Consider the following 112,153-nt stretch of genomic DNA (forward strand, 5'->3'; position numbering starts at 1 on the left):
TCTGGGTTCCTGACCTGGGATCCATGAGAAATAGGTGTGTTTTTTAAGTTTGTGGTAATTTGTTCCGTAGCAATAGAACACGAATATATCCAGAATTCCTGAAAAAAACACGTGAGGCCCTCAGGCATGACCCCTGCATATACCTAGGTTATACCTAGGAACCTCTGGTCTGGGCCCAGGACAGCTGGGTGAGGGAGACTAGAAGGTGGGCCCTTTGGGCATTTGAACTTTGGATGTGTCCACGATTCCCAAAGATGCCTGCCTCCAGAATACCGTCCAGTCAGTCCTCAGGGATGTGCGAAGCCTGGCCCGGGAATTATAAATGGGCCACCACCTGAATCTCGGCTCTTGGCACAGTGTCTGGCACACAGTGGGCTCCTAACAAACGGTTTGCTTGCAAAAGAGAAAGCGCCCTTGAGAGCGCATCTGCTGATGGCTCCTGGTGTAGAACTGCGGCGGAAGGGGCGCAGGGGGCGCAGGGACTCGCTGGGGTCCTGCTGTGGGCCGGGACCGCCGCGGCCGCGCCATCCCGGGCCCCGGCGAAGGGGGCGCTGCGGCGGGAGGCCGCGGCGGTAGCGGCGGCGGCGGCGGGCCGGGGGCGGGGCGGCGGCGGGGCCGCCCCCAGCGAGCCAGCGAGCCAGCGAGCGCCGCGCGCGCGCGCGCGCCGCCGCCGCCACCTCCGCTTCTCGTCCCGGTCCCGGAGCGGTCCGGCCGGCCCGCGGGGCACGGAGCCGAGGCCCGCGGCCGGCCGCATGAAGGACTGCGAGTACCAGCAGATCAGCCCTGGGGCTGCCCCGCCGCCCGCCTCCCCCGGGGCGCGCCGCCCCGGCCCCGCCGCGCCCCCCGCCCCGGGACCCGGGCCCGCGCCCGCCGCGCCGCGCTGGAGCGGCAGCGGCAGCGGCAGCGGCAGCGGCAGCGGGAGCTTGGGCCGCCGCCCGCGGCGCAAGTGGGAGGTGTTCCCGGGCCGCAACCGCTTCTACTGCGGCGGCCGCCTCATGCTGGCGGGTCACGGCGGCGTCTTTGCGCTCACGCTGCTGCTCATCCTCAGCACCACGGTCCTCTTCTTCGTCTTCGAGTGAGTTCGCGGCGCTCGCCGCGCCCCCATCGCCGGCTGCGTGCCCCTTGCTCCCCTTGCGTGGGCACCCACCTGCACGGCTCCTCCGGGCACTCGCCCTCTCAGCCCTGAGGCTGCCCGCAGACGCCTGCTCCTCTCCGGTCTGTCCTGAGGCCTCCCCTGGCTCCCGGCTCATCTCCTGTTTGCCCGCCCTGGACCCCTCCACCCTTGCCAGCCACTCTGTCCTCGGCCGCTCTGCTTTGGTTCCCTGCCTTTGCCGGCCTCTAAAGGAACACCACCCTCCAGTGTCCCTTCACCCCGCCTCCAGCCTCCCAGAACCAGCCCCCCAGGCCTCCTCGGTTCCTTAGGTAGAGCCCTCCTGCTCTCTCATCCCTGGACCATCTTTTGCACATCCCACACTCTTTCTGACCCCTCAAGGCATCTTTTCTTAGCCTTCCAGACAACTTCTAAATTTCTATGTCCTTTGGCTGTGTACATACCATCCTGAATTTCCTAGCATATTCTTGCTCCCTCCAGGTCATCCCAGGGTCTCCTTTCAGACCCCTCCCGTTTTTGCTTTCCCTGTCATGCTCACTGTGGATCCCAAGGCATCCTCCCACAAACATCTTGGGGCCTCTCTGGCTGCCTCTTCCTTCTTCCCTTAGCTTCCTCAGAGCTTCCTGTCCTTCCCTTAGTCCCCTGATTCCCCCAGATGTCTTCCAGGTCCCTGCCCCCATTCTTGACCTCATGGCTTTTTTCCCCTTCTTACCATTCTGGAGCATTCCTCTGGCCTGTTCCACATCAGGAACAGCTATGTGCCTTGTTATTTCTTAAAGAAAGGATCCAGAGTGCTTTGGTATGACAGGTCCTTTTTGCCCCATGGGTTTTTTACTCCTTTGTCTCCCCAGTGACCCTGGATTGTCCCACACAGGATATCTGTTTTGTGGATGAAGGAGTGGGTACTTATAACCTTACCAGGACCACATTGGTGATCAGAAGTTTCCACCCCACCTTTCTAGCTGGAGCCACCTGCCACATAATTCCTTGCACAGAATCCCAGGCATCCACACCCACCCCATGAGCCCCACCTTCCCCTCCTGGCTCTCATCTCTTGTGGTCCTCTTGTGGTGTGGTTGAGAACTCTGTCTCTGGGGCCAACAGCTTCACCTCACACTAATTTGTGGCCTCAGGGCAGTGACTTCAATTTTCAGACCTCCTGCTTCCTCATCTGTAAAATAGGGTCTTTAATAGTACCCATTCCCCAGGTGATCATGAGATTGGCCTGCGGGCTTTTAGCCCAGTAACACTAACCTGATGTTGGCTGCTTTTAGTACTTGTTGTCTTCACCAGAAAAACACTTCACAAGGGCATGTGGCCATAGCGAGGCTGTCACAAAGACACCAGCTCCCAGATCCCTTTCCAGTTCCTAGATCATGTAACTGCAACCTCAGATTGCCCCTTGAAGCAAGGGGAAGACTTCCTATAAATCGGCTTCTTCTTTTCATCCACTAAACACTCTGCTCTTTCTTTGTCTTTGTGGAAAAAAAGTTCAGGGATGATTTAGAAATAGAAGCTCTGGATTCCCAGCCCACAGGGTAGCCCCTGGGCTGAATGTGAGACCTGGTTTTCCAGACCAGACCTGTGGATGCTATGAAAGTGTCTCCTCCAGGAGCCTCAGGCTGTGCTCAGTCTCTTGCCCAGGCAGGAGGAAGCAGTGCTTGCAGCTGTTGGCCCTGTGACCTACAGTGTGAGATTCAGTCAGTTCAGAAGCAGGACGGTTGCTGGCTGAGTGAGTAGCTTTGCTGGTAACTTATTTGTCCCCTGCTAGGGAGAAAGCAAGGACTTCCAGGCTCAGAGAACACTTGTGAATCATCTTGGCTTTTGTCTCTGCTTGTCCTTGTCCTCACTTGAAGTGGTAGATTTGACAGCAGGGTTTGGTGAAGTCCCTGAGCTCACCTGGGTCTGGACCAGAGTGAAATCTCAGTAAGAAGCTGGAGTGGCGGAAGTGCCTTTAGTGAGGCAGGGAGCATGGAGATGCTCAGACACCCCCATTGCTCTGGGAAAAGATACAGGTGGCCATCTGGGGCCTTCTCTGCAGTGAATGGTTTTGCTTCCTTGTTTGGTTTGGTAGATTGTTGCGCAGGCCTCCTGGCTTCTGCCTACTTCCCACCCCCACCCCCACCCCCACTGCAGCAGGAGTGTCCCTTTGATTCCAAGTCAGATCTCAGTCCTCCTGGTTCTCTGGGTAGGAGCCAGAGCTCTGGTCCCTGCGTCCCTGCTTCTGCCCCATTGCCCTTGTGTGCATTCCCATCCAGGCAGGTTGGCCTGCTTGCACACTCCTATCTTGGGGCCTTCGCACCGCTAGGAGTGTCCTTCCTTCAGGTGGCCTCGTGCCTCACTCTTCCCTTTCCACACCCTTCCCTGACATCCATGCTGCATGCATACTTGTTTGGTAGTTTCTTGCCTCCTTTGTACATGAGAGCAGGGTATTGTTCTCACTGTTGTATCCTTAGTCCATAGAACCAGTGCCTGAATATTGCAGATACTAAATACAGCAACTACTGGTTGAAAGAATGAATGAGCAAATCATTTTTTGGGAGCCCAGAGACTTTGGCCGGCTAAGTGAACTTAAATCTAGCTGTGGGCCCAGGAGTTCCCCTCTGGAAAATCAAGAGACTAGGACTTAGTGTTTCTTGAAGGTTCTACAAGTCTCAGAGTTCAAGTCTTTTCCATTCTCCAGAGAAGTCTGGTTGTGCATGAACTGGACGAGTTGCCATGTGGGTGACCCTGAGCACCTGGCTGGTTCTTTTTGAGAATCAGATCTGAGAGCACTGAGATTTGTGGAGTAGAGCGTGGGCCCCTAGGAGTTCTTGTCCTTGGCAGTCTCTGCTCCTCAGGGGAAAGGCCTCTGTGGAAGCCACAGCACCTGATGCTAGAGGCTTCAGAAGCAGTGGGTAGATGCCCACAGGTTTGCTCCCTGCCTCTGTGCTGGCTCCAGGCCTCTTGGCTGCTCTCGGGCCTCCAGCCTCCAGTCATTTCCAAATAGCTGCTTCCCACTCCATTAGTCCACTCTGTCTCTAGGAGGGAAAGCAGCATGTGACAGTGATTAATATAGTATGGACCTCAAAGTCAGATCTGGCTTGAGTCCCCCCTCACCTCAGACAAGTTACCTAAGTTCTCTGAGCTTTAGTTTCTTCATCTGTAAATTAAGAAGCATAATTTCAGAGGGTCTCTGTAAAGATGTTTGTTTGTTTGGTACTAGGGATTGAACCTTAAGGGTACTCTGAACTACATCCCCAACTCTTTATTTTTTTATTTTAAGACAACATCTTGCTAAATTTCTGAGACTGGCCTTGAACTTATGATCCCCCTGCCTCAGCCTCCTGGGTCATTGGGGTTACAGGCATGTGCCACTGTACCTAACTCTACTATAAAGATTTATGGCACATAGTAATTGTTAGTACTTAAGATATTGTTAATAATAATTTATGAATTAGGGCTGTAAATCGCACATAAAATGCCTTCGAAGAAGACAGCTATTTCTGACCTCTTGCCGGAGGGGAACACTATTCATTCATTTTTAGAAGATATATACTGAGCACCTTCTTGGTACCAGGTGCTGGCAGGGTGCTAGGGTTAGGTGAACAGGTGATCACAGTCTGTCTCCTCATAGGGGCTTGTGTCCCAGCAGGGAACAGGAAGTCAACACATCAGCAGACAATTAATATTTTTAATTTTATGCAAGAAATAGGAGTATTGGGAAGGGCTGCTTTATAAAGAATTTGTCATGGATGGTCCTTCTGAGGAAGGAAGAGCATTCCAGAAAAAGGAACAGCAAATGCAAAGGCTCTGATGTAGGAAAGAGCCAGGCTTGTTTTAGGGGCTATCCTGAAGCAATTGTAACAGGATTCATGGGGGCAAGGAGAATTTCATGGAATGAGGCTGGAGAAACCTTCAGTAGGAACCTTCCTGAATTCAGTAGGGTCTGGACCATGCTTGGCCTATGAGGCTGTGGTAGGGAATTTGGATTATATTCAAAATGTAACGACATGATATAATCCCAGCAACTCAGGAGGCTGAGGCAGGAGGATCACAGGTCAGCCTCAGCAACTTAGCGAGACCTTGTTTCAAACTAAAAAATAAAAAGGACAGAAATGTGGCTCAGTAATAAAGCACTCCTGGGTTTAATCCCAGTACTACCAAAAAAAAAAAGGATGGAAGATGGGTCTGAGAGAGGGATGGGGGCCTGTGATAGGCTGCCCACCTGCCTGGTAGAGGAGGACACATGTTCGTCCAGCAGCCTCACAGAGCCTGAGCTTTCTTTTGGCTGTTCTCTGAACCACCTAGGGTTAGGGGTCCTGGCACATTCCTATGGAGTTATCATGCCTTAGGTGACCGTGGCCATGACTGACTGTGCTGTTGCCCCCAACCCTCTACTCATTCTGGTTTTAGCTTCAGTGTCTCTCCTTCAGGGGGCCTCATGGGCTAGGGACTCTTGTCATATTTATGGCCATTATTCCTGCTGTTTATTAAAAGTGTTGCCTGGCTCAAAGAAGAATATTTGGGGAGTGAGTGACGAGGTGAATGAATAAACAAACATGGCCATGGGTGGTTTATCACGATACTTCACTTAATTCTTAGTACTGCCTGGAGCCCTGTGTTTCAGAGGATCTTGAGGCTGCAGCTAAGCACTGGGGTTAAGAGTGCTGGGATATGAGCTTGGTACAGTGGCACAACTGTAGACTCAGCAGCTACAATGGGGGCATCACTTGAGCCTACCAAGGAGTTCAAGGCCAGCCTGGGCAATGCAGTGAGACCCTGTCTCAGTGGTGGGGGTGGGGGGGATGGCACTGGGATCTGTTGATCACTTTGCCATGAGCTCATCGGGGAAGTACAAGGCTAGATAAGTGATGCTTATTATGGGCACTTATATGGGAGTGGCTGCACTCACCCAGAAGCTGTGCCTCAGCCTCAGCTTTATTCAAAAATGTGATACCTAGTACCCCAGCGAGTCCTTGGGGTATCTGCTGATCTCTCTCTCCATCTCTCTTTCTAGCTGCCCCTACCTGGCTCGCAAACTGACCCTGGCCATCCCCATCATCGCTGCCATCCTCTTCTTCTTCGTCATGAGCTGCCTGCTGCAAACAAGTTTCACTGACCCTGGGATCCTGCCCCGGGCCACTGTCTGTGAAGCAGCTGCCCTGGAGAAACAGATTGGTGAGGCTCATTTATACTCTCAGCTGAAGCTGTGTCTTTCCCAGCTCCAAGTTCCTGGACTTGGGAGGGGGCCCAATTTTTATCTTCTAACACTTTGCTAGGAACTGGGTTACAGTAGTGAGCAAGGCAGGCTGGAGTGGACGCTGGAGTGGTGGGAGCCAGATGATAAACAAGCAAGAAATGCTAGCCAGGGCTGGGGATGTGGCTCAGTGGCAGAGCACTCACCTGGCATGTGTGAGGCCCTGCATTCCATCCCCAGTTCCAGACCAAAAAAAAAAGAGAGAGAGAAGAAAGAAATACTAGCTAAGCTGGGTGTGGTAGTACACATCTGTAATGCCAATGACTTGAGAGGCTGAAGCAGGAGGATCACATTCAAGGTCAGCCTCAGCAATTTAGCAAGGCCCTTAGCAAAATGCCATCTCAAAAATAAAAAAAATAAAAAGGGCTGGGGACATGGCTCAGTAGTTAATTTCCCCTGGGTTCAACTCCCAGTACCAAAAGCAAATAAACAAACAATAACAAAAGAACTAGTCAAGAAAAGACTGTATTGGCAGTCAGCATGGCACTGAGTGCTAACTCAGGGTCAGGCACTATTTTAACCTTTTCATAGGCATGATCTTATTGAACCCATTAATCCTATGAAATGTACTATTGTTATTCTCTTTTTACTGATTGATTAAATTGAGGCACAGATACATTAAGTAAATAGTCCAGGATCACACAGTAAATGAAAGAGTTGCACTGAGACTCCAGGCAGTCTGGCTACAGCCCTCCTCTTTTTTTTTTTTTTTTAAAGAGAGAGAGAGAGAGATAATTTTAATATTTATTTTTTAGTTTTCGGCGGACACAACATCTTTGTTTGTATGTGGTGCTGAGGATCGAACCCAGGCCGCATGCATGCCAGGCGAGCGCCCTACCGCTTGAGCCACATCCCCAGCCCTACAGCCCTCCTCTTTAATGTTTGATGAATAAATAAATTCATTTATTCATCAAACATTTATTGAGCAACTGCTATGTGCCAGGCACTTTTCTAGATGCTGGTGATAGAATAGCAGTGAACAAAACTAACTGACGTTAATCCTTGTCCTCATGGAGATGATATTCCAGGGGAGGAGAGAGACAGTAAACAAATAATTAAATGTCTAAGATTCAGACAGAAAGAGGAGGGAGAGAGGATGAGAGCTGTGGAAGGGCATAGGGTTTTAAGCAGTGTGGTCAGGGGAGGTCCTGTGAAGGAGGTGATATCTGAGCAGAGGCATGGGCCTGTAGAGATGAGAGCCTGGTGAAGGGACAGTAGAGGGACACAGTAGACATGGGCTTGGGCTGGTTTAGATCCGGTGGTCAGGAGCCCTCTAAGAGATGGGCCCCCTATGATGTGGTAGGAATACGAGGGTCTTCAAACAGTAAAGGGAGAATCCCAGGATGGTGAACAAACTGGGTGGACGTGAGGGACAACAGGTGCCTTGTGTGGCCCTTGACTCCTCTTAGCCTGCTGTGCAAGTTCCCCTGGACCGCTAGGCTCTGGGGACAGGACCTTAATCTTAGCTTGCTCCACCCTAGCTCCTTCCTGTCGAGAAGTGACGTGGGTGTTTGCACACCTCGGGGGTTTCCGGTTGATGGCTGGTTCCTTCCCCTGACAGGCTTTTAAATGCCCAGCTGGCCCTGAAGAGATCTAGTGGCCTGTAAATGTCAGAGCCCTGCTGTGCCCATCACTGGAAGTAATTTCACTAATTCTCGGGAGCAGCTTGGGAGGGACCAGCGGGAGAGGGTGCTCTCTCCAGTTTTGTGGGTTCTGTCTCATTCCTTCGCCAAGCCTGTTCACAGCCACACCCAGGGCCGCTGCCTGTCATCTCCATCCAGCTTCCTTCCCTTTGTACCCCCGGCCACTGGCCACACGGCCTCCCAGGTACAGCCTCTTTAGTATCACTGGGTCCGACCTGGGCTGGTGCACCTGGCAGCCAAGGACGCCCAGCACCTGGTTTCTCCTCCCCTGCAGGTCAGGGCTAATCATAAGGCAGGATTATGGTCCTGCTCAGCCAGACTCTGAGGTCTGGCAGCCTGGAATCCTCTGACCTCCTGTGAGCTACTTGGGTGATAATGACAACAGTAATCCCCATGTTTGGGAGAGTGTGACCATTTGCTCCGCGCCTTCCCTCCATTATCCCCCCAGTTCTTCACAACATCCGATGATAAAGGCGACCCTGTAGGCCTCGCAGACACTGAGCCGGTGGTCACAAGGCGTGGGGTGAAGGAACAGAGATGGAGTGTGTCCTCACCCCCAAACCCTTTGCTTTGTCTTCTGACATGGCCGTGGGGACACAGTCCCTCTGTCCTGTCTGCACTCTGGGACCTACCTGAGCCAGGCCATCCATGACCTTCCCGTGTGCATTCTCCTTTCTTTTCTCCCCTGTGCTGCAAGGTTGTCATTATGGAGTTGCCCTGTCCTCTGGGCTGTGAGATACACAAGGATCGTGTTCACCTTGTCATATGGAAGGGTCAGTGATGGTGGCTGACAGGATGGATGAACTGCTAAGAATGAACCTACATGAAGATGTTCCTTGCTGCCCGTGGGGCTGTCAAGAGACGGTTGGCATGTCCCATGGAGGCACTGTGGGTTCGTGCCTTTGTGTGTGAGTTCCTGCGCTGCCTCCTTACCGCAGAGGGGCGAGGAGTCTGAGTGGTTTCTGGTCTAGGTCAGCACACCGTGGAAGGCCTGCCCACCACAGGCCAGGCCAGGCCAGGCTTTGGGAGAGGATTGCAGGGACTGAAGTGTCTTCCACCTGAAAGACTTGGAGAGACTTCCTGGAGAGGTGACAGTTGAGTCAAGCCATGAAGTTTGGGTGGGATTCAAGCACAGGAAGTTGGAAGCATGGGGCCAGGAAGATGGAATAGAGAGAGGACAGGAGTGGGAAGGAGGGACAGGCCTGGGGCTGCTGAGCAGGCCGAGTTGACTGGAGCACACGGAACACCACAGCAGGAAGGGAACAGTGTAGGGGACAGTGGAATCAGCCTCACAGGGCCTGGGCTTTCTTTTGAGATCAGTTGCCAAGTTTGAAAGCGACATCTTTGGGACCTTTGAATCCTTAAGCTACAACTGAAGCCAGATTTTGGGGTGTGGCCAGGAGGCTTCTGATCAAAGTGGAAATGTTTTCTTGGTAAGGACTAAGTCTGTGGGACTTTTCTGAGAGGGTGAGGGTCTACTCTGAGGTGGTGGTCATAGAAACACGCACTGATTCCTGGTCCTAGGCTCATGCAGACAGTGCAAACTTCTCCTCTTTTTACCCTCTCCCAAACTGCAGATTGAATTTGGGGGCCCTTTACCCCTGAGCTACTCTTCAGCTCCCCCCATCATTTTAAATTTTTTTTTTCAGTTGTCAATGAACTTTATTTTATTTATTTATATGTGGTGCTGAGAATCAAGCCCAGGGCCTCTCACATGCTAGGCAAGTGCTGTACCACTGAGCCACAACCCTAGCTCCTCCAGCCCATTTTTATTTACTTTTTTTTTTTTTTTTTTTTCAGTACTGGGACTTGAACTCAAGGGCACTCCATGACTGAGCTACATTGCCAGCCCTTTTTACATTTTATTTCAAGATGGGATCTCGCTAGGGCTGGGGATGTGGCTCAAGCGGTAGCGCGCTCGCCTGGCATGCGTGCGGCCCCGGTTCGATCCTCAGCACCACATACAAACAAAGATGTTGTGTCCGCCAAATACTAAAAAATAAATATTAAAAAAAAAAAAAAAGATGGGATCTCGCTAAGTTGCTGAGGGCCTCACTAAGTTGCTGAGGTTTGCTTTGAATTTGGGATCCTCTGCCTAGCCTCCTGAGCCACAGGAATTACAGGTGTGTGCTACCATGCCCAGTTAAGGTTCTTAATTCTGCCCCAGAGGCCAGGAGCTTCAGTCCTGTAGATGTCCAAGGTGCCTGTCCAGCAGGGTGACCAGCTCCTTCCAGTTTGCCTAGGACTGCTGTTTCCTAGCACCAGGGGTCTAAATCATCCCAGGCAAACCAGGGCAGCTGGTCACCCTAATCTGAGATCGGGACTTGTCACCTGGTGCCTGTGTAGCTGGATCAGCCTGCAGGCTCTGGGCAGTTGGAAGAGGAAGAGTGTGGGAATAATACTCCTGAGAAGCTTCTAATCTGATGAGAAATAACAGAGACATCTGCGTTTGAGGGACAGATGCATACCTAGACCCAGCTAGACCCAGGTGCACTCATGGGACAGATGCAGTCTTTCCCGTGTGCTCCTATGTGCCAGCTCACAGACCATCGGGTCCTTCTCTCCACCGGGTCCTGAAGGCCGCTTCCTGGGGCAGTCCCACCTCACCTTCCTCCTGTCTTGACTCAGGCTCTGCTGGCCAGGCCCCCAGTCCTGGTCTTCAGTTGCAGTTGTTTCTCCGAGACCCAAATTTGTCCCTGGTCCTCCTAGACTGGGAACTTGGGTGATTCCCGGAGCCCTCGGTGCCGTTTCCATCCGTCATGAAGTTCATGTCTCTTGCCCTTCCCATATCCATATGTACCTTCATTTCCCTGGTATTTTCCTTTAAATGGAATCACTGCATTCTGTCATTTTGGCCAATGACATACTCCATAAAGGACTGTAGTCCCATAAGATCCTATCACCTAGTGGCATCATAGTCCTCTTTGTTTGTGTAAGTACACGCTGGTGTTCACACAGCGAGGAAATCACACCTAGTGATCAGTGACACATTCTTAGAATATAGCCCTGTCCTCAGGCAGCAGGGGGTTGTATATTTTGAAAGTAAAATGTCTGTCACCCTGTTAAGTGGAAAATCAGACTCAACTTCCTCTCTGTAGATTAGTCATGAAAGCAGAGGCAGCAATGCTACAGGTTTCCTGGCGGTTACAGCTGCCCCTGGACCACAGTCCCTTTGCAGTGCGGGAGGTTCGCAGTTCCAGGTATTAAGAGTTGTGGCTTTCCCTTGATGGAGAGTAGTGAAGGGAATCATTTCTCATGACATGATTCACTGGTGCTGTGTCCCGGCAGGAAACAAGTCATCTTCCACCTTCCGGAATGTTCGCTGACAGGGGTGGAGCCAGCAGAAGGAAGCCAGCTGCAGCCCTGCCTGCCCTCATTTCCTCCCACTCCCCAGGACCTGAAGCTCGGCTGCATGCTCAGGGCCTTTGCCTGTGCTCATGCTGTCCCCTCTGCTGTCCCTTCTGCTGTCCCCTCTGCTGTTATGCCTTCTAGCCCTGGCAGGCCTGTGGTCTCATACTCTCTGGTCCAGCACAATTGCCACTTTTGATTTGTATGCTGCCTCCCGTCTTCACTCCACTACTCCCTGCTGAATTCTCAAGGCATTGAGTATAGACAATTGCATCAGTAATTGACTGATTATGGGTTAGACCTTGATGTTATCTTATCTTTTCTGTGTGTCTTGCGAGGTTTATTATTGCCCATTTTAGACTTGAGGAAAGTGAGGTTCAGGGTGCTAAGCAGCTTCCTCAAAGTCTTAGACCAACAAGTGGTCATACCAGGTTTCAAAATGGGGAAAAAAAAATGACACGTCAGGGCTGGGGCTGGGGCTCAGTGGTAGAGCGCTTGCCTGGCGCGTGTGAGGCGCTGGGTTTGATCCCCAGCACCACCTAAAAATACATAGATAAAGGTATTATAAAAAAATGACATGGAGCTGGTCCAGAGTCACTGCATGGTGGCATTGACTCAGTGCTTCCTATACAATTCCTCTACCTGACTGCCCTCAGGCTGAGCTCTTCCTGTATCCCCAGGCCTAGCACTAGGCTTGGTAGGTGATAGAGGCTCCATAAACCTCTGGGAATGAACCCAGTGGTCATGTAGGGATTACAGTGACCTACCCCTAGAGACCTGTGCACTGTGGCTGACCTTGAGCTGGCCCTGGGAGCTGGGAGACCACAGTTACCTCCGTAGGTGGTGACAGAGGGGCAGTAAAGCAGTCAGGGCCTCCCTTCACTTAAGCCTTCTCAGGGGCTGGGGGTGGAGCTTGGTGGCAGACAGCTTACCCAGCATGCCTGAGGCCCTGGGTTCCATCCCCAGCAGTCCAGAGCCAGCCAGCCCTAGGGGGTTTCCACACCAGCACTGGCCTTTAATATAATAACAACCTCAGCCATTCATGACGCCCAGCATGTCCCTTGGTCAGGAGGAAGTTCTGAGGAAGTATATTTGCATCTCATCATAGCCTTATCCTGGGAAAGGATAAGTCCCTCCCCTTGTGATCACATCCTCAGAGACTTTAGATACCCTTCTAGAAGGGGCAGGAGAGCTTTGCTTGCATGAGAGCACCTTTTTTGGAAGTGAGAGGTGGGGGAAGAGCCTGACATAGCAGAAGGAGCCCTGGAGCAGGTCTTAGATTTCCTTAGTGCAGGAAAGCATCTCTTCTGATCAGTCCCTCCTCCTTCAACAACTATTATTTGAATACCTGCATGTGCCAGTCAGGCACAGGGTGAACAAACAGATATCTCTGACTTATCTATATGTACTTTCTCCTTACCTGCCACACCCAGGCCTTAAGCAGTATCGTGCCCAAAGTGGGCACTCACATTTTTAAAGAATGAACAGAGACTGCCTCAGGAAGCAAGGATTCTCAGTTCAGCCCTGCCTTGTTCTGCTGGAGTGAACTCTCCTCCCATCAGCAAAATGTGGGCACATGTCCCCTTGCCTAGCCTAGGGCATTCTCTGTGGTCCAGTGAAACAGGGAATGTCAGTACACCTTGAAATCATGGCTTTACATTGAAGCTCAAGACTTGGGATGGGGTGTGGCTCAGGTAGAGCGCTTGTCTAGCATGCCAGTCCCAGCACCATATACTCACATAGGCACACACACCCAGAAAAAAACCTACAATCCTACTGGGGGAAAAAACAACAACACTACAAAAGAAACAGTCTAATGATTTGTAAAGAATAGAATTGGCATAATTAAAAAGGAAGAAAGAAACTTAAGAAGCTCAGCCTTTCGGTCAGGAATGGCCGAGGGACTTGCTGCAGTTAGCTGTCACTGGCCACAGCCCCTGGGAGGAGCACCTGGAGGAGGGTTCTGAGGCTGAGTCTGGGCCAGTGAGTGGTCAGCACTGTTTGGCTTGAGAATAAGCCAGGACAGCTGCCCCTGCCAAGCCTCCAGTGACCTCTATTCAGCACCTGGCTGGTACCCTCGCTCTGACATGGCACCTCTCTCTGCCTCCCTGTCTCTTGAAGGTCTGAGGAAGTGGTGTGTGCACAGCTTCCCTTCCTCTTTCTCAGAGTTGGGAAGAGTCCTTGTTGCTGGAGGCCAGAACATGTTGGTCAGCGCTCCATCCCTGCCTTGTGGGAGAGTACAGGCTCCCCTCTGTCCTGGGAAGGACCATTGGGATCCACTGAGGATTCTAGTAGCTTCTCTCAGTGCTGAAGAGGGCCTGTGGCTGTCCTCCACTCACAGACGAGTTGTGTTCTGAAGGTTTCTTCATGACCCTGTGTGTGGAATGTAGAATTTCATAGAACAACAATAAGAGTAATGGCTAAGCCGGCCCAGTGTCACACTCCTGTAATCCCAGCTACTGGGGGAGCCAAGGCAGGAAGAATGCAAGTTCAAGACCAGCCTGGGCAACTTAGTGGGACTCTGTCTCAAAATAAATTATGCCTAATATTTATAGGCTGGGCATCCCTAATCTGAAAACCCCAAATCTAAAACTTTTTGAGGCTGACATGAAACCACATGTGGAAAATTCCACACTTGATCTCATGAGACAGTTTGCAGTCAAAATACAGGCACACTAAAAAATATTGTATTAACTTACTTTCTGACTGTGTATATAAGAGATATATGAAACAAATGAATTTCATGTGAAGACTTAGGTCTCATCTCTAAAATATCTCATTATGTATTTGCAAATATTCCAAAATCCAAAAAGAAAAAAGAACGAAATCCAGGGTAAAGATTCGTCCAGGACATCTGGGTGGTGATTCTGGGCTTGCACTTGTGCTGGGAAGAGAGGGTGAAGGATTAGGAAGGAAGATGATGTCTAGACCTGAAGACTGGCCAGGTAGGGACAAGAAAGGAGATGTCTGCAAAGAGACTCCAGAATGGGCTTTCTGCTTTTGCCTCTGTGTGGTCTTGGACAAATCCCCTAACCTCTCTGGGCCTCTGTTTTCTCAACTCTAAACTGAAGAGGTTAGAATCGCCAAGCACAATGGTACATACCATCATCCCAGAGACTTGGGAAGTAGAGGCAAGAGGGTGGTGGGCTCCAGGCCAGCCGCAGCAACTTAGTGAGACCTGGTCTCAAAATAAAAAGAACTGTGGATGCAGCTCAGTGATAGAGTGCCCCTGGGTTGAAAAAATAATGAAAATAAAACAGAGTTTTAGTATTTCCTGAAAGACCACAAACCCAATCTTTGAAACTGGTTCACATCCGGGCTCTGCTGTGGACTAGCTGTGTGGCCTTGGGCAAGCCACTCAACCTCATTGAACAAATGTCAGTTGTAACCTGGAGATGACAAGTATGCTTTTACCTTGAGGGGATGTTATTAGGAGGGAAGGAAGTATGTCTGCAAAGTGCTCAGCTCATAGCCCTCAGTGAAGCGTTTCTTTCCCCTGACTCTCCCCTTCTTCCTCTCAGTTGTTCTGTGAACTAACAGTAGTAGCCCACACCTTATATTAATTCATTTAATCCTTATGACAACCTGTGAGGTGGGTACTACTATTATCCTTCTTTCAGCAGTTAGGCACAGAGAGGCTAGATGATTTCCTCACATCAGCATCAGAAGAAATCCGGGTAGTAATAAGTGGAGCCAGGATTCAGATACCGTTCTACCTTTGATTCCCATTTCACCGATGAGAAAGTGGAGGCACAGAGGTGTTCGCCTGACTCAGCCTCATGCAACCAGTCAATGACAAAACCAGTTTCTGAGGGTGTTCACTGACCTCTAACCCCCCGCCCTTCACCATGCTGCCAGGTGCTTGTTTTTTGAGAGAGGGGCTTGCTTTGTTACCCAAGCCGGACTCAAACTTATGGACTCACGTGATCTTCCCACTCAGCCTCTCAAGAACTTGGACTATGGGTGTGCACCACCACGCCTGGCTCATGGTGCTAGTTTTAAGGAGGTGCATGGATGTTTGGTTCTATTTTAACATGCTGTGATCAAGGTGATGGTAACTAGCCAGGAGGAGTGACACATAAGCCTCTAATCCTAGTGACTCATGAGGCTGAGGCAGGAGGATCATGAGTTCAAGGCCAGCCTCAGTGCTTAGTGAGGCCCTAAGTGAGACCCTGATTCAAAAAGACTAGAAAGAACTGGGAGCTGGGGCTGTAGCTCAGTTGGTAGAGTGCCTGCCTCACATGTACAAGGTCCTGGGTTCAGTCCCCAGCACCACAAAAATAAATAAATAAAGGTATTGTGTCTATTTACAACTAAAAAAAATTTTTTTAAATGACTGGGGATGGGGGCTGGAGCTGTAGCTCAGTGGTAGAGTGCTTGCCTGGCATGTGTAAGGCACTGGGTTCAATCCTCAGCACCACATAAAAATAAATAAATTAAACAAAGATATTTTTAAAAAAAATGACTGGGGATGTGGCTCAGTGGAAAATATCTGTGGGTTCAGTCCTTTGTACCAAAAAAAAAAAAAAGGTGATTATGAAACAACCTCATGAAAGTGGTAGCTGGCGACATGAGACTGGAGTCTGTGTGGTTCACCAATACATGCCAAGCACTTAGAATGGTGCCGGGCACACATGTAGGCACTCAGTAAATAATCAGGGGAGTCAAGTGGCCAAGCTGAGGACATCATACAGCAGCAGTGGTGGCTGGCAGCATAGTTGGAGCTGGGGATCTCTGGCTTCCACATGTGACTCTTAGGCTTCTATCTGGGAAGGAGCCAGTGCTCTGGGGACTTTGTTCCTCTGTGGCCTGGGGTACCAAGAGGCTCCATGGGTAGAACCTTGGACTTTGCACATGGCAGACCTGGGTTTAGATTCCACTGTAATAATACACCAGCTATGGGACCTCCAATCAGTTACTTCAGCTTTTCTTGTTCTTTTTCTTATTTTTTTATGGAAGTAGAATGAGTTTACCAAAAGTCTGCAGATTATATGTGCTCTTTTGGGTGCATGTTCACAGGCTGAACACACATAAGATCAGTGCCAAGATCAACACACTGTGGGCTGGGGATGTGGCTCAAGGGGTAGCGTGCTCGCCTGGTATGCGTGCGGCCCGGGTTCGATCCTCAGCACCACATACAAATAAAGATGATGTGTCTGCCGAAAAAAATTCTCATTCTCTCTCTCTCTCTTTAAAAAAAAATAAAAATAAATAAAATAGCAGTTTAAGAATTTCTAAAACTATGATGGAAAAATTATGAAAAAAAAAAAAAAGATCAACACGCTGTGTATGACTACCACCTCAGGAGCCCCCTTTGTGCCCCTTTCTGACTACTGTCCCCCTCCAAGGGTAACTACATATTGATTCTAATCAGTAATCCTGATTACTTTTGCCTGTTTTGAACATTTTGCATTTTGAGGTGTCTGGTTTCTTTGTTTGTTTGTTTCTTTTGTTGTTGGTGTTGTTGTTGTTGTTGTGATTTGAACCTAGACATACTTTACATCTCCAGCCCTTTTTATTTTATTTTATTTTTAGAAAGAGTCTCACTAAATTGCTTAGGGCTTCACCAAGTTGCTGAGGCTGGCTTCCAACTTTCATTCCTCCTGCCTCAGCCTCCTGGATCACTGGATCAGGGCACTTGGGTAGTTGCAGAGTTTGCCTTTGATGCCAATTGTTGCTCTGAGCATCCTTGTATACATCCGTGGGCCCCTGCCACCTCATGCACGTTTCCTTCAGGTAGATGGAGCAGAATTGCTGGTGTGTATATGCCAAAGTGGTCATGGGTTTCTAGTTGCTTTGCTTTTTTACCAATACTTGGTATTTTTTATTTTTTAATTTTTTTCAACTTAGCCATTCTGGCACATGTGTAATAGGAACATGTTATGGTTTGAAAACTGCATTTCCCTGCTGATTAATGAATATAATAAGTACCTCTTCCTGTGTTTATTGGCCATTTGGATAACCTTGTTTAGGAAATGCCTGCTTATGTGTTCTTCCACATTTGTATTCAGTTGTCTGACTTTTCTTACTGACCTATAGGGATTCTTTATAAATCCTGGAAAAAGTCCTTCATGAGATAAATATATCATAAATATTTTTCCTACTCTGAATTTACCTTTTCATTCTTTTAATGATATCTTCAGTAAATAAAAATTCTTTTTTTAATTTATTTTTTAGTTTTTGATGGACACAACATCTTTATTTTATTTTTATGTGGTGCTGAGGATGGAACCCAGAGCCCCGCACATGCCAGGCGAGCACATTACCGCTTGAGCCACATCCCCACCCCTGAATAAAAATTCTTTAAAGTGCTTTTGCCAGGCATTTATTGCACAACTGTGATCTCAGCTATTCAGAAGACTTGGGTAGGAGGATCGTAAGTTTGAGGCCAGCCTCTGCAACTCATCTAGACTCTGTCTCAAAATGAAAATAAAAACAAAGGTACTGGAGATACATCTCAGTAGTAAAGCATCCTGGAACCAGTCCCTAGCACCATCCCCCCAAAAAAGCCGGGCATGGTGGAGCACATCTGTAATCCCAGAGGCTGAAGCAGGAGGATCAAGAGTTCAGAGCCAGCCTCAGCAAAAGCAATGCACTAAGTAACTCAGTGAGACCCTGTCTCTAAATAAAACACAAAATAGGGCTGGGGATGTGGCTAAGTGGCTGATTGCCCTGGAGTTCAATCCCTGGTGCCCCCCCCAAGAATAAAAATATTTAAAAAATAAAGAGGTCTTGGAGCCAGGCATGGTGCCACACACTTGTAATCCCAGTGACTCCAAAGGTGGAGGCAGGAGGATCACAAGTTCAAAGCTTGCCTCAGCATCTTAGTGAGACCCTGTCTCTAAAAAATAAAATGGGCTGAGATGTGTGTCGATGGTTAAACACCCCTGGGTTCAATCTCCAGGACCAAAAAAAGAAAGAAAATCCTATTAACCGTCTAGATTCAGTGAAGTAATTCTTAATAGTGTCTTATTTATGTCATATACATATATTCTTATTAAACCATTTCCTAGTATATCAGACATTTTACTCATAGGAATTTCAGCATATATCTTCGTGTTGCTGGGGCTACAGGTGCCCACCACTGTGCCCAGCTAATAATTTCCTAATTTTTAATCCAGTCAGATTTGCTTGCATGCTCTCCAAATATCTTTTGTTGCCATGGGGGGGTTTTGTTTGTTTGTTTCTCAAAACAAGATTCATTCAAAAATCATATGTCACATTTACTTTTGTCTTTTCTTAATGTTGAATCACCTCCCCTCTTTTCATAAGTGAAATTGCCTTTTTTTTTTTTTTTCTTGGTGCTCGGGATTGATCTCAGGGCCTTTATCTCCTGAACTTCCTGTTAACTGGAACATAGATCTAGACTTGATAAGATATACCTGAACTTATCTCACTAAACCTTCCTAGGGACTGCATCTCTGGTGGCCCTTCTCAGAGATGAGCAAGGCCAGCAGGTGTGTGAGCAGCTGTGTTAAATGTCAGCAGAGTGCCTGGTGCGTGAGAAATCTCGGGACCTAGTAGCAGCTCTTCATATTTGTCCCTGCCTTAGGCCAGGGACAGATACACCTTCATTTGTTCCTGGGAAACAGTTTCCCTGAGGCTTCTCCTGTTGCAAGCAGGCGGCAGGGTCCTGCCCTGGGCTGCCTAGGTATCCCCTACCTCTCTCTCTTCTTGCCCTCAGACAACACAGGCAGTTCCACATACCGGCCGCCCCCTCGGACTCGGGAGGTGATGATCAATGGGCAGATGGTGAAGCTGAAGTATTGCTTCACCTGCAAGATGTTTCGGCCACCCCGGACCTCACACTGCAGCGTCTGCGACAACTGTGTGGGTGAGTGGGAGGCCTCAGGGAAGATGCAGGGGTGCCTGAGACAGATTGAGTCAAGGGACAGGAGGTCTTGTGTAGAGCAAGGTGGGTAGTGTCTTAAATACCCAGGGCTGGGCAGGAAGTCTGGTTTGCTCAGGTTTGCTCTGGGTGTGACCAATGGCATTAGGATCGGTAGGTCCCTTAACCCCCAGCTCTGAAGTGTGGAGCAGATAGAGAGACCTTGAATACTTCTCCTGGCTTCAGCTGGTCTTCAGTAGTCCAGCTTCTCAGCCTGGAGCAGTAATATTCCAGATATGTTCAGACCAGAAAGAGAATGGTTTACCACCCAGTGGCCAGAAGTACTGGTTTCCAGGGTTGGGGAGGGTCAAGAATCAAGCTGGTAGCTGGATGCGGTGGCACATGCCTATAATCCCAGCAGCTCGGGAATCTGAGGCAGAAGGATCAAGGCAGCCTCAGCAACAAGGAGGCGCTAAGCAACTCAGACTCTGTCTCTAAATAAAATACAAAATAGGGCTGGGGATGTGGCTCAGTGGTCCAGTGCCCTGAGTTCAATCCCTGGTACCACACCCGCCCCCCCCCCCAAACCCACGGGGGGGGGGGAACAGAATCAGGCCAATGAAGTGGTGAGGATAGATCTGGGACTGGAAACTGGACTCCTGACCCACACTTTAGTGCTTGCTTTGCCTTCTGGCCCTGCTCTCCAGAGGCATGCAGCTCTGATGGGACCTCACTAGGTCCATAAGGGAGGGTGCCATAAGGGAGACACTTCCTGAGGACCAAGGTGAGCTGAGCCATGGTGACAGTGCACAGTTCTCAGGGCAGTGAGCTCATTGTGCCAGCTCAGCATGTCCCACGTGGGAGAGCAATGAGGAACACCCATGACGGCAGGTAGCAGAGGGGGTGACTCAGTGGGTGTCATTCGCCCCTGAAAATCTGCCCCACCCGTCTCCTGTAAGGGCAGTAGTCTTGGCCTGAAGCCTGCAACGGGCTTGTGACCCAAATTCCCACAGGGACTTTCCTCACCAGTCTGGGTGTGGCCCACCCCCAGGGTCATAGCACTGGTGTGAGCTCAGCCCTGGCCCAGATGCCTGCTCTCCATGAGTTACATAGCGGCCCGGCCCCTCCCTGAACCTCTAGTCCTAGAGCAGGAGACAGGATCATTGGCTGTTGGCATATGGCTGGGGTAGCAGGTCAGGCAGCATGTACTTTTTGTGGGTCATTGTCCCAGGGACAATGGTGGACCCTGGGGATTCAGCCACTGTATGAGGAGGCCACCACAGTCCCTCTCGGGGGGCTCGTGGTCAAGCAGGGACAGTTGGCCAGTCCAGTGACCATGAGCAAGTATCTGAACACACACGGGCCCAGTGCAGTCAAGAGGAGCAACAGAGCAGACCACAGGGGACCTCCACCATCTGTGGTCTGAGGGGACTTTTTAAAGAAGTGGCTTTGCAGCTGAGGCATGAAGGAGACATCACTGCTCACCAAGAAGAGAGGGAAGAACGTGTCCAGCAGTGGGAACTAGTGCGAGGCAGGCCCAAAGCCAGGCATGTCTGAGGCCAGGAGCCTGCTGGTGCGGAGAGGGCAGGGGTTGAGAGCCCTGGCCCAGGGTGAGAACTCTCGACTCCTGTGCTGGTCAAGGCCAGATTCATACTAACCCGTCCCCTTGGCCCTTTCCTAGAACGGTTTGACCATCACTGCCCCTGGGTGGGCAACTGTGTGGGGAGACGGAACTACCGCTTCTTCTATGCGTTTATTCTCTCCCTCTCCTTCCTGACGGCCTTCATCTTCGCCTGCGTGGTCACTCACCTGACACTGCGTAAGTTGTAGGGAAGGGACAGGGGAGCAGCAGGTCTGAGCAGCAAGCTCAGTGAGGACACCACCCCTCTGAGCTGTGTCTTTTGTTTCTTCCTCCCCAGGCTCTCAGAGAAGCAACTTCCTCTCCACTCTGAAGGAGACACCAGCAAGATATCCTTTGTCAGATAGGGGACACCCAGGTGGGAAATAAGTCCCAGCACTGGGGCAAGTCCCCAGAGGGGACAGTAGAGCCTGTATCTGGGCAAGCCCCCAGAGGGGACAGTAGAGCCTGTATCTGGCCTCTAGAATCTCATGCACCAGCTGCCTCTGTTCACACCAGGCTTGGGCTCATCCTAAATAGGGCATCTTGGGGCTGAGCTGGCTGAGAACTCCCAGGAGGCCCTGTCCACTGTCTTCAGGGGCCTGGAAGAAAGCACCCTGAGCTCCCTGGACTTGTTATGTCTGAGGCTCCATATCTGGGAGCCTGGTTCCCCCTGCTGTCCATCACCCCAATCTGGTCTTGTTCTGGTGGGGAACTCCCTACTCCTCCTGGGAACCCAGGAGGTGATCCCGCTGAGAAGTGGTGACCGGGCCACAGGAAGGTTCTAAAACTTGTCACCTATCTGGGAAATAACTCCAGAGAAGGATGTTGAGAAAGGAGAATTGTGGTAAGCTCCCAGGCCCAGAGAGGCTCCTACCCTCCTCCACCCCATGCATAATGTCCTTGACTGTCCCACTGTGCTGGAGTTGGTGATCTGCTTCTTCTCCATCTGGTCCATTCTGGGCCTCTCAGGGTTTCACACTTACCTCGTCGCCTCCAACCTGACAACTAATGAAGATGTGAGTAAGGCTGAAGCTGGGCTGGGGGAGCTGGGGTGGCCAAGGGCAGCCCTGCTGGCAGACTGCTGGGGGAGAGGGTGGAGGTAGAGGGCAGCCAGACATGTTCCTTGGCCCCCGAGCACTCGATGCAGGCTCCTGAGATCCCAGCATGCTTTGGCCTCTCAGTGCATCCTACTAAGGTCCCCAAGTTGTTCTCAGAGCTCTGTGGAGGCAGCACTCATGCCAGGGTACTCATGACTGGCCAGTGTGTGGCCACTTACAGAGTTCCTGAAGTTCCCATCATCTCTTTGGGTCCCTTTGCCTAGCCCAGGCACAAGCACAGGGATGCTTTTTATCCATTGGATGGCTGAGAGATGTGCCTCAGGGTCACAAGCTGGGAAGGCACAGAGCCAGAGTTGGTGCCCAGAAGCCACATCTGTGCTAGCTGTGCTCTGCCGCGCTGCACCTATAGGCAGCAGCTCTGTGACTGCGGCTCCCTGAGGCATTCTTTCTGAGAGCTGCAGAAGGACAGGACCGTGGGGCTCTACTGTCCCTCCCTACCTAGGGCAGTCCTGATCTCTCCTCCTCACACTCCAAACAATAAAAAGCAAACCTGAGCATATGTTCCCTGGTTCACCATCTGGTACTGATCAGAGACCATTATCCGAAGAAAATACATTCCATGACCTCGGCATCTCACTTGGGGAAACAAAATTTAACATGCATGACAGGGTGTCCTGTGCTCGGTAATTGGCAAGAGCAGAAGTGACATCAGCCACCATGTCCCAGAGTGGTTTCCTGGGTGCTGGTTCTGTAGGGTAGTTCCAGAGCTTAAGCAAAAGGGCTAGCTATGGCACAATGAGACTAGAAACGTCTGGGTTTTACCTAGGTGGGTCTTTCCCAGTGCCTTCAATAGCTGACTTCACAGAGCTAGAGATCAGCCAGATTTTGTCTAATGATTCACTAGTCTGAGAATTAGTAGTATTATCTGAGAATTAGTATTATTGTCCCTATTTTTCAAATGGTGACAGACTGAGAATGATCTGTCCAGGGTTGTGTAGCTAGTGAGTAGCAGGGCCAGGGTTCACAGCCAGGTCAGCCTGAGCCCTGTGCATTAAATACTGTCCTTCCTCTTGGGTGGCTACCCAGAGCAGGGAGAGATTGACCCACAAACTTTTCTCTGGAGATTTCTCTTTGATTCTATTGTCTTCTGTCCTGGTTAAGGCCTCTGATCTCTGCTGGGGACCCTGACATCTGATAGTCTCCCACATTGTCATTGAATGACCTGGGTTAAGACCTGTTCCCTCTAATAGTTCAGTCAGAACTACCTTCAGAGTTGGTAAACTTTCCCCAGCCTCTAGAAGAGTGAAACCAAGCCAGGCATGCACACCTGTAATCTCAGCTACTTGGGATGCTGAGGCAGGAAGGTCACAAATTTGAGCCTAGCCTCATCAACTTAGCAAGAGCCTCAGCAACTCAGTGAGAGCCTATCTCAAAATAAAAAATAAAAAGGACTGGGAATGTAGTTCGGCAGTAAAGCACCCCTGGGTTCAACCTCCAGTATTAAAAAAAAAAAAAATAGGAAAGAAAGACAAATGGACCCAAAATAGATATCTGGGGGTTGGGGGGGCTGGCAGTGTAGCTCAGTGGTAGGTTGCCTGCCTTGCACTTGTGAGGTACTGTTTTCAATCCTCAGCACCACAAAAAATAAATAAAGATATTGTGTCCATCTAAAACTAAAAAAAAAAAAAAAAAGATAGCTGAGAGGTTTAGCTCAGTGGTAAGGCACTTGTCTAGCACTGCATGAGGCCCTGGCTCCAATCCAGTACTGAGGGGGAAAAAGAAAAAAGGTAAGGGGAGGAATTTAGGGTAAAGTGTGTACTTAACATGCACAAGGCCCTGGGTTCAAACTCCAGCACCATGTTTAAAAAAGGAAGGTAGAGCTGACCCAGGCTCCTTCATGCTTACAGATCAAAGGCTCGTGGTCCAGCAAGAGGGGCGGTGAGGCCTCTGTCAACCCCTACAGCCATAAAAGTATTATCACCAACTGCTGTGCTGTGCTCTGTGGCCCCCTACCTCCCAGGTAAGCCACAGGGTGCAGAGAGAGGTCCCATGGAGGGTGGCACATCCTCACAGAGGTCCTGGACCTCAGCAGACCTTTCCCTACACTACAGACCTCTGCCCACTGCCCCATGCAGAGTGCATTCTGGATTTGTCATGTAAAGAGATTCTGTGCAAATTTGTCATTTTTAGTTACATGAGCTCAATGTAGGAAAAAATTAAGTACAAAATATTAAGGACTATTAGGTATTACATATAATCCTACCCTCTCAGGGATCATCACAGGGACTGTTGTGTCCACACTTGAGGAACTCTGCCATTCCAGCTGGTGCTGGGTGGGGTGTCTATCCTCTCCTGGCAGAAGGGAACCCTGGTAGCTCAGCCCTGCCAGGAAGTTTCCTGTCCATCATGACACCAGGGGGCACTAGAGCTCCAGAACAGGAGTTAAAATTGCCAAAGACACTGCTAGGACTAGACCTCCCCTTGTGGTCCTGTGCCCTGTCCTGTCCCTGCAACCCCTGGTCCCACCCAGTGTTCCTGTGACCTATCCTGCCTGGTGGGGAAGGGACAGTAGGAATTTCACTATTTCCAAATGCTTATTTTTCACTTTTCCCTTAACCTGCAGCCTGGCTTCTTGTTAGCCAATCAGACAGGTGGGTCAGTTTGAATTAACAGTGAATAAATCTTGTGGCCAGAAGCTAGGTGTCCAGAGACAGAGAGAGGCCTTTCAGAGAGAGTGTCTTAGCCCCAGATGGAGAGCAGCCTCCCTTTCCTCAGCCTTGCTAGGACCAGTCTTTCCCTGGCCAAGAGTCAGACCCTGCCATCTAGCTCCTGGCCTAGAGCTTTGGCACTGGACACGGTCCTCATGTATCACTGTGCCCTTGTGTTTTGGAAGCCTGATTGACCGGAGGGGATTTGTGCAGTCTGATACCGTGTTGCCCTCGCCCATCAGAAGCGATGAGCCAGCCTGTGGAGCCAAGCCAGATGCCAGCATGGTAGGAGGCCACCCTTGAACACGGCTCAGTACTTGCCACCTGCTGGCCTGTCCACCCCTCCGTATTCACCTGCTGCCCTCCACACCTGCTGGGACCCTCCCCATTCCATCCAAGGGAAGCAGAGCTGCCAAAGACTGGTGTCTTTTCATATTTATTTTCCACTCTGCGTGGCTTTTCCTGAACTGTTCCATGGCTGTACCCTCTGCTCCCCAAACCCAGGTTCCCAGAGCCATGGGCCCTAGGTCTCTCAGCCGATCAGTAGCAGGAATGACAGGGGAGCCAGAGCCTCTGGAGGCCATCAAGGGGACCATGCCAAGTCTCTGTGTGCCAGGGCGAGCCCTGTGTGAGTGAAGGTGTGAGCTGAGTGTGAAGCCTCCCAGGTGGGGCACTGCCTGGGCCTTGCTGAGCTGGGGCCTCTGGTGAGACAGGACTGTTGAGCAGCCAGCTCTGGACTTCAGGCCACAGAGATGATGTGCCAGTGGGCTGCTTTGGTGTGGGGGCTCCTGCATTCTCTTTATGATGATCATTGTTCTTTCTACTATTGGGTTTTTGGTCTTTTTGTTTTTTTGTTTGTTTGGAGTTGACCAATAGGATGGGTTCCACGGGGGTAGGGGGAAGCCAGCCAGGCAGCCAGAACCTTAGCTCCTGTAGAGTCCTGAGCAGTGCATAGGAAAGGCCCTTCCCCTGCCTGTGGAGGCTCTCTAAAGGATCCCAGGCTACCCCACTATGTCTCTCGCAAGTCAGGGCTGGGCATAGACGGGTTATTCTCATGCTGGCAATACTTGAAACGGGTTTATTATTGCTGGGTATTTTGCACAATTTTATAGACCTCTTTTCTACATAACCTTTTTTAAATGATGTGTAGTGCAAGGTGAAGGGTTATCGGAAGCCTAGTTCATTTTAATAAGTTTGTTACAAGAGACCTTCTGTCTGTGAATGTGTGTGTATGTGCGTGTGTTCATGTGTGCCCTTGTATGCGTGTGGCTGGTTCCCACATCCGCTGGGCTGCCCCTTTTCCCTGTCCCCCTTGATTCAGGAGCAGCTTAAGCCATGGGGCAGGGAACATGTGCATTGGTCACAAGAGCCCCCTGGCCTCCCATTGGGGCTCAGACCCCATCCTCTTTAAAGGCAGGAGCTGGGGACTCTGCCACCACTTCCCTTGCCACCCAGCCTCCAGGGTAGGCTTCCAGCTAAGATCTGCCCAGACAGGCTGTGGCCGGGCGTGGTGGGTGGGGTGATGGCTTTGGGGAGCGGCTGCCATTCATCCCACAAGCCACACCTCCTCCCCAGAGCTCTGAGTATGGAACCCAGTGCCAGGGACTAGAGGACAAGGTATTTCTGCCAACTGGGGGCTTTGGTCCAGAGAATAGGAAGGAAGGAGCAGGATGGGCCAAAAGGCGAGGGAAGGTTGACCTAAATCTGGGCCAGAAGCTCAGAGGATGTCCCTCCTTTGCCGGAAGCTGTAGTTTCTTATAAAAATAGAGAATTACCCCCAGACTCCTTCTTGGCCCTTTAAGTGGACCAAAGCCCTTGAAAAGTGACATAGGAAGTCATTAGATCTTGTCCTTCCTTGCTCCAGAGACCGGTGGGTCACAGAGCTGGGAAGTGGCCACAGCAGAGGGCCCTTCTGGGAGAACCAGCTCCTCCCAGCCTCAGGACCCTGGGTCCTCATGCAGTGGCCCTGGGGGGTGGGGAGGAGACTGGTTGGAAGAGGGGGCTCCCACCTGCCTTTTATTTAAGCCAGTATTCTTCTTTGATTCTGCTTGTAATAAAACTTTTGTTTTTAAGAGTTGATTTGCTTTGGTTTGGTTTTTGTTTGCTTTTCCTTTGCTGAGGCCCCAGCTGGCAGCCTTGGGTTCTTTCAGACAAACTTGTCTTTCCTGGGGAGACAGAAAGATCCGACTGAACGGTCTGGCTGAAGTTCCCCTCATGGAGCTCTGTCTGTGGGAGGCAGAGTAAAGGAGGAGGCTGTGACTAAGCCACCTTGTCCCCTCTTCACCCCCTCCCCTTGCCCTGCCTCAGAGGCTGGGAGCCCTCTTGACTGCTTGGCTAAGGAAATGTTGGAGATTCCAGTTTGTGAGCAGAGCCTCCCGCCTGGGTGGTAGGGCCCAGCCAGACAACTCATAACACTGGCCCACCTCTCTGGTATCTCCCCCAGGAGGACACCTGTCAGGATTTTGCCATCTCCTGCACAGCCTGAGGGGGCTAACAGGCCTCTTTGCAGAGGGTTAGCTGGTAAGACCGTATCTCGCCTGGCGGCCAGCACTGCCCACTCCCCTCACACACCATTTCATCGTCACCGCATGCCTCGCCAACCCCATGGAGCCCATCCATCTGTCTGTGTGTGGTGCGGTGTGTGTGCTCGTGGTGGTAGGTCCCCAGGGCTCCCCTCAAGCGGAAGGATCTTAGTCCTGCCCTAGGCTGGACTGAGAAAGTGGCTTCTCTCAGAGCAGCTGTCCTGCTGGAAGAGGAGTGAAGGGTGAGGTTGGGGAGGATGGGGCACCTGCTCTGAGGTGCCTGGACCTGTTATGGTAGTGTCCTGGTGTGCAGGGGCCCTTGGTCACCAACACTCCTGGTCCTGGCTTTCTGTCCCTGCTGAGCTTTCCCTCACCTGCCTGTTTCTCTCCGCTTCTTTGCCTGCTGCTCAAGCCCTGGCCCTTCTCTAATGGAAAGGCGGGCACTGCGGCAGACCCTATCCCCACTGTGGGCCCCTTAGGTCACCTCTCTCCTCCCATCCCCTGCTAACCCTCTCTCTTCTCCTTCTTTGCCATCCTGCCTGGGATCTCCAGTGTGTGCAGGGGCTTAAGGACCTCCTGAGGACCGCTGCTCTCTGCCTCTCCAGGAGTGGCCTGGGGGGAGCCAGGCACCCGGCACCTCCACCTGCCTAACCTGTGGCCCATCTGCCACCATCTGTGCCTATAGGCTCTGCCCCCGCCTGCCCTACAGTGTGTGCTCTCTAGGGCCCTCAAGAGGGGACTGGGGTTGGCCTCTTTGCCCCACCCCCACTCCATGCTGGCCAGAGTGTAGGAAGCCATAATGCAGCTGTCAGCACAATACCTGTAACATGATGCTGAAACTCTCCCACCCTCCTCCCTTCCTTCCCCTTCCCCAGATTTGTGAAGTGTCAAGACTCTTCAGGAATCTTGCCTTACAGCCCTCACCCCCCAAATCAGGCATAGCCATAGTCAAGCCTAGCAGGTTTCTTAAGGAGCCGTCTGGGGTGTTGATGACGCTGCTGAACAAGTTTGGTGACTGTTCTAAGCACAACCAGATTGACACTGTTCCCACGGCCCCATCCCCTCCCCCAGTAGGTAGGGTGCAAGGAGCCTGTATCCTTTGCCCCAGGCGCTGAGGGATAGAGCTGGCTCTGCACGGAGCCATGTTCCTTAGAAGACCTAAAGGAAACCAGGCCAGGTGTGGGAAAATCAGCTGAGCCCAGGGCTGGGGGCTGCTTGTCTGCGACCTTTTATAACCAAAATAAAGATTCCCCTCTTCTTGCTGTACCCTTGACTGGTGCCACTTTTTACTTTGGGGTCTGCAGCCGGGTCCATGGTGGTATGCAAACATGGCTGACCCTCACTCCCAGCTTTGCTCCAACATGTCACCTCTGCTAAGGAGAGTTAAAGGGAACACAACACAACCAGGAGGGAAGTGGGAAAGCCTCTGCACTGGCCCCCCCAGAACTCATCACAATTCCAGAGACCTTGGAGCTTTAGCTGACCTCTGAACGGCCCAGCCCTGACCAACACAGGGGTTAACTCCAATCTGCGATCCACACCCCCTGAACTGAGCCCAGCCCAGGGTAACAGTCTCATGAAACCTTCCTCTCCCCAGCTGCCATCCCACATTGAGACACACACAGGCATGCACACTGTACCAGGAGCTAAAAACTAATTAACTAAAAACCAGGTGTGGTGGCACAGGCCTGTAATCCCAGCAACTCCAGAGGCTGAGGCAGGAGGAGGATCACAAGTTCAAGGCCAGCCTCAGCTGCAACTTATCAAGGCCCTATGTCAAAATAAAAAGTAAAATAAGGGCTCTCGGTGGAGCTTTGTGGTAAAGCGCTCCTGGGTTCAATCCTCAGTACCAAAAAGATTAAATAAAAATCTAATTACTGCTGCCATTTAGCAAGGGCTTGCCAAGTTCCAGGTCCATTTTCTCACCTTAACCCAAGAAGATGTCAGCCTTTGTTTTGTTTATCTTTGGAACTAGGGGTGGAACCCAGGGATGTTTTACCACTGAGTTACATCCCCAGTCCTTATTTTACTTTTCATTTTGAGACAGGATCTCACTAAGTTGCTAAGGCTGGCCTCAAACTTTTCTTTTTTTTTTTTTTTTAAGAGAGAGTGAGAGAGGAGAGAGAGAGAGAGAGAGAATTTTTTTTAATGTTTTATTGTTTTAGTTCTCGGCGGACACAACATCTTTGTTGGTATGTGGTGCTGAGGATCGAACCCGGGCCGCACGCATGTCAAGCGAGCGTGCTACCGCTTGAGCCACATCCCCAGCCCTGGCCTCAAACTTTTCGATCCACCTGCCTTAGCCTTCCAAGTAGTTAGGATTATAGGTGCATACCACCCGCGCCTAGCTGATGTCAGCCTTTTTACAGGTGAGGGAATTGAGACTCCAGGAAGGTGCAGGAGCTGCCTAAGGTCATCCAGCTAACAGAGCAGCAAATCCAGGTTTGGAACCTGGTCTCTGCCCTAACTGCTAACCCTTCTGCATACCCCAGGAATGGATGAAATCTTAGAGAAGCCCTAAAGTCTTCCGGGGGTTTGGAGGTGGTTCCCTCCTTGAACTGAGGGAAAAGTTGAAGCCCAGGGGCAGGAACGGACCTGCTAAGGCCTTATAACAGAGCTGGAATGCAGTCTAACACCCTGACCTCATTCCAGTCTCTCTCCATAAATTCCACACTATCTCTTAGACCAGACTGGAGATGTGGGGTACTCTGAGCCACAGCACCTTGAAGAGAATGGTCGAATCACTTAAAAGTAATCTAGGATCCATTCCTGAAAGCAACTAGTAGAGAGAGCTCTTACCTACATAACTGGACTCTTATTCACAACTAAACAAGAAGAGAAGGTACTAGAGCCTTCTCTGATCACTGGTTTAATTTGATCATTTCAAAAACAGACAAATTTACTTTGAAGGTCTTTCTGGAAGCTAGCCAAAGTCCCCCTAGTTGCCAACAGAAAACCCCATCTTTTTTCTTGGTGAAGATAGATAGCAACTGGCTGCTGCTTTCTCTCTAGCACAGCTCTTCAGAGCCTGTTACTTCAAAGCCAGCTAAGAAAGGACTGGTTGAATATGGGCCTGGGGATGTTCCAGGAGGGTGGGAAGGTGGCAGGCAGGATGAGGAAGGCCCCCTTGGGCTGCAGCTCCAGCTCCTGTCCTGCTGACTCAGGCAGCTGATGTGGAGCTTTGTGCCCTGCCAGGGCCTGCTGCCTCCTGCCCGCCTGGGCTCCTGGACTTGGGAAATGGAAGCCTGAGGCAAAAGGAGGTAACAGACAGGAACTGAGTCAGGCTCAACAGGCCAGAGCTGGCAGGAGGTGTCAGGCAGCCTGACTCCCAGATTCATCCCGGAGCCTCAAAAGAGGAGAAGGGGGATGAGAGGGCTTCCTTTCCTCTGCTTGGGTATGCTGAAGGCATGGAACCTGTGATATGAACCAGGCCCCCTGGCTGAAGCGGTAGGAAGAGAATTCCTCCTTAATTTAGGAGAAACTCTGAAATTCCTAGGCCTAACAGGCTCCCATTGTCTTGGGATCCCTAGGTTTCCCCCAGGACTTGGGGAAGCCCAGGTTGATGACTAGTGCAAAAGAAGGTCCTTGAGGGCCCAGGGCCTGCTGAGACCAGAGGAGTGGCCTAGATGGAGAGAGAAGAGGCATTGCTGAGGGGCTGTGACCATTCATTTTACACCTACAGGATCTGAGGCTTACAGAGGTTGTCACTTGGCCAAGGTTACCACGACTTGTAAGAACTGAACTCAGGCAGTTGATTCTAAAGATACAGGTTACTCTGTCTCATGGAAACAAGGCATATTAATAAGTTGGAGATGATGGGGAAATAAAGTCAGGGAGTCTCTCTACCTAAAGACACTCTCTATAAGTGGTATTCTAATGTAACTACTTTCCATCATTTTCTGTCAGTGCTTTGATTAGAGCAAAGCCTTCAGGATGTCAGGCCTAAAATCCTGTCTGCTTTCTTTTAAACTCTACAATATTAGCCCACATAAGTCCTTACTTGTGGCAGAGAGACAGATTTCAACTTCAGTTCTTCAGAGTTCTGGGCCTCCAGTGGGCAAAGAAAGTGCTCAGATACTCAGGGGAGCTGGGGAGACACAGGCCTGTGAAATGGTCCCAGGTCAAGGATCAAACTAGCTGGATCCCAGAGGGGAGTATCATCTCTGAGCCATTCTGAGCTTTGGGTAGGGCAGGGTAGAAAAGCAGGAAGCCACCCTCATGGGCCCAGAGCCAGCACTCTTAGTTGATTCTTGATGAAACTTGAAGACAGGACACCCCCCCCCCCCGCCCTGCCAACTAGCAGCGACAGAAGGTTAGCAACAGAGGAATCTCCATCTCTGAGGCCTCTTTCAAGGGGTCAGAGATAGGGCCATGGTCAAAGAGAAGGAACAGGGAAACTTCTGGAAGACAGGTTTGGGGGAGACATCACTCAGCTCGAACTGCCGCCCCATAAAACGAAATGATATGTGTTGCTGCCATCTCCCTTGCCTCAGCTCCGTCTCTCCCCAGGTTGCTAGCGTTCCCCCCCAGGGGGATCAAACTGGACTGAGCACCTTGGTGGCCTGCTTCCCAGCCTCTGACAGAAGGCAGTCTGAGTCAGACAGGAAAATGGGACAGTCAACCAGCTGGGCCCCCACCCTTGGTGAGCCCAGCTGATACATGATAGTAGGCAGCTTCAAGGGGCAGGTGACCTGGCATGGAGAGCCAGAGGGTAAGTCCTCAGACAAGTGGCAACAGGCCACCAACTTGAAAGGGAAAATTGTGCTGTGATGGGGAAGGTGTTGAAGGAACTTACTGGGTGACTAATTACAAAGGCTGGGCTGGAGCGTCAGAGGCCACTTGTTAAACTCTTCATTAAGTGGCAACCTGAAAGCTGCTACCTATGCATTCTGGGAGCTCAGAGGGGACCTTGAGAGAGAATGGAGACCAGGGGATGGAATGATGTTTAGGTAGACTCAGGAAGAAGCCTGGAAGAAAGGTGTTGATGGAAGCAATATAGGGAGCTGGTAGCTGTGTGACCTTGGGCAGATTTTGCCCCTCTCTGAGACTTAGTATTCCCATCTCCATGGACCTGTGCACATAGACATAATGGGAATTAAGTTAGATTAGGGATTTGAAAGTGCTTGGGAAACTATGATTCTATGGAAACATGAGCTATATAGCCTGAACCAAGGAAGGATCCACATTCTGCTGCTCCTGGCTTGCTGGACTCTGTCTAGGCTGAAGTAGCCAGGTAGCTGAAGCCATTCTTACCCCTAGAAGGGTGCTGAGAAGGAGAATCTGATTGGGGAATCCAGGCCACTTCCTAATGAGGGTACCCTTGCATTGCAACCGTGAACGGCAGGAGGCAGCCTGGAGCCCCCATAGGTACCTGCCCTGGTGGAGCCCACACCTACATTTCTCCTGATTGTCCTGATGACTCACTCACACATCCCAGCCCTTTTACCTTTAAGGAAGAGCCGGAAAGGGTGTGGGGAGAAGAGGAGAAGGAGGCAGGTCCTGGGCCCCAGTCCCGCCCCTGCTCCTCCCCACCCTACCCTGGGCCAGGCCACCCAGCCAAAAGGCAGACCGAGAGTCGGAGAGGCACAGAGTCCAGCATTGGTCCCAAGGCAGCCAGTTAACTCGCCGCCAGTCTGTCTGTCCCCAGAGCCATGGAGAGAGCCAGTCTGATCCAGAAGGCCAAGCTGGCAGAGCAGGCTGAACGCTATGAGGACATGGCAGCCTTCATGAAGGGCGCCGTGGAAAAGGGTGAGGAGCTCTCCTGTGAAGAGAGAAACCTGCTCTCTGTGGCCTACAAGAACGTGGTAGGCGGCCAGAGGGCTGCCTGGAGGGTCCTGTCCAGCATTGAGCAGAAGAGCAACGAGGAAGGCTCGGAAGAGAAGGGCCCCGAGGTGCGAGAGTACCGGGAGAAGGTGGAGACCGAGCTCCGGGGTGTGTGCGACACCGTGCTGGGCCTGCTGGACTCCCACCTTATCAAGGAGGCCGGAGAGGCGGAGAGCCGGGTTTTCTACCTGAAGATGAAGGGCGACTACTACCGCTACCTAGCCGAGGTGGCCACTGGTGACAACAAGAAGCGCATCATTGACTCTGCCCGGTCAGCCTACCAGGAGGCCATGGACATCAGCAAGAAGGAGATGCTGCCCACCAACCCCATCCGTCTGGGCCTGGCCCTGAACTTTTCCGTCTTCCACTACGAGATTGCCAACAGCCCCGAGGAAGCCATCACGCTGGCCAAGACCACTTTTGACGATGCCATGGCTGAACTGCACACCCTCAACGAGGACTCCTACAAAGACAGCACCCTCATCATGCAGCTGCTGCGAGACAACTTGACCCTCTGGACAGCCGACAACGGCGGGGAAGAGGGTGGGGAGGCTCCTGAGGAGCCCCAGAGCTGAGCCTGCCCGTCACCCACCTGCAGCCCTGCCCTCCAGTCCCCAGCCCTCCAAGAGGACTAGTATGGGGGGGGAGGCCCTGCCTTCCCAGACCCTTCCCAATGCTCTGCCCCAACTCCGAAAGCCTTGGAGGGGAGCAGTGGAGCTGAGCCCACCCTGGGCTGGGGATCCCACTCTGCATGCAGCTGTCAGGTGCTCCTAACCGCAGGTGGTCCCACTCACCCCTGCTCTCTGCACCCCCTTTCCTCCCGTCTCTGCCCCTGACTGGGCTACCCACCCTCCTGCTGTCTATTAGGAATTGAGGAGTGTCCCACCCCTGGTGGCTGAGAATGGACTGTGTGGCAGAGCCTGGAGATGAGAGAGAGAGAAGAGAGAGAGACAGAGTGTGTGTGTGTGTGTGTGTGAGAGAGAGAGAGAGAGAGAGAGAGAGAGAGAATGAGGGAAAGCATGTCTGCTGGGTGTGACCCTGTTTCCTCTCAATAAAGTTCCTGTGACACTCCTTCTGTCTTTTCCAGTCATTGGCCATGGGCTGGGAGAGGGAATGACTTTGGACTTCTGGATTGGGGCCTGACCTCCCCTGGGGCTGGCTCCCCGTGGGGATGGTGAAACTAGGTGACAGGCGGGGGTCCAGCTCTCTCTGGCAGAGGGGCCCCAGACTGGTCTGGTCCCAGGAGAGTCAGGTGAGAGCTACTGAGGCGCTGAGGCTCCTCTGCCCGGCTGAGAAGATGAATGGTGCTGCGGGGCAGGGGAAAGAAAAGCTCGGATCTGGGGGAGCCGGAAACCAGTGAGGTCTCAGGTGTGAGGTGTGAGGACAGCGCTGCAGGGATACGCTTCATTGAGTGGCTCTAAAACCCCAGACAAGAAAGCGTCAAACAGTTCCATCAAATGATCAGATCGGAGCCAAGGGGTGCACGATCTGAGGCATTAAAAACCTAGACCTAAAAAGGGAACGACCCCCACCCCCAGCGTATGGAGATGGGGACAAAAGGAGACGCGCGGGCGGGGAGCAGGGGCTAGCTGGGTAGGAAGGGCCGCGGGGAGCCCGGCCAGCCTAACCCCGGCCTCCTACCGGAGCTGGCAGCAACACGCAGCACTCCGCGGCAGCGGAGCTCAGACCCTCCGTCTCGGCCGGAGACTGGAGGCGGGGCCTGGGGTCGCTCCCACCAATCGCAGGCGGGATATACCCATGGTACCGCCCCCGGGACGCGCCCGGCCAACCCCGGAGTGAGCCGCGGCGCACTTGCAGCAAGTGCTGCAGGCGCGGATCCTGCTCCGCAGGCGCTGGACGAGCTGACTGACGGAGCGACTTCCCAGCCGCCCGCCGAGCGCCCAGGGCGGCGCTTTCCCGGTTTCACCCAGACAAGTTACCACCCGCCTGGGCCGAGAGCTCGGCTTCCTCAGAGCAGCGGGACCGGGCGAGGCCGTGCGCAAAACGTAGTCCCCGCCCTTTGAGTCATCCGCTCACCTGGCTGTGCCTGGGCCAGGCTGGGTAGCAGGGTGGGCTGGAACAAATCCCCAGGTCGCCCCCACCACACTTGAGAGGCATCTCTGAACCGGTCGCCTGGAGACTTGGATTGTGTCCCTGATTGGCTTTGCCACTTTGGAAAAGCCAGTATACTTGTGTGGGCCTCAGTTTCCCTTCTGTACCATAAGAGGCTTGAACTAAAGGCTCTCCAACCGATAAAAGTGAAAACGTGGGCTTCTGGAGTGAAACTGCCTGGGTTTGGCTCCAATCTCGCCTTGCCCAAGCCTGGTCACCTTGTTTGCCTTTTGGCCCTCATTGCTGGATAGTGATTAAAAAACGGTACTTTCTCTGGAGGCTGAATCAGAAAGATAGCGAGTTCAAAGCCAGCCTCAGCAATGGTGAGGCACTTAGCAACTCAGTGAGAGGCTGTCTCTAAATAAAATACAAAATCGGACTGGGGATGAGCTCAGTGGTTGAGTGCCCCTGAGTTCAATCCTGGTACAAAACAAAAAAACAAAAACAGTACTTTCCTCTTAGAGTTGCTGTGAAGTTTGAGAAAAGAAATGCATGTAAACAGCTCAGGATATGTGCTCAACAAATGTTAGCTATTAATCCTTCTAGAATCAATGAGTTTAGGGTTTCTCCAGCATTCTGGGCCCAAAGCAGGATAATCATCCAGGACCAGCACTGAAGAGCAGTTTTAATCCAAAACTGACTGCTTGCTTGCTTGTTTGCTGGGCCCCCCAGAAAGGCAGGCCTGACAGCAGGCTTTACTCCTCCACCTGGCAGAATGAGGGAACTCAGTCCAGCCTCATCAGGTTCCCCAGAGTCCAAATTTGGCCACACTCATGGGACTTAAAACTGAAGGGCTCTTGTCACAGTTCCTAATCCTACAGGGGATGCTTCAGGACATTCTGATGCCTTTTGGGTTCCCTATTATCTCCCCTCCTTTCCTGGTGGTGTGTTGGGTTTCAAGGTTCCAGACCTGACAGAGACTGTGCTAGGGCAGGTGACTCCTCTCAGCTCTGGAGGTGACCTGATTTCTCTGATCAGACAGGTCTGGTGACTTTCTCTTAATGGGGTAGGTCCTGGGAAAGGAACTCTTTCTTCTTTTCTCTCCACCTCTGACTTTTTGCCTCTTGTTTCCTGACCACTCATAAGGGAAGAGATGATGCTGGGCGCGGTGGAGCACACCTGTAATCCCAGCAGCCCTGGGAAAGGAAAAGGAAAAGGAAAAGGAAAAAGAAAAGGAGAAATGAGCTGTCCTAAGGTAGTGTGTTGCTGTTGAAGAATTTCAAAAGCAGATGATGTGGATTACCATATCAGACACTTATGGCTACATACTATACTTGGTTGAGATACTGTAATGATGTCAGACCTTTTTGTCTGTAACATATTTAAACACCACCAAAACCCTAATCAAACCAAAAGTAAGATTTACTGCCTTCTTTTCCTGGTCTATATTTGACATTTTGAAAATTTCAAGTTAGGTATAATGGCACATGCCTGTAATCCCAGCCATTTAGGAGGCTGAAGCAAGAGGATCACAAGTTCAAGACTAGCCTCAGCAACTTAGCAAAGCCCTTATGCCTTAGAGAAACTCTGTTTTAAAATTTAAAAAAATAAAATAAAATAAAAAGGGCTGGGGATGTAGCTTAATGGTAAAGCACCCCTGGGTTTGATTCCTGGTACCAATAAATAAATAAATAAAAATTTTGGTCCCACTGCTAATAGGTACAGGGTGGTTTTTGTTTGGTTTGGTACTGGGGATTGATCCCAAGGGTGCTTTATCACTGAGCCATAAACCCAGCCCTTTTTACTTTTATTTTTAGATTTTGAGACCAAATCTCACTAGGTTGCTTAGGGCCTCACTAAATTGCTGAGGGTGATCTGGAACTTGTGATCCTCCTACTGCCCCAGCCTCCTGAGTTGCAAAGACTACAGGCATGCACCATTGTGCCCAGCAGTACAAGGTTTCTTTGGGGGTATAAAATATTCTAATTTTAAATACTGTGAAGTTGCACAACTTTGTGAATATGAACTGAGTTGAACACTGTAGAATGGTGAAATTTACAGTAAGTCAATTATATCTCGATTGAAAAGTCTATCCAGAGGCTAAATGTATAGCTTGTGTAGAGTGCTTGCCTACTATGTGAAAATCCCTGGGCTCAATCTCCAGCAAGGATATTTTTTAAAAATCTGTCTCAAAAGGCAAAACAGATAAAAATGCCAAGTTCCATTTGAAATTTCACAGTGGCTATTCATTACTTTCACTTGATCATTTTTTTTAACCTTTTCCAAATTTCAAAGTCAAAAATTTTTTTAAATATTTTTATTTTTTTTAGTTGTAGTTGGACACAATACCTTTATATTATTTATTTATTTTTATGTGGTGCTGAGGATCGAACCCACGGTCTCACACATGCTAGGCGAGTGCTCTACCACTGAGCAACCTCAACTCCTAAATCAAAATTTGACTAGCTGGCCAGGCGCACTGGCACACACTTGTAATCCCAACAGCTTGGGAGGCTGAGACAGGAGGATCACAAGTTCAAAGATAGCCTCAACAAAAAGTGAAGTGCTAAGCAACTCAGTGAGACCCTGTCGCTAAATAAAATACAATATAGTTCTGGGGATGTGGCTCAGTGGTTGAATGCCCCTGAGTTCAATCCCTGATACACACATACATACACACACACACAAAAAAAGAAAAATTGACTAGCCACCTTCCCTTTCCTGTTAACATATAAACAGAGATCAGATATGCTGTTTTACCAATGCCTTACATTTTTATTTGTTATTACTTATTTATGTATTTATTACTGTGCTGAAACTTGAACCCAGGGCCTCATGCATATGAAGCAAGTGCTCTACAATTGAGCTAACCCTCAGCCCCTAACCCCTTACATTTACATAGGTGCATTTATTTAATTATAATTTCCTTTCTATCTGATTCTACCTGTGAGTTTGCGGCTACATCCTGGGTTTATTTCTCTCATAGAGTTCCCTAAAAATGGCATGTCCCATTATTTCTTTTTTCCCACAGTGACTCCAGCAAGACAGAACCTGAGTTTAAAACCCTCTTAAAAATGCCTGGAGTGAGGTTAGTGCCAGATTCTCTATTCTGGAAAAAGAGATACGGCTGGTCCTAAAATGAGACAGGGCTGTCTAGACAGAGACCAGGCTCACGAAGATTCAAGCAATCCCAGTCCTATCCTTTCTACACTGCCAGATTATCTTCCAGGAAATGGAGAACTAGGGCTTATGAAGATTTCCCTCCTAAGAATTTGAATAGTAACAGGGAAAATTTGCAATCTAAAATTCTCTAGCAAAGGTACTACTTCCTTCTCAGATCGAAGCAGTTACCTCAGGTAAGGCCAAGTCACTGGGTCAGGTAGGCCACTGTGGTTCCTTCCAGAAAAGCAAGGTACTCCTCCCCATTGTGCTCGCTCCTCTCTCTCTCTCTCTCTCTCTCTCTCACACACACACACACACACACACACACACAATATCCAAATATCCTTTTTTTTTTTTTAAAGAGAGAGTGAGAGAGGAGAGAGAGAGAGAGAGAGAGAATTTTTTAATATTTATTTTTTAGTTTTCGGCGGACACAACATCTTTGTTGGTATGTGGTGCTGAGGATCGAACCCAGGCCGCATGCATGCCAGGCGAGCGCGCTACCGCTTGAGCCACATCCCCAGCCCTATCCTTTGTTTTTAAAGAAAACTTATTTCAGATGTTTGCACCAAGATTGCTCTTCTGACCATTAGTGCCCCTCTCCAGCTCTTGACTAGAGATCAGAGTACAGCTCACATCACTTATATGTGCTAAGTAGTTTCATACCTTAATTCTCACAGCAATGCATATTACCATGTTTCCTTTGCATATGCAGAGACTGAGGCTCAGAGCAGCTAAATCACCTAATAACTAAGGTCATAAAACTGCTTATGTGTTGAGAGTGGGAGAGGAGCTGACTTCAAGCCTCACAATCTTTAAGCAACTACAGTTATTTTCAAACTGTGTTTACAGAGCTCCCTAGAAGCTGCCATGGGATAGAAGCACAGGTTGTCTGGGTTTCCTATTTTCACACAACTTCGGCTAAAATAGCCACACATATGTCTGTTTTGTACATTGGAGTTTCATGAGTTAAAAATAAGTTTGAAAAGAACCACATTGTGCTGTGATACTCTGTTTCTGTTTTGGACTTTCCAAGAAACAAGAAAGCCTTTTTCTTACTCTACTCTCAATCTAACCAATCCAGAGCTTGGCAGAAAGAAATTGTCTAAAATGATTGTAAAATGACCAGTTTTCTGGCTCACTCACCAAGTTAAAGTTTTCTTGACCTGGTTCTATCCCTTATTCCTTTAAATTCTTCACTCTATTCACAGGGCCCACCCCACACACTCCACATCCCTGCTTTGTTTGGGGTAGAGAAGGCAGGTTTCTGAGGGCAGGTTCCCCTCCCCTTAGGATACCTGTTCCCCACCCCCCCAGCCTCACCTACTCACTGAATCAGGAGCCAGGAATGTCTGTGGGGGCAGCAAACAGGTATGTCACCCTGGGGGTGCCAGAGGATGATTCATTTCTCATCTCCACCCAATCTTCTTACAGCTCTGGGAAATGTAACTCTTTGTCTAGAGATTAGAGAAATCCTGGACTCTTAAAAGCACAGAGTCTTCTAATCTGTGAGTGGTACTGCATTTAAAAATCAGATTATGGTAGCCAATAAATGTTTATTGAAAGGGAAGAAAGGAAAGGAAAAGGGGAAGGAGGCAGATGGGAGGAAGGCAGGCACATTTTCTCTTTTATTTTCCAGAGTGAAGCTTCAATCTCCTTGTTTGACTACAGTGGGGACTGACTTTTAGCTCAAAATAGATTATGTGACCTCTGGTATGACTTACAAATTGGGGGAAATCTTTCTCAAATCCCAATCTCCCTCCTTTGCTGTTTCTATAACTCCACAAAGCAGTGTGGAGGTGCCAGAATTAAAATACTGGAAGAATTTAGAGGTCATGACCCAGTGCAAAGGGAAGCACCAGGAGATATTTCTTTTTTTTTTTTTTTTTTTAAGAGAGAGTGAGAGACAGAGGGGGACAGAGAATTTTAACATTTATTTACTTTTTTTCTTAGTTCTTGGCAGACACAACATCTTTGTTGGTATGTGGTGCTGCTGAGGATCGAACCCGGGCCGCACGCATGCTAGGCGAGCGCGCTACCGCTTGAGCCACATCCCCAGCCCCAAGGAGATATTTCTTGAAGCTAAACTTACATAGCAAGCATGTTGCTTAGGACCTGATATTTATTTGGGATTTTAAAATTTTATTTAAAAAAATTTAAAGACATGGTCTGAGCTGGGTGCATACTTATAACTCCTAGTGACTTGGGAGACTGAGGCAAGAGGATTGAAAGTTCAAGGCCAGCTTCAGCAACTAAGCAAGACCCTAAGAAACTTAGTGAAACCCTGTTTCAAAATAAAAGGGGCTGGGGATGTGACTTGGTGGTAAAGTACCCTGGGTTCAATCCCCAGTATTGGGGTGGGGCGGGGAATGAGACAGCAACAGGGTCTGGCTTTGAACTCAGGCTCAACCAATCCTCCCACTTCAGCCTCCCAAGTAGCTAGGACTACAAGATTGTGCCACCATGCCCAGCTCTATTTGGGATGATTTATAAGGGGTTTCTTCTTTCCCTCCTTCATATCTGCTTCAGGTTTTTGGAATGAGGAGGGTAAAACTGAAACTAAAACTAAAACCTTGCTGTGTATTCTCACTAGAGCATCTTATTAGTACTCAAATTTTAAATATATATATATTTGTTTGTTTGTTTTAGGTGGACATAACATCTTTATTTATTTTTATATGGTGCTGAGGATCGAACCTAGTGCCTCCCACATACCAGGCCAGCGCGCTACCACTTGAGCCACATCCCCAGCCCCAGTACTCAACTTTTTTTAACCTCACAGGCATCAAATGCCCAGCTCATCCAGAGCCCATCAGTCTTAGCCAACCTGAACACTTGGGCCTCTGAAACTGTCTGGAGCTAGTTCCCTGGCAGGAAAAGAAGGGATACAATGGGTGGGAAATGAGACATGTGTTTTCCCTTATCCTCAGGAGACATGAAGCCACAGCAGATGTATGCTAATCTGGGATTCTCTTTTCTAAACAGGAGAAGAAGAGGGAGTGGGCAGCCCAGATCAGGTTGGGTCAGGGCTCAGTAGCAGGGGTAAGAGAAAAGAGAAGGTAAAGGAGAGGAGGGTCAGTAGGGGACTTAATAGTGTTGGGTATGTCTGTCTAAAGTCACCCCCACCCTCTCAGGATTCTTTTTTTTTTTTTTTTTTTTTTTGGTGGCATTGAACACAAGGGCACTCTGAGCTATATCCCTAACCCTTTTGGGGGTTTTTTGGTATGGGGGAATTGAACTCGGGTATGTAACCACTGAGCCACATCCCCAGCTCTTTTTTATATTTTGAGACAGGGTCCTGCTGAGGGCCCTGTTAAGTTGCTGAAGCTGGCTTTGAAACTTGAAATCCTCCTGCCTCAACCTCCCAAATTGCTGGGATTACAGGAGTGCACTGCCACACCTGACCCTTTAATTTTTAATTTTGAGACAGGGTCTTCTAAGTTGCCCAGGCTGGCCTCAAATTTGTGATCCTTGTGTTTCAGCCTCCCAATTGCTAGGCTTATAGGTTTACATCACCACAGCTGCTCCCTCTCAGGATTCTTGAGACAGGACAGAAAATCCCTCAAATCTACCTTCCCTTTCTTCTTCCTACAGATCCTGATGGAATCAAACTTCTCATCGTGAGCCAGCTGTTGGTGAACATTTTGCTAACTCATACAGACTGGGTATGTTTCAGCACTGTGGGCTTTAGGGCTCCCTCCCTCTTAAGCCTCTTTGTTAGGCTGGGAACCAATGATCTGTGGTCCCTAGTGAGTTCTTCCAAATTTCACACTGTGTACCAAGTATTGGAGTCTCCACTTCAGAGTCAAGAAATGCACAGTTCCTAATGGTAATTGCCAGCAGGGATATCAGGAAGGATGACTCAGTAAGACATAAAGTGGCACTCTCTTTTTCTTTTTTTAGTTGTAGTTGGACACAATATCTTTATTTTGTTTACTTAATTTTATGTGGTGATGAGAATGGAACCCAGGGCCTTGCACATGCTAGGCGAGCACGCTACCACTGAGCCACAACCCCAGCCCTAAAGTAGCACTCTCTTAGGAAGGATTTCAGTAATACGAATCCAGAACCTGGAATATGTGAGCTATTTCACTTGAGTTAAAAATCAGAGACTCAAAGATTAAGGTACAAAAATGTTAATCACAGCACTATTTTCCATAATAAAAGCTTGGTGTATTAGTTTTTCATTAGCTGTGACAAAATACCTGAAAAATCAACTTAAAGGAAAGATCTATTTTGGCTTATGGTTTCAGTCAATGGTTGGCTGGCTCCACTGTTCCTGGGCCTGTGATGAGGCAGTTCACCATGGCAGAAGGGTGTGGCAGAGCAAAGCTGTTCACCTCATGGTAGTCAGGAAGCAGAGAGAAAGAAGAAGGAGGCCTGTGGACAACCACATCCCTAAGAACCCAGTCTCTTCAATTAGGTCCCAACTCCTATGGTTTTCATCATCTCCCAAAAGTCCATTTAAATTATGAAGCCATAAATGGATCAATCCACAGATAAGATCAGAGCCCTCATAATCCAGTCACTTCCCAAAGGCCCACCTCTGAACATCGCTGCATTGGGGATCAGGCCTTCAACACATAATACTTAGGGGGAAACTTCCTAATTCGCCATAGTACTTGGTAGTGACTTATAGACTAACCATGGGAGTCTGGATAGGTAAACAAGGTTATAGCCATACCACCAAATGTTATTATGTACACATTAGAAAGGTTTTTATATATTTTTTAATTACATGGAATAGTGTAACTGAAAACAGTGGGATACAACTGGGTTCGGCAATCCCAGGTACTCTGGAAACTGAGGCAGGAGGACCACAAATCCCAGGCCAGCCTGGGCAACTTAGCAAGACAGTATCTCAGAATAAAAAGATCTGGGGATGTAGCTCAGGAGCAGAGCACTCGCCTCAGCTTGCACAAGGCCCTGGGTTTTACTCCCAGTACCAAAACAAGCAAGCAAACAAGGCAATTATAAAATATCCCAGTTATATAAATGGTATCACCCTTATGTAGAGAAAAATAAGATTGAAAGAATATATAATATATACAATGTCTGAATCAGAAATTTATTATTGGCTGGGCTAAGCTACTTGGGAGGCCAAGGCAGAAGGATGGCAAGTTCTGGGCCAGCCTCGGCAACTTAGCCAAATTCTGTCTCAAATAAAAAATAAAAAGGGCTGGTGGTAGGGTATCTCTGGGTTCAATTCACTTACCCTGCCCCCAAAAAAAGGAAAAGGAAAAAAATGTATTAATTATAAATGCTAATGATTATTTCTGAAATAGGATTATGGGTGGCTTACTTTCTCTTTTCATTTTCCAAGTTATTTTATCTGGAAAAAAAAATAGTTATAAGCTTGACTGCTGTGTGTCAGCCACATTGGAACATGGTCCTTTCCTGCCCATTTCATATTGAATGAGCCTCACAGACATCTCTCCCTTTATACTGTGCTTTCCCTATGCCATCACCTCAGTGCATGAACAAGGAAATGAAAATCATTTTGCTTGGAGACTATATTTATTTTCATTTAAAAAAATTTTTTTTAGTTGTCGACCTTTATTTATTCTTATTTATTTACTTATTTATATGGTTCTGAGAATGGAGCCCAGTGCCTCACATGTGCTAGGCAAGTGCTGTACCACTGAGCCCCTCTCCCCAACCACCAGGAACTACATTTTTTTTTTTAAGAGAGAGAGAGAATTTAAATATTTATTGTTTAGTTTTCGGCGGACACAACATCTTTTGTTTTATATGTGGTGCTGAGGATCAAACTGGGCGGCACACATGCCAGGCGAGCGCACTACCACTTGAGCCACATCCCCAGCCCAGGAACTACATTTATTGAGGGGGGGAAAAAATTGAGGCCTGAAAATAAGGTTCTGGATTATTTCCATCCATCTCTACTCCATGACTAGAGAGAAAAATGCATAGGGCTCTTGGATATGAGGCCATAAAGTTGTAAATGACGCGCTTTATGGCCTCAGCCCCCACACCTGACTTGTTTTGGTGGAAGCCGGAGCCTCTGATGGGTAAGCATTAAAACCCATGACCACAGCTATTGGTACTGTTTAAAAAACACAGCACCCACCTCACGCCCTGATGAAGGACTTGTCTAGCAGCCTGGGCGTCAGGATTCCTGGGCTCCAGGCCCTATAGGTGACTCACAGTCAGCCCCAGGCTGTGCCTCCTGGCCTCAGTTTCCCTGACTTATTCTGTGGGTACTCCCACCTACTGTGCAGGGTGTTAATGGAGGTAAGGTGCTTTGAACTCCTCAGATGAAAGAGGCTAGGGAGGGAGCACCCAGTTATTATCCCCTCTATAGTCCAGCGTGGGAGCTGAGGTCGTCTACTTTCATACTGTTCCAGCTACAGAAGCCTCCTCATAGCCCCCCACTCTTCTGCTTTCAGCTCCAGGTGCCAAAATTGGGAAGCAAAGATCAGTTGCCTGTTTTTTTTTTTTTTAGGTATCAGGGATTGAACTCAGGGGCTCTCGACCACTGAGCCAGATCCCCAGCCCTGTTTTATATTGAGACAGGGTCTCACTGAGTTGCTTAGCATCTCTCTTTCGCTAAGGCTGGCTTTGAACTTGTGATCCTCCTGCCTCAGCCTCCCAAGCCACTGGGATCATAGGTGTGTGCCACCATGCTGAGCCAGTGCCTGTTTTAATACCTATTCAGAATAGATTTTCCTAAACTGAATTATCCAACTGTTCAAACCACCAGCGACCTTTCTCCTCAATTTATGATTTAGTAGTCTTAAAACATTTAGAGATGCCTAAATTCTTTCTCATGTTTGGCCACAAATACTGTGGGTTAAGAGCTTATCTAATCCACCCCCTTTGAAGTCTGGGGATTGAACATGGGGCTTCACACATGCTAGGCAAGTGTTTTATCACTGAGATACATTCCAGTTCAAAGGCTGTTAACTATCAATAGCAAAGGAGAGATACACACAATTCAAAAGATTGGGAAACAGCAAGGCTGACTTAAGTTCCAACTCCTCATCTGTTTTCCCCTTCCAAAATGGGTAATGCTTTAGTGACAGTCCCTGCTTTGTCAATCTCCAGGGGTTGTGGTGATAACCACCTGAGGATGTGTGTGGAGGCACTTCATAAACTGTCAAATTCTTCACAGATGTTAACCATCTGGAAGGTATATACAAATGAGACAGCTGGCACAACCCATCCTAAGCCCAGTCCCCTCCAACAGCCAGGTTACAACCACAAAAATAAATCTGGGGTGCCACCTCCTGGTTGGAAATATGAATGGCATTCCCATCCAGCATTAAGAATGGTCAAGGAAGCACAGAGCAGTATTTCCTGGCTTCAAATCATCTTAATTTTTACACACCCTCATAACAACTTAATTCTTTCTTTTGCGGGGGGTGGGTAACTGGGGATTAAACCCAGTGGTACTTTAGCACTGAGTTACACACCCAGAACTTTTTTTTTTTTTTAAGACAGTCTTGCTAAATTGCTGAGGCTGAGCTAAAACTTGCAATCCTCCTGCCTCAGCTTCCCAAATTGCTGGAATTACAGGTGTGTACCACTATGCCTGGCTAATATTTTTATTTAAATAACTCACTTTGCATACATTTTTCATATCTGAAGCAAACAATCTTTCAAACTTTTGACAAGCTAACACTTGCCAAAAATAGAGCAAAATCATGAAATAAATACAACGAAAATAAAATATTAAATAAGGTTTAGCTAGGAAGTGTCACCTGTGAAGGTCTGAGTGTGAAGTTCACTGTTAAAACTGAAGAGTGACAAAAGCACATGACTGGGGAGTAGGAGTCAATCCTCTCGTACAGCAGAGTCTGCACTCGGGGGAAACACTGACCTGTATGAAGAAACAGGACCCTCTAGAGGGTCTCTTGTTCTGCCCCAATTCCCTGGGCCTGAAGGATTGAAGAAAAGTTTAAAGCCACCAAAAGTAGAAAATAAACTCTATTATGTGCATTTCATCAAAACCCAAGGAAAGCCAGTGTTCAGCCTCCTGGTGGTACTTCTGGTGCAGCAGGGCCCGGAGCCCAGGGCATCACTGAGGGCACTGTAGGTGCTCTGTTCTTTGTCATGCCTGGCTTTTTGTCCAGAAGTCCTTTGCAGAGCTGAGTGTCCCCTTGCCAGCTGGAGGACCTGCTCTTGGGTCTGCAGTCTGTGAGCTGTCTGCTGCTTACAAGGAGCCTCCACTTTCCCAGATGCTGGGTTGTGCATCAGGGCCCAGCTTGTTGCTATAGCTGCATGGCTTCTTGTTCCACTGACTGGTCCGAGGGTGCCAGGTACTTCTCTTGGAGGCCCAGTGTGCTGGGGAAGGGTGAGTCAAGGCTGATGGTAGGCACAGGACTGGTCTGGGCAGTACTTAACCTCTACTGACACCCACCCTCCAACCATATCTAGCATACTCCTCCCATCCCCCTCTTTCCTCATAAGTGAAGTCTCAGGCCACAGGTAAAAGGGACCAATTAGGTCTGAGAAGTCTCTAAAACCTCCAGATGTATATGTGTCTATATTTCTTTCTTTCCCACATAGCTGAAGATCAGAGGACCAGAGAGTGCTAACCTTCCAGCTTTGTTAGGGCACATTCTACAGAGCCAGAGAGAAGAGGTTCAAATCCTGATTTTTTTTTTAAATATGTACTTTTTTAGTTGTAGATAGATAAAATGACTTTATTTTACTTTTATGTGGTGCTGAGGATCGAACCCAGTGCCTTCCACAGAGTAATCTACCACTGAGCTACAAGCCAGCCCCTCAAATTCTTTTTTTAAATTTTTAAAATTTTATTTTTTAGTTATTGGTGGACACAACATCTTTGTTTGTATGTGGTGCTGAGGATTGAACCCGGGCCGCAAGCATGCCAGGCGAGCGCCTACCGCTTGAGCCACATCCCCAGCCCCCCTCAAATTCTGATTTTTGCCATTCCTTTTTTCTTCTCTGTAAAATATCACTTGAAAGCTATTGTGAGGATCAAACGAGACTGTGAATATGAAGTTCCTAGTAGGTCCTCAATAAAATTTGTCACTTCATTGCCAGGAAAAGAACAAAATGGAGGCTCAAATAAAATGATAAATCTCTTCTTGGCTGCAGAAAGTGACTGCATGTTTGAAGCAGCTCCTTGGTCCTGCTCATTGTACTGCCATAATTAATTAATTTATTAGTTTTCCGAGGCAGGGTCTCACAATGTTGCCAAAGCTGGGCTTGAACTTGCACTCCTTCAGCCTCAGCCTCCTAAGAATCTGGGTTTACTGGTGTGTGGCATCATGCCCAGCTTACTGCCGTCATTTTATAACTCATCTGTCCTTCGAGTTTTGTTTCCTACATGTAAAACGGCCTGAATAAATGTTGGCTAGAATTACTTTCCTCTATACCCAAGGACTCTGGAGCCCCCTTTGTCTCCAGCTTCTTTTGTGGATGCTGAATCTCTCAGACCATAGCCTCTGTGACCCGAGGGACACCCCAACTGATCAATAACCCAGTTCCAAAGATCTGTCTCTTAAACAGCTCTAGATGTCCAATGACCCTCTCAAACAGTACATCTGCCAGCTCTCATCCCTTCAAATGAGAAACCTGCCCCCTCCTTTTGTGTGTATGTGGGGGGATTCTAGGAAGTGAATCCACAGGTGCTGGACCACTGAGCCACATCCCCAGCCCTTATTTTTTAATTTTAAGACAGGGTCTCACTAAGTTGCCCAGGCTTGCTTCAAACTTGCAGCCCTCCTGCCTCAGCCTCCCAAGTCGCTGGGATTACACCTGTGCATCTCCCTACCCACCCATCCTCCTCCTCCTCATCCCAGTTAACTAGCACATCCCACTGTCTAAGCCATAAATTCGGGGGTCCAACTCTTAGTACTGACTGAACGCTGGCTCTCTGCCCTGAGCTGAAGGCCGCACTCCAGCAGAACACTCAGGCCCTCCACTGCCAGTCCTGCCCACTTTCCCTTATGCCGGCATCTCCTCCCCCTTCACATGCAACACATCAGGCAAACTGAACCCTTTGCACTTTTCCCCAGGGAGCAAATGCCCTTACATTTTTAGGCCTCTGTAGCTACTACATTTCCAGTCAATATCCTCCTTTGTTCTGAGTACAGCCACCCTGAAGCATTCTAAGGGACCAACCTTTGCACATAAGAAAGATAGTCACCAGAGAGCCAACTGGTCACCACCGGGGTGGTGATGGCACCTCCATGGCCATTCCTGAACCCCATGCTTTATACTCCAACTGTGGCCAGGAAGCAGGTGAGTCTAGGGAGTAAGGATACGAGGAGAAATGGAAGTCAGCTCCCACTGCGGCAGACATCATGGCCTCCAAGCTTCGCTGCTCTTGTACCCCAAAACAGTAGCCGTTGGCCTTATCCACAGCCTGTAGGACTCGCTGGATGCTGTCCTTGTCCTGAGCATGGAGAATAAATAAATGAGTGAAAGACAGGTATGCAGAATTGAGGCTATACCAAACGGCCTACAATCTCCAAACACATCCTCCTCACTCCTCATCATAATGCCCTTGTGCATGTAGCTTCCTGGAGTAGTTCTGTGTGTCCCAGAGGCCTAGCTAAATCCCATCTTTCCTGACTACCAATCCACCCGAATCAGAATGGATAAGCTCCTTTATGCACATTCAGTCCACTGGGTTTATTCTAGCTACTTGGGAGGCTGAGGCAGGAAGATCACAAATTTGAGGCCAGCCTTAACAACTTAGTAAGACCTGCTCTCAAAATAAAAATAAAAAGGTCTGGGGGTGTGACACACACCTGTAATCCCAGCAATTCTGGAGGCAGGAGAATTGCAAGTTCAAGGCCAGCCTCAAATATTTAGTAGGACCCTCAGAAAATTAGCAAGACTTAGTCTCAAAATAAAAAGGACTGGGGATGTAGCTCAGGCCTGGGTTCAATCCCCAGTAAACACACACACACACACACACACACACACGAAAATTAAAAAAAAAAAAAAAACCAGAAAAGAAAAATTTAAAAAAGACAAGTTAGTTCAATTCTACCAACTACAAAGGAATCTAACATGCATCTGTGTCTCCTACGTATCTTTGCAGAAGGCAAGATGAGACGCACAGGGGTGGGATACTGCTTTGCAAAGTCAACAGTTACCCAGATAAATGGGCCTAACACACTTGTTACTGGTCAAGTCCCTTGTTGATAACTTTCTGCACTCATCCATTTTTCATACTGAGGAAAAAATGTGTAGAGAGGACGCAGTGATATACAACAGATAGGGCAAACTAAATCCTGCTCACTACAGGACCTGATCCAGAATACAAGAGAGCCCAATGATAGACTCAGGACAGAGACCATTGTTTAAGCTCTGAAAGCTTTATATGCCCTTGGCTAATGAATCCCAGGCAGCCAGAGCATATGACCAAGGGGAAGAGATCTCTCAGTACCTGTATGTTCAGAGGGATAAAGGAGACCAGGCTGTAGTCTTCAATGAGCTGCACCAGTTTCTCGTTGAGCTGGCGATAGTGGCGGAAGAAAGGGTCAGAAGCCAGGTGGTCAAGCAGATAGGAGAGGTCAAGGACCTCTGTGTAGTAGTCCAGGTTGAAGGCTAAGGGGAGAAACCAGGGTTCAGGAGCAGCCAATATCAGGCTAAAGACCTGAGGACTGAAGGGCTGAGGATGTTGCTTGGTGGTAACATAGACACTTACTAAGCATGAGGCCCTGGCTCTCTACACCCAATGGAGGCAAAAAAAAAAAAAAAAAGGCCATAATATATGGGCTTTGGGTGTAGCTAAGTCATAGAGTGCTTGCCTAGCATGTGCAAGGCACTGGACTTGATCCAAGTACTGCCAAAACAAAACCCACAAAGACTGGGGCAGATGTATTTTCTTTAGTCACTCAATACTTCTTGCTACCGTAAAATGAAGTTAATAAGAAATACTAGGTTTCACCAGCTGTCTCCGTCACTTACTAGCTGTATGGACAGGTCTCCATCTCCATTTTAAGCATTAAAAGCTATAAACCGGAGCACCTCGTTTATAGGTGACTAGTGGTAGTAAATAACAATTTCAAATAGGTATTGAGAACTGTGCTTAGTCCCTGCCTCATGAAGCTCAGCCTCGTAGCACCTGCAGGGCCTGGAACACACACTACAAGGACCCTGTAAGTATTGGTCCAGTTGAATTACTGATACATTCCAGGCATGGCCTCTTGGGTAAATCACTTTCCCTTTCTAAGACAGTTCCTCCTTTTTTTTTTTTTTAATATTTTTATTAGTTGTTCAAGGATCTTTATTTTATGTACTTATTTATGTGTGGTGCTGAGAACTGAACCCAGTGCCTTGAACATGCTAGACAAGTGCTCTACCACTGAGCCACAACCTCAGCCCAGTTCCTTCTTAATATAAAATGAGGAGACCCAAATAGATGCTCTGAGGTCCTTGAGTCAGTTCTGTGAATTAATTTCCCATTGAAAGAAGGAAAGTAGGTCTCCCTACACTGTCCATTTCTGCCCAGAAAAGTCAAGCATTTGGGCTCCTTGGCAGGAATGTCCTGAGATGAGGTGGCTCCTCTCAACGTACTGACATCCCTTCATGTCTTGAGAGGCAGTTAACCTCCCTGAATAAGGTCAATATCACGTCACTTCCCCAACAACCTCCCTCCCTGTGTACTAGTCATTTTAGCTTTTCTTCTGTAAGCTCCTTTATGGCTGGATATGCTATTTAGAGAACCAACACCTCTGATACAACAGAGCACTAATTCAGCAGGAGAAAAATGCTGGCCACTGGGATCCTAGACAACTCCCCTGCATCTCTCTGCCATGTGAGGACAGTGTCATAAGGTGGCTGTCCACAAGTCAGGAGGAGGCTCTCACCAAACCTTGGATCTTAGACTTCTCAGTCTCCAAAACAGAAATAAATGTTTGCTGTTTAAACCATATAGCTAATGGTATTTTTGCAGCCCAAACCAACACAAAGCCTTTACCCTTAATGGACCCTCTGCCTAGAACAGTCCTCCTTTAATTGGCTCTTCACCATTCAGTTGTCACTGCCTAAGAGCAGTAAGACATTCTTCCCTCCCAGCCACTCACTGTCTTATCACCTTGTTTCCTTAACACATTACCATCTGTAGCCCTCTTATCTCGAAAATCTACAATAGCATGTGGCACAAAATAAACAGGAGTTAGGACCTGCTATGGCTGCTACCACACATGGTCCCAGAGATCTTTTTCACTCCAGCCCAGCTGCTGCCCTACTCCTTGCCAACCCAAAACAGGAACTCTTACCCAGTTTCCCATAATGCTCAATGAGGTCCATCTTGGAGAGGAGGTTGACGTGTGGCAGCTCCACATGCAACATGGTGGCCAGAGAGGTACATAATACTGAGATGAACTTGGCTGGGTCTGTGCAGTAATGAGAATCCACAAGATGGACAGCAGTCAGCTGGGAGGGGAAGAGACAGAGTATGACCTCGGGAGGCAGGGAACATTTTGGCTTGCTGTTTCATCATATTAGAAGCTTGAGGGCAGACTGTAAACCTTCTCCAATAGTCTCCTCCTGGTCCTGTTTTGTTCTAATAGCCATTCTCATGCTCTTCTCCCAGAAGATATGGGGTCACTTTTTCTCCTTTTTTTGTTTGCAGTACTGGGATTGAAACCAGGAGTGGTTTACCACTGAGCTACATCCATAGCCCTTTTAATTGATTTTGAGACAGAGTCTCATTAAGTTGTTCCTTTTTTTCTTTTTTTTGGTGGAGGTGCTGGGGATTGAACCCAGGGCCTTATGCATGTGAGGCAAGCACTCCAGTGAGTATTATCTCCAGGCCCGCACTAATTTTTTTTTTTTTTTTTAGTTTTCAATGGACCTTTGCTTATTTTTTTATGCATATGTGGTGCTGAGACTGGAACCCAGTGCTTCACATATGCTCGGCAAGCACTTTATCACTGAGCCACAACTAAGCCACCCCCTCCCTACTAAGTTTTGTCTCCTCTTGAACTTGCAATCTTTCTCAGCTTTATGAATGGCTGAAATTACAGAAGTCCCCCACCCTTTTTTTTTTTTTAAATAAAATGCCTGGCACAAAGCTCTAAGTGGACAACAAATTCAAATCCCAACAATACATCCGCCTCCATTCTTTCACTTACTCTTGTCTACCAACTTTATATATAAAACTCCTTCCCTATTTCCCAAAGTGTCAAACTGGGTACCAACATATCGTTTTGCAGGTAAGAAAACAGAAGTTCAAAGAGATCCCACCCAGAACACACAGCAAGTCAGTGGCAGAGACAAAACTGGAGCTCATAACTGTTTTTACTTCAAAGCAACTTGGTCTCTAGCTCACTGTGTAACATGAAGGTGTGCCTGTCTTCCTTAGTTGCTCCACCTGCAAAATGGACCTGCCCAAACCGAGACGCACCCTGAGATCCCACTGAGCCATCTGCGAGAATATGCTGCGAAGGGCGCCGTGGTGCGTGCACAGCTCCACCTGGCCTGGACAGTCGAAGAGGAAGTAGTGGCCGCGGAGTGGGTCCAGCTTGGCCCGCAGCCAGTCCAGGTTGGCTTCCAGGTACTCCATGCAGTAAAGCAGGCCGCCGTTGGGTCCCAGCCTCAGCTCATCCATCACATCACCCAGTCCCACTAGCTCGCCCACGTCCACAGCGCACTCGTATGGCAGCCCTTCGTTGGCCGGGTCCAAGTTCACCACCGCCACGCGCCGGCCCAGCGCGCGCAGGAACTCACTCATGCCCAGGCAGTAAGTGGTCTTTCCTGAACCCGGAGGGCCGATCACCGCCTGCCCGAAGGCCGTGGCCGGAGCGGCTCCCGCCATGGCGAGAACGTGGTCCGGAAACGAACAGATGAACCCAACGGGAAAACAGGGTGGGCACCTGTACAGGAGATGAAACTACGGGCGGGAGACCACCGACGTGCTCTCTGCAGGGAATGATGACCGCAACCCAGGGAACCCGCGCCGGGAAAGGGCAGCAAAGGGGGCCGGTACTGAAGGCACCAGCTCCCGACTTCCGGGCGGCGTCGGAAGCAGCGGGGCGGGGAGAGGAAGTCCCGCCCTAAGGCAGCGGCGCTACCAAGCTGGGCGTGGCCACACAGAAGGGACTTTCGCTGTGGGAGCGTGGGTCTGTCTTGGGGACTTGGCGAGCCGGACAGCACCAGTCTCGATCCTCTGATTTTTCCCCAGGCCCGGATTAGAAGAGAAAAGCGATGTCCGGTCGTAAACCTTTTTATTCTCCCATTACGTCGCAGGCCCGGGCCACCTCCCGCGGACTCTCGGTAGCTGGGTCCCAGCCAGTGGGGGCAGAGGCGGTGGATGGTCCGTCTAAAACCTCTTCCAGGGACCACAAATCCTCTCCTTTCGCCCTCTCTCTGACCTCCATGGCGGCTTCCTTCAGACCCCCAGGGAAGATTGTGTTAATGGTCTCCGGCAGTCCAGCTCTAGGTACTGCGCAAGCCCAAAAGGGACTAGGGGTAGGAGGAAAAGGTCCTTAAGCTCTAATATCCAAGGATTGGGGGCTGTAAAAAGCCCTGAGGTAGAAAACGGACAACATCCAGGGATTGCTGCTTCCAGACTCCTTTCTGCTTCGGTAGTAAACAAGGCCCAGGCAGAGGGCTGTCATCCTGCAAGGAAGCCTCCAACCCTCACTTAGGCTCTGTGGGGGTGTCCAAGGCACAAGTGGAACCCCTCACAAAGGCCATGTCTGTCCGAAACTTCATGCTGGTGGGTGGCTGACGTCGGAGCAGTGACTCCCTCTGGTCCTGGGGTAGAGGCTCATCATATATGGTGGAGATGAGCCCCAAGCCAGTTCCACGGGGCCTCTTCGGTTGTCCAAATGGCTGAAGCTTCTCTCCATGGTACCTGGAAAGAGCTCTCAATAAGAGGGCTGCTGTCTCTGAAAACTCAGTAAAGGGGTTGGAAAAGGACAGGGAAATAGCTGCTACATAACTGTGTCTGAAAGACACAGCTGCCTTTTTTTTTGGGGGGGGGGGTACTCCTGTGCTGGGAATCCAACCCAGAGCTTTGTGCAAGCCCACACATCCAGCCCCCCAAAAAGAGCTTTAAGTCTGGAATTTTGCTCTCCAGCCTCCAGATCTATCTATTGACAGATAGTATCAGCAACAAGGGACCACAGATAGAACTTCTATCACATCACTACAGACTCCCTAACAGTTTTCAAGTCCAAACTCAGACTAAAAGTAAAAACTCTCCCAGGAGATCAATGACTACCTTGTCTTAGGGCTTGGTCTAAAATAAAAATGAATAGTGCCAGATCCACTTTTTTTTTTTTGGTTCCAAGGATTGAACTTGGGGTCACTCAACCACTGAGCCATATCCCCAGCCCTATTTTGTATTTTTTATTTAGAGACAGGGTCTCACTGAGTTGCTTAGTGCCTCACCATTGCTAAGGCTGGCTTTGAACTCGAAATCCTTGTGCCTCAGCCTCCTGAGCTGCTGGGATTACAGGTGTGAACCACCACGTCTGGCTCAGATCCACTTTTTCCTTCTAACTTTGCTTTGAAGTTCATCCCCTAGGAGTACTCAGCACCTATCCCAAAACTAGCAGGAAGAGGAAAACCAGGTCACAGAAGAAAGGCTGGCTTGAGTCCCTGGGAAGTCCCTAAGCCACACTTACCCCAATCCACGCTTACATCTGGGATGCTGGCCATCACCATCCAAGGCCTCGGGTACTCCTGAGCAACTGCTGCCCAGACCCTGGCCCTCAGCCCAGCCCTGCCGCTCCATCACCCTCCGGCCAATGCCCTGTAGAGAGAAGGGACAAGATTCAAGAAATGGGGCTCCTTCCTAGGGCATGAGGAATGGAGATGGGACAAGGAATAAAGACAAAGAAGGAAAAGAAAGGGGTCAGTGGAATGGGCACAGTGCTCACTCACCTTGGTGTGGCGCTCAAAGGTGCCCACCTGGTGTTCAATCACAGAGCCATGTTCCTGGCCATCTCGGAGTCTCTGTTCTAGCCGCATTTGGACAGAGTCTCGGGCATCCTTGTCTCCACCATCTGAGGAACCAGAACCCAGTTTGCAGAAGGGTCCTTCTCAGTGAAGGGGCAGGGGAGGGACCAGGTTTCTAGGATCCCCTCACAAGATTTACTGATATATTTTCTTGGTATCCAATTATATTACCTTCTTTCACTCATTAGAGGGGAGTGTGCCAAGAGTAGGAACCATGGCTCTCCTCATTATATAGATAAAGAAATTTTGGTGCAGAAAACTCACGGAGCCAATAGATGACAGATGAAATCAGAACCCAGGTCTCCCCCCAACCCCAGGTCATTTTTTACTTCAGAGCTATGCTCTGATCACCGCTTGAGTTCCTGATCACCCCACTTCACCAGGGCCTATACTCATCAGACTCAGATCTCCCTGAGGACTGTCCTCATATGTCCTTTCTCCTCACACAGCAAGGAAAAGGCTCTGTTCACAACCAACACTTAAAGTACTCAAGATGTCAAGTAGTCAGCCCTCTGTATCTACTGGTTCTGCATCTGTGGATATAACCAATCGTGGATTGAAAATACTCTGGAACTTTTCTCCCAAAATGATACAATATAATATGGATATAGCATTTGCATTGTATTAAGTCATCTGGAGATGATTTTTTTAAAAGAGATAATGTAAAGCATATGAAAGGATGTGTGTAGGCTATAAGCAAATACTGAGCCATTTTATTACATAAGGGACATGAGTATCTGCAGATTTTGGTATCCGTGAGGATCATGGAACCAGTCCCCTGAGGACAGCAAAGGAGCTGGTCTCCAATCTGTCTCAGTCAGCTAAGCACGCCTGGCAAAGTGTCACCCCAAGGCCAGGACAACAGTTCCACCCCTTTTGCCACCCCTTGCCCTGTACCTTTGTCGTAGTACACACTCATGTCCACATCCCAGTCATCAGCTGTCTGTTCATCAAAGTCTGCAGAGAGATAAAAGCATTCAGCAGAGTGGGTTAAGAACTGCCAATTCTGTTGACAGCTAAACATGGTCCAGAATCTGGGGCTTTTGTTTGTATTTTCAGGAAGGTAATTCAGAATTGGAATTGAGGTGTTTTTCTGTTCCTCACTCCAAAAAGGGATGACTGCTCTCTCATATACAATAAAAGAAGCCTGTTTCCTAGCTTTTTGTTTGAGTTCACTGTCAGGAAACCCACTGTGGGGAACAAAGAACCCTGAAAGAGCACAGAGAGTTCAACTGCCCTTGCCTGAGTGCCATCCTCCTAAAATTTGGATCTTAAACATCCTCCCAAAACCCATGTTAAAATTAGCTCGATCCCCAGATTGAAAGATGATGAAAACTTTTAAGGGTGGAGGGCCTATAGCCCAGTGGCATATGCCTGTAGTCCCAGCTACACAGGAGGCTGAGGCAGGAAGATCACCTGAGTCCAGGAGGTTTTTTATTTATTTTTTTGGGGGGGGGTTGCCTGGGATTGAGCTCAGGGGCACTAGACCACTAAGCCACACCCACGCCCTATTTTGTATTTTATTTTACAGAGTATACTAATTTTGTGTGTGTGTGTGTGTGTGTGTGTGTGTATTGTGCTGTGCTGTGGATTGAACCCAGGGCCTTGTGCATGTGAGGCAAGCACTCTACCAACTAAGCTATATCCCCAGCTCTTGTATTTTATTTAGAAACAGAGTCTCACTGAGTTGCTTAGCACCTCGCTTTTGCTGAGGCTGGCTTTGAACTCGTGATCCTCCTGCCTCAGCCTCCCAAGCCACTGGGATTATAGGCATGCACTACCACACCCGGCAAGCCCAGGAGTTTGAGACCAGCCTAGCAACATAAGGAAACCCTGTCTCAAAGAGATGGGGCCTAGTGAGAGGTTTTTGGGTTATTTTTGGGTGTGACCTCAAAGAGGCCTATGACACCCTGGTTTCTTCCTTCTTTGTATCCCAGCCATGAGATGAATGGGCGTGGTGTACTATGTGCTTCCCTGTCAGTGTGCTGCCTCACCACAACTCTTTCCCCCAAAAAAAGCCCCAGGGTCAACTGACCTTGGAATAAAACCAGTGAACCAAAATAAACCTTTTCTCTCTAGAAACTGATATCTCAGGTACTTGTTACAGTGACAGAAAGCTGACTAACACCACCTTACCTCCTTCTTCCTCCTGCCAGAACTGGGCATCAGTGTAGAATACTAGGCCAGAGCCACCCTTCTCCCACTTAAGCTCAATCTCCTCTTCAAAGAGCCGTTCAGTGGTCCGCTCCTGCCTAGTCACATCTTCATGCAGTGCTTCATGTCGCTCCCACTCCTCACCCCGGTCATCATCCTGGAAAAAGGTGGAAAGAGGTGACCTTCCTGTTCAGCTCCTGACCTCACTTCCCTCCCTAAAGCCAGGCATGGTGGTGCTCGCCTATACTTCCAGTGGCTGGAGAGGCTGAGGCTAGGAGATCAGGAGTTCAAAGCCAGCCTCAGCAACTTAGTGAGGCCCTAAGCAACTCGTGAGACCTTTTCTCTAAATAAAATACAAAAAAAAAAAACACAAGGGCTGAGGATGTGGCTCAGTGGTTAAATGCCCTGGGTTCAATCCTCAATACCAAAAAAAAAAAAAAAAAAAAAAAGTTCCCTCCCTAGAAGGCTCCATTCCTTCAGATGTCTCAGAAGCAGCACATATTTGGCCCTTGAAGCCTTCACCAACACATCTCACCATCCCAACATTGCTCAAAATAGTTTGCTCCTCCCAGGAGCAAAACTCCCTTTCAGTTCTGTGCTCCTGGCAATGAAGATCCTCTTGGCTGAAATATGTGCCCTCTCCTCCCACACCAGTTAGATCTCCACTTGGTTAAAGTTCATCCCTCAAGTCCTATAGCCTATTAAAGGCCTAAAGGAGGCTGGGGATATGGCTCAAATGGTAGCCCGCTCGCCTGGCATGCATGCGGCCTGGGTTCGATTCTCAGCACCACATACAAACAAAGATGTTATGTCCACCGAAAACTAAAAATAAAAATTAAAAATTCTCTCTTTCTCTCTCTCTCTTTAAAAAAAAAAAGGCTTCTCACCAGTCTCTGAACTCTCAGTGCTAATCAACACACAGTTTAGGTCTTTATGTCTTATGTTACAAAGAAAGAAGAGGCAAGAACTAACAAGTTGGGGGCTGGGAACATAGCTCAGTTGGTAGAGTGCTTGCCTAGCATCCATAAGGCCCTGTGTTCAATCCCCAGCACCACCAAAAAAAAAAAAAAAAAGAACTAACAAGTTGTCCTAACAAAACCCATCGCACTTGATTTCATATATGAGCCAAGTTTGGACAAAGGAGTTGAAGAACTATCTATTTTGCTGACAGAGTTAGTGTAGAAGCTGGTGGACTCAAGGTCAGAAGCCAGTGGTAGCTGCTCAGCCACGCAGAGAAGGCACACAGAGGTTAGAGAAGTAGCAAGGAGGACTAGGTTCCCATCCCAGCTCTGCCTCTGCTTCCTTAGATGATCTTAGGCAAACTGAACATCTCTTCATCAGTACGTTTCTATGAAAACGAGCCTTCCTAAGGTTAAAATAGCTTTTAAATTAATTTTGAGATTTTTAATTCAGTATTAAGGTTTTTGTTGTTGTTATTAAAAAAAAAAAAAAAAAAAAAAGCGCACACACCTGTAGTCCCATTGGCTCAGGCGGCTGAGGCAGGAAAATTGCATGTTCAAGGCCAGCCTCAGGAACTAGTGAGACCCTGTTTCAAAAAAATATGGGGCTAAAAAAAGAATATATATATGGGGCTGGGATTGTAGCTCAGTGGTAGAGCACTTGCCTAGCATGTGTGAGGCACTGGGTTCGATTCTGAGCACCGCATATGAATGAATGAATTAATTAATTAATTAAGGGCCTCACTGACAACTAATATAAATAAATAAATAAATAAATAAATAAAAATAGGGCTGGGGTTGTGGCTCTGTGATACAGTGCTTGCCTAGCATGTGAGAGGCACTGGGTTTGAGTCTCAGCACCACATATAAATAAATAAAGGTCCATCAATAACTAATAAAAATATTTTTAAAATAAATAAATAAATAAAAATTAAAAACGGGCTCAAGATGTGGCTCAGTGATTGAGTATCCCTGAGTTTAATCTCTGGTACCAAAAACAAAAGGAACTTTCCTTCCTTCCAAGAGAATCAAAAGAAGTACCATTTAAAAAATCTTTTTATATAAACTGAGTGCAATGGTGCATGCCTATAATCCTAGCAGCCCAGGAAGCTGAGGAAGGAGGATCACCAGTTTAAAGCTAGCCTCAGCAACTTAGCAAGGCCCTAAGCAACTCAGCAAGACCTTGTCACTAAATAGAATACAAAAAAGGGCTGGGGATATCTCAGTGGTTAAGTGCACTGGGTTCAATACCTGGTACCAAAAACAACAAAAATCTTATATAAACCATGGACCCTCTCCCTCAAATTAAATATACATATGTATGTATGAATATATATATACACATACATACACATATACATATATGTGTGCATGTGTATATATACATATGTACATACACCTACATATTGGCATGTATGTATAGTGTGAGTGTATATAGACACACATACATATTACATGCAAATCCAGTTTTATAGTCAATGTCAGGGAGTTCTCATACTCCTTGGAAGCCCCATGAGGACCCCAGGTTAAGAATCCTTGTAATATATGGAGCTCAGCAGCAGAGCGCTTGCTTAGCACGTGTGAGGCACTGGGTTCGATCCTCAGCACCACATAAAAATAAAATAAATAAATATCCAACTACAACTAAAAAGAAATTTTTTTTAAAATCCTTGTAATATATAATTGAAACATAGTATTATTAATGCTCTGGCCTCTTTAAGCTGCCAACAAGGACAGGGTGTATAGTGTACTCACATCATCTGAGTGAGACTCTTCTTCCTCCTCTTCCCTTTCATCCTCTAGCTCTTCATAAGGACCAGCTGATGTATCTGCCAGGCAGGTTCCTTGGGGTATTTCCTCGCCCTCGGCTGTGTACACATGCTCTTCTTGTTCCACAGTCTCTGAGTCCTCATACTCAAAGGGCACATTGCCGTAGCGGCGAGAGGACCCTGTCTTAGGGAACTGGAGCTGCAGCTGGGTGATGATTCGGGGTGGTAGGCGGCAGGCCCGAATTAACTCCAAAAAGACCCGTAGGGGAGTCCCCACATTCCCATTAGGCATCAGCACTGGTGGGTTCAGTTCTGGCAGCTGCCTCAGGTCAGCCAGGGTGAAGACTTCATTATTGGCCTTCCGATTCTGTAGTTCCTTCCGGGTCTTAAATGGAAAAGAGCCCAAACCTTGAGAAGAAATAAGAATGGACTTTGAAAACCAGAAGCCTCCAGCAATACTTGAGCCAGAAATCAGTCAAGGTTTAAATGCATTACCCTACTGAAGTTCCCTTTCAAATTTCTCTGAGTCCCTTCCTACAGCAGTTTCATGCCACTTCTCATCACCTTGGCTGAGCACATAAGTTTCTTAGATTGGCTCCTGCTGACTTTTTTTCCTCCTCCTCTGTTTTTTGTTTTTGGCACTGGGGATTGAACCCAGGGGAGCTTTACCATTGAGCTACATCTACAGTCCTTTTTAATTTTTTGGACAGGGTCTGAGTTGCGTAGGGCCTTGCTAAATTGCTGAGGTTGCCCTTGAATTTGTAAACCTCCTACTTCAGTCTCCCAAATCACTAGGATTGTAGGTGTGTACCTACACCAGACTTTCTCCCTCTCTCTCTGCTAGAGATTGTAGGGCCTTGTACATTCTAAGCATGTAGTATGCCACTGAGCCACACCCCCAGCCTCATACTGACCTTCAGCGTCAACTATCACCAACTCTCTTCTCCTGCACTCTCTCATAGCCAGTGTTCTAGCCACACCAAACAATTTAACATACCCTGAAAGTTCCACAGAATTTTTCATCTGTGTCTCCAAATGCCATTTACTATGAACACCATACTTACTTATAATTCTTACTAATCTTTCAATATCCAGATTAAAAGCTACATTTCCTAAGATCTCTAGGAATTCAGTTCCTTCTTCCTGTCACTCACAGTACTTGATAAGAAGCATAGGCTCCAGCAGTGTGTGGTAGTGGTGTGCACCTACAGCCCCAGCTACTTGGGGCTGAGACAGGAGAATCACCTGAGCCCAGAAGTTCAAGGTCAGTCTAGGATATAGAGTAAGCCTTTGTTAAAAAAAAAAAAAAAAAAAAAAGCTGGGCACTGTGGCACATGCCTTTAATCCCAGCAACTCAGGAGGCTGAGGCAGGAGGATCACAAGTTCAAAGCCAGCCTCTGCAATGTTGAGACACTAAGAATTCAGTGAGACCCTGTCTCTAAGTAAAATACAAAATAGGGCTGGGGATGTGGCTCAGTGGTTGAGTGCCCCTGTGTTCAATCCCTAGTACCAAAAAAAAAAAAAAAAAAAACAAAAACAAAACAAAACAAAACATAGACTCTACAACAGACCCAGGTTTATATTCTGGCTCTGACACTTATTAGCTCTGTAACCTTGGGCAAGTCACAAACCTCTGCATCCCTCAGTTTTCTCACCTATAAAATGGGAGTAACAATAGTTTCTATCTCATAGAATTGTTGTACGGGATCAATAAGACAATAAAAGGCTAGCCAGGCATGGTGAGGCACACTTGTAATTCCAGTCATTCAGGAGGCCGAGACAGGAGGATTACAAGTTGTAGGTCAGCCTAGTAACTTAAGGAAATCTTATTTGAAAAAAGAAAAAAAGACTAGAGAATTAGCTCACTAGTAGAGTGCCCCTGAATTCAATTCCTAGTACTGTGAAAGAAATAAGGAAAATAAAAGAAAGAAAATGATGGGCTGGAAGTGTGACTCAGTGATGGGGTTTGATCATCAGCACACATTAAAAAAATAAATGGGGCTGGGGATGTGGCTCAAGTGGTAGCGCGCTCGCCTGGCATGCGTGCGGCCCGGGTTCGATCCTCAGCACCACATACAAACAAAGATGTTGTGTCCGCCGAAAACTAAAAAATAAATATTAAAAAAAAATTCTCTCTCTCTCTCTCCCTCTCTCATTCTCTCTTTAAAAATAAATAAACAAATAAATAAATAAATGTAGCCATCTAGGCCAATGAAGTGGCTGAGGCAGGAGGATTGTCTCAGTATGGGCAACAAAGTGAGATAGACACTCTCTCTCTCTCTCTTTTTTTTTTTTTAGAGAGAGGAGAGGGAGGGAGAGGGAGAGAGAGAATTTATTTATTTATTTTAGTTCTCGGCGGACACATCTTTGTATGTGGTGCTGAGGATCGAACCCGGGCCGCACGCATGCCAGGCGATCACGCTACCGCTTGAGCCACATCCCCAGCCCCGATAGACACTCTCTTTCTCTTTTTGGTACTAGAAATTGAACCCAGAGGCACTTTACCACTGGGTCACATCCCTGTCCGTTTTGTTTTTCTTTTAAGGGAGGGTCTTACTAAGTTGCTTAGGGCCCTGCTAAATTGTTGAGATTGGCTTCAAAACTTGAGATCCTCCTGCTTCAGCTTCCCTAGTCACTGGGATCACAGATGTGTGCCACCACATTCCACTAATGACTCTGTCTCTTAAAAATAAATAAATAAAGCCAGGCCCAGTGGTGCATGCCAGTAATCCCAGTCACTGAGGCTGAGACAGGAGAATCACAAGTTTGTGGCCAGCCTGGGCAATTTACTAAGACATTGTCTCAAAATTAAAATAAAATAAAATGGGGTGGGAATGTAGCTCAGTAGCACAGCAGACCTACATTCAATCTCTAGTGCAAAATACTCAAAGTAAGAAAATGAAAGGCCTAGTACAGTACATAGAGCTAACCCAGTAACTATTTTTTTTTTAAAGAGAGAGTGAGAGAGGAAAGAGAGAGAGAGAATTTTTAATATTTATTTTTTAGTTCTCGGCGGACACAACATCTTTGTTTGTATGTGGTGCTGAGGATCGAACCTGGGCCGCAAGCATGCCAGGCGAGCGCGCTACCGCTTGAGCCACATCCCCAGCCCCCCAGTAACTATTAATAATTAGAATAACAACTCTAACAATTACCTCTTTCTAAATCTGTCTTTCTCTGTGGATTCTGAGCACAAACTGTGTCCAACTGTTCTCTGCATACCAGTTAGCATCACATTAGGTCTAGAAATATAGCCATCTGTTGAATGAATAAATGAGAGGACTATGCACTGTATTTCCCATTTCCCCAAATGATTACCAAAGCAAGTAGGAACTATCCAAAGCAAAGAGATTGGAAGGGTGTCAAAGAGAGTGCAAAAGGGTTATATGAAAATTGTCAGATCAAAATGGAATCACTTATGCCAAACATTAACAAAATGGAGACAGGAGGTCTTCACCCACATTTGCCTGATAAAAGGCACTATTGCAAAAGACTACCAAATCACAACCTTGCACAAAAGCCACTATGAACCTTAAACAAAAATACTTCTGTAAGGACATTTACCCCAAACTGCCTGTTCAATCTTGAACTGACTCCACCCTTATTATTGATCCTTATAAGCAAGGATCTTTGTTTCAAAACAATTTAGGTAACCTTCCAATTTCGCCTTTGAAGACCCTTGTCTACCTTTGCCTCCTTGACACACTTAAGGTCCTCCAAGGTTCACCATGGCACATGGATCCCCAACTGCAATTCCTCTTTGCTCCCAAATAAACTTTTTTTTTGAAGAACCAGTCTCTCTACTGCTTATATTAGGTTGATAAAAACTTGATTTACTTTTTTGTCAGTGCAAAATCAACTTCTCTGAGAAAAGATCTGAGAGAGGATCAAGTAAACTGAAAAATGGATGATCTAGCATCTGAATAGGCCCCTCTCCTTTGTTGTTAATTCCTAAGTAAAACTAAGGTTCAAGTTGGGCCTGAAGCTCTGTTCAGAAATGACCTAACCTCTGAGTAGTAAACAGAGAGGTGTGACTTATCTTTGCCACCCCTCGGGAAAGGTGCCTTTATTTCTGAGCCTGTAGGCCCAGTCCATTATCTTTTTCTTTTGGGGGGGGGGCGGTGGGGGCATACAGGGGATTGAACTCAGGGGCACTAGACCCAAGCCCTATTCTGCATTTCATTTAGAGACAGGGTCTCACTGAGTTGCTTGGCGCCTAGCTTTTGCTGAGGCTGGCTTTGAACGAGGATTCTCCTCCCGAGCCGCTGGGATTACAGGCATGCGCCACCACGCCCGGCTAGTCCATTATCTTTTATACTTGTACCTGATGCCTCAGTGGGTAGCCTAAGTCGGTGGATGACACAGCGACCCGGGAGCCAAGTTCCTAGAGAATCCAGCCACCGGCGTCCTGAGTACATGCGAAGAAACCTCTGGGCTTTAGCCAACCCCCGAACAGAAATGACGCAGCAGCAGGTGCGGGTCTGAGCAGGAGCAGTATTCCGAGTGGAGAGACTTCGGGCATCGGTGGCCGCAGTCTGAGAGACAACCTGACCCTCAGCATCTGGATTGGCAGAAGTGGGGACAGAGTCGGGAGTGGCCTGCGGATGGGCCCGCTCCGGCCGATGCCGGTAATGGAAACAGAGGAAGCCACCGCCCGGCTGTTCCCGGAACTGGCTAAAATAGCTCCGTAGCTGGGCCGAGCGCAACCCAGAGGGGATACCGCTCACTACCAGGTAAACTGTCGCCTCTTCCTCCGCCTCGCCGGGCAACGCCATCTTGGATTGTCACATGATCGGCTAGAACCAATTCTCACGAGAACATCGTGAGACTAGCTGGACGCCCGTGTCGCGAGGTTTTGAAACCGGTAATCAGATTGGTGAACGTGAGACCTGTTGTTGGGAAGGCCCGGAAGAAATGGTCCACGTCCCTTTCCCACAAGGAACGTGCGATTTTGAAAAAAACTCACCTGAAAAATGGAACTGTAGAGCTCTTTAAAAAGGGTCCAGTGTGGATCAAGTAGAAGACGTGCAGGAGAGAGCATTTTAAAGACATTTAGCTGTTGGGTGTCACCCAAACCTTTACCAGTCTTCCTCAGTTCAGAATCTGTTTAGCCGTCCATCATTTATTCTTCCAAAATATTAATGAACTCCCACAAAGCAGTAAAAAGAAGCTAACTCAAAAAAATGGACTGAAGATAATTCACAAAAGAGGGAACACACGTTTGATTATAATGAAAGGCGATCTCAATAAAAATGCAACTATGTTGAGATTCATTTCACTTTTTTTTTAACATTTCAAAAAAAAGTCTTTTAATTAGAAAAAAAAAAACGAAGAAACAATCTTCATGAGAAACAGACATAATTGGCAAGATGGAACCCACAACATGTTAAGGTAATAGCATAGAGGAAAAATCACAGACATGTTGCTTAAGGATGGGATGTGTCCTGAGAAATGCATTGATAGGTGATTTTGTCGCGTGATCATGGAGGGCACTTGCACAAACCTGGATGATCTGGGTCTGTTAGCCAGCCTGGCTCTCTCATTTCACTTTCAACACATTGGCAAAATTTAAGACTCAAAAATATAAGCGACGATGTGCAACTGGAGCTATTATACACTGTTGGTGGAAGTGTAAATTGATAGAACCACTTTGGAAAACAATTCGGCATTATCTAGTAAAGTGAAGCTGTATGAGCTGCACCTCCAGCCCCTGTCTTTTGACCCAGCAATTCTACTTTCAGGCATATACTATGAAGAAATTATTGTACATGTTTATCAGGAGATGTAATGACAGTGTGCACACAGTCCTGTGATCCTGGGAAACAGTGGAAATTAAGGACTCCTACTGGGCTGGGGATGTGGCTCAAGCGGTAGCGCGCTCGCCTGGCATGCGTGCGGCCCAGGTTCGATCATCAGCACCACATACCAACAAAGATGTTGTGTCCGCCGAGAACTAAAAAATAAATATTAAAAAAAAATTTCTCTCTCTGTCTGTCTCTCTCACTCTCTGGGGGGAGGGGGAAGGACTCCTACTCATCCCCTCCCCTATTCTTTTGTGTTCTGGAACAGTTTTCTGTGAAGAATCAAATCACACTTCTCCATAGGACTTAGATTAGATTCGTGGATGTTCCCATGTTGACCTATAACAAAGCCAGTCACAGATTCCAAATTCCACTTCTTTGCCTCATAAAAGTTTAGATGTACTTACTGTCCCCATTGATCAATCAGAACAAAATACTTGTTAACCAACTTTGGTTTAACTTCTCTCATTTCCCCAGGTCCCTGAACTCTGGCCCAATCTCAGCTTGAGCCAGCAGGAAACTCCTCCTGAAAATAGGTTGGCTTAAGGGTAAAACATTCTCTAACCTACTGACCATTGATGCTTCTTCTGGTCATACCACTTCCTCACACCCCATTCTTTCAAATCTTCCTATGAAAGAAAACCTCTGTTTACCTAACCCTTGCCAATCTCATGGTCAAGGTCAGAGTCCCTACTGCAAAAATCCCCCTCCCCCTAAATGCAATAAGGCCTTTCTTCCTTTGTAGTAATCCAAGTCTCTTCTTATTAAATCTAGATTTGCTTTTTGTTTGTTTGTTTTTGTTTTGTTTTCTTTTGAGGGGGAGGTTTGGAGGTGCTAGAGATTGAACCCAGGGCTTTAGACATACTAAGCAAGCACTCTACCACTGAGCTCTGTCTCCAGCCCCTTTTTATTACTCTTTTATTTTTATTTTGAGACAGGATCTTGATAGATTGCTCAGGGCCTTGCTATATTGCTGAGACTGGCCTTGAACCTTCAATCCTCCTGCCTCAGCCTCCCATGTCTCTGGGATTATAGGTGTGTGCCTCTGCACACAACATTAGAATGTTTTTATTTTTTTATTCATTACATATGTGTGTATCTATATGATCACCACAAAGTAACTACTACCTTTAAAAATCTGGAAATTGTCCAGGTGTGGTGGTGCAAACCTGTAATCCCACCTACTTAGGAGCCTGAGACAAGAGGATGGCAAATTCAAGGACAGCTTTGGCAACTTGGTGAGAACCTGCATTAAAATTTAAAAAAAAAAATTTTTAAAGGGCTGGGGTGTAGTTCAGTGATAGAGTGCCACCCCTGGGTCTGCAAAAACTACATATATATAAAGTTTAATAGCAAATGATGAAAGCCAAAATAATAATGGCATGCTATGGAAAAGCTGTGAGATGACCAAGAAGTTGTGCACTTACAATTACTCATAATTGTGATTTGTGGAACTAAATTTCTAGGACCTAGCAGGATCCTCAGTACATAGTAGACTTAGTAAGTCATGAAATGAATGTTGAGGGGGAGGTTTGGAGGTAATGAATGATGGAATGAATATTGCTGGCACTAACATGGGGCTATGCCCCTGAGTATGGCCATGAACTCCCTCTAGGTAAAGTGGGGCCACTTTCTTGGGAGAATACACAGGCCATATATCTCATCATTTCACCTCGTAGTCGGGTGAGAAAGAGAAGGAGTTTAGTTGCTGTTTATTTGTCTTATTTTATTTTATTTTATTTTTTTGTGATTTTGGGGATTGAACCCAGGGCCTTGTGCATGCAAGATAAGTACTCCACCAACTGAGCTATGTCCCCAGCCCAGTTGCTGTTTATTCTTTAGTTGATCATTTCTGACTCTAGGGGTTTTCTTTTTTGTTGTCGCTAATTTTGTTTTCTGTTTTGTTTTGCTAATTATTGTTATTTTGTGGTGCTGGGGATCAAACTCAGGGCCTCCAACATGATAGACAACTGCTATACTACTGAGATACAACCCCAACCCCTAGCCCCCTAGCCCAATGCTTTTTTTTTTTTTTTTTTTTTTTTTGTACTGGGTATTAAACCCAGGGACACTTAACTACTGATCCACATCCCCAGCCCCTTTTTGTATTTTATTAGAGACAGGGCCTTGCTGAATTTCTTAGGGCCTCGTGCAAAGTTGCTAAGGCTGGCTTGGAATTCGGGATCCTCCTACCTCAGCCTCTTGATCTGCTTGGATCACAGGTGTGTGCCACCATGCCCAGCCTAGTCCAATTCTTTAAAGATGCCACAGCCTGGGCTTTCCTCTGGCCATGCCTGTCAGAAATAGGAGGTCCCCTTTGTTAACATGGATTCCCTTGAGATCTTGTCTGGTCTCCACCAGTTTCACTGGAATTTCTGTTCTCTGCTATGTTACTCTGATGCAGTCTGTGTGTGCATCAGTGTGCTGATCACCTGCTGTCCTGGGCCTCACATTCCATTCCCTTTGTTCTCTAACACCTCTCTGCCTTTGCATAAGTCATTCCCTTGGTTCAGAATGCCCATCCTTGCAAACCTGTATTCATTCTCAAAACAGTCACCAATTGAATGAAGCATTTTTCCTACCTCCATTCAGATTGAATTATTCCAGCTGCCTGTGGTGTGTTCCTCTCACACAGTTCAGATCTCTTCATGTTATATTTAGTTCTATATATTAGTGTCTTCCTCTGCCAGGGGTAGGATGTTGCATGAGGGCAGGAACTGTATCTTATTTATTGTGTGCTCTGGCTCCTGGAATCTAATACAAGGTCTGGTACAAGTGGAGGTCAAGAGACAATGAATGATGGGGTGAACAAATGGATGGATGGATAATAGGTGTTGACTCTTTGCAGGCATCATAGATAGTTTCTAGGATATGCAGATGCCCAAGGGCAAGGCGAGTCAGTGAGGGCACAGCACATGTGAGCTGCCTGACTGCTTAATAAGCAATCAATGATTTGGCTAATGAGGATAGAGATAACGAGGCAATAAAATAGTAACTTAGGCTGACCCAGAGTCACAGCCACCCTCCTGCTTTCCAGTGAATCAGCCCTGGCTGGGCCTGAGGACAGGGATCATGGCTGAGGGGTAAACGGTCAGTAAGCAGTAGCTCAGCTGGCTCCAGACAGCCTGATCCTGGCCATGACTCATGCCAGCCAATGCTGTTGGCAAGAACCTGGCCTCTGGAATCACATGAGTCTCAGCTCAAATCTCAGCCCAGACAGTGAACAGCCCAGACCATGAGTAAGTTCCATACCCTGTCTGGGCCTGTTTCCTTCTCTTCCCTCCCTGAAACTAAGACACAGGTCTTACCCCAGGATAGTTATAATGGAGACACAGCCCCCCACCTTTGAAAAGCCTGTGATTTCACGGAGAAAGCAATATTATCCTTATATTGTTCCATAATTGTCTCTATTGTTTTGTTATATTCTTTATGTTCCTAGCACAAGACGTAGAGCTAGGGCACAGGGAATGACTCAAGGAATAAAGATAAGAAATGGGAGTGTAGCTCCCTATCCCCATGGAGGGATAGGAAGAAATTTGAAAAGGAATGTGTTTTGTTGTGTAAATGTGTTTGGGTCTGCAGCGTGTTGTTGACCAAGTATATCTGAGCCATGCTTTTCTGTGCTGTGTGGTGTGGATGGAGGGGTATGAGTGTGTGTGTGTGTGTGTGTGTGTGTGTGTGTGTGTGTGTGTGTAAGAGAGACAAACAGAGACAGAGGGAGTTGAATGTCCGTGAAGATGTGTCTGAGTTATACACTTGAGTTGCATGTATCTTTGTTATGATACAACATTTGGGGTCTGAACCATGTGTTTCTGTCTCTTTCTGGTGTCTGACTTATGTGCAGGCTGCTGAGCAAGAGATGGGGTGCCCTTGCTACTGGAACTAGGTACTCATACTCATAATGAGGACATGGCCAGTTCATTATGGTCCTAACCTGGGGTCTTAGAAAAAGGCTTGAATGAGCCAGGCACTGTGGTACATGCCCACAATCCCAGTGACTTGAGAGACTGAGGCAGGAGGATCACAAGTTCAAGACCAGCCTCAGCAACTTAGCAAGACCCTGTCTCAAAATAAAAAATATAGAGGGCTGGGGGTGTAGAGTGAGTGACCCTGAGCTCAATCCCCAGTACCAAAAAAAAAAAAAAGGAAGAAAAAGAAAGAGGCCTGAATGATGACTTCTAGACTGTTGTCCCTGAGAGAATGACCTCTCTCAGTGAGCAATAATTAACTTGTACCCGTGAGAAGAATCCAAACTGTGGTGGTGATGGAGGTGGGGCCTGGTCAGGACAGACCTTACTGCTGGAGAAAGGAGGAGGCCTGAAAGTCCTATAGGCATTTGTGTTGTTATCATTACCTCCTGTCCACCCTTCAGGTCATTCACCCTGACCAGGGTGACCAGGTCAAAATATTTAACAAACATTGAGAAACAGATATTGACCAATCAGGACAGCCCCAAGCTGTGCTCTGAATGAAGCGGTGCTAGAGGCCATGGCTCAGCCTCTGGAGTGGCTAGACGATGGGAATGTCCAAGGGACATTGGACAGGACAGAGGGGCAGTAGAAGGGGACTGGTGGGTGGGTCAGGGCAGTGGCTATGAACCAACTGTCATGAAAGTATTTCAAACTTTAACAACAATGCCTGATCATACCACTGTGGCCAGCTAAACCTTGGCCTGCCCCAGCCTCCAAGCAGCTTCCAGGCCAGCCTAGGTGCCTCGTGCCCTTGCATTGGGAGGATAACAGACCACCCTCTTCTGCTGGCTACAGAAATGGGGGATGTGAATGATCCCAAACAACCAAACTGCAGAAATCACAGTGACCTTGTCTGTTTCAATTTGAAATAGGCTGCTTCCTTCATTACTTCGTTTCTTCTTTTTCTGACCCACCTCTCTTTCTGTCTTTGCTGCTGGGATTGAACCCAGGGCCTTCCATATGCCAAACACATGCTTTACCACTGAGCTACACCCCAGGCCACAGGGACGGCTTCACAACTGGCTGTGATCCGACTTTCCCTCGGATGAGAGGGAGCCTGGCAGGGAACAGGAGCCCCCGTGGTTTAGTGGAGGACCTGGGGATAGGAAAGAAACCCTCTCCTCCCAAAAGTAAAAGCAAGGAGGTAACAGTATTATGAACTGATACTATCTCCTGGATTCAGATCCAGATGCCAAACAAATCCCCAGAAATGGAGTTACCATCCCAATGAAAAATTACTACCCCAGCTATCTGAGGCTTGACTCCTGGGCCCCTGTGTTTCCTTCCCTTGGGGTCTCTCTGGTAGGGGAAGGAAGGGGATCCAGAGGGAGCTGGTTCCTTTCAAATGTACAAACTACAGTGTCAGGCTCCAAGGGCATCACACCTTTTATTACAAAAAACAATAACTTAATTTAGCTCTGTACAAAGTCAGGAAGAATTCTGCCCCAGTGAGCAATCTAACTTCCAAACAGTCAAACTTCCAAACCATCCCCAGAGGGGACAGCATTCTTGGCCCAGAGGCTCTGGGGACCACCGAGGGCCTACCAGATGGCTGGAGTACTGTGTCCAAACTGTGGAAGTCCAAGTTGGGGTGTGGATGAGTGAGCCTCCTAGGGGGCTGAGCGCTATCTAGCAGCTTTCCTCTCCAGGAGCGTTGACTCCCAGTTGGGGACAGCCAGGCCAAATCAGCACTGCAAGCTTCTGCAGGTCACCTTAGCAAAAGCATGTCCTCGAGGAGTCCAGTGATGTCTACATCTCCAATGATAGGGCGAAAGAAGAGGTCCCCAAGAAGGCTGCATGGAATGCTCTTAAGAGTGGAGGCCGTGAGGAGGACTCGTGCCAACCGGCCTCGGCCTGCTGGGTACCAGGGCTCCAGGACTTCACACAGGGCCCAGTGAGCCTCCTGCTGCAGGTGCCCAATGTGGGAGGAGGCATGAAGGCCTGGCACATCTGCAGGAGGACAGAGTGAGAGGATTGGTGAGCACCCCACTCCCAGCCACCAAAGGAAGACGCTGGCCCAGAATCTGAGGCCACCAGCAAACACCCTTCTGCACCTCTCTCTCCCGCTTTTCTCTCCCCAACCTCAGTACTGGGGAGTGAACCCAGGGGCACTAAACCACTGAGCCACTTCCCCAGCTCTTTCTATTTTTTTTTTTTTTTGAGACAAGTTCTTGCTAAGTTGCCTAGGTTGGCCTCAAACTTGTGATCCTCCTGACTCAGCTTCCCAAGAAACTTGCTCAAGTAGTTTTTCTTTTCTTTGGTGGTAAGGAAGGTGCTAGGGATTGAACCCAGGGCTCTGTGCGTATCAGGCAAGAGCTCTGCCACTGAACGACCCGCCTGTCCCTCGCTTCCTTTGCTCAGTCTTCCAGGCCCCACTCTACCACCTCCATAATTTAGTTTCTCATTTTACTCACCCATCCACTTATGGAGAGGCAGTATTAAGAACTAGACTGCCTCTGGCATCACTAAATAGCTGAGTAATCTTAGTCAACTGTGTCTTAGTTCCTTTCTTTCCCATTTTTTTTTAAATACTGGGGATTGAACCCAGGCCCTCAGGCATGCTAAGCAAACACTCTAACCACTGAGCCACATCCCCAGCTATTTTTATTTTTTATTTTGAGACAGAATCTCACTAAGTTGCCCAGGCTGGCCTTGAGTTTGCAATCCTGCTGCCTCAGTCTCCCAAATAGCTGGGATTTCAGGTGTGCATTAACATGCCCAGGGGCTGGGGATGTGGCTCAAGCGGTAGCGCGCTCGCCTGGCATGCCTGCGGCCCGGGTTCGATCCTCAGCACCACATACCAACAAAGATGTTGTGTCTGCTGAGAACTAAAAAATAAATATTAAAAAAATTCTCTCTCTCTCTCTCTCCTCTCTCACTCTCTCTTAAAAAAAAAAAAAAAAAAAAAAAAACATGCCCAGCCTGCAGTTCTTCATCTGTAAAGCGAGAATAATAGTACTTGTCTCAGCCAGAAGCAATGGTACACATCTATAATCCCAGCTCCTCTGGAGACTGAGGCAGAAAGATCCCAAGTTTGAAGCCAGCCTCAGCAACTTAGCATCTTAGCAAGGCCCTTAAGCAACTTAGCAAGACCCTATCTCAAAATAAAAAATCCAAAGGCCTTGGGGTGTATTAACCATCTCAGTGGTTAAGCATCCCTGGGCTCAATCCCCAACACTTAAAAAAATATAATTCCACTCTGCTGGGCTTTGTATGAGGTTTAAATGAGCCAGTACATGTAAACCCTGAGATGAGGACCTAACATATGGTATGTATAATATAAGGGTTCACTACTATTATTACAATAGTAATATGCATTATGGATGCCACAAAGGCCTTTGGGTGGGGAACTCCCACCCCATGCTCTGTCACTACCAAGAATACTCTCTGTTACTCTCCTGGCCTATTTTACAAAGATATCCTTTGTCCCCCGCTCCCCTTCATTCCTCTCCTCTGTGTGATCTTTCTGAACCCATAGAGGAGTTTCACTTTCAGAACTTCATCATGCAGTCTGCCCTTGAAGATATGACAGAGACACAGCTGTGCTGTGCTCCTCACCCCACATTCCCTAAGGGTCATAGCAGATTTCTCAGGAACAGTGGCAAGGGCCAGTCTCTGGAGTGTACAGACCTGAGTTCCCATCCCTGCTTGCCCCTACCTGGCTGTGGGACCTTCAGCTAGTCACTTAGCTTCTCTGTGCCTCTAATGTGAGGTGATAATTCCATGATACCAAGGACCCAATGTGATAGTGGATGTCAGGCCCTTAGAAGGTCCTTCCTTGGCTGAGCCCTGGCCCCTTCCTACCACAGTCCCCTTCCATGAGTGTCTGAGAGCTTACCTGGATTGAAGAGGATGGTTCCTTTCAGGTAGGCATACTCTTTGGGGCCCAGCTTGAGACTCCAGAAGGACTCTAGGCAGCACTGAAGCCACTGCACAGCAGCCAGCGAGGGCTGGGGCCTGTCGGGTGGCTGTCCCCAGCCAGCACTGCTACTGGGCTTCTCCAGCAGGATCTTCTTGAGTATGCTGGGCACTGGGGCTTCAGCCACCTCAAAGGTCACTGTGTCTTGGGCCAACCCAAGCAGGAAGAGAGAGCCCCAGCAGCCCTGTAGCAGCCGCCGCTGATCCTGCGGAGGGAGCTGGCAGAAGGAGGGCAGGTTCCTGAGGAAGGCCACTGTTTTGGCCAGGACATCCAAGGCCTCCCGGCAGGTGCGGTGGGGGGCACACAGGCGGACAGGCCGGTGCTGTAGGCACAGGCAGCGGCTTGGGGATGGGGGCACTGAGGGCCTGGGTCTGAGGCTGGGGCTCAGAAGTGTGTACAGAATGGTCGGGTGGCCTGCAGCGCCCTGGCACGGGCAGGCCCCTGGTTGGCTGGCGCTCATGGTTGGGGACCTGCTCCTATGTCTTCCCAGCTCTCTGGCCCTCTGTGCTGAGCTGTTGGTGTTATTTATACCGCCAAAGGGCGGGAGGGAGGATGGCCCGACAACCTTGACTCCAGAAGTCATGTTCATTGAAAAAAACAAGGCGCACACACACTGACCCTGGCTGGACTGGGGAAGTGGCGGGGGAGGGGAATCGGGAGCTCCACGTGGCATTGCTATCACTTCAGTCAATGAAAGTGGCTGGTGCAAGGCACAGGGCTGCGGCCTGCTGGCCTGGCTACCCCTTATCGGATGACTCAAGTGGATAAACAGGGTCATTAACCCAGGCTGTACCAGGGCACCAAGGCCTCAGGTGCACAATCAGCAGGTGGCTGTGACTGGTGTTTCTATTGGTGCCCACTCTTCTGTGTATACAAGACCACGGTTCTCTCTTTCTTTATGTGTATATATATTGTAGTAGGACCCAATACCTTTATTTTATTTATTTTTATGTGGCGCTGAGGATTGAACCTAGCAGCCTCAAACGTGCTAGTCAAGCATTCTACCGCTGAGCCACAAGCCCAGCCCCAGGACCAGTTCTTGCAGAGCCAGGAAGCCAGCCACAGAGCTGGACAAGCCTTGAATGCAAGGGCCACCCTGGAAGTGCCTTATCATTAGCTTGTTTGCATAACCTTGGGGGCCCTGCTCCTGTTGTGGCAAGGAACAGGTTGCAGGGAAAGCAGCCAGGACTCTGGGGGACTGGGAGGACTTTGTCCACTGTGCAGTTTAAGAGGTCCCCTTCCTCTGACTCCAGTTCTGGGCTCCTGCGGGAATGAAGTCCTTCAAAACTCTCTGTCCCAAGCCTGGATTCCTCCAACTCCTGAGAGGTTATGTCTGCTGAGAAACCCTCAGAGAATGATCATGAAATATAGTTGCCATTTACAAAGCACCTACTATGTGCCAGTCACTTTCTACAAGTATTGAGAGCTTCCTCGTGAGGCTAGATACTTACATTGTGAGACTCAAAGAGGTGAGGTGCCTTGCCTATGGTCACTCAAACACAAAGGGACAGAGCCCAGATTTGTCTGTCCCAAAGTCCTTTTTGTTCCCCCAGATCCACTGGCCCAATTGTGCAGCCAAGGCCTGAGCTTCCCAGATCTGGTGGCTAGCTGCTCACTCCCCCCTGCCCTGCTGCGGCCTGCTCTGTAGATGCCCACCTGGGACCTGGACAGAAATGTTGCTCTGCTGCCCCATGGCTCCTCTGTCCTGGCATCTGTCTCAGACAGTAAGGTGTGGGGGAAAGGGGGACTTGGAGGTCCAGCCTGCTATATGCTGGGCAATCTGATGCCCTGGATGGAGAGAGAGGCTCTGGCATCATCAGAGCTGGCATTTGCTCTTGGCTCCATCACTTCTCAGCCAGTTGTGTAACTTTGGGCTGATCCTTGGTCATCTGTCCATCTGTCTGTCCATCTGTGATCCTAAGACCTTCCTGCAGGGCTGTGTGAGGACAGAGCAAGGTCCTGGATGTCAAAGTAGTTCTGAAATGCAGTGTGGGGATTTAGTTTCCTACTGTTCTCTAGCTAAGGGCCAAGTACCCCAAGACAGGCAGACATGCGTTTTCATTTGTGAATGATTTGTGTGTGTGTGTGGGGGGGGGTACTGGGGATTGAACCCAGGGGCACTTTACCACAGAGCAACATCCCCAACTCTTTTTATGCTTTTGAGACAGGATCGTACTAAATTGCTGAGGTTGGCCTTAAACTTGTGATCCTCCTGTCTCCACAGTAGCTGGGATTATAGATATGCTCCACCATGCCCAGCTTGATCCTTATATTTTTAAAGTTGCTGTCATGTCCCCTTTATTTCACTGAAGCTTCACAGCTTCCCCTCAAAGAAGACTCTGGAGTCAGATTGCCTGGGTCCAAATACTGCTTCTTCACTTAGCTGGGTGTCCTTGAATAAGCCTCTTTTCTTTCTGTGGCGTGGTTTCCTGAGGCTGCCAAGTTGCTATCATTATTAACGTGTGCCACCATGCCCAGCTGGTTTCCTCATATTTAAAAGGGTGACAAGAAGCCAGGCATAGTGGCACACACCTGTAATCCAAGCAACTCAGGAGGCTGAGGCAGGAGTATTGCAAATTCAAAGCCAGCCTCAGCAATTTATTGAGGCCCTAAGCAATTTAGAGAGAGACCCTGTCTCAAAATTAAAAATAAAAAAGGCTGGGGATTTGGCTCAGTGGTAAAGTACTCCTGGGTTCAATTTCCAGTACAAGAAAACACACACACACACACAACACACACACACACATACACACAACACACACACACATACACACATGCACACGCGTGTGCACATTCACACACACACACACACAAAAAAAAACCCACAACAACATAAAAACCCCATAAGCATCACAAATCCAAAATAACAAAATACTTTTACTATATTTACAATAGTGGTCTTAACAACTGACTGACAAAATGTGCCTACATGGTTTAACTGCATATTCTTTGCTCCTCTCATTCTATTTCAGGTAGTGATCTGTTTATTTTTATTTTGAAGCAATTGAAAACAGGAAAGTTGCAAGGAGAGTACAGGGCTTTGTTGTTTTGTTTTGTTTTGTTTTTCTCTCCATTGGGTATTGAACCCAGGGGTTCTCTACCACTATGTTACATCCCCCACCCCCCGCCCATTTTTGTTTTGACATGATCTGGCTAAATTGCTGAGGCTGACCTCCAATTTGTGATCCTCTTGCCTCATCCTCCCCAGTCTATGGGATTACAAATGTGCACCACTGCCTGGATATTTGGTATAATTCCTATCAAAAAAGAAAACTGGGGCTGGGATGGTGGCTCAGTGGTAGAGCACTTGCCTAGCATATGTGAGGCACTGGGTTGATTCTCAGCACCACATATAAATAAATGAATGAGATAAAGGTCCATCAACAGCTAAAAAATATTTTAAAAAAATTAAATTGTGCAAGGAATATCTATGATTACATACGCCATATACTTTTTAGTTTTGTCTTTGTTTTTGTGGTGCTAGGGGAATCAAACCCAGGATCTCATGCATGCTAGGCAAACACTCTATCATTCTATCACAACCCCAGCCCTACATATTCTTTATAAGAAAGAAGTTTCTATTTGAGTTGGGTGTCAATATGAAAGGGCAATTTACACATGTGATGCTTGAAAGAATTTTGCACAGATTTGCCTCTTGCTTCATACACATAATTTTTCTCTTTCACCACCCACATACTTTCAGATGACTTGGGAATCATTTGTATCAGGATAACACCCTGCACAGTGAGGGTCACAACATACAGTGACTGGTAGGAAATGTTCCTGAAAGCCCTCTGACAGTAGAACAGACAGGAACAAAAGTGACTGCCAGCCACCTAACTAAATCCAAACTAAATGCATCTCTGATTTCCCCTTCGCTGAATCTCCAAATCCTTATAGCTTCTCTGATTCAAGGGACAGTGGCATAGAGGTGGGAGCAGTAGTGGTCTTTTTTTTTTTTTTTTAATTTATTTTTTAGTTCTCGGCGGCCACAACATCTTTGTTTGTATGTGGTGCTGAGGATCGAACCCGGGCCGCAGGCATGCCAGGCGAGCGCACTACCGCTTGAGCCACATCCCCAGCCCAAGTAGTGGTCTTAACTAACTTGTAGTTTACAGAATTTATTTTTGCAAGTTAAAAAGTATTTGACCTGATGAAGATATTGCTGGGGTCTCTCTCAGTGCCTAGAATGAGCCAATGCAAGTATGGTCCCCTAAAATTGAAGCTTTGTGTGTTGTGTGTGTGTGTGTGTGTGTGTGTGTGTGTGTTTGGGGGGGGGTGCTGGGGATTGAACCCAGGGCCTTGCACAGGCTCAGCAAGAGCTCTATCACTGTGCTACAGCCCCCGTCCCAGCTTTGGCTTCACAGCAGTTTGACCCCCACAGTACCTTTCCTTGGTGCCATGAGGCTCACATGGGCGTTTGATGAACAAAGCATCTGGCATTTAGCAAGTGCTCCATGAGGGATGGCACTTGTCATCATCATTGCTATTGCTCTCATTTTCTGGAAGAGGAAGTTGAGGAGGAAGACTCTCTCTACTGGACTGGGGGTTTCATGTCTGGGGCTGCCTTTCCCTGACCCTGTGTGCTTGACAAACTCCCGGCAGCTGTGGTCTAGCTCAAATGTTACTTCTGCAGCACGGGGTTCATATCTGTCCTTTTTAACCTCCTGAGAAGAAGAAAGTTTTCTTTTCCTGGGTTCCCAGGTCACCTTGTCCACACCCAATAGTGTACCCAGCACATAGTGTCACGATCACCCACTTGTTTGCTGTGGGTAGTGTTCAAATGCAGATGCAATCAAAGGTCACCAGACTTTCCACCGAGAGGACTTCTTGGGCAACATCTAATATCTTGGTGAATTCAAGGCTCAAGATGAGGCTTTAGTCTCTTAGCGAGGAGTCACATTATAGAAATGCCTGGGACTGCTTTCTAAAATCAGAATGTCAGTTCAGGGAGGAAGAACCCTAAAGAGAAGTGGGCAAGGAGTGGATTCTGGAGTCAGGCTGACTGGGTTAAATCCTGTCTCTTCCCTTTCAGCTGAGTGACCTTGGGTATGTAACTTCATTTTTCTTCCTTTCATTCTCAAATGAGATTCAAAACAGCATTCATATCATAGGAACATAGGAAGGGTGTTTTCAGCCAAATAAGTACTTAGTGCAGTACTGAATACTTAAGAACAAGTCAGTAAACTTTACTGACATTGTATACAATTGGTTAATGACATCAGGCAAAGACCATTTATTCATTCCCCAATTTTTTTTGGGGGGGGGGAGTGTACCAGGGATTGAACACAGGGGTGCTTAACCACTGAGCCACATCCTCAGCCCTATGTTTTTTTTTTTTTTAGACAGGGTCTTATTAAAAGTGCTTAGGGACTCACTAAATTGCTAAGGCTGGCTTTGAGCTTGCTATTTTTCTGCCTCAGCCTCCTGAGCCATTGGGATGACAGGCATGTGCCACTGACCTGGCCCACCAAATATATTTGGAGGTTCTACAATATTGGGGGCTCTGATTTAAATGCTCAAATGAATCACATAGTTGCTAGTTTCTATGAAGTTTGTATTCCAGTGAAGGGAAATGAATGTGGAACCAAAATTTCTTAATTGTATATTTCAATTGTAGTAAGTAATAAAAAAGGATGAGCAGAGGGCACTTTGAAGTTGTTTTTTATTGGGGGGGGATACTAGGGATTGAACCAGTGGTTAATCAGTGCTTACCCACTGAGTCCCATACTCAGTCTTTTCTTCTTTTTTTTTTTGGGGGGGGTGCTATCAGAGATTGAAACCAGGGACACTCAACCACTGAGCAACATCCTCAGCCCTTTTTTTGGGGAGGAGGATACCGGGATTGAACTCAGGGATACCTGACCACTGAGCCACATCCCCACCCTGTTTTGTATTTATTTAGAGTCAGGGTCTCACTGAGTTGCTTAACACCTTGCTTTTGCTGAGGCTGGCTTAGAACTTGAGATCCTCCTGCCTCAGTCTCCAGAGCCTCTGAGCCGGGATTACAGGTGTGTGCCTTGGGCTGGCTCCTTTCTTTTTATTTTGAGACAGGATCTTTCTAAGTTGCTAAGGGCCTTGATAAATTGCTGAGGCTGGCGATTCTCCTGCCTTATCCTCCAGAGTTGTGATTACGATGTACGTCATGGTGCCCTGTTCAGCAGAGGGCACTTGAAAACAAAAGTCACGGCGTTGGAGACCTCATTTGATAATCAGGTCCAGTCAAGCCTTCACACCAGTAGCATTTAGGTTGAAACCTGATAGATGAGAAGGAGTTGGCAGACACAGGGCTATGAATTAGGGCAAGACATTTCAGGAGCTGAAGGAAGCTAGACAGGGAGGCTGGAGAGTAAACCAGAGAGTAGGACAAGATGAAGAGGTGGCCAGGGCCCTGATGGTGTGGTTCCTCAGGAAGCCAGGAGTAGAAGTTCGGCATTTATCCTGAATACAATGGCAGTTCATTGAAGGGTAATATAAGCAAGGGAGTAACAAGGTCTAGCTTATACTTCAGAAGGACTGCTGTGGCTGCTGGGTAGCATGGATGACAGAAAAAAAAGAAAAGGAGATCAGCAAGGAAACTGTAGGTATAGTTGCCAAGCAAAAGGTAACCCTGGCTCAGACTGGAGTTACTAACGGCACTTTTCTTCACAGTAAGGTGAGAAGGGGACAGGATCCAGGTATATTTTGGATGAAGAGTTGAGAGAACCTACTAAAAGATTAGATGAGCTACATTTGGGCTTGTGAAAATGAGTGGATGAGTAGAAGGTTTGACTTTGGCCAGGGGGTGCTTAAAGAGACCATTTAGCTCAATGGGGAAGACTCTGGGAGGAATTCATTTGTTGTATGCAGTGGGGAGAAGTATCAGTGTTGGTCATGTTCTCAGATGAGAGGTCTAGTAAGATAACTGTGGTTCATTGGCTTTGGCAGCATTGTAACCTTACCTGAGCCTTTTAAGGAAAAGACAATTGAGCCAGGCATAGTGGTGTATGCTTACAATCCAAGCAATTTGGGAGGTTGAGGCAGGAGGATCACAAGGTTGAGGTCAGCCTCAGCAAATTTGTGAGGACCTAAGCAACTTTTAAAAAAATTTTATTTTTTAGTTGTAGGTGCACACAATAGCTTTATTCTTATGTGGATCAAACCCAGCCTCACACATGCTAGGCAAGCGCTCTACCTCTGAGCCACAACCCCCAACCCCAGACCTAAGCAACTTTGTGAGATCCTGTATTAATATAGAAAAACAGGAAGGATTGGGGATGTAGTTCAGTGGTAAAGTACTCCTAAGTTCAGTACCTCTACCAAAAAAAAAAAAAAAAAAAACAAAGACAAACAAAAAGGGGCTGGGGTTATGGCTCAGTGGTAGAGCGCTCCCCTAGTATGCGTGAGACACTGGGTTCAATCCTCAACACCACATAAAAATAAATAAAATAAAGGTACAATGTCAAACTACAACTAAAAAATTTAAAAAACAAAAACAAATAAATAAAAACCCAAATTTGAGTAAATTGAGGAGAGATGGAAGGTAAGGAAGTGGAACAATAAGAACAGCAATCTTCAAGTCTTACTGTGAACATGTGCTGAAAGTTGGGAAGATAACAGGAAAAACTGAGGTCTCAGAATTATATAAAAAAAAGTTACATTAAAGCAAAGTTGGAGTAATTCATAAATGTGTTAAAAGAAGAATTACTGGGGGTTGGGATGTGGCTCAAGTGGTAGCGCACTCGCCTAGTGAGTCGCACTGGGTCCGATTCTCAGCACTACATAAAAATAAAATAAAGATATTGTGTCCACCTAAAACTAAAAAATAAATATTAAAAAAAAGAATTCCTGAAGACCAACTAAAAAATAAATATTAAAAAAAAGAATTCCTGAAGACCAAGATGATGAGATTCATTGCATAAGAGAGTTGGGACCTGCACGTGACATTATTTGTGGAGAACAATGACATTCATTCCTTTTTTTTTTTTTTTTTTTTTTATTACAGCATTATGGGATTGGGGTTTGGCTCAGTGGCAAAGGGCTTGCCTTGCACATGTGAGGCACTGGGTTCAATCCTTAGCACCACATAAAAATAAATAAACAAAATAAAGATAGTGTCCCTCTATAACTTAAAAAAAATAAAAAACAAATTTTAATTAAAAAATTATTAAGAATTTCAAGGTTGCAATAGAAGAACATTAAACCTTCTATGTGGGTTGGGGATATAGCGCAGTTGGTGCAGTGCTTGCCTCGCATGCACAAGGCCCTGGGTTCAATCCTCAGCAACACACACACACCACCACCACCACCACCACCACCCCAAAACAAAACAAAACAAAACAAAAAAATCCTTCTAAGCCTGGGATCCTGTACAATGCCCATGAAGGGTGATGATAATGATGAAAGCAGGTTGTTTCTTACACAACTGCTTTCTTTCTGGGTCTCAATTGCCTCACGTAGAATTGGAAAAAATGACAAAAGACATCCTCAATCCCATTGTTGTACAAGTTCTGGGAGATCACTAGTAAGGCGGAGAAACAAACCTTGTCCCTTTCTAACTTCCATCACCATTCACTACATTTGAGCCCAGGGTTTTCTAGAAGGCTCCAAAGCATCCGGTGACCATAGCAACTCAAACCAAACTCCCGGGCCCTCGGCTCCGCCCACCGCTCCAGGGACGCACTCGTTGATTGGCTCAGCACGTCGACCAATGGTCGGCCAAGCGGGCTGTCTGCCGCGCGGTCAATGGCCGCGGACCGGGAGGAAGGCGGGAAGAGAGGGAGAAGGCGGGCCTGGACGGCGGGACGCGTGCGTGTTTCCGGCTCCTCTGCGGAAGGGGGACTAGTGGAGCCGTTGGGCCCGACGCGACTCGAAGGAGCGGGGAGAGTGCGGGACGCTAGTGCGGAGCTTGGAGTGTGGGTCAGGGCCGGCGCAATGGGCGGGGAGCAGGAGGAGGAGCGGTTCGACGGCATGTTGCTGGCCATGGCGCAGCAGCACGAGGGCGGCGTGCAGGAGGTAACGGCCCGCGCGGCGTGGGCCCGCCTGGCCCAGCGGCCCTAGCCACGCTCCCCCTGCCCTTCTCTGCCTGTGCGAGCCGAGATCGACCCCTGGGTCTCGTGGGCCCTTGGGATCTCCCGCACATTCTCGCCGTGCACCAGCTTCCGGTCCGGCCATCTCGCCGGGGGCTCACCCCTCTGGTATCAGTCCTGGCCTCTGGGCCTCTGGCGCTCTTCAATAGTTATATTTTAGAAATTCTGGCGTCCTCGAACTCGCCCCTGGATTTCCTCTAAAGCCGTAGGATCCGTCCCTGGGTACTATCCACGCTTCTTGCCCCGTTTCTTCCTTGATGGCTGGAGCCGAAGAGCATCCTTTGAACTATCTCAGACATTGTAATTTTGTATCTACCCAGACTTGGAGCCAGCTTACGGTAGTGGGCGGGAGAACAGAGTGATGTCAGCACGTGGCCTTTTTAGGCTTTGGCGGGGGGATAGGAAACGTGTATTCGCAGTTGGTTTCCACCCTTTATCAACTGGAGACCTTTGCATATGCCAGTCCTCAGTTTCCTTAGCTGGAACCGCGAATCCCTGTTTTCTTAAACTGGAAGAAAGTCGTGTTTTGAAGTGAAGGATAGTGAGTTCTCAGTAACAGGGCTTCTTTTCTTCATTCAACAAACGTTTGTCATGAGTGCTTAATGTGTGCTGGACATTTCCGTTACTGGATCCTGGAGACAGGAGTGGAAACTTTTCCTTGCCATCACAGAACTGGCAAAGAGCATTTTAAACACATAAATTCCTATTGAGTGACCAGACCGGTAACACATAGTGTATGAATGATAAGCATCAACTAGCACAGATTCTTTTTTTTTTTTTTAGTGCTGGGGATCAAACCTAGGGACTTGTGTATGTTAGGGCAACCACACAACCCCTGGACTACACATTCAATCCTGTACTTGGGGGTTTTTTGAACAGAAATAGGTAGGAAAGCCTGTTAATATCAGGGCAGAACTCTCGGTTCTGAAATGCAGCTGAGGGCCAGAGAACGACAGGGTTTTGTCTTATGATCATCTGCCAGTCTCTTGACTTAGGCAGGACCAGGCTCCTTAGGCCAGTGTACTTTCCACACTCCGTTGCTGTTTTTGTGGCTCACTGAAGACAGATTTTCTCTGAGCTTTCCATTCTCCTTAAGCTCCTATGGTAACCATGTATTTAAGGAGGAAGGTTTTGTTTTTGTTTTGTAGTGCTAGGGATTTAAACCAGGGCTTCACATGTACTTGGCGCATACATGCTGTACCCCTGGGCTGCATTTCCATCCATTTTTAAAAGTTAAAAAATTTTATTTGATGCTGGGGATTGAACAACCCAGAGGGGCTTTGTCACTGAACTACATCCCCAGTTCTTTTTTTTTTTTTTTTTTTTTTTTAAAGAGAGAGTGAGAGAGAGGGGGACAGAGAGAGAATTTTAACATTTATTTATTTTTTCTTAGTTCTCGGCGGACACAACATCTTTGTTGGTATGTGGTGCTGCTGAGGATCGAACCCGGGCCGCACGCATGCTAGGCGAGCGCGCTACCGCTTGAGCCACATCCCCAGCCCCCCCAGTTCTTTTTTTGTTATTGTTTTTTAATTTTGAAATAGGATCCCACTAAATTGCTGAAGGTCTCACCAAAGTTGCTAAAACTGGCCTCGAACTTGAGATGATCCCTTTTTATTTTGGGGATAGGGTCTCACTGAGTTGCTCAGGCCATCCTGGAACTTGGAATCCTCCTGCCTCAGCCTCCCGAGCCCCTGGGATTATAGGCATGTGCCACCATTCTCAGGGTGGGGAGGGGAAGGTCTAATTTGCAAGTGTAAAAAGGTGGTGCATGCTTGTAATCTCCAGAGACTGAAGCAGGATTAGGAGTTCAAAGCCAGCCTCAGCAATTTAGTGAGGCCCTAAGCAACTCAATGAGACTGTTTCTAAATAAAATATAAAAAAGGGCTGGACATGGCTCAGTGGTTAAGTGTCCTTGGGTTCAATTCCCAGTACCAAAAAAAAGAAAAGTCTACTTGTTTCCATTTTCCTAAGTTTTTGACACAAAATTGATTTTTTAAAAATCATTATTTCTTTACAAAATGGATTTGGGAGTGAATGAAATGAAAAAGTGTTTAAAAGCAGGAATTGGAACTGTAGGATTCTAGCATCAGATAGAGCCACTTGAGAAATATGTGGCACACCTCTAATCCTAGTGGCTCTGGAGGTTGAGGCAAAAGGATCTCAAATTCAATGTCAGATTCAGCAATTTAGTGAGGCCTAAGCAATTTAGTAAGATCTAATCTTGGGCTGGGGATGTGGCTCAAGCGGTAGCGCGCTCGCCTGGCATGCGTGCGGCCCGGGTTCGATCCTCAGCACCACATACAAAGATGTTGTGTCTGCTGAAAACTAAAAAATTCTCTCTCTCTCTCTCTCTCTCTCAAAAAAAAAAAAAAAAAAGAGATCTAATCTCAAAATAAAAAATAAAAAGGATTTGGGATGTGGCTCAGCAGTTAAGTGCTGGTGGGTTCAATCCCCCGTACCAAAGAAAAAAAGAAGGGAGAGTTTCCTACATGCTAGGCAAGCACTCTACCGCTGGGCTGCATATCCAGTCATTTTTAAATTTTTACTTGACACAGGGTCTCCCTACATTGTTGAGACTAACTTGTAGTCCTCCTCCTCTCAGCCTCCCTGGGATTACATCTCTTAATCACTTGGTTATTTGGTACTCCAACCGGAGATAGTTTATCTTAACCTTTGAAGTGGCTTCATTTGTTCCCCTCCTCCTGACTCTGTCCTAGTTACTTAGTAGACTCTTGATGGATTTTTTTTTTTTAATACTTTCTGGAGACAAAATCTGGGCCCAGGCATTTCAGGCCTGGATGTAGAAGAACAGTGTTCCATAGGCTCAGGCTGCTTCTAGCACTACAAGGAAAGTTAGGTGGGCACACAGATATAAATAAATGAGAACTCCGTGTTTCAAGTGATTTATATAAGGTTAGGGTAGGTAGGCTTCCTGGTGCAAATGGCTAAGGGGCTTGTTGGGAAGATGTCTCAGTCCGGAGATGCGGTGAAGTAGTCAACCAAGTTCGCTCCTAGAGTAAGGAAGTGGCTTTGTGTAGTTAAGGGCTCTGATCCCCCATAGCTCTAAGTCTTCTTCCTCTGTCTTTCAGCTTGTGAACACCTTCTTCAGCTTCCTTCGACGCAAAACAGACTTTTTCATTGGAGGAGAAGAGGGGATGGCAGAGAAGGTGAGTACTGGGGACTCCTATCCCTTGGGCAAGTCTTTCTCATCAGAAGAAAAGCTGAGCTGATCTGATCTCCTTTTGGCACGATAGGAACTTTTAGTGGAACCAAATGCCAGTGATAGGCAGAAGGGAAGAAGATTGACAGTAAAGCCCCTTACTGGTGCTTTATCCACTTGTTTCCCATAATTTTTTTTTTTTTTAATTCAGTGGTGGGAATTGAACCCAGGGTCTTGCTCATACTAGGAAGTGCTTTACTATTAAGTTACATTCCTATCCTTCTCTGTGATTTTTTTTTTTTTTGTACTAGAGATTAAACCCAGAGGGGTTTAATCACTAACCACTGAGTTGCATCCCCAAGGCCCCCCTTCCTTTTTAAAAGCTGTAGATGGACATAATACTTTATTTTATTTACTTTTATGTGGTGCTGAGGACTGAACCTGGTGCCCCACACGCATATGACCCCAACCCCCAGCCCCTGCCCTTTGATTTTCTATTTTGAGAGATAGGATCTCTCTACATTGCTGAGGCTGGCTTTTTTTTTTTTTTTTTTTTTTTGGTACTGGTGATTAACTCGGGGAAACTTGGTCATTGAGTCACCTCCCCAGCCCTGATTTGTATTTGATTTAGAAACAGGGTCTCACTGAATTGCTTAGGGCCTTGCTATTGCTGAGGCTGGCTTTGAACTTGAGATACTCTGGCCTTAGCTTCCTAAGTCACTGGGATTATAGGCTTGTGCCACCGTTCCCTGCTGTTCAATGACTATTTATTGAATTCTTAATACTTTGTTCATGTTCAGTTCTAAGGTAAACCCTTCAGGATTACAATGTGCATATAGTCATGGTCTTGGTTTTTATGGATCTCGTAGGTGTAGCCAAAAAAAATTGCTGTGAAAAAGTGGTGGGTAGAGGACAGTTGCTCTGGAGACACAAAACAAGGGCTAACCTAGGGGCTTGGGAAAGGTTTCCTGAAGAAGTGATATTGGACATGTGAAGGTTGAGTTGGAGGGAGCTGGAAGAAGAGGGGTGAATTTTTTTTTCAAGGGGTGAGGAATAGTGTTTCAGAACTGCCATGGGATGATGGTAGCTATGGGATAATAAATGTCTGCTAGTCCCTTAGAGGTTTTCACAGCCTTATCTAGGCTGTCTTCCCTTGGGATCACTCTTTTCCAGGAGATTGGTGAGACTCTTAGGTAGAAACCTATCTAGCATTGCCATTTGGTTATCATTTATAGCACAGTAGCTCTTCTGTTGACTGCATACTATGCATAGAGCCACTGGATGCATCATTTCCAAGTGCAGAGGTTAAGAGCATGGGCTCTGGAGTTGGACAGATGGGTCTGTGGATCTTGCTCCCCCAATCCCTTCCACTTTACAACTGTGTGACCTTGTGACCACTAAGTTTCTGAGCCTAATTTTTCCTGCTTATAAGAGAGGCTAATCTTTACATCAGAGGACTGTTTGAAGGATTAAAAAAAGGTAATAATAGATGAAGTGACAGGCATATGAGAATACAGCCTATAATTTTTGTGAACTCCTTGGGGCCATATCTGTTTGGGATTTGGAATTCTTTGGGTTTTAGAAAGGCAAGATTTTTGCATATACTGTGCATATTGCATATAGTGTACCCTGATCCAGGGGTCAGAAATAGCATCCTACAGCAAACGCATTAATATTTCTGCAGAGAAATCATATCAATCTTCATACCAAATGTGAGTAATCAATATTATAAATATCTACATACCACAAAAAATATAAAATGCTTTTAGTTTTTAATAACTTCTGGGGCTAGGAATTATGAATAAGGAATTGAGACCTCAGTAAAGCCACGGTGATCAAATCAATGTAGTATTGTCTGAAAGGAAAAATGGACCAGTGAAGCAAAATAGAGAATCCAGAAATTAAGTCTAGTACCAGGGTTTGAACCCAGGGGTACTTAACCACTAAGCCTCACCCCCACAGGGCCCTGCTTTTTAATATTTTATTTAAAGACAGGGTCTTGTCAAGATGCTGAGGCTGGTTTTAACCTTGTGATCCTCCTGCCTTAGCCTCTTGAGCCACTGGGATTACTGGCATGTGCCACCATGCCTGGTGTTAGGGGCTTTCATGGAAATTTCATTACATAGGCATGATTGATTAGATCATTGGCCATTAAGCAGTCAGTTCAATCTCCACGTCCCCTCTCCATGTTGGGAAGTGGATCTGTGAGATCCAAACTTCTGATCCTGGGTGGTCTTACTGGCAACTAGTCTTTATCCTGAAGCTATATGTGTAGAGTCCTAACAAGAATGGCCTCATTAGAACAAAAGAGGCTCCTTTTACTTAGGAAGTTCAAAGGATTTAGGAGCTCTGTGTCAGAAACCTGGGGTATGGACCAAATACTGCCTGTGCTTCTGATTGTCTCTTGTGTCCCTGTGGTGTTTGTTTATGCTTCTTTGTCCTTTGGAGTTCCTGTATGTTGGTAGGTGTATTTCAAAGTTTGATTTGCTCAAGGTGAGTGTTTTTGTTTTTCCTCTCCTGTGTTTATAGATGGTCATGAGGAGCACAAGGTGTTTGGTTGTTTCTTTCTCCTCTCTGTTTCTCTGTGGTACTGGGATTGAACCCAGTGTCTGACCCCAGCCTGATCTCCTTTGGTTGTTTCTTTTTGTGATGTTACAATCACTAATCATTCCTAAATCTATTTCATTCCTCAAGGTTTGCAAAATGCTGATAGTTCCATTCTTACTTCCTTGGTAAAACTTTCCTCACCAACCATTTGGTTACCCGAGACCTGTCTTGAACTCATAGACAGCACACACAGGAAAAGCTCTTTCCTCACAGCTTTTGGGATAATTACTTGGTTCCCAATCCAAAAGTGACCAGTGAGGTGGGTTCCCCCTCATTTTTGTTATAAATTAATGAACTTGAGTAAACTGTGTTTCGGGCACTTGGAATTGTTTTTACTGAGTTAAGCCAAGAGGGAAATCTATGTCAAAGGACACGGGCTAGTTTGGCTCCTGATAATAATGTTGAGACTCCAGTGCTAAGCCCTCGCTTGTGCATGCCCATATAGTAGTCTGTTTCTTTGTTATGCCATACCATACTTCCCAAATCCTTTGTCCTACTTTAATGTGAGTCTCCTTTCTCTCTGTCTGTCTGTCCTTGGCTCTTAGTAGAGGATATGTGGGGGTTCTTTGTGTCATTGTTCTTTAAATTTCCTGTGTTTTTACAGATATAGTTCCCAATGGATTAGCATTTTAGCAAGAACTGTTTCATAAAATTCTTCCCTCAGAAAAGTGTTTGAGGTATTTTGGGTGCTACAAAGCGAAATCAGGCTAGGGTGGTGTTTCTAAGGGCCATATGTCAGAGACCTAGATGGTTAAATTCAAGGAGGAAAAGTGCTGATGGAGGGGTTGAGGTGGAGTTCTGTGGTGCCCTCAGGAAGAGAGAGGGCACTTAGTTGGTGAGAATCAGGAAAGGTTTGGGGGAGGATGCAGCACTGGAGTGGCCTGAAAGCTGAAGTAGGATTGGGATGGCTGAGGAGCAGGACAATGTCCCAGGTGCAAGAGGCACCGTGACAAGATGCACAGTAGGAAACTTGTGGTAGGGAAAAAATTCTAGAGGGAAATTCTTAATCCACCAAGAGAGGGCATACCTATGACCTGCACAAACTGGGTCTGATCTGAGGAGGAAGAGGAACTCCCAGGAGGTCAAGGTCAACAAAGAGCAGACCAAAGGACCTGAGCAGAGAGGGCCTGAGGGTCTAGGGCTGCACTGTGGGCCGTGGGGGAGCTGGAGTGGTTCTGCACCAGAGCTGTTTCTGCTTTTGTTGGAAGTCCAGACAGGGAGAGTGCTAAGGCCCAGCCTGAGGTGGCCAGGATGGCAGAATGTTGAGTCTGGGAAGATTGGTACCAGGTGGATACTCACAGACTGAGACTGTGTCCTCAGGCACCTGGATGGGTGGTAATTCTGCTCTTTTAGGTGGGAGCTTTAGGGGAGGAGAAAGTTGCCAAGGACACTGACTTGTGAGTGAAGGTGCAGAGACTCCAGGTTGGCTCTGGGCATCACAGCAGTGGCCCCCAATGATGTTCTGGTAGTTGCAGTGCTGGGGACTTTTGGATCTATGCCTTAGGTGAGGATCTGCCTCCTCTCACTGCCTCCCCAGGCATCCCCCAGCTGTCACCTTTCCGTCCTTCTCCAGGAGCCCGTTTTGGGCAATTGGGTGAAAGGCAGAGGTGAGTGTACTGTTCCCGCTCTTTGGCTGTGGTGTAGGGGAAGGGTGGGGTGGGGCAGGGCTAGGGGACAGGAGAATTGCTCAGGTGGGGAGGAATTCAGTAGGGTTGTTGTTGAGAATCCGCACCAGAGTCAGCACTATTGTCTACTCTTTGAATGTGTCCTCTCCCTCAACTGTGTTGGAGTACCCTCTTTCTAGGGTGGTGGAGTTCAGGACCTCATGCCTTTGGGTTCAGTTTAAATGACTTTGCAGTCTGCCCTGGCCAGACTACACTCTACTCCCCCTCACTCAGCCTGGCCAGGGAAAGCCTGTGCTCACATGTGCCCACCCAGCAGGCCCAGCCCCCTCAGACCCTTCCCCACCCTGCTGGACTGTTTTTTCTAGAGGTATGTCTAGTGACTGAAGCGTGACTCCATGATAGCCTCTTGGTTGGCACCTCTGTGGAGGCTGCCATACTGCCAAGGATGTCCTTTTGGTAGGAGGAGCTAGGAGGAAGGGTCAGAGGCCACTGTGATTGGCCTTGACTCTTCATCTCTGCCCTCACTTAACCTCCAGGAGCTAGGAAGGTATAAGACAAATGGGGTGTGACATGATTCATAGAACTAGGAGAGGGGAGGGCCCTGTTCACGCCTCCCCTTGGCTGCAGATTGGTGAATGGCTTGAGTTCAAGGTCCCCCTGATTAGGGACTTGGGCAAGGCCCTGTGGTTGAACAGTCTGCTGTGTCACTGCCTCATGACCTGTTGTTCCTCTTGACAACAGAATGGCCCTCAGGTGGCTCGTTTCTCACCCCTCCCCCATAGTTTTATTAACTCATGTGCTTTGTGGGGGCTTTTGGTGGCCTTCACCATTTCAGAGTATGGCATTCCTATGGTGTGGCATGTGTGCTGCATTTGGGTGTAGCCTGAGGAATGGATGCAGATGGATGAGAATCCATTGGCATTTGACAGAACCCCAGATCTGGCAGCCTGTGAGTGACTTCTGTGATCCTGAGCCTTTGCAGACCCTTTTCTCCACCTTCTCGGATTCAGAGGTGTTTAGAAGATGGTTTTTATACCACTGATCACTTGGTGGGTATTCTGTGAGGCCTCCAGGTACAGATGTTCGTATGTGTGCCATGTATTGGTGGTCACAGGGTTGGGTAATGTAGCACTTACTGAAGGACTGGAGGTAAAAGTCAGAGAGACATTTGAAGTGGTCTTGGAGAGTGTGTAGGAGCTTGCTGGGTAACCTGAGAGTGGGGATGAAGATGTTCTAGGCAAAAAATAGCACATGGCAAGGCTGCTTTTAGAGAGGCACAGAGAGATAACCTCAGGGTGACACTCCGGGCCTGAGATTTAGCGTTACTAACGGGTTCCAGGTGATCCTGGGACTGTCAGTCAGGGGGGCCCCCACTGGGAGCTGCTGGCCTGCCACTGTTTTTCTATTGTGTAGAAGTTGCTTCTTTCAATTCCCCCTAGTTTATGTACACACAAGCCCAGCTGGTCAAGGTTGTGGGAAGCCAACACATTATGTATGACTTGATGTACCCAAGCAAGGGACTGATTGTACCCAGCTCTTGATGAGTGCTTTCATATTCAGTCTTTCTGGTAGATAAGGAACCTGAGGCTTAGAAAGAGTTAAAGTTGTTCACTTGTGAAGCCTCACAGCCAGATAGTGACAGGTGACAAGAGGGGTAGCACTTCATTGTGGCAGGGAGGTCAGCTAGCAGGTTGTGGAATGGAAGCATCCTGGGAACGCTTAATGGGAGAGGAAGGGATTGAAATTGATTGCTTGCTGGCTAGGGAGAGGGAGACCAGTCTCTTGCCTAGGAAACTTCTGGCTTCTGCTAATATGGCCCTTCTGGTGTAGTGCTGCCTGAATGGGGCTTTGCTTCAGGGGACAGGACACACACAGGTAAAAGAAGTTGAGGATCAACTGCCCCTTAAAGGGGCTGGCTAATGCTTGATTCTGCTTGTAACAGCTTTACTTTTTTTTTTTTCCTTTCATGTGGTGCTGGAGATCAAACCCAGGACCTTCAAGCATGCTAGGCAAGTGCTGTACTGCTAAGCTATGCCCCTGGCTCCAGCCTTTTTTTTTTTTTTTTTTTTTTGGTACCAGGGATTTAACCCACGTACACTTAACCACTGAGTTGCACCCATAGCCCTATTTTATTTTGATTTTTTAAAAAAATATTTATTTTATTAGGTGTAGATGGATACAACACAATGCCTTTATTTTTATGTGGTGCTGAGGATCGAACCCGGGTCACGGCCATGCTAGGCGAGTGCTCTACCACTGAGCCACAATCCCAGCCCCCCTATTTTATTTTGATACAGGGCCTCACAGAATTGCTTAGGGCCATGCTGGGTTGCTTAGGCTGGCCTTGAATTTGTGATTCTGGTCTCAGTCTCCCAAGTTCCTTGGATTACGGGCATACACCACTGTACCAGGCTGAAGGTATTCTCATTATTACTCTGCGATAAGTGTACTATCTCCGCTTTACAGGCAAGGAAACAAGTTCTGAGTACAGTGCTTTGCCCAGTGCCCAGCAGGTAGAGATGAACTTGGACTTCAGGTCTTGGGACACTGTCCCCTGTTCTAATGCCTTACTGTCTTCTCTGCATTTTCCAGCTTATCACACAGACCTTTAACCACCACAACCAGCTGGCACAGAAGGCCCGGCGGGAGAAGCGAGCACGGCAGGAGACTGAGCGGCGGGAGAAGGCAGAAAGGGCGGCCAGGTTGGCCAAGGAAGCCAAAGCAGAGACCCCCGGGCCACAGATCAAAGAGCTGACTGATGAGGAGGCAGAGAGGCTGCAGCTGGAGATTGACCAGGTTAGGGTGGGCTTCCCTTTTTATCCTCCCTAGATTTCCATTGGCACTGGAAAGTGGGGACTGTGTTGCCAACTGCTGTACCCTTTGCCACAGAAAAAGGATGCAGAGAATCATGAGGCCCAGCTCAAGAATGGCAGCCTTGGCTCACCAGGGAAGCAGGTGAGATGGATTGTTGACACTTAGGACTAGTTAGAGACTTGAGAACTAGCCTTTCTGTAGTCCTCTGGAATGCCCTCCTTTACCATCCTCTGACTCCTAGCTTTAGGGATCCTCCACATATTTCAAGATCTGATTCACATAGAACACATGGATATCGGTTAAAAAACAAAACAGCTCCCACTAGCCTTAGACCTTACGTAGAAAGCCTAATATCCTGAGGGGGCAATGCCTATATAGGGCACCATCCAAAGTAGGCTGGGGTCTGTGGGTACAGCCATGCCCTTTGTCACATGGTAAAATAGTTTTGAGTTCCTCTTAGATATCAGAACTAGTTTTACCTCTGGTTCCTGGTGGATTAGGGTATTGGGTCTATCTACCCCTGCATGAAGTGGGCAGGGGCCAAGTCTGTTTTGTGGCTATATGCCCAGTGCCAGCTGTGGGCCTGGCCCAGTGGAGTTTGGTCTTTGTCTGAGCACCTCCGATTGTGAGCAGGAAGCTGAGGAGGAGGAGGAAGAAGAGGATGAGAAGGACAAAGGGAAACTGAAGCCCAACCTTGGCAATGGGGCTGACCTGCCCAACTACCGCTGGACCCAGACCCTGTCGGAGCTGGATGTGAGTGACTGGAGCCAGGGGTGGAGGTCAGGGAACCAACCTGGGGTCTTGGTGGCCCCTGGGGACCCCTCCTGACTGTCTGTGTCCATGCAGTTGGCAGTGCCCTTTCGTGTCAATTTCCGGCTGAAGGGGAAGGACGTGGTGGTGGATATCCAGCGGCGGCACCTCAGGGTGGGGCTCAAGGGGCAACCAGCAGTCATTGATGGGGAACTCTACAACGAAGTGAAGGTGGAGGAGAGCTCCTGGCTCATTGAGGATGGCAAGGTGGTGACAGTGCATTTGGAGAAGGTGCGTGAGGTCTGGTTTCCTAGCACAGGTGCTGACAAGAGGGGTAGGGACCTGTTGATCCACTTGGGCCATACTAGGGGACTTTGGAATCAGGAAAGAGCTGTGATTGAGAGTCATAGTTGAACCCTGTTTGGTGCCAAGTCTCTGCCTTTCCATCAAGTTTGCACATGCTTTCAGTTCCGCACATACTTGAACCCCTACTCTGTACATGTACTTGCTGTTCTAAGAACTGGAGAGAAGAGTGAACAAAATGTAGAAAAGTCTACCCTCAGGAAGCCGACCTTCTCTACCTCACTGCCTTTCCAGAGCTGAGACACAGCAGTAAATAAAAGGGGTCTCTATCAAGGGACATATTTTTTGCAGTACTGGGGTTTGAACCCAGGGCTTTGCACATGCCAGACAATCAAGTACCACTAAGCTATACTTCCAGCCCTTTATAACTTGAGACAGCATTTCACCGAGTCGCCTAGGCTGGCCTTGAAGTGCCATCCTACTGCCTCAACCTCCCAGTTAGCTGGAATTAATACCCATGTCACCAAGAAGCCTGGTTTCACTCTTTAGCTTCTTTCCCTCCACCATGCATGACTGTCTCCCTCCAAACTTTCTTTTATTTTTTGTTTCAGGGAATGAACCCAGGGGTGCTTAACTACTGAGCTACATCTGTAGCCCTTTTTATTTTTAATTTTGAGACAGGAAATAGCATAGGGCCTCAGAGGCTGGCTTTAAACTTGTGACCCTCCTGTCTCAGCCTCCTGAGCCACTGGGATTACAGGTATTTGCCATAGCATCCAACTTTTTCTTTCCTTTATGATGCTGTTTGTCACTGTTGGCCTCTGCGGCTGTCTCCCCCAGCTGCTCGGAAAGCAGAGGTCTGGCTTATCTATATTTCTGGTCCCAGCACAGGCTTGTGCGAGTCTCAGGTACAGGATGTGGATGGGAAGAAATTTGGTTCTGAAATGGTTGAAGGGTGATTGCTGAGGCAGAGTGAAGGTCCCCAGCTTGCTACCACTGGGTGTCCTTTTCTTTACAGATTAATAAGATGGAATGGTGGAGCCGTTTGGTGTCCAGTGATCCTGAGATCAATACCAAGAAGATTAACCCTGAGAACTCCAAGGTGAGCCCTGGCTGGTTGGAAGAGCTTCGGCAGGGAGGTGAGGGACCTTACTCTTAGACATTGACCTTCACTGTCCTTGCCTGCCTGCAGCTATCAGACCTGGACAGTGAGACACGCAGCATGGTGGAAAAAATGATGTATGACCAGAGGCAGAAGTCCATGGGGCTGCCCACATCGGATGAGCAAAAGAAACAGGAGATTCTAAAGAAGTGAGCAACTCAGATGGGGACTTGGGTAGGATGGGTACCTGAAGCTCAGACCTGGGTGACAGTAGTGAGTGGGGTCACCCAGCAGGACTTAGGGGTTGCCCTGCCCCCTTCCAGCATGAGCCAGCCAAGTTTATGGTTTTATGACCTTGACTTACCTACCCTTATCAGTTGCTGAGGTCACTCTTAGGGCAAAGCTGACTCAGTAGGAAGCAAGGGGTTACAGGCAGTTGTTGCCACCTACAGGAAAAGTGTGTCCAGTGTTGGCACCTGTTTCCAGCCACAGGGCCTCCAGTGGGCCTCAGACACCTGGGACCCCACCCCTTCCCAGCCTGACTTCTAAACTGGGAGACCAAACTGGTTTAGGAAGACTGCCTGTTTGACCTTCTCCTTCCACTTCTCCAGGTTCATGGATCAGCATCCAGAGATGGATTTCTCCAAGGCCAAATTCAACTAGCTCCTGTGTTTGCCTCCCTGAACTCTTGGGGTTGAGCCCCCAGCCATCCAGCTTCTTTCCCATCCTTCCCTGGGACCAGGGAGCCTCAGGACTGAGGCAGGCATAGGACTGGCCCAGGCACACAGGACCGGGGCGTCATGGGAGAAGGGCTGGGGCCTTGGGGGTCTTGCCCTCCCCAGTTGGCCTACTGTTACACATTAAACCTCTTCACCCAGCTCCACCTGTGTCCTTTCCTCCTTCTGGCCTTCCCCTGGGGGAGGCCTCTTTTGGCTGCTGCTAGGAGATAGGGTTTTGGCTTTTAGCCCAGATTCTGCCATGTGACCTAGAGCAAGTCCTTGCCCCTCATGGGGCCTCAATTTCTCCTCCTCTCTTGGAGGATTGGGACAAGGTTTTTAGTCTGTATGGCTCCAAGCAAAGGAGAGTTTTTCTGGCTACAGAGAGCAAGACGTATGTCAGATTCTCAAAGGAGCCCATGAACCAGCAAAGATTAAGGCCAGCTGGACTTAATTGATTTTATTTTCATCTCTGAGAGTCCCTCCACCACCCCCAGCCCTGAATCAAGTATTTTTCCAACTCTGGACTGTTTCCCAGGGCAAAAGAGCAACAAGGCCTTGGTGACACTGCCTAGCTCAGGTGAGGGAGATGGGATCACTCATGCCTTAGATTTGTTCTGTGTAGTACAGGGACCTGCCCTAAAGTATAGGCTAAAGTCTGGTAAGGCCCTACTGTTTTTGTCTCTCATCTGGACATGTGCAGTTTTTAAAGCCTCAGAGCCAGCCCCTAGGCAGTAACAGAGCTGAGGACATGTTACCTCTGTCCAGCCCCAGGACCTTTAGCTGGCCCTGCCCTGCTTCTGCCAGAGGGTAGAGGTCATTGCAGGCACTTACCTTTGTCTCTTTCCCAAATTTGATAAATCCTGTTTTGGGGGAATGCACATGATAGTTCACAAGGCTGTTTACTAGAAAAAGGTGTTTTACGGCTGAGGCTGGAGTGGAGGGACTGGTGTCACTCTCCTACTCTGGTGCTCTGCAGTTGGTAGGATGGAAATCAAACCCAGGGAGGACCTGACTACTAGACAAATGCTGCCACTGAGCTACACACACCCCAGCCTGGTTTTATTCTCAGGCCTTGACCTAGATGGGACAACAGAGCCTGAGGAAAGGGCCCAGTTAGACTGCAGGAGCTACAACTGGGCCCCATGGTCATAGCCCTAGGGGAGTATCCTGTGTATCTAATAGGAAACTGGACAAACAAGTAGTTTGTCTAGTCACTTTCCAAAGGGTGCCCATGGGGACATAAAAAGGGCTGCAGATAAAGGGGTAGGAATGGAAGACCATGGACATCTTCCAGCTTGTTTGTTAGTTTAAGATGGGTTGGTGGACCTGCCCCAGTCTCTGCTGAAAGGATCCTATTAGACATGCCTGTTTGAGGAGCAGTGAAGGATAGGCTGGATGCTGGTGCCCAAGCAAGGGGAGCCTCTTGCTGTCCCAAGGTTAGCTTCCAGGTCCAAAGCCGCAGTTACCACCTCTGTGACCCACTAATTCCTTGACTTTTCAGCCCCAGGTTCCCTTATACTCTAGGGTTGCAAGAAAGGCCAAGGTAACTGAAAACCACTGTGCTGTTAGCACAGGGAAGAGGTGGAGGGGAGCAGCAGGGTTAAACTGGGTGGGGGCTGCTGACAAATGATCAGGGATTTGGGGGGACTGGGATGGCTGACAGGCCACCCTGCAGGCAGTGGACAAGGGGAGCAGCGATGGTGCCAACAAGCACCCCTAGAACTGAGAACTCCAAAAGCTATTCAGGTACCACACTGTTCTTGGAACACAGGCAGTATTGCTTCACATCATGACCTCAACTCTGCCACACAGCCCAGCCTCATACCCATGTCCTGTCTCCTGGGCAGCCATTAGGCAAGGCAAAGCAGGCAGAAAGGACTATGTGGTAGCCCAGATTATAAGATAGGAGTCCATTACCTTTGTACTTTCAACTGTGGTGGTTAGCTAGAACAAACTGCTCAGCAGCATAAGGTGAAGTGGGCACTGCCCACCCACAACTCAGTCTACTTAAGCTTCAAGTTTGCAATGATGACTGCTTAGGGTGACATTACGAGGACAGAGTTGGGATTCAGTCCTGGAAGATAACTTTAAGTCTTTGTTTTCCATGATCGATCCACAGAAAGGAATAGGTCCAGGCAGGGGTCAGGCCAGCTGGGGATGTGGGCACTTTGGCCCTGTGAAATGCACATGGTCCAGGAAGCAGTCAGTGAAGGCAGGAAGAGCTAGAGTGGGCACTGCTTCTGGCCTCACAGTCCAGCCTCCCTCAAAGAAGGTCCTGATGCCTCTTTATTTTGTAGGCTACGTTGCTCCCAAGAAGGGTTGTGCTGCTATACCCAGCAGGGATTAGCAGTACACCTGGAGCAGGGGTGCCCCTGAGGAGTCTGTGTCAGTGCCCTGGAAGGCCGAGTCATGGCTGGCTGGGTACCCTGGTGGGAGGAGGAAACAGGCTGAGAGAGGGCAAAGAGTTCATCCAGGGCCCACTGCCAGGGAGAAGCCTGATGAGCGGGAACAGAGCAGGGCTTGAGCCTGGTCAAGTCACTCAGCTTGGGTGACTTTTTTTTTTTAAATTTTAAACATCTGAATCCTAGCCTCCTTCTCCCAGGGGGTTGTTATGAAGGCCCAGAAGACAGTAGAACCACACAGGGTGCCTTTGTAACAGAAGGCTGAAGACTGGAATTGGGATTGGGTCCCTTCTAACCCATCTTTTCCGAGCACCTCCTGTTTGAAGCCAGTTTATAAGACTGGGATGAGTTTATGGCTGCTCAGCCCCCTTGTCCCTTTCTGACCTTATCCTCCCCATCCCAAAAAGTAGCTGGGAAAGGGGCATGTGAGGGGCCCCTAGGATAGTCCCCCACCCTCTGCATTCCTTGTGGGATCAGGACCACACCTGGGGTTCCATATGGCCGCAGCTTCCGGGCGATGGCATCTGCTGTTGTCTCCTGGGAGATCTGCACTGTCAGTTCTAGGAAGGGAACATAAGGGAGCAGTGATCATTTCACATTCTTTTATCCCCACCCCCTAATTCGGTTTGCTGCCTAATGAGGGGTCACTCATCCCTGGGTAGGGCTAGAGGAATAATGCTTAAAAACAAGGACACAGATAAACTGTGTGTTTGCATGTCAGTTGCTGTGGTAGATGGGCAGGTGGGTCTTTTGGTTAGGCCAGGCTGTGTTAGAGGTTCAAGTTCACATGGGCCCCAGGCTAGGTCTGGAAGCTACTGGGGCAAGTAGTAGTGGAGGAGCCTATTAGGTCAAATTGTTGACTGGGTGGGTCATTGCACTTCTGGACAGAGCAATGACCAGAGAGCTCGCAGGGTCTGCATGCTCCTCTCAGCCTTTCTCAGATCTCACTGGGAAGGGCCAGAGTGGGAGCTGGGGAGTGGAATGCACGGGAGAAAGGAAGACCCACAATGGCCCAAGACCCCAGTCCAGCCCCTCCTTTGGCCAGAGCCTTCCCTATTCTGACTCTCTGGTCCCACCTACCATCCTGGCTGAGACCTGAGCCCACCATAGTCTCATGGCCACTGTCAGGGGCAGCAGCTGGGGCTGCAGCCCGGGTGGAGCGCCCCTCTGAGGTCTGTGGGCGGGCGCGGCTCTTTCGGGTACTAATGCGAATAATGCCGCGCACCAGGCGGCCCTCCGCGTCCTGCTCGTCCAGATGGTAGTCCTGCGTGATGCTGCTGATCAGGTCCGAGATCTTACTGGTCTTCTCCAGGAACACCGTGTCCGACGTGCATTTGGCCAGCTCGTCGATCTGGTGTACGCTGAACAGCTCGGTCAACTTCTTGAATATGAGCACGTCGATTTCCCGGCTCGACATGGAGCCGCTGCCCATCTCCGGCAGGTCCAGGTCCGACTCGTGGAAAGAGTAGTACTCCTCTGAGCCTCGGGGACTGCTGGCAAGGGTGCTCGGCAGGCTGTGCCGCGTGGGAGGGGGCTGGGCCAGTGGCTCCTTGCAGCAGGAGTCCGAGTCCGGAGCTGGGGAGGTGGTGCTGCGGTAGGGGTACACAGGGACGCCTTTGAGCTTGACATCAGGGTAGCTGAAGCTGCTGCCCACGGCAGACTTGAGCCGCTGGCCATCCCGGCGGCTAGGGGGTGGGCGGTCGGGGCTGGGGGGTACTCCATTGTGCTCCTTGGCCCAGCTGGCCTCAGCAGCCTCCTCGGTGGAGTCCCCAGCAGACAAGCAGGGGCTGCAGCCCCGCACACAGGCCCCGCAGCGCTGGAGGCAATCCCTGCAGCGGCGGAAGCAGAAAGCAGCCCGACACCAGTCCCACCCCCAGGGACGCCAGAGCAGGCAGCAGGCTGGGGGCTCTGTGGCAGGCTCTGCAGAGCCCGAGATGAAGGTAATGCTCTCTGGCCCATGGTGGCCAGGGTCCTTGGGGTCTGGTCTCCGGGTGCGGCGGCCTGGTGGGTGCTGCGGTGTTTCATTATACGCCTCCAAGCATAGCTCTGTTGGCTGCTCCCAGGGTCCCAAGCGAGGTGGCCCAGATAATGGGCGGGGCTGTCCTGGCCGGGGCATGGCTCACTGCATGGTCTCCTGCAGCCAGGTACCTGCCTGGAGAAGCCAGGAAGAAGTCAGGACGGGAGGTCAGGGACTAGCTCCGGCCGTCCTAAAGAGAATAGAGTTCTGACTTCTGAGAGGCCAAGCGTGCCCATTAACCATCTGTTTGTGCTCTTCTCTCCCCAAAGAGAAACTTTTTTGGTCTGACCCAAATTTCAAAAATCTCTGGGACTTCACACCCACCGAATGACTACTTAAACTAAACAAACAACGGCGCTGGGGTTGTGGCTCAGAGGTAGAGTGCTCGAGTAGCATGCGTGAGGTACTGGGTTCGATCCTCAGAACCATATACATGTAAAATAAAGATATTGTGTCCACCTAAAACTAAGAAATAAAATATTAAAAAAAAAAACTAAACAAACAACAAAAACCCAGAAAACAAATGTTAGCAGGGACGTAGAACAGAGCCCTGTGTGTTGCTGGTGAGAGGAAAAATGGCCAAGTACTGTAGGAAACAGTATGGAGTTCCTTAAAAATTTAAACATAAGGGCTAAGGACATAGGTCAGTGATAGAGCATTCAATCCAGCATTCATGGGTTCTATCCCTGGCACTGAAAAAAATATTATTTTATAAAACACAATTACCATATATACCAGCAGTTCCAGTTTCGGGCATACTCGAAAAACTTGAAAATGGTCTTAAATATCTATTTGTATATAATGCTCCCAACAGCATTATTCACAGTAGCCATGAAGTGAAAACAACCCAAAATGTTCCATCAATGAATGAATGGCTAAAGAAAATGTGGTCTATGCAGACAATGAAATATTATATGGCTTTAAAAAGGAATGAAATTTGGGCTGGGATTGTGGTAGAGCACTTGCCTAACATATGTGAGGCACAGGGTTTGATTCTCAACACCACATAAAATAAATAAATAAAATGAAGATATTGTCTATCTACAGCTAAATTTTTTTTTAAAAAAGGAATGAAATTCTGATAATACTACAAAATGCTTAACCCTTGTAGACATTATACTAAGTGATGTAAGCTAGAAAGCAAAGAATAAATATTGTATTGCACTACTTAAATATATCAAATAGTTGGGGACAGTGGTGCATACCTATATCCCAGCTACTCAAGAGGCTGAGGCAAGAGGATCACAAACTCCATGCCAGCCTCAGTAACTTAGCAAGACCCTGTCTCAAAATAATTACAGTTTGGTGGCAGAGCATCCCTAAATTCAATTCCTAGTACTGCAAAAATAAATAAATTAATTAATATCCAGAATAACTAAATTCACAGAGACAGAAAGTATAATGGTGGTTGCTAGGAGCTGGGGCAGAGGGAATGGGGAATTAGGGTTGAATAGGTAGACTTTCATCTGGGGACGATGAAATTCTGGAGATGGATGGTGGTGATAGTTGTGTAAGAATGTGATTGTACTTAATCATATCATAGAACTGTAAGCTTAAAAGTATTTTAAAAAGCTGGGCACAGGGCTGGGGATGTGGCTCAAGCAGTAGCGCGCTCGCCTGGCATGCGTGCGGCCCGGGTTCGATCCTCAGCACCACATACCAACAAAGATGTTGTGTCCGATGAGAACTAAAAAAAAAATTAAAAAAATATTAAAAATTCTCTCTCTCTCTCTCCTCTCTCACTCTCTCTTTAAAAAAAAAAAAAAAAAAAAAAAAAGCTGGGCACAATGGCGCACACCTGTAATCCCAGTGGCTCAAGAGGCTGAGGTAGAAAGATCATGAGTTCAAAGCCAGCTCAGCAACGTAGTGAGGTGCTAGGTAACTCAGTGAGACTCTGTCTCTAAATAAAATATAAAAAGGGCTGGGGATGTGGCTCAGGGGTTAAGTGTCCCTGCGTTCAATCCCTGGTACCAAAAAAAAAAAAGTGGTTAAAAAATATTAAAATGGTAATTTTAATGTATATTTTACCACAAAACAGAAAGACTTCTCAGGATCTCACTTTATGAGAAATGGACTCCTTGGTTTTCCTACTGTTGGGAAGCGTGGCACAGAGCTGCTGAAGGACTCAAGAAATGCTTTTCTATCCACTTGCTATGATCACTAGCACTTTCCCTTCCTTCTTTTTGTCCTTTATATCAGACATGGGAAAGTAATAGGTCCCCTGTCTGACTCAGCTGCTCTCCTAAACAATATTTAACACCAAGAAGTTTTGCTTCCTCTGATTAGAAAAAACTGAGACACAAAATACATCTTCATTCTCTTTCTGACTTGGTTGCTAGGAGGCTCAGAGCTAAGACTTTATTCACTTATAAATACTGAGCCTGGCTCTGTCAGGCACTGTAGAAGATTAATGAACTATAGACCCTGTACTTGGTGATTCACACATGCTTTTGTAGAAAAACAGATTCTTTTTTTTTAATAAATAATTTTTTTAAGAGAGAGAGAATATTTTAATATTTAATTAGCTAATGTGGATAATTATTGAAATTAGAAAACAGACTAGCTAATGTGGATAATTATTTATTAGTAATATGCCCATATTAAATTTTCTGAATTTGATTGCTATAATTATTTAAGATACTGTTCTTATTCTTATGCAATATACACTAAAGCACTTAGGGGTTTAGATGCACCTCTGCAACCTAATCTCAAATGGTTCAAACCAACCAGCAAAAACCTAGAGCTAGAGGGAGGAATGTTGGACAGTGGAGGGGTGAGGAGGATACAGGAGTTTTTTTTATTCCTACAACTCTTCCACTCCACAGGTCACACAGCACTCCTCCTGCATGGACCTGGAGAACCCCTAGTCAGATGGAAACCCCTCCCCACAGCCTTCACCTGGGCTCTGTGGGCTGGGTCAGCCTTGTGCCATCTGTTTTAAGATGAGCCTCTCTCCCCAAGAACCAGGACCCAGAAGGGCAAGAACTGTGTGGGCTCCCTTTCTGTTTCAGCGTGTGGAGCAAGGTCAGGTTCAGAAGGTATTTCAGGAAACAGACACATTTTATAGGATAACAGGGTAGAATTAGGACCACTGGGTAGAAGAAAAAGGCCATAGGCTGACCAGAGTGGGGACCAACAATCCAGAGGAGAGGGTATGTGAAATCTCATCTCTGAAATTGTAATAAGTGACTTTAAATTCAGGGGCACCTGATTAAAAATCTTTGCCATGGTTTGAGCAATGTGGGGTTGGGCACAGACTTATTTATTCTCTCTCTCTCTTTTTTTTTTTAACCAGGGATTGAACCCAGGTGCTTAACCACTGAGCCACATCCCCAGCCCTATTTTGTATTTTATTTAGAGACAGGGTCTCACTGAGTTGCTCAGTGCCTCGCCATTGCCAAGGCGGGATTTGACCTCACAATCCACCTGCCTCAGCTTCCAGAGCTGCTGGGATTACAGGCATGCAACACCATGCTTAACCCATTCACTGAATTTACAAATATTTACTGAAGGCCTACTACATGCCAGACATCGTTCTAAATTCTGTGAATACAGTGATGAAACAGACAAAACTCCCTTCCTTGAGAGTTTAGAGAAAGTGATTATTGATGGCTTACATTGTTCTAACTGCTTTGTCTGTAATAAACCAATTAATTCTGACCACTCTCTTTATGGTATTATATACAGAAGCACAGAAAGGTTAAATAAGTTGTCCATAGCCACACTTTTATTTGTACCCAATTGGCCTGGCCCCGGACTCTCATCCACTTCCATCCCAGTTCTCAAAAGAGGGCTCTTGACAACCATCCCAGCCCATTTGTTACTTGTAAGGAAAGAGGCAGTCAAAGCTACCAGCTCTGTGGACAGCCTGTGTCCCAGGAGGCCCACATGGGGACCCCTGAGTATTCTAGGCTCAGGCCTTCATCTGGAGTGTGGGATGATCTACACTGTTCAACCATACTGAGCTCTGAATTTGTAAGAGCATCAGGAGTTACTGGTGATGGGCTGGATCACTGTCTCCTTCCCCACCTCCAACCCTTTAGGACTTGCTACTGTTGATTAAATTAATCCAACATATTTATTGTTGGGCCCAGCACTATATTAAATGCTGAGGATATAGCAGTGAATGTTCAGGAACAGGCTCTAGCCCAAGAGGACTTTCACAATTGCCCTGTACTATACCCCCACTTTACAGATCCGAAACCTGAAGCTGAGAGAGGTGAAGTGCCTTGTCACAAGACACCAAGCTGAAAAGGGATGAAGCAGTATTTATGCTATGTTCTGCCAGGCTCTGGAACCCATGCATTTTGCTCTGTGCCATGCACTTCCAGTGGGGTGGGATGATGTGGGGACCAAGACCTGGGGTCAGTGCCTGGCTGCTGTTTCTCCTCCTGAAGTCAGTCTATTTCTTGCAGGGTATATCTTCCCCTCCTTGCTGCTACCCCCCCCCACCTCCGTCCCAATCTTAGGAACACTCTTTGGTTTAGTGAGTGAGGGAGGCCTCTATTTTGTCTGGGGGCAAGACTCTGGCCTCAGGTTCCTCATCTTTTAAATAAGGAAAGAGAGTACCTTCGTGGTCTTCCTATGAAGAGTCAATGAAACACAGTGTACAGGGGTTTAGCAGAGTGCCTGGCATCTGGGAGGAGCTCAGTCACTGAGCACTCCAAGGTACCATAGAGATGATCCCGAGCTCGGCCCACTTCCCACTAATGCTTCGCCTTTCCGCCATAGTCCCCACGAACGGATGCACTTCAGTCCTGGACCCTCCTCCCAGGGATCCCAGGGCAGTCCGGCCGCAGCAACCTCTGTCCCACCACTGTGCCCAGTAAGCCCAACACCCGGCGGGAGGAGCAGCCCCGCTCACCAAACAGCCGTCGGCTCGGGCGGGGGGCATCCGTGCACCTTCAGTGTCCCGCCGCAAAGGAGCAGCCCAAGACTCCCTGTCCGTGGGCGCCTGGTCCTGGGTCAAGGGGAGCCAGACCCTGCGCTGCCCGGGACGGGCGCAGCCTCTTGCCAGCACTGCCCTCGGGGCGAGCGCCATCCCTGCAGCTGCACGGCCTCCGCCCGCGGGCAGACGCAGCCGCTCCCGGGTCCTGACACCGGTCCTCGGAGTGAGCTCGGCCCTCGCCCCGACGCCGTTCCCACCCTCGGGCGAGCGCGGCTCCCGCACCCAGTCCCCAGCCCTCGGGCGCGCACGGCCCCCTCGCCCCACTCTGCCTGCCCAGCCCCAACGCCCGCTCAGGCCGCTCCCGGGCCCGGCCCGCGCACCCCGGAAGTGGGAGGGCAGCCCCCGGGGGACAGAACCTGGGACCCTCCCCCGTTCTGGCGCAGCCTCGAGGGGCTCCCCCCCTGGCGCCGCCCCAGTTCGCGCCCCCTCGGGCCCGCGCGGGGCTTACCTGTCCCGCCAGGTGAGCGGCCTCCGGCTCAGCGCTTCCCCCGCCCCCTTCGCCGCTCACCTGGGGCGCAGGTGAGCGTCTCGCGGGAGCGCTCCACGGGCCGCCGCTGGGGACACACTTCCTGCCTCCGCGAAGTGCTGCCGCCGCGCACCTGGGCTGAAGCCCCGCCCCGGGGCGCTGGGCGGGCACCTGGGCTGGGCCCCGGCGCTCAGCCGGACGGCCTAGCCCGGAGAGTGAGGCCCCGCGGGGGCGGCGGGCGAGTGCAGGGCTCGGGCTCTCCTCCCAGCGCCCTTAAGGCTCCAGCTCTAAGGCATGTCTGGGGAGCCTTCCCGGACTCCTGAGCCTGCCTGTTTTCTGTAATGTGGAACATTTCTCTGAACTTCCCTGCCACGGTACTCAGCAGGTTGTTTTCTTGTCTTCTTTCTCCTCTTTTTAGCCTCTGACCTTGAGGACCGGTCTGGTCTTCTCCTATATTCCTGATGTCCCTCACAGGGCCTGGCACATTCTACGTTTTCAGCAAATACTCTCCATTGAAAATGGCTTGATTTCCTTAGGCAGAACCAGGGACCTGAGTTATTTGCCCAGTAGTCAGTTCACCCTCTCATCTGTTCCCGGAAATCTACAGGTGAAGCTCTGCTCCAGAGCTGCTCAAGTAGGATGGAGAGAGCGTCAGGCTATGCAGCTCTGAGAGATATCTCCTGGATCAACAGAGGAAGCCAAAACGGGTTATGATCACTGCCTTCCAAGAGTAGTAAGGGGGTCCCTGCAGGAGGCAAACACTATCGAGTGGCAAGAAGTCAGAATTCACCCTACCCTGGTTTCCTGCTACCCTTAATAACAATAGGGCCAATAAACAAATGACTTAGGGAGCTTTTCCAGGATCTAAGCTAAACTCCCAGCTTGCATGGTATTAATCCTTCCACTTATCTGTGGAGTCAGATATTATCAGTCTCATTTTACTGATGTGGAAACTGAGGCTTAGAGAGGGGAAATTATTTGCTCAGGCAGTTGGCACAAACTATTTGACTTTTGAACAAGGCACTTTCCTTCTCTTGTCGAAAAGGAGAAAGAATGGTACCTCTCCCCACCTGGGAGGAATAAAAAACGGATGAACAGTGAGATAAAAGATATGAAAAAGTTCATTGGCTAAATTAGACATAGGCATGCAGTTTCCAACAAAGCCTTAACAGCAACCCTTCCAACACATCTTAAACACATTCCCTCCTTGGGCAAGAGGCACATTGTATTCTCATTTGGAGCTGAGAAAATGGCTCTAATCAACTCACAGTGCACATCTGTGTACTGTAAGCCAGCAAGTCTATTTCTAAGGCACAGCCACAAAAATCTCTTGCAGTCAGATACTGGGAGGAAATGTGGAAAAGAATGTTAATAAAAACATTGTTCATAGATGGGAGCGGTGGCGGTGGCGCAGGTCTGTAATCCCAGCGGCTTGGGAGGCAGAGACAGGAGGTTTGGCAGTTCAAAGTCAGCCTCAGCAACTGAGAGGCATTAAGCAGCTCAAGTGAGACCCTGTCTCTAAATAAAATGCAAAATAGGGCTGAAGATCTGGCTCAGTGGCTGAGTACCCCTGAGTTGAATCCCCTGTACCCGCCCCCCAAAAAAGAAAAGAAACATTGTCCATGGTAGTCCCACATGGAAAACACACAATACTGCTAATGGGAGATAAATGTGGAAAAAATCAAGCAAAGCAATAATTATACAGCAGTAGAAAATAAATGAAAAACAGCAATTTGGATGGATTGGGTTAATATAATATGGAGTGGAAAAAGGAGAGTCCCAGGAGATTGCATACAGAATGGGATTGTTTTCATGCAGTTCAAAAATACCTAGAACTGCTGTGTGTAGGCATGATTAGGTTGAATCATGAAATTGCTGTTATTTGACATAAAAAAGTGACATTCATATAGTTCAGTCTAATTTATATGTAAAAAAAAAAAACTATTAAAACAAGAGTCAGGGTGGGCTGGGGTTGTAACGGCTCAGTGGTAGAGCACTTGCCTAGCACGTGCCAGGCCCTGGGTTCGATCCTCAGCACCACATAAAAATAAATAAATAAAATAAGGACATTGTGTCCAACTACAACTAAAAAGTAAATATTAAAAAAAAAGAGCAAGGGGATGAGGAACCGGAAGATTGAGAATAATTATTACTTAGGAGTAGAGAGGGATAGAGGTGAAATACAGGAAATCTAAAGGCAGACTTCATTGTTAATAATGGTCTGGGTCTTGAGTAGGATGGTAGATTAAGGGCTTTTGTTTTATAATGAAAGAAAACAGAAATTTGTGCTCTAGTGCTGAATAATTAAGAGTGCTGTTGCTTGCAAAGTTCTTAAGGTATGCAAACTTGTGAGAATCTCATTTAGGTTTTTTTCCCTATTCATTTATTTATTCATTTTTTTTCTTTTTCTTTAAAAATCAAGGTATTGGCTAGGGGGTATAGCTGGGTGGTAGAGCATCTGTCAAATGAGCACCATGCCAAAAAAAAAAAATTAAGTCATAATTTGCACAGCAGAATTCACCCTTTTGAGTTTTGAAAATTGCATACAATTGCACAACCACAATCAAGATATATTAAGACAAGTGTGGTGGTGCACGCCTGTGATCCCAGCAGCTCAGGAGGCTGAGGCAGGAGGATCCCCAGTTCAAAGCCATCCTCAGCAACTTAGTGAGGTCCTAAGCAAGACCCTGTCTCTAAATAAAATATAAAAATCTGTGGCTCAGTGGCTAAGTGCCCCTGGGTTCAATCCCCAGTACCCCCCCCCAAATATAAATCAGTTCCATCTCCCCCCAAAATTTCCTCATACCCCTTTATAATCAGTCCCTCCTCTCAAACCCAGTTCTTGGTAACCACTAATCTTTTCTTCTGTATCCATAGTTGGTTTTTCTAGAACTTATAAAAATGCACAGTTGTACTACAAAATTCCAATTCAGTGGTCCTTAAAATGCTGTAGATTAGGATTATGACTGAAAAAAAAAAAAGATTATTACCGAAGCAGCTCAGACCTACTTTATTTACCCAGAAAGAAAAATCAGGACAGAAGAAAGGAAGAGAGGAAAGGTGGAAAAGGGAAGGAAAGGGGAGAATTTCGTTTCTGAACCACTGGCTACCTCTGTGGCATGTGAGGGAACCTTGCTTTAGGGCTCCAGCCCTGCCTCATACCAGTTATGTGGCCTTGGGCAAGCCATTCCCTTCTCTTCATAAAAATAGGGATAATATTTCCCCTATGGGTTATGTGGAGTATTATGCAAAAGGGAAATAGCTTCTTTTTCTTCTTTTTTTTTTTTTTTTGTAATGGGGAATTGACCCCAGAGTACTTTACCACTGAATTACATCTCCAATCCTTTTCGAGACAGAGTCTTGCTAAGCTTCTTAGTACCTCACAAAGTTGCCCAGGCTGGCCTTGAATTTGCCATCCTTCTGTCTCAGCTCCACAGTCTCTGGGATTACAGGCATGAGCCATTGCACCCAGCTTGGTTAGCTATTATTCCTGATCATGGTCACACTGAAACTACCTCCCATCTTTTTCCCTGTCCCTTTTGAGTGTGGGACACTCAAAAATATTGGGCCCTGTTCCAAGGGCCCTTCCCCCTGTCAAAATACATGTTAAAAAATGGTAAAACCCAGCAATATTCCAGACACATATCCAAAAGAACTAAAAGCAGGGACCCAAAGAGATGTATGTCAGTACTGCAGCATTATTCATAATAGCCAAAAGGTGGAAAAGCCCAAGTGTCCATTAATAGGTGGATGGATTAAAAAAAATATGGCATATACGTACAGTGGAATATTATTCAGCCATAAAAAGGAATGAAGGTCTGATGTATGCTATTCTATGAATGAACTTTGAAGACATTATGCTTAGTGAAATAAACCAGACACAAAGCCAGATGTTGTATGATTTCACTTATCTGAAATATTGTGAATAGTTGATTCACAGACACAGAAAGATTAGAGGTTATCAGAGGCTGGAGCAAGGGGGGAATGGGAAGTTATTGCCTAATAGGTTCAGAGTTCTGTTTGGGGTGATGAAAAGGTTTTTGAAATAGAGGTGATGATTGCACAACATTTTGAGTATAATTCATGCTGCTGAATTTATACTTAAAAATGGCTTAAATGGCAAACTTTGTTTTATATAAATACCATAATTTTATTTATTTATTTTATTTTTTTAGAGAGTTAGAGAGAAAGAATTTTTTAATATTTATTTTCTAGTTTTCGGCGGACACAACATCTTTGTATGTGGCGCTGAGGATCGAACCCGGGCCGCACGCATGCCAGGCGAGCTCGATACTGCTTGAGCCACATCCCCAGCCCAATACCATAATTTTAAAAACCAAGGCTGGCATGGTGATCAGCCCCTCCTCTTAACTCCAGTCCTCAATGACCCATGCCAAATCCTGGCTACTCAGGAGGCTGAAACTGAAGGATCACAAGTTCAAGGCCAGCCTGGGCAATTTAGCAAAACCTTGTCTAAAAACAAAAAAAGAAAAAAATGTTGGGGGCGTTTCTCACAGGCAGAGTACTTGTCTGGTGTGCACAAGGCCCTGAGTTTGATCCCCAGTGCCCACACAGATAAAAACTCAAGTCATATATACAATTTTTACTTGTCAATTAAAACAAACAAACAAACAACAACAACAACAAAACACCACACTCTTTGAAACTACAACTGGGTGTCTCATTGATCCAGCATTCTGCATGACAGAGGAAAGAGAGGAATCCTAGGATGGATGAATTTTCCAGATTAATAATCCACCTTTTATTTGATCCTTACAACAATGAGGAGGGCTATCACTTTACAGGCGGGAAACGGGCAGCCCTTTAAGGTCACGCTGTTTACCCAAGGCTGTGCTCTGGGTGGGTCATGGAGCTGGATGGGAACCCTGTCTCTATCCAGTTCTCCTTACTCCAAGCTGTTCAAGCTGTGCTTGGACCTCTTTCTAAACAGATAAGAAGGTTGCCTTTTTTTTTTTTACCCCCCTCTGTGATACTGTAGGTGAACCCCAGGCCCCCTGCATACTACACCCTCTGGGCCACTGAACCACTCCCAACCCAGAGGCCTCCCTTTGTAACCAGAGCTGCCTTGTTGGCCTTGACCTGGGGCCATTGTCCTGACCCTCTACTTTCACCATTGATGAGACTGCTCCCATTTGATTTTTACTTTTCTGGTCGCCTTCCTCTGCCACCATTCAGGCTTTTGGGCTGGTGACAGACTGAGGGTAAGAGGGAGGTATCAAGGATGTTTCTGGATTTCTGCCTTGGAGTACAAGTTTAGGGTGCAAGAATGCAAACAGTGGGATTTGAGAACTTGTGAGATAGTCAGGCACATCACAGTTGTACTTATGGATGACATTCAGAGTGTTATTTAGAAGATGCAACAGTGCAGCTTTAGGGCTGGGGAGGAGCAGTGGGCTGGGGAATCTGGATGGTGGTGTGTGGAGCCAGCGCCAGGCAGCCAAGGCTTCCCAGGCCTCCCAGGCCTCCCAGGCCTCCCTTCCTCTTGGGTCTGGAATTTGCCTCTGATGTGCTTCTCTCAAGGGACACTAGGGGGCAGCACACAACAGTGGAAATGGCCAGAACTTCAGTGTCACAGGATCAGAGATAGAATCCTTAGTGCCAGTGTGAATATAATCTTTTTTATTTTTTATTTTTTTGTGGTACTGGGGATTGAGTTTCACACATGCTAGGCAAGCGCTTTACCATTGACCCATATCCCCACACTTTAATTTTTCTTTTATTTTTAAGTTTCCCAGTCTGGCCTCAAACTTGAGATCCTCCTGCCTCAGCCATCTGAGTGGCTGGTATTCTATGTATGCACCACCATGCCAGCTCGAACATAATCTTGGAACTTCAGCATTTCTCATCAAAGATGGTTTTAACATTGACGCAGGGATAGTACGATGGTGGAGAGTGTGAGCTCTAAAGCCAGAGGGCTTGAAACTATGCCCCACTTACTTGCCATCTAACTTTGACCAAGTTATTCAATGTCCGTGTGCCTCAGACATCTGTAAAGTGGAGATAGCACACTAGTTTTTCCTTGTCTGTGGCTTCACTTTCCAATTTCAGTTACAGGCAGTTCATCTCAGCTCAAAAATATTAAACAGAAAATCTCAGAAATAGCCAGGAGTGGTGGCTCACTCCTGTAATCCTAGTTTTTGTTTTTGTTTTTAGTATCAGGGATTGAACCCAGGAGTACTTACCCACTGATCCACATCCCCAACTCTTTTTTATATTTTATTTGGAGACAGGGTCTCACTAAGTTGCTTAGGTCCTTGCTAAGTTACTGAGGCTGGCTTTGAACTTGAGATCCTCCTGCCTCAGACTTTTGAGCCTCTGGATTTTAGTCATGCGCCATCCTGCCTGGCTAATCTCAGTGTCTTGGGAGTCTGAGGCAGGAGAATCACAAGTTCAAGGCTAATCTTGGGCAAGACCCTGACTCAAAATAAGAAATGAAAAGTTCTAAAGATGCTGCTCACTGGTAGAGCACCCCTGGGTGCTGAGGAAAAAGAAAGCAAGAAAGGCAGGCAGGCAGGCAGGCTCGCTCCAGAAATGAGCATGTCA

At 47.9% G+C, this 112,153-nt stretch overlaps 7 protein-coding genes across 12 annotated transcripts; 3 read left to right on the plus strand and 4 right to left on the minus strand.

Annotated features, from left to right (window-relative positions):
- Positions 1-644: 644 nt before the first annotated feature.
- Positions 645-32,911, plus strand: Zdhhc18 (zDHHC palmitoyltransferase 18). Of its 4 annotated transcripts, XM_078025689.1 has the most exons (10): positions 646-1,075; positions 6,111-6,271; positions 19,026-19,175; positions 20,851-20,988; positions 21,089-21,137; positions 21,704-21,806; positions 23,756-23,868; positions 24,742-24,841; positions 27,000-27,076; positions 27,631-28,344. In XM_078025689.1, the coding sequence occupies exons 1-9, from the start codon at positions 753-755 to the stop codon at positions 27,039-27,041; spliced, it is 1,179 nt and encodes a 392-aa protein (XP_077881815.1). In that variant the 5' UTR covers positions 646-752; the 3' UTR covers positions 27,042-27,076; positions 27,631-28,344. The 4 variants fall into 4 exon arrangements, with proteins under 4 accessions (XP_077881814.1, XP_077881815.1, XP_077881813.1 ...); XM_078025688.1 differs by lacking the exons at positions 27,000-27,076; positions 27,631-28,344 and adding an exon at positions 32,711-32,911 and having other exon boundaries at positions 645-1,075; XM_078025687.1 differs by lacking the exon at positions 27,000-27,076.
- On the plus strand, positions 32,793-33,476 carry Sfn (stratifin). The gene has a single exon (XM_078027751.1). The coding sequence runs from the start codon at positions 32,793-32,795 to the stop codon at positions 33,474-33,476; it is 684 nt and encodes a 227-aa protein (XP_077883877.1).
- Positions 33,477-42,827: 9,351 nt separating this feature from the next.
- Positions 42,828-53,133, minus strand: Gpn2 (GPN-loop GTPase 2). The gene is made up of 5 exons (XM_005317650.5): positions 52,472-53,133; positions 51,342-51,498; positions 49,505-49,665; positions 48,372-48,502; positions 42,828-46,419 (listed from the first exon to the last, which is right to left on the minus strand). Exons 1-5 carry the CDS (start codon positions 52,880-52,882, stop codon positions 46,347-46,349), a joined length of 933 nt encoding a protein of 310 aa, XP_005317707.1. The 5' UTR covers positions 52,883-53,133; the 3' UTR covers positions 42,828-46,346.
- A 141-nt stretch (positions 53,134-53,274) lies between these two features.
- Gpatch3 (G-patch domain containing 3) lies at positions 53,275-64,722 on the minus strand. The gene is made up of 7 exons (XM_005317651.5): positions 64,239-64,722; positions 59,901-60,322; positions 57,169-57,343; positions 55,930-55,989; positions 54,958-55,079; positions 54,699-54,826; positions 53,275-53,923 (listed from the first exon to the last, which is right to left on the minus strand). Exons 1-7 carry the CDS (start codon positions 64,687-64,689, stop codon positions 53,707-53,709), a joined length of 1,575 nt encoding a protein of 524 aa, XP_005317708.2. The 5' UTR covers positions 64,690-64,722; the 3' UTR covers positions 53,275-53,706.
- Positions 64,723-71,048: 6,326 nt separating this feature from the next.
- Positions 71,049-74,572, minus strand: Nr0b2 (nuclear receptor subfamily 0 group B member 2). The gene is made up of 2 exons (XM_005317652.5): positions 73,525-74,572; positions 71,049-71,636 (listed from the first exon to the last, which is right to left on the minus strand). The coding sequence occupies exons 1-2, from the start codon at positions 74,381-74,383 to the stop codon at positions 71,395-71,397; spliced, it is 1,101 nt and encodes a 366-aa protein (XP_005317709.3). The 5' UTR covers positions 74,384-74,572; the 3' UTR covers positions 71,049-71,394.
- A 7,809-nt stretch (positions 74,573-82,381) lies between these two features.
- Positions 82,382-95,918, plus strand: Nudc (nuclear distribution C, dynein complex regulator). The gene is made up of 9 exons (XM_005317653.4): positions 82,382-82,599; positions 85,766-85,843; positions 92,661-92,864; positions 92,958-93,023; positions 93,516-93,635; positions 93,729-93,923; positions 94,954-95,037; positions 95,128-95,246; positions 95,649-95,918. Exons 1-9 carry the CDS (start codon positions 82,519-82,521, stop codon positions 95,698-95,700), a joined length of 999 nt encoding a protein of 332 aa, XP_005317710.1. The 5' UTR covers positions 82,382-82,518; the 3' UTR covers positions 95,701-95,918.
- A 280-nt stretch (positions 95,919-96,198) lies between these two features.
- Positions 96,199-105,758, minus strand: Kdf1 (keratinocyte differentiation factor 1). Of its 3 annotated transcripts, none has more exons than XM_021734589.3 (4): positions 105,572-105,758; positions 99,239-100,310; positions 98,644-98,718; positions 96,199-98,182 (listed from the first exon to the last, which is right to left on the minus strand). In XM_021734589.3, the coding sequence occupies exons 2-4, from the start codon at positions 100,272-100,274 to the stop codon at positions 98,100-98,102; spliced, it is 1,194 nt and encodes a 397-aa protein (XP_021590264.1). In that variant the 5' UTR covers positions 100,275-100,310; positions 105,572-105,758; the 3' UTR covers positions 96,199-98,099. The 3 variants fall into 3 exon arrangements, with proteins under 3 accessions (XP_021590264.1, XP_077881817.1, XP_077881816.1); XM_078025691.1 differs by having other exon boundaries at positions 105,632-105,754; XM_078025690.1 differs by lacking the exon at positions 105,572-105,758 and adding an exon at positions 105,040-105,496.
- Between the last annotated feature and the right edge of the window lie 6,395 nt (positions 105,759-112,153).

Source organism: Ictidomys tridecemlineatus, chromosome 11, assembly GCF_052094955.1.
Source record: "Ictidomys tridecemlineatus isolate mIctTri1 chromosome 11, mIctTri1.hap1, whole genome shotgun sequence".
NCBI lineage: Eukaryota > Metazoa > Chordata > Mammalia > Rodentia > Sciuridae > Ictidomys > Ictidomys tridecemlineatus.

Excerpts from the sequence above, each read along its gene's own strand:
- Gpatch3 (XM_005317651.5), bottom strand. The coding sequence starts at position 64,689 with ATGGCGTTGCCCGGCGAGGCGGAGGAAGAGGCGACAGTTTACCTGGTA. Across the intron at positions 60,323-64,238 it reads GCTACCCACTGAGGCATCAG|GTTTGGGCTCTTTTCCATTT; the intron begins GTACAAGTATAA and ends TTTCTTCTCAAG. Across the intron at positions 55,080-55,929 it reads GAGTGTGTACTACGACAAAG|ATGGTGGAGACAAGGATGCC; the intron begins GTACAGGGCAAG and ends CTGGTTCCTCAG.
- Gpn2 (XM_005317650.5), bottom strand. The coding sequence starts at position 52,882 with ATGGCGGGAGCCGCTCCGGCCACGGCCTTCGGGCAGGCGGTGATCGGC. Across the intron at positions 48,503-49,504 it reads TTATCCCTCTGAACATACAG|GACAAGGACAGCATCCAGCG; the intron begins GTACTGAGAGAT and ends CTCCATGCTCAG. Across the intron at positions 46,420-48,371 it reads GCTGACTTCCATTTCTCCTC|CACACTGGGCCTCCAAGAGA; the intron begins GTATCCTTACTC and ends ACCCTTCCCCAG.
- Kdf1 (XM_021734589.3), bottom strand. The coding sequence starts at position 100,274 with ATGCCCCGGCCAGGACAGCCCCGCCCATTATCTGGGCCACCTCGCTTG. Across the intron at positions 98,719-99,238 it reads CTCAGGTCTCAGCCAGGATG|AACTGACAGTGCAGATCTCC; the intron begins GTAGGTGGGACC and ends TTCCCTTCCTAG. Across the intron at positions 98,183-98,643 it reads GCGGCCATATGGAACCCCAG|GGTACCCAGCCAGCCATGAC; the intron begins GTGTGGTCCTGA and ends TCCTCCCACCAG.
- Nudc (XM_005317653.4), top strand. The coding sequence starts at position 82,519 with ATGGGCGGGGAGCAGGAGGAGGAGCGGTTCGACGGCATGTTGCTGGCC. Across the intron at positions 85,844-92,660 it reads AAGAGGGGATGGCAGAGAAG|CTTATCACACAGACCTTTAA; the intron begins GTGAGTACTGGG and ends TGCATTTTCCAG. Across the intron at positions 93,924-94,953 it reads TGACAGTGCATTTGGAGAAG|ATTAATAAGATGGAATGGTG; the intron begins GTGCGTGAGGTC and ends TTTTCTTTACAG.
- Zdhhc18 (XM_078025687.1), top strand. The coding sequence starts at position 753 with ATGAAGGACTGCGAGTACCAGCAGATCAGCCCTGGGGCTGCCCCGCCG. Across the intron at positions 19,176-20,850 it reads CGTCTGCGACAACTGTGTGG|AACGGTTTGACCATCACTGC; the intron begins GTGAGTGGGAGG and ends GCCCTTTCCTAG. Across the intron at positions 24,842-27,630 it reads CCAAGCCAGATGCCAGCATG|TGTGTGCAGGGGCTTAAGGA; the intron begins GTAGGAGGCCAC and ends TGGGATCTCCAG.
- Sfn (XM_078027751.1), top strand. The coding sequence starts at position 32,793 with ATGGCAGCCTTCATGAAGGGCGCCGTGGAAAAGGGTGAGGAGCTCTCC.
- Nr0b2 (XM_005317652.5), bottom strand. The coding sequence starts at position 74,383 with ATGACCCTGTTTATCCACTTGAGTCATCCGATAAGGGGTAGCCAGGCC. Across the intron at positions 71,637-73,524 it reads AACCATCCTCTTCAATCCAG|ATGTGCCAGGCCTTCATGCC; the intron begins GTAAGCTCTCAG and ends GTCCTCCTGCAG.